This window comes from Cyprinodon tularosa, unplaced genomic scaffold (genome assembly GCF_016077235.1).
Source record: "Cyprinodon tularosa strain WSP-4 unplaced genomic scaffold, ASM1607723v1 ctg936, whole genome shotgun sequence".
Classification (NCBI taxonomy): domain Eukaryota; kingdom Metazoa; phylum Chordata; class Actinopteri; order Cyprinodontiformes; family Cyprinodontidae; genus Cyprinodon; species Cyprinodon tularosa.
In genome coordinates, this window is record NW_024039714.1 from 217,211 (window position 1) to 361,389 (window position 144,179).

The 144,179-nt window shown below is 38.4% G+C and overlaps 2 protein-coding genes and 1 pseudogene across 3 annotated transcripts; 1 reads left to right on the top strand and 2 right to left on the bottom strand.

The window, feature by feature from the left end:
• The first annotated feature begins 7,776 nt into the window (after positions 1 to 7,776).
• On the top strand, positions 7,777 to 36,962 carry LOC119776466 (annotated as a pseudogene).
• Positions 36,963 to 39,829: 2,867 nt separating this feature from the next.
• tgm2b (transglutaminase 2b) lies at positions 39,830 to 69,171 on the bottom strand. Its single transcript, XM_038274882.1, has 13 exons — positions 69,016 to 69,171; positions 58,881 to 59,060; positions 52,133 to 52,351; positions 51,762 to 51,880; positions 51,331 to 51,459; positions 51,010 to 51,187; positions 50,752 to 50,884; positions 50,521 to 50,624; positions 50,204 to 50,443; positions 45,203 to 45,478; positions 44,953 to 45,113; positions 40,753 to 40,889; positions 39,830 to 40,384 (listed from the first exon to the last, which is right to left on the bottom strand). The coding sequence occupies exons 1-13, from the start codon at positions 69,023 to 69,025 to the stop codon at positions 40,234 to 40,236; spliced, it is 2,037 nt and encodes a 678-aa protein (XP_038130810.1). The 5' UTR covers positions 69,026 to 69,171; the 3' UTR covers positions 39,830 to 40,233.
• Positions 69,172 to 79,154: 9,983 nt separating this feature from the next.
• LOC119776467 (puratrophin-1-like) lies at positions 79,155 to 114,034 on the bottom strand. 2 transcript variants are annotated; one of them, XM_038274874.1, is made up of 23 exons: positions 113,841 to 114,034; positions 111,926 to 113,411; positions 109,028 to 109,210; positions 108,372 to 108,495; positions 104,987 to 105,080; positions 104,665 to 104,751; positions 104,444 to 104,560; positions 96,101 to 96,199; positions 95,866 to 96,014; positions 94,434 to 94,572; positions 94,209 to 94,331; positions 92,766 to 92,963; positions 91,772 to 92,670; positions 88,237 to 88,486; positions 87,779 to 87,868; positions 86,312 to 86,536; positions 85,541 to 85,711; positions 83,857 to 84,034; positions 82,387 to 82,503; positions 82,017 to 82,271; positions 81,582 to 81,763; positions 81,351 to 81,414; positions 79,155 to 80,109 (listed from the first exon to the last, which is right to left on the bottom strand). In XM_038274874.1, exons 2-22 carry the CDS (start codon positions 112,920 to 112,922, stop codon positions 81,376 to 81,378), a joined length of 4,716 nt encoding a protein of 1,571 aa, XP_038130802.1. In that variant the 5' UTR covers positions 112,923 to 113,411; positions 113,841 to 114,034; the 3' UTR covers positions 79,155 to 80,109; positions 81,351 to 81,375. The 2 variants fall into 2 exon arrangements, with proteins under 2 accessions (XP_038130802.1, XP_038130801.1); XM_038274873.1 differs by having other exon boundaries at positions 81,549 to 81,763.
• Positions 114,035 to 144,179: the final 30,145 nt, after the last annotated feature.

Below are 144,179 nucleotides of genomic sequence, written 5' to 3' on the forward strand. Positions count from 1 at the left end.
TCTGTCAAGCCACATTACCTTCATGAAGAAGAGGGAGACAGAAAGGTGGTGAGTGTACCCCACCCCCCCACATCAGCTCTTCTTAACAGCTCCAAGTTGAAAACGTGCAAAAACGTACTGGAGCGCAAAGCCATACCCAGTGAACCATAAAATGGTGGAGAGGTTGCTGCCATTATATAGTATTTCCTGAACAGCCAGTGGGATGACAGGTGGAGGCAGATGAGGGAGGCCAGTAAACAATCCACCTGGCAAGGGATGAACTCTGTGTGTGAAAGCACTGCTGTAAGGTCTACCTTTTGTGGAGGGCCTTTTGGTGCAACAACCAAGGAGCTTGGCAGTTTGTTGTCTGGTGGGTTGACAGTTATGACAGCTGATTTTTTAGCACATAATTTAAGGAATCCATTTTCACGTCTCCCCTATCTGACACCCAAAAGGAAAAGGTTTCTCTGACTCCAAATCTGCAGTTTTATAGTTTACTCATAAAACAGCATTTTTGGAGCAGTCTTAACAAATCCTTATGGAGTACCAGCTCTACCATGTTTAAAAATAAATACAGAAATAAATAAATGCTCAAAATATAAGCAAAAAATCAATTGCCCCAGAAATTACACTTAACAAATAAATGTAGGTAGAAATTAAATTATATAGTGAGACATAAATGTATATATCTCTTCTAATTAGCTTCTTTATTTATTCGCCTTTGTAATAACTAACTAACTTACTTATGGTCCATTATAACCTTCAACTTTACTAATTATTTTATTTTATAAGTATTTATTTATGTGCATGTTATAACATTTTTGTCTGTTTTATTCTTCCATGTACTTTTTTATCCTATTTATTTCTTCAGTGCTATTTATTTCTGCCCGTCGTTTTTACATTTCTGTATGCATTTCTGCTTCCTTATGCAAATGAGGAGGGGTGTTTCTTAAGGCCAATTTATGCTTCTGACGCATAGCCTCTGCAACCATCAGATCTGCCTCTGTGTACACCCCCTGCGCTGAGGTTCTGCAACCGTCGTCGTGCTCCTAAAAAAAAACCTGAATACGCGTCGGACGGTTGCAAACCCGTGCAGACCTCAAGCCGAAGTGCACAGACAAAAAGCAGCTGTGATTGGTCCTTGGTATGCCTTTCCAGCTATCTGTGTGGTCGTCCTACTCGATTCGGTATTGGGGCGCACCATTTTAAAAAACCGAGGAACAACTACAATGGACAACCTCGACGAAAGGTTAATCAGTCTTTTTGCCAACTCCATCAACAGAACCTATTCCTCTTCTATGTCTAGCGACTCTAGATCCATCTCCATGACCGTGATATCTTGCAGACATGCCATTGTTGTTTCGGAAGATAAGCACTCCTGGCGGCACTAACTTCTCCATAGGTGTGAGTGTGTGTGTGAATGGTTGTTTGTCCTGTTTGTCTCTGTTACTCTGCGACCTGTCCGGTGTGTACCTCTCCTGTAGACAACTAGAGATTGGCACCAGCACCCCTCATGACCCCGCTTGGGATAAGCGTGAACGAAAATGGATGGAAAATGGCAAAAAAATAAAATAAAAAACTGACATTCACTACATAACTAAAAGGAGCTGTCTGGTATACTCAATAACTCTGAGGAGCAAAACAGGCACAATTTGAGACGTTTTACTTTGTTTTATTCTTTTGTATACTAATATATATTTTACACTCGTTTTTTCTCTATTTTATAATTTTATTGTATTTTATGATTGTGTACAGCACTTTGGTCCTGTTCGGTGTATAAAGTGCTTCATAAATAAAGTTGGTATGGTATGGTATGGTATGGTACCCCTTATAACAGATTATCCTACCATCTACATACAAAAAACAACACAGTATTCCATACAATGATTTTGTTAATTTGAGGTGAAAGCAAAAAAAAAAAATTTTAATAAAATAAACATCACAAAAATACTTTATTAAACTGGACTGAACTGGTTTTGAAAATGTTCAAAGTCCACTTTTTGATCTGCAAGCAGAAGGAAAAGACTCGCTCAATATTTTGAAGGGAAATCGATAAATAATGGATGACGTGAAGCTTTGGTGGAAGTTGGCAGCTTTGAAATCTGCTCCCAGTTCCTTCTCTATTTCACATTTAACTGGCTCTATGGGGTATGGCAGACATGTCCAACACAAGCACACATATACACACGCATTTTTAGCTCATCTCTGACAGAGGCTGTCTGAGGCAGTTAGTGCTTTGGAGGGCTGAACTAAAAGCTATCACGCAGGTGTCGTCTTCATCGTAGGGGCTCAAGCCTGCATACATCAGCTTCAATTTTGCTCTCAGTCCTTCAGGCTTGAGAGGACTGACAGAAAAACTAGACAGCGTGACAAAAAAAGGAAACAAATTGCGTGGGTAAGTGTATGGTTTCTCAGGATGCTTAGAAGAAAGTTTGATTAGATTTCTAAACTTTAAATAAAAATAATCTAAATGGTCTTAAATAAAGCCTTTTATATGTAAGAATTTCTCATTCATAAAGCCAGACCAAGTAATTTTATATTTGGAAGTAACCTGCAACAAATAATTGAAAATGTCATGGTTTAGGTTTTATGGAGGAATACTTGGAAGCAATGGGTGGGAACTAGGTGACATCTTTGATTGAACTTAGGTCAGCAGCAGGATGGTTTGAGAGTGAATGGTTGGAGGGTGAGCAAGGTTCGATCAGAGGTGGAACTCAGAGCACGAGATTATCCAGAGGCTGACAGCTGGAATGACTGCAAGGTTGCTGTTTCCCAAAACGCTAGAATTTGGTCTTGAGAAACAGAGGTGTCTCTGGAGACGGAATCCAGGAACACTGAGGCAACCTGCGAGAGAGTAAACAAAAACACGCTATAAAGTTTACTAGAAGGAAAAAACATTGGAGACAATGGCTGGCTAGAAGTATTCCACATTAATAAACACACTGGCATCGAAGATCTGGCAGCCCAAAAACAGAAGGAGAATTCCAAGACCACAACAATTTAAATATATATATATATATATATATATATATATATATATATATATATATATATATATATATATATATATATATATATATATATATATATATATATATATACCGGTAGTATAGTATATAGTAGTATGTAGTTAGTTTTAGGCATTTGTGAGTTAGTTTTTTAACTAACCTGAGCCCCACTGATGATACACTATTTTAAAAGCATAAATAAATGTGGGCCATACAGACTAACTTACTGTAAGAGATTTACATTACTATGTCTATGGCTGAATTATAGAAACACAAATGAAACCCATGCCCAATTTGAGCTAAGGGGATAGTAATAAGATTTTAATAAATAGGTTCAAAATCATATTATTTGAAAATTGAGAAGTTGTGTATGTTTGAATCTTTTTTTAAGTTACAATAAATACAATTTTATGGGAGAACGTCAAATGGTGCATGTAGAAAAACGATTAGTGATTTTTTTTTTTGTCAGATATAATAGTTAAAACTTTGTTCTATTAATCCATCCATGTTAAGCCATATTTCAGAATTTAAAATGACAGCTCTTTAGGAGCTGCAGAAATCCAAAACTCGGGTGGGATAATCTTTTGAAAGGGTAACTCTTATAAAAGAAGGGGAAGCAATTGTAAATAAAAAGTTATAAACAACTCATTTGCAAGAAAGAGTGTAAAGATAGATTAAGCTAATATGCAGTAGCTAGTACAATCTTGAAGGAAAACCAGTCAGAGGCTGCAGAGCTATTGAGACTGGAACTGGACTTCATGTCAGAGCAGAACACAAAAGGTGATAAAATACAGTACTAGTGAATGCATTGGGAACTGTTTAGGAGTTGATGGGTAGTTACCAATACTTACTGGGAAACACACAGCCCAGCCTTATTAAGGGACTACTGCTTAGATGGGTAACAAAGAGGAACTGAGGAGCTAATGAGTAACTAACTAGTACACAGAAATGTAAGCTACTAATGTGGTACTACTAATTAATAAATAAACGACTCTACAGTAAATATTTTTATGATGTATTACTTCTCTTTAAGGTACACAAAAACAGTAGGTAATGCTAGATAATGATTAACTAATGGCAGGTTCATCAGTGAGCTAAAGAACCAGCTTCCTGGGGAGGTCACCTATTAAACGCATGCGAGAGCATGCATGAGCCCATATTTCCTTGTGCACACTCTGTTTAAAACTACAGTGTGTAACTTTTAGCGACATCTAGCGGTCAGACTGCAGACTGCAGCAACATGAACATCTCCCCCCCTCCGCTTCTCCCCCCCAACAGTACGGCCAGCGTTACGGGACAAAATGTCTTCCACAACGTCCGCATCACCTACCTTCTCAAGAGATGAGGTTTGTTTACATAGATAATTTTACAGATAGTATTTCATTAGTCTGTGTAGGGTATAGATTTCATGTAGACTTAAGATAATAAATATACCCGTTATTTTTTCTACATCGTTGTGACGTTTTGGCGATCTTGCAATCGCTAGTTTGTTGGCTCTGCGCTGCCGTAGCGCAAAGATGTCTGCCTCCATGGCTGCGAGACCCGCTCCTATGTTAGGGTGACCAAACGTCCGTATTTCCCGGGACATATCCGTATTTCACGTCCTGTCCCGGGCGTCCCGGGTTTTTTTAGAAAGTGAGGAAATGTCCGTGTGACGTAATCCCTGAGCCGCGTCAGTGCGGGCAGCCCTGTTCTTAATCAGAGGCTCTGTTCGAAAACCTGGGCTGCATCCTCCAAGGACGCGGTATACCTAGACTGGATCCTTCGAAGTCCTTGAAAATAAGGAGGCCGGAAGAATGTCTGTAAATTCGAACAGGTCCTCCCTTCAGCGGGTTTTACCGACGTATGCTCTGTTGCTTAGCAACCGTGAAAGTTGACACACAAAGCAGGAAAAGAATGAATACTGAGGTTTTCAAAACTGTTTGTTTATTTATTTAAAAAAAAGTTAAAGCCAACAAAGACTACACTCACAAGAATCCAGAGTGGAATAAAGATTCCAACCACCGGGAGCAGGAACAAATAAAATCAAATGTAATGATAGAAACCTTAGTCAGTTAAATAACCTGCTGCTGTCATTCTGCACATCTCTGATGTTGCTGCTATTTTCAAATATCCATTACTGTAAAAATGTCCATAGCTGCATATTGGTTATTAATTCTCCAGTTTTATATTGTTAAAACACTTTACAGTATTTTATTGTTTATATTTTAACTCTTCCCTATTATGTTATTCTTATACATTTTTCTAAGGTCCACATTTGTGTGACCATTTTCAATAATCTTTCTGCCGCTGTAAATTTGCCCATTGTGGGACAATAAAGGGATTTTCTATACTATAAAAGGGTTAGAAATACATAAGTAAATCTAAACAATGTATGTATAAAAATATATCTGCAAAATCTCTAATATTCAACAACAAAAAATACTTAGTTAAGCATATTGTGCAAAACAACAATAAAAAAATGAAACTCCTATCAGATTTATAGTTCCCACTCTGCAGATCTATTAGAATCTGTCCTTAAATTACAGCCAAACTCATTTACATCTGACTCAATAACCATTAAAACAACAATTTTCATTCATTTCAGATGTAACTATTCACAGAGTTGTATTATATTAAACTGAACTTCCAATTTTCACCACTGTTCTGCGCCAAGTAACATTTCCTCTGATCACGGAGCAAATCCCGATGATGAGACATTTGCTCTTACAATCACCCCCCCCCCCGCTCCAAGGTGTCCTGGTTTTTCCAAATGAAAATATGGTCACCCGCTCCTATGTAATTATAAACAACGAATTCTAAGGCAACGCAAATATTAAGGTTAAGAGGCTGAACTCGTAGATGATGATAAATAACATAGTTATGTATAATATATTACATTTCTGACTGTATATCCCTGTAATTATTACACACTGTAGCTTTAAATGAATGACTGTCTGAAACCATAGCTCACTACACATATATGCCTAAAAGTGTGCATGCGCAGAAACAGATAGCTAATGGGACGAGCACATAGGATGGCCTTATGTAAACATATCACCAGAATGATTGACAATTAGGAGGAACACTTATTTAGATGATCCACCCGGATATAAAAGATCATCCTCTATACCGTTAAGAAGACATTTCTAAAGTCTTAAAAAGAAGTTTACAAAAGAGAACATCCCATAAAATCCGTTATCACTAGAAAACAGCTGTTTGACAATTACCAGCTGACCATGGCTTAATAAGAAACCACACAGTGAATATTTCCTGTTTCTGTGGTAAAAAACTAGTAGTCCCCTTATAAGGCATAGATTTGTTCCTCAGTAAATCCTGGTTAAGAAGGCTGGCCTCTGTGTTCCTCAGTAGGTTCTAGTTAACTAGCAGTATGATAAGTTTTCAATGCCTTCCTTGGTAGATAATTAAATTCTGTTGTAAAATATCACCAAGCATCACCACTAACAGATGATCAAAATTCATTCTACTGAGCTTGAGTTATGTAAAATTTCTTTAGCCTTTTGGATAAAGCTGATTGATGAGGAAATCCATTTCCGCAACGCTGACGTAAAATATATAAACAACTACCTATCTATCTCATAATAATGCCTTAGCTATCTCATGAGGTACTATATTTCTCAACAAGACATCTGCAGCTGTGGCTGTTGCAGTAATCAATGCGACTAAAGGTCAAAGCATGGAATAGTTTCTCCAGATCAGAGGCCACGGATTAGCGGACCACGTTCCCGATCCGGGAAAATGGCTTTGCTGCTAATCAAACCCAGGTTTAAAGCCTTGTAGGGCAGAAAGAAGAAAGAAAAAAATAAACAGTCAGTTCAGGTGTTTTATAAGATACGAGAATCAGGAAATTGTCTATATACCAAACTGAACAATTGTTGTTCTCTACTTACTTCTACTTAAAAAAAAAACATTAGATTTTAAAATGGAAAAAAATTTCTTTTTTAATATAATATGTTTTTATTTAAAAAGTCAATTATAACATGGATGTATAAACACCTAATTTTATGTCAGTGTTAAGTTCTGTTTAAAGTAACAGATTATAATTTTAAAAAGTCTCTGGACGGTTACTGGTTGTTGATTTTCTTTATTCGGACCCAGCTGATTTTTAATTGGTTACTCCTGATCTAGATGTTTTTGATGTCATTGATCCTGGAAATGTTCCTCAGGAAATGGAAGGAGAACTTTCAAATAAAGTTATCTTGTTTCTTTTGTTTTCTATTTAAAAAGTCAATGTCTAAAGTCATAAGGTTGTGAATTTACAAGAATGATTAAATCAGGGTGTAGGTAAGGAGGCAAGATCAAACGTTTTAACTTGAAGGGGGAGATATTAGTACAAGACAGAGAAAGCATGTTACAAATTAAAGTAGTGGCTCTTAATACCCCCTAAAAGATGGATCTACATAGCATTAAATATAAATGCAATGAAGAGTTTTCAGATATTTATTTTGTGAAAAAATGAAACTTGACTTCTTGCTGGCTCATCAAATGAAATCCCTGTAAAATATATCAAATTCACTGCTGTAAGGAGACTAATGTATAAAGGTTGACTGGGAATGAACATTAGATGCTTATAATAGGACAGTCTGACTGTGATTTATTTATGATATGATGATTGATATTGACATGCAAGGTGGACACATGCAAAATTGAATTTTATTGGCTGTAAGCTACATTTTTTCCCATGTAACCAAAGCGTTGCTTGATTGCTGAAATTAAACAGTCGCACTTGTATCCCTCCGCTTAATTAAGTCGAGCCGCAGCACCACCGGTTTCTCCCTCCGCCACCTAACCGCAGCACCTAGTCCTGTTCAGGCGGGAGCAGCAACCCTGTGTTTTCCTCCAGGTCCAGCTGTGTGCGTTTCAGCAACAAAGTGTCACGGTGATGAGATCAGCTGCTGAACGCGCTCTCTCTTCCTAATGTAACAGTTTAATTCATCTGCTTGAAGCAGCGGCTGCAGCAATGGTAGCCTTCAGTCTAATTATGAGGATTTTACAGTACGCGGGGCTTTACCTTCAACTTAATGCTGGTCTGCGTGATGGAGACAATCACATCTCTGGAAATGGTAAATTCTCCCTTGACTCGTGTCCTGCATAATTATTTTTATGTGTTATTAATGTTTTTATTTTACTTAACAGATAAAGTGTTGGGCAAATGCTTAAACAAAGCAGTTGGATGTCACATTATAGTTGTCCAAAAGTTAATTAAGGAGTAACTTACTGTACTAATTACTCTTTTCATACTTTTCCTAGTTACTTAACTCAGCTATTGCATATCCAATCAATGAGAAAAGAAGAAGTTGCAGTCTGCAACTTCTTTTACAAATCTGCAACTTGCAGATTTGTAAAAGCTTAAAACTGTTTAGCTTCAGACATCAATTGAATAAGCTGCGTGTATTATGGACATATTAGCAAGAATTAGATTTGCAAGCAGTCCATATGCAGGTAAAAAAAATAAAAAAAAATAAAAAATAATACATATGTATATATATATATATATATATATATATATATATATATATATATATATATATATATATATATATCCTGATATTGTTCACAATTGCTTCCCATATAACAAATACAATTGTGACATTTCATTTTTTGTGTAAAATGTTTTACAGTCAGATTTATGGCTGGGCGATAGGACTATCTATATATATATATATATATATATATATATATATATATATATATATATATATATATATATATATATATATATATATATATATATATATATATATATATATATAGTAAAGACCAAAGAAAAGTGTATGTTGTGCTTATTCTATTTTATTGTTTCTTTCAAGCAAATATATGCTGAGGTAGACTATGAGGAATGTATTAGTGTAGTCACGTAGCCTACACAAGGCTTATATAAGTGATAAACAAGATTTATTTTTTGATAGTCCATAATGAAGCGCTGTCTTGTGGTTTTATGACTTGATGCTGCTTTACAGTTTTTGACTCACACGTGGGTTTGAAACATGCTTTACGTTACTTAAAGGCTAATTTATGCTTCTGAAGCATAGCCTCTGCAACCGACTGTGCATGGCCATGCCCCCCACGCAGAGGTTCTGCAACTGTCGTCATTCCCCTTTAAAAAAAATCCTGTCTATGCAGGGGCGTGCATACATAGACACTAGGTGGTGCTAAAGCACTAGGAAGTTTGCCCTTTATCAAAGAAAATGCCCTTTTGAAACTCGTTTTTTTTAATAATTATTAATATTAATAAGATTTTACTGAGGTCGGTTTTGAAATGATCTTTTGAAAACCTGAGCCATTAAAAACGACTGAAACAATGCCCCGAAATGAGCTAGGCCTACCTACTTGCGCACAAACGACCCTCTCTCACTTCCTTTGTCACGTGACCTCGCGCGGTCGCCCGCAGCGCATGCCAGATCGCAGGAACGGTCGCTGACAGGCTGCTTCTCCCGTGCCCCATTAGCCAGGTAATATACAGATCAAGCAAAATCATTTTGTTGTGCATTAAAATGTCTCATTCTGCAGCACCAAACAAGCATTTTGCCGACTGGTCACCTGATAAACTAGTCGTCTCCTTGTAAGATGCTATTTTACTTTTTATATTTTATATCCATATTTTTATCTTAAGTGTTTATATTAGTCTATTTTATTGCATGACGTATACTAGGGTGACCAAACGTCCGTATTTCCCGGGACATATCCGTATTTCACGTCCTGTCCCGGGCGTCCCGGGTTTTTTTTAGAAAGTGAGGAAATGTCCTGATTTCACTCCGCACGACGCTCCGTGTGACGTAATCCCTGAGCCGCGTCAGTGCAGGCAGCCCTGTTCTTAATCAGAGGCTCTGTTCGAAAACCTGGGCTGCATCCTCCAAGGACGCGGTCTACATAGACTGGATCCTTCGAAGTCCTTGAAAATGAGGAGACCGGAAGAGTTCGGCGGGTTTTACCGGCGTATGCTCTGTTGCTTAGCAACCGGGAAAGTTGACACACAAAGCAGGAAAAGAATGAATACCGAGGTTTTCAAAACTGTTTGTTTATTTATTTATTTTTTTAAAAGTTAAAGTGAACAAAGACTACACTCACAAGAATCCAGAGTGGAATAAAGGTTCCAACCACTGGGAGCAGGAACAAATAAAATCAAATGTAATGATAGAAACCTTAGTCAGTTAAATAACCTGCTGCTGTCATTCTGCACATCTCTGATGTTGCTGCTATTTTCAAATATCCATTATTGTAAAAATGTCCATAGCTGCATATTGGTTATTTATTCTCCAGTTTTATATTGTTAAAACACTTTACAGAATTTTATTTTTTATATTTTAACTCTTCCCTATTATGTTATTCTTATACATTTCTCTAAGGTCCTCATTTGTGTGACCATTTTCAGTAATCTTTCTGCTGCTGTAAATTTGCCCATTGTGAGACAATAAAGGGATTTTCTATTCTATTCTATAAAAGGGTTAGAAATATATAAGTAAATCTAAACAATGTATCTACAAAATATATCTGCAAAATCTCTAATATTCAACAAAAAAATACTTAGTTAAGCATATTGTGCAAAACAACAATAAAAAAATTAAACTCCTATCAGATTTATAGTTCCCACTCTGCAGATCTATTAGAATCTGTCCTTAAATTACAGCCAAACTCATTTACACAGTAACAGATTAAAACATTTAGATAAACCAAACATTACCGCCACATATCTGACTCAATAACCATTAAAACAACTATTTTCATTAATTTCAGACGGAACTATTCACAGTTTCATTATATTAAACTGAACTTCAAATTTTTTTCACAACTGTTCTGCGCCAAGTAACATTTCCTCTGATCACGGAGCAAATCCCGATGATGAGACATTTGTTCTTTCAATATCCCCCCCCCCCCCCCCCCCCCCCCCCCCCCCCCACTCCAAGGTGTCCTGGTTTCCTGAAAGTCTTACACTGTCGCCCAAGTCAATGACAGATAACATGAGGACAACCACATAGGCTACAAATAATTTCGGTAGAGTTTGCAATTGCAAATACGGAAGAGGATTAGGGCCACTGAAAAAATAAAATAAGTTAACTGATTTTTAAATTTTATTTCAGTTTAGTATGGGAAAAAGTCAGAATTCTGACTTTAATCTCAGAATTCTGTTGTATAGGTTTTGTTAGGCAACATAAATCAACACATTTTGGTCTCTTTACTGTCTTAATTGTATATTGATTTAGTAATTGCAGTACAATGCCAAGAAAGGAGGGTTAATCGTATTGAAAAATCTTAAAAGCTGTTCACATTTTATTTTTAAGTGTTTTTTACAAAATCAGCAGGTATTAAAATAGCTATTATTTTGTTGGCTACCATAAGTCATATCCACGTGACAAGACTTCCAGTCATGTTGCCCTAATAGCCCATTATTTAAACTAATGTGGCATATTTGTTAAAGCTATTATTATTATTATTATTATCATCATTATTATTGTCATGATGGTTATTATTATTATATTGTAGCCAGTCACAGCAGGGAAGCTCTATACCATCAACATATAACAGGACAGGAGATGAGGAAGAGTTCAGGGAAGACACAGAGACAGAAAAAGACCAGGATGAGGGAGAACAGATGGATGAGGGAAAACGGGGAGATGAGCCAGATGAAAGAAAAAGAAAGATGAGCTTTAGTCTGTTCTGTTGGTGGTGTGACTTTTTTTCATTGAAAACTCACGTTTAGAGAATGTTACATATAAAAGTCATATTTCATTCAACATGCGTGTATTTTTTTAATAATTAAGTGTTCCACGTGCGCTAAAAAGTGCCCCCCCCCCCCCCCCCTCCTGAGCACCTGCCCCCCAAAATGTCTGTGCACGCCTCTGTGTCTATGCATTGGACAGTTGCAATTGAAGTGCGCAGGCAAAAAGCTGCTGTGATTTGTCCTTGGTAAGTCTTTCCGGCTGTCGTCCTTGATTCGGTGTGATCCGCCAAAATTCTTGCGAGTTCTCAAATAGGCTTCCTCTTGCGCTTTGGCTGGAAACTGCTGTGCCTCTCTAGAAATTCCAGACCGACGGTGCAGAAGCATACCAGAAAAACTGGTTTGCGACCAGACCCCAGCATCATATGATGTGCGTGGTTGCAGTAGTCTAATCTGCCCTTAACTCATTAGAGCTGAGAGATTGAGACGCAGGAGGCTGACATTCTAAAGCCGTGGTTGCACCAGAGATGGCTACACTGGCAGGCCAAGATAAAGCACTTTTACCAAAAAGATGAGGCTACATCTGGGATTTGGTTATGATTTGGATTTAAGAAGTCCGACACGGAGCACACAACGGTCATTTGAAAACTATTCTACAAGACTGTTCCCTCACCAGACAGCAACACAACGAACCTCTATCACCAAAAAAAGAACAGTGAAAAAGAATACATAAGGATCTAAAAAGTACGAGGTAAAGCAAGTTCTGAAACAGCGGGAGGAAGTTGCACAAATAAAAACTATAGTTAGCCGACGGAGTCGCTAGCACGATGCACCCGTATGAGAAAACTGCTCAGTGCCATAAACAAATCACAGCTGCCATCACACATTAGATGTGTGAGGGAACATCTATATGTACGAAGCTGAGAAGGAGAGCTTCCAAAACCGTGTCAAAGTCCATGACCCGAGGTGTAATGTATTTATCAATTGATATTGGCTGTAATGTAGGTGCTGTGGGAAAACTGTGGCAAAAGGCATGGTAATGAAAAATATCTTTGATTAGATAACCATAAAAACAGGTACCAATTAAAATTTTTAAATGTCTATCAGCAATGCCAAAAAAAACTCTGAGCAGCATAAAATGTAAAGGAAAGAAGAATACCTCATTTTCAGTAGCTGGCAAAACATCCTGAAGTCTTAATCTGATACACTTTGATCCAAATGCAAGGTTAACTCAACCAAACTTTGGTATACACAGTGGTGGTTCCAGAAAGTTTTCATTGGGTGGCGAGGCAGTGTCCAATGTGCACTGAGAGGTGGCCAAAAACTGATAGGCACCAAGAACATCTTACAGTCAATCTAAAAAACAAAAAGACAAACCAATAGAAAAATGAACGTGCACAACATATCAATTTCCAAATAAATCACTGAAGACAGACCAGATTTTTAGTCATTGCTGATAGAGATATACACAAATTTTTCCAACAATGCTGTTTAATTAATTTATAGTTCTACACAATAAGGTTGGGTGGTACAGTATGTAACCATTTTCCAACCAATATTCATCAGTCCAGCACATGAGAATGGGAGATACAATCCTGCAGGTGACTGTGTGAACTACTGTACATTCGAATTAATTTTTTTCTTCCTCGCTTAATTTGATATTTGTTGTGTTAAAATTAAATCAGTAACAGAGGGGCCTGTAAAAACACTTTGAAAAAAAAACAGCTAGTCTCTGGTTTGGATCAGTTCTTTTTTTTTTTGTCTCACGTTTAAGTTGATAAATCGCTGCTGCAGTGGAACTGGACTTGTGTGTAGCATTAAATAAGCATTTTTTTGTTTGTTTTTTCATGGGCTGCGGCTTAATCTGTAGGTCCAAAAATGAAACAAAATATCGCTCTTAAAAAAAAGATTGTTGAAGATCTGAGTATGTTATCGATGGTGAATAGATTCTTTCTATCAGCCAACCTTGCTATGCACTGTAATATATGTGTACATTAAATGGGTGGGGTAAAGCTCTTTATCTTTAGTTAGAAGACTCCTAGGAGGTTGAAGAGACAAACTCTCTCCTCCAAAACCTAAAAACTAATTCATAAAAGAGCAAACATTCTGTATTAGACCTCTTTATTTGTAGTATATTCTTGTGAATTATTTCTTTGCTACATTTTTGTATTCAGTTTTAAAATGTCAAAGTAGGAAACTCAACATGATGTTATTTTAACCTGGAGAGACTCACATAGAGAAAAGCTGCAGTCAGAAAAGTTTAATTCAGTTCAGTTAATTTATACAGTGCCAATCCACAACAACCCCCCACCCCACCCAAGGCACTTCACCGACCACCCACCAGATGAAAAGTTTTATCATTGACTCATTGACTCTCTTCAATCCCTCACACCAAGCATGCTTGTAGCGACAGTGGAGAGGAAAAACTCCCTTTTAACAGGAAGGAACCTCCAGCAGAACCAGTTTGCCATCTGCCAAGGCAAACTGGGGTACAGGGAGACGGAAGGAGACATAGAAACATTGATATGAAAGTAATAAGTTCTCTGGCCCTGGCAGGAGACTAAGAAAAACTTGATTAATAAAAAATGAGTACAGTAGTCTTATTCTGGGGCTGAGACACTGTTGGTGGAATAAGCCAGAGAGTGTGTGGGACTGAGTGAGAGAGGAGATGGAGGAGATGGGGCGGACGTGGGTGAAAGTTTGCTGGCATGTGGGAGAGAAGCTAGGTAACTAAATGAAGGGGATCTTAAAAAATATCCCTACAATGATTGGCTGGAGCTGAACCAAGGACATTGTAGGTAGTTCAGGGGAAGCTGATAAGAGTATTCCTGATTGAATTTTTGCTTATGCCTCGTCACTGCCTCATTACTTACATTTAAATATGAAACAGCTTTGTCCCTGATGTTGTAAACTGGCAATCAGTATAGTATGCCAACAAAAATACAAAACCTTAATAAAAGTCTAATCCAAAAATCTGTATGTTGATTATTTCTTACAAGATGCCTTCAGCATTACTGCTATGACAGCAAAAACAATTAAACTTTCTCCATACTGGTGCAAATGTTTTCCTTTTTTAAAGTTCTCAATGTCTTTTAATATGTTAAATGATTTAAAACTTTTTTGTATAGATATGCAAAAGAAGCATTCCACTATCATCCTGCTTATAGGTCGCTAACATTGAGGAATGGAGAACTTGTGGCTAACACTACTGCCCTTGAGCAAAAATTGTGTTGAGAGCCCAAAATTATTTCGGCAAATTTAGGTTTAAAGTTACCTTATTATTTTAACAACTAGTTCTTCTAACGATACATTGTAAACACATGAAATGATCTGAGGTATTGAAATACCCATTTTTACAGGATTTTACATTTACATGAAGGATATCATCGATGTTAGGCAAAGGTTAGGATCTTAAACAGGTTTGGAGTAATTTTACTATTAGTTTGGAATAATCCAATACAGTTTTTTTGTATAGTATAAGTATTGTAGTTTTGAGGCTAAACCAGTTTTAATGAGGGCATTTGCAATATACTACCAATACAAAAAACAAAACAAAACAAAAAAACAATACAGTACCTTCACTGATTCAGCCTCCACACATAGGGAAGAGAAATTCTTTTGCAGATTAATGCATAAAAGATAAAGGTAAACACTTTTCCACACAGCATGAAAGTCCTGCTACAATGTACCCTAGAGAGGAGCACATTCAAGACCATAAAACCTGAAGTAAGACATAATGGCTGTGGTTTGTGCTGAGATTTTGATGCAAATTGCAAATTGTAATTCAAATTACATATTTGGTTAAAATGTTCTGCCATTAGTTTAAAATAATTAAATCCAGATTTACAAATTTAAGTTTTTTGGTTTTTAAACCTGAGATTGAAAGTGGTGAGGGTAGATAAAGGGGAAATGGAAACAGTCCTTTAGCTTTTTCACAAACCAGAAGCTGTAATTTGAGAAAACTTCCACTTTTTGGGTCAAATAAAATAGTTTTGAATTAAATTCTCTCAGGTTGTGGATGATTTCTGGTCTGATGGCAGGCCTAGAAAATTCCTTGATATTTCACCTCAAGCAGCACATGAGCAGCTTCAGTAGCAGAGAACAAACTTGTGCTACTTTTTGTATTTTGGTAATCCTTTGGAGAGTTCTCTTTTTCTTTTTTCTTTTTTGTTCTCAAGGCTCTTTGATAGATTGCCTGAGCAGAGGGGAGCTGAGGCTTCATGCAGAGCAGGGAGCCTGTATGCATCGCTCTGAAGAGTGCTTGTTAGAGTCAACCCTGTTCAGATAAGCACATCTGGCGCCTGCACCTGAATAACTGCTTGAACTAAGGTGTACTTTGACTCACATGCAGCAGCAAAAATATCTGTAAAGAAAAATAAATGTGAAAGATGCAAGATACATTAACCAGTGGCATTAATGTAAAAAAATATAAAAAATATATCACATAATCTGTTCTCTGAATATAGGTGATGAGGCTTTGCAAGTTAATTTTGGTAGTTGGAAGGAAAAAGGGAGGTCGTATAAAAAAATAAATAAATAAAAAAAAGATGTTAATGTAAATCATGATTAAATCTGCTGTTCTTTAACTTTTAATAGCAGTTTTTACACTATTTACCTTCATAGTGTTCCTCTGCAGAGCTTCTCCTTTCACCCTTTGTAAAAAAATACCACCTTCACAGTGTGGGGGTGTGTACTAATTCATTAAGCCTGCAGAGTGTCTGGGATCCTCTGCTAGGTGTCCTTTTAATGAGGATGGCCAACCCTGGCATTTTTTATTGGCTTTCAATTTAATGGTGCTCTGACAGTGCCTGACGGAATGTGGGAGGACAGATTATAGAGCCATGTTGTCAGAGCAGAAGCTTGCATAGACCTGCTTTAAAAGACAAATACGGTAAAGGATGCCTGAAAAAAGGACACAAGGGCTCAAACTATGAATTTAATTAATGAGGATTAATCAGTTATTGAAAAAAAATCAATAACTGTTTTGGTGATTAAATCAAATCTTTAGCTAGAGTAATGGTACATAGACTCTAAAACCTGCGATTGGATGAAAGTAGGGCTGCAACAACGACTCGCTAAAATCGATAAAAATAGATTTTTAAAGGCGTTGGCAACGAATTTCATCATCGATTAGTTGTGTCGCGCGATTAATGCGTCATCCGCCGCCGCCGTCATCACATCCATTTGACTGAAACGGGGGAAGAAAAAAAAATACGGCAGAGCAAGTCAGCGCTGCAGGTGCAGTGTTGCCAACTCAGCGACTTTTCAGACCCCTCCAGCGACTATTTTTCAAAAAAGCGACTAGCGACAAATCTGGCGACTTTTTACGGTGTCACTTTTGGAGACTCTTACGTGAAAACATGTATCGTTCCTACTCTGCCGTGGGGCGCCTGCCCCATCCCAACAGCGTTCTCCCTCTCCCGCAGGAGTCCCTCTCAGCGCTGCAGCCAGACCCGCAGGATGTTTACCCTCAGCGTCCAGACAGCAAATGAAGCGCGCATGCGCCGGGATTGACGGCGCAAATTGATCACAATAATTAAAATAGCCTGCGCTTTGTAAAGTGAAAAAAGTCGTAACATGCAACTTTTGTCAAAAGAAATTAACATGACACGGAACCACCATGTTTGTTTCGTTTTAAAGTGGGGAAACGTAACGTTAGTTTCTCAGGTAACTCATCTGATGCTTTCCTTACCGTGTTAGTAGGTTACAGACAGTGATAAGGTTGGCTACTTATTTTACTTTTAATTTCATTTGAATTAGCTTAAGCAGCGTTTACATTTTCTTTATAAATAAATTAACTTGCAAATTATGAGGGCAAGGCTTTTAAAGTTTAAATCTTCTGCCAAAGATAAAGTAAAGAAGATCCTGCAATTTATGGAAGTAAAGCAGAATAAAATCCAGCAAGATCAGTAATATGTCAATTAATTATATGCCACATTTCCATGTTAATATCTGTCTTTGGAGGATGTGTTTTTTAGCACCCCTAGTTCTCTCATTTTTATTCCAAATACAATTTATAATTTGAATCACAGGGCTATTTTTATCTCTATGTTTAAGTATTTTCTCAAGTAGCAACTTTAACTGCTATACTTTCCCGTCTTAAAAGGCAGAACTCTATTAGTCTAAAAAAAACTAATTTGTTGAAATGGGGGGACCTATTGTTTGAACCCCTTAGGGGCTTTTAAAAACAAAAATGTCTTTTTATGCACTTTATCAAACAAAGTACCCTGTATTTTGTGGATGTACAGCTACATTTCTCATGTAAGTTTGCGTAGTTTTAACACAAACATTTATTTTTCATATTGCACCAGTACAGTTAATGAGCAACCTGTACTTGTGTGCTTGTTTGTTCTGTCTAAAATGTTTATTTTGGAATAAAGAGGTTAATATAAAAAATATTTTTTGTCCGATTCATCGATTAATCGAAAAAATAATCGGGCGATTCATCGATTTTTAAAATAATCGTTAGTTGCAGCCCTAGATGAAAGAATAACATACTTACAGCAATAATCAAGACAGACTTTTAGCATAGTAGTTAACATGTTTTTGCCATTTTCAATTCACTTAAAATACATGATAAAGGTTTTTTTTTTTTTTTTTAAGTTCCAAACAATTTTTTTTTTTTTTTAAGATGTTACTTTAAAGGTTTAGTAGCCACATGCTCTCTGTTGTGGGAACGCCTATCAAACCCATGCGAGAGCATGCAGGAGCCCATTTCTCCTCATGCACGCCCTGTTTAAAAGTTGCTGTTTGCATCGCTCATACAAGCGTACTTTCCAAAAGAAAAATTGCTAATTTTCCACTATGTCACTCATCACGATAAGTGAAAAATGGCGACGAGCACATAGGATGGCCTTACGTTAACATATCACCAGAATGATTGACAATTAGAAGGACCACTTATTTAGATGATCCACCCGGAAAAAGAACATCCTCCGCTATACCTTAAAAGAGGCATTATGGAGATTTCTAATAATACTGCCACCTGTGGCCAAAACACAGAACTGCAGCACTCTTCTGCTCGTTACCATAGCTCACCCTTGTACTTGACAAGGATTCTTAGTTTCTTTTTTCACCTTATGTGGAGTTCATGTTTGTGTCGGATTTAAGCTGGATGCTGGTTGCCTCTGAATATCCAGAAAAATCCATCTTGAATCTAACGCTGTGATTGTTTGCTTGGTCACACCCATCTAACACAGATGCACTTTACATCACATTTGCCATACGGCGAATTTCTGAGTTGAAGTAATAAAGGTTACAGACTTAAAGATACGTGGGTATTGAACTATTGAGGTCTCTGTCTGTTCTTTAAACAATGTTTTAGCTGTCAAAATTAGCTGTCAAATAAAAAGGCTATCATAAAGATATTTTTCAGTACAAGACTAAAAAATGTCTCTATTAAAATAATCTCTTTTTAGATTAACCAATAGATTAATTGTTTATTAAAATAAATGACAGACATTTTTAATCATGTAAATGAAGGAAGAAAAATAAATATTGGCTCCAAGAACATAATTGTTTAGGCTGATGTCAAAAATCATCTTTATTTGTTTCTATTTCTGTTTAAAATTCTGCAGAGGAACCTGTCTTACTCAGGAAAAGACGCTTAATTTGATCCTTCTGTCTCAAAGAAACCTTCACACAAAAGATATAAATGGTAGCACAGTTAAATGTAACCTGTAGCTGAATCTAAATAATATAAGACATTGTGAAAAGATAATATTCTCTCACCCATATCAGAAACTTCAGAATTACTCACATTAATTAAGCATGGATTAAACATTTTTTATGAATTTGATCATTTTTGGTTTGCAGATAGCTAAAAGCCGAAAGTTAGTGCCTCAGAATGTTAGTACTGCAAAAAAAAAAAAAAATAAAGAAAATTCTAGAAATTTATGGTACACTATAATTAGCTAATTAACTCAAAACATCTGCAAAGGCTTCATGAGCTATTCTGGGTCAGGCTACACAATCATTGGGAAGACTACTGACTAAGTACTGGGCATACAATGAATACAAATGGAGTACAGGTCATGAAAGCTCATTGCCAAAGACACTGATTGTTCGGAGTGCTATATCCAAGCATATCTATAAAGGATAAGTGGAACGTCAACAAGGGAAACCACAAGATCAAGAACCACTATGTACATATGGTTCATAGCCTGCAAGTGTCTTATCTAGATAGTAAAAAAAAAACCGAGACAGCAGACCCTGCTGAATTGATAAGAAGACTGTTGCTCAGGAGTTCAAAGTTCTCTTTTCAGATAAAAATAGTTTACATTTCATTTGAAAATCAAGGTTTTAGAGACTGGAGTGATAGGGCAGAGGCACAGAATCTTGTTTGCTGGAAGTCCAATGTAAAGTTTCCACAGTCAGTACTGATTCAGGGTGACATGTCACCCCTGTCACCCTTCAGCCCATCTGTATTGTTTACAAATCTATCAAAGGAAGCTGTGCTTCCATTGCACCTCTGCAGGGCTGCAGGCTGATGTCCTCCATGCCATACCCTGCAGTAAGACAGTTGCACTTGGAAAGACTTCTTGTTTTGAGACTACATACTGTATCATGATTTCAAGAAGTCTTGTAATTGTCTTATTGCACCGACAGATTGTTGCACTTGTTTTGAGGAGAATCCTCTCAAAAGATATAGATAATCTTGCAGAATCTCCTCTCGCTTAGTATATAACAATCTCGGCACAAGGTCAAAAAGACGGTTTGGTTAGATATAAGACTGTAAGACTTGTTAAGATGGACAGTTTTTGCATTGTTGGGTTTTTATCATCCATAAGCCATTATTATGGTTTATTTTCTAGAAATAAAGGCTTTAAATCTTGTACTTCTTGTACTTCATGTCTGAATCGACTACATTAATTCTCTAAAGACAATGACAATATTAGAATTTCAATAATTTTTCTTAAGCATTTGTGATATTGTTTTCTTTCTTTTTTTATTTTTTTTTTTGGGGGGGGGCTGCACACACCAGTGCTTATTGTCAACAACTAGTGCTACATCATGTTTCCACTTCTTGGAAAGAAAGGCAGAAATAGCTTCTGAGACCTGTGTCCCAGGGGCTATGAAAAATTCACCCCACAAGCCAGAAGTATGGGTCGCAACAAGTCGACAGCTGCTCGCTTGGTTACCGATGCCATTTGTATTTCATTATTTTTACCTTCCACCTTGAATTCTGAAGGTCTCTCAGCAAATCGTTATTTCCCCAAAGACAATCAGTCAGTTTGTCCAATTACTGAGTTGGTACAAAATACACACTTACTTACTTTCGGGGAAAAGTCCCATGTTGTCATACCTTTTTTGTGATAACCAAATTCTACCCTTATTGTTCAAATGTAAGGAGTAGAACCCATTGTTTCACTCTGTCACTGTGATTTAATCTCTTAGCTAAGGTAATAGCTTATTTGCTGCACTCAAAAGAGGCAACCTTCCAGATCCCAATAATTCTTATCATGACTAAGCTCACATACTTCATAGATTCAGCTTGATGGAAATTAGGAAGACACCTAAACCTATATGGATTTTCTCTCATTGCTGTTAATGAATAGGATTTTAAAAGTTTTAAAACAGAATTTGCTGGACCCATTTTCAGGAAAATAAGCGCAAATAAAACAGTTTAAATGTTCCTCTAACTACTTTAAGACTTTAATATTTGTTTTTAGAGGAGTCAGGTTAGCTGAGACCTTCAGGGAAATCATTTGGTTTGAACTGCAGGAGATTGTCTTGACCATGTCTACATGCCTAAATGCACTGAGTTGCCGCCATGTGATTGGCTGCTTAGAAATTAAGTGTTAACGAGCAGTTGGACAGGTGTACCTAATAAAGTGGCCGATGAGTGTATAGTAATGCAGTAAGACGTACTTGTGAAATGACAGGTAGCCCAAACTGTTGCACTTCTTGACAGGCACCGCAACATCATTAGCCCTGCCCCTTAGGCCTCCTCACCTGAAAAGAAGATGTTATGTACAGGACAAAAATGTAGACATACATGGATCAGGCAAAAATAAACATAGCAGCACACTAAAGTTAAGATTTACAATAAAATCAAATAAAAAGGAAATTAGAGCTTATTCAAAGGGTTTGCTACTCTTTTACCATACAGCATAGATATAATGTAAAGACACAATCAGTATTTTATAATGAATGATTCTTTTATTACATTGCATATGTTTCCAGTTTTTAATTGTTTGTCATTTTTTACCTCTGTAAAGCATGTTGTCCTCCACAAAGAATGATGGATTTTGATTGAATGGACCTGGGGGAAGGCTTGGACTTCAAGGTGTACCTTCAAAACAAAGTGTGCCCACAATAATAAAAGTGCTGAAGCACTCATCTTGTCATAATTATGTATGGAATTTTCTTTGACTGTATTTAAAAAATTGTCCTTTGTGCAAAATTTGCACATCCTAAACATAAAACTAATTGGAATTGAAAAGGATTGCCTAACTGGATTCATCAAAAAAAAAACAAAAAAAAAACCTCATAAGCTTGATCTATTTTCCTGCAAAGAAAAAAAAAGATACAAACCAGATTTCCTCTCCACTGTCACTACAAGCATGCTTGGTGTGACGGATTGCCATCGAGTCAATAAGTTGATTCAATCAACTGGTTTTCCTTAAGTATCATATAATTTTTTTCTCAGCTGTACACATGTTCCTGCTGTTAATTCTAAATACCAGATGTGTGTAGGGCCGTTTTCCACTTTCATGTTTTCATGTTTAGTCACAGATATCTGTTTAATCCCAGCAGATTGCTTCTACATACAGTGGTTAAAAATAGAATATTAAGTTAAAATCTACTGGTTATTTTCAATACGTAGTTTGGTTCCCAACTGGTGTAACCGGTAAAATTCAGTATTTCTGGATTTTTTTTATGTGTAGATTTTATGGGGTCACTTTATATGCAAAATGTACTACATTTTTCTCTCCCAGTTTCACTTTTGCATGATGTGTTTTTCATAGTTTTGCACGTTTAGTTTTAATTTAGTTTTCATCAAATATTCCACAGTGAAATAAGTTAATAAAAAAAAAAAAACGACACAAAATTGAGCTTCAAAAAATTTAGAAACTATATTTAGTTAAAATGTATAACCTTTTATCTACAGCATCATGAACTTAGCCTTAAATATTTCTTTATTAAAGGACATGATTAAGCACATTTGCTTGGACATAACTTGGATATATTTGGTGTATTTTCTGCTTCTAAAGTTTTACTAATCCACTATTTTATAAATTGTTTCTAAATTTTCATTATTTCTTTTTACCTTTTAATGTGTGCAGTGAAAATAGATAAAAAACACCAATCATGTCCTGTGATCATTTTACAAAGGTAACCAGAAGCAATACACTCTTGAGCAACAGATGCAGTTGTCATGCTTGCTTTTCATCCATGTTAACAGTTGCTGCTTGTATTTTTTGAGTCCTCTAGTACATTATTTCATTATTGTTTCCCCTCTTAATTCTTAATAGGTTTAAAATGGATTGTGAACAGCTATCACTTTTATCACTGTTCACTGAACAACAATTTTTAAGGCTGAGGGCCTTTCTAAATATGCTTGGGCCCTTCATACCGCTTCAAACTGACTCCCTTGCTTCTGCTTGTGGTTGGTTTTAACAGGACTCCCTTAATGAAAATCTATATTTAGATGAGGCAGAGCCAAGCAAAAACATCATTCGCCAACTCTGATGCTTTATAGATCAGGTAGCCTGGTGTACTAAAAAAAATTCTGAAAATCAGTATTCTGATTAGAACCTTGTGTTTGTCTTTTTGCAGAAAATGCCACGAATTATTGTTTGTGGAGTCAGCTTTTGAGTTTTTTTAGCATTCTGTCAAGGTTACATGATTGATTTCTGGGAGACGCTGCTGTGATTCAAGCAGGGAAACAGTTGGGGTGTCTGATGAACACAGTATGTTTGTGAAAAGACACATGTTCTACAAATGCTTTGAAAGGGAGCAGGTCTCTGTGGGGAACTGAAAAAATATAATTTGACAACTGTCATGGGGATTATCCACCTCTGTTAGGGGATCAGAGCTCAAGGAAAGATTCACATTGGCATCCTTTTGGTTGTGGAGGGAGAGGTAAACTTCATAAACATTCTCTTGTTCACGGGTCCATTAAAAGTCTTATGATTCAAATGGTGGTAAGGTTTGACCTCGGCTGAGAGAGATGCTGAGAGTTTGAGGCAATAATTCACCATAATGCTACATTCACACCGCAAGCTACAGGAGCAGCAAAAACACATGTGCTGCTTAATTTTTGATGCTTGTACAAGTTTAATAAAAAACCAGAGTAAATAAGGGCTGGGCATTTAATCGCAAATCAACAAAACGCAATTTCCAAATCGCAGAGGCACAGATTCTTAATCAAACTGTATTCAACCACAGCAAGGTGCGGGATTTCTCACTCCAGCCCTGTCAGTGATGCTGAAACAGCAGAAGTTGGTTGGTTGCCATAAAGAATGGTAGAGAGTTTCAGCATGCATGCACGTCCATGCATGCAGATCACAGGTGTAACTTTGTGAAGGACTGGCGTGCACATGTCCCCACCAATATTTTTCTGCAACCCCCCTCCCATGTCCGTTAATTGACTTTAGCCAAGAGTAGTTTAGATTGGGCGCAGCGGTCAGTGTTCAGAGCTGTGCCCCCCCAGGAACCTTGATTGACAGCACATTATCTTCACCTCCCCAAAGATCCTCCTTGGAGGGAAATGCATAACTCGCACTAACTAACACACAGGAACGTTGAAAGTACTTGGGCGGATACAAGACGCCTTTAGAGTTAAAAAAAACAAACCCAAAAAAAGAAAAGAAACACAAAACAACCCACCCAGGGTGGGCGGATGGGGCCCAGGAAAGAGAGCAAAAAACAAAACACAGAGTCCAAAACAAAAATATCAACCACCAGAGGAGGGCAATGATGAGGCAGTCTCTGAAGGCCAGCCATGAGCCTGGGGACGATGGAGAGTCCCTAGAGGCCGGCCATGAGGCCGGAGGCGACGAAGGAGGGCCTCTGGAGGTCGAGGACGAAGGAGGGCCTCTGGAGGACGGCGTCGAGGGAGGGCCTCTGGAGGACGGCGTCGAGGGAGGGCCTCTGGAGGACGGCGTCGAGGGAGGGCCTCTGGAGGACGGTGTTGAAGGAGGGCCTCTGGAGGACAGTGTCTCTGCAGCAGGAACCTTCGGTGCCGCCCACTGCAGCACTTTAACCCCTGAGAAGGCAGCAACGCTTGGAACCCATAAAGAGGCGGCACAGCTAGAGACCCACTTGGAGGTGTGGAGCACACGCTCAGGAGCCTTAGAGGCGTGGATTGCCCGCTGAAAGGCCTTTTAGAGCTCTCACAGTTCTCTGCTTTAACCCTTGATCCTTCCTGGGGTTCTGGGGTCTCTGGACGGCACAGAGCGGGCTCAGGGGTCTCTTGAGAGGGAACACTAGAGGACTCTGAGACTGGAGAGGCGACACTACATAGGACTGTGGTTCGGGACTGGCTGGCAGGCAGGCAAAATTGCTATGTTTGTTGTGCATGTATATCCCAGACACAGAAAGGTTAGCTCGGCAAAAAAACAACCTTTGGTTACACATTTTTTATAGGTTTTGACTCTAAGTACATGTTATTGAGAAGATGGAACAGGTTTACCCCATTTAATAAAATGTACATTCTAACACAAAGCTCAATATGAGTAAACAAACAAAGATGTGTGTACCTCTGATTGATAGCCATGAAATTTCATATCAACAACTGGAAGGGTCTACTGTAGGTTTGTTGGGGACGTGACTTGTATTTTTTTAAAGAGATTTTATCATTTTGTGGAGTGCAATTTTTCAGATAACTAGATCAGCGGCTGTTGATTTTTTTTTTTTGGTTCTCCTTCCTTAGTGAGATATGTAGACCAGGGGACAAAAGGAGAAAACTATTCAAATGAAGACAAGGTAATCTAAACTAATAAAGAATTTAGGTTTGCATCAAATAGAAAAGACAAAACGGTCCAAACATTTCTGCAGAGAGCCTCAGTTTGTCTGGATTGTGTTTTTGATATTTTGAGAAAAATATACTCATCTCTTATCTATAGGCCTTCTATTTCTAACTCTCTTTACACCCTCTCGTAGCTTTGTTTACAGAGGTTCCTCACGACATAAAAACGCAGATTGGAGAAGATGTAGAGATGGCCTGCTCCTTCCGTGGGGCAGGCTCTCCCACATTCTCCCTGGAGATCCAGTGGTGGTACATCAGACACCAAAAAGACTCACAAGGGTTGCCTTCACTAATCTCTAACTCGGTGAGTTAAACCATATAACAAGCTTACCTTTCTTCTTTGATCAGGTGTTAAGGATCTTGGTTTAAGAGCTGTGACTCTTACTTGAAATGAGATATACACTTTATGGTGATGCAGCTTAATGCACAGTTGTCTTGCAGAAAAAAAGGTTCTCAGTTTTAATTCCCACCTTCTTATTTTCTGCATGGAATTTGATGGTTTGTTGAACAACCAAGTCTGGGCCCACCTATTTGGTTGTTGACTCTCCCTGGTGCTATGCTACTGTCACAGTCTTGGTTCTGTTTTCTCTGAGTTTTCAGTTTCACTTTGATCCAAGTTTTTCTTTGTTTTCTAGTTTTATTGGTTTAATATCTATTTTGTTGTGTTTTCTGGATATGTTTGAGTTCTTAGGTTTTTCTTTCTTGACCTCTGTTGCCCTCTTGTGTTGGTCTCCTTTTCCCTAGCTCCTTCTAGAATCCTTTGTTCACACCTGCTCCCAATCAGCTCATTAGTCCTGTCTTTGTTCAGTCTCCCATATATACTCTATCTGTGCAGTTCCCCAGTGCTGGTTCCTCATCTTTTTCTGGCTCCTCATGTTTTGTTTCCCATATGTCTCCTTGGTTCTGTTTTTTCTGTATTTTGTTATGTTAGATTTTTGGATTCCTCCCTCAGTTGCCTGTGAGCACTTAATTAAATCTTCAAGAACTCACCTCTACCTCCTCACCTCTGCATTTGGGTTCTAAAAACCTCAACCAAACCCTGACAGCTACACTTATTCAGAGCAAGTTTACTTGTTTTTTTAAACTTACTGTTGATTTGGCTACTAATTATTTTCTATATTCCTTAAGTTAAGATTAGTGGTGGTGAGATGAAGCTTCATGTGAACATGTCACCACCTACTGGTTAAGTGCAGAATTACTTTGGTTGGTAATATAATCTGTGATTTTTTTTCCCAATTGTTTTTCTGTTTTTTTCCCCCTTTAAGTTCTTTTGAAGTTGTCAACGATTGGTCTGTATAAAAACATTTTTTAGTAAGTTTTGTTGTGTGAAAATGTCTTAGAAGAGAACAATCAGTTAAGATAAAAAAAAATACAAACCAGATTTCCTCTCCACTGTTTTTCTGCCATTTTGGTGAAATAAGCTCAAGTAGACAGTGCTTGTGCAAATTGGGAAATTATGAGCAAAATTAATGGTGTTAGTCATTTTATTTAAACATAACAGTTTTTCCACAGTTTTTTATTTTAGTCGGGTTGGAAGTTATGTGTTCAACCAATCTTTTGGCAGTATTTTTACCTGTTCTATATTTGTACTAGGGCAAACCAATACAAATGAGTCACATTAGCCAAAATACATGTTGTGTTTTATCGCAACTTTCAAAAGGCTGAAGTGGGTCTTGAACCATCAGCGTTTGTAGTGGAAGTCCATCTACAGCTGACATCACAGGCAAGATGATAGTTCATCAAAAAGCAGTACTAGTTAAAACCCATTACATCTGTAACCATTGCCTTGCTCAGATTTTTATCATTTAATTGTTTAATCCAACCAAAATATTTTTAACCAACTAGATTGGTTGGAAAAGCAACCAATCTATTCTTAGAATATATCCAAACTCTATCCAACTCTCCTACAAACTACCACATCTTGACTAAACACAGAGTCTGTTTAAATGCTTGCCAGCGAGCTTAGGCACTACCCAAAGCAGTTACGTGGTAGGACGAGGTAGCGAGGCTTCAGACGTCATCTATTTTGGCTCCTCCCCCAAATGAAGCAAGCCACGATACGCGCCTCGGTGAAAGGTCCCCTCCAGTACTCGACACAAGCTTCGAAGCCTCAGCTCATCTCATAACATCTCTAATTAAGATTATTCTGTTTTCTGTGATTTCAGCATTTTTCCTGTACAGAATTTTCCTTGTTTTATGTATTTTTTTTTTGTGTTCTGCAATTTGAGCTGCGATTTTGCACCTGTTAATAAGTACTTTTTTTAGACCGTATTTTTCATACTACTTATATGTTTTGCAATGTAAATGTATCTTCATGTATGGATTTAGAGTAGATTTAATTAAATCAAAGGTCTACGTCATATAAATAAATCCTTCAAAAGAAGTCATTTTCCATGTCACCCAACTCTAACTGTAACAGTCAGACTTTAGACTTAGAATCAAGTTTATTGGCAAGTAGGTTTGCACTTACAAGGAATTTGACTTGGTGTTGATGCAGACATATTTTATTTATATATATATATATATATATATATATATATATATATATATATATATATATATATATATATATATATATATATATATATATATATATATATATATATATATATGTATATATATTAGGGGTGGAACGGTTCACAAAATCCACGGTTCGGTTCGATTCACGGTTTCGTGGTCACGGTTTTCGGTTCGGTTCGATTTGGTATATGTTGATTGTTACACCGAAATCCCACAAAAATGTATGAGGGTCTCTGGGCCTTGTTGATAAGGCTGGTAGTTTTTGTGGTGTGAGGTTTCGGCCCTGATGGACCGCAACTTTCTACAAGTGGAAAGTGTCTGAAATAGTTTATAGCTTGGATGTGAGCCAGAAGCTATTTATAATCTAATAAGTCTCAAGTAACTAGATTATACATTAAAAATTAATCAAAGAAAGGCAATCAAATCAAATTCTTTTTTCATCTCTTTTATAACTGTGGCAAGACTAGATTGAAATCGGGAAATTATAAATTTCTGAACCCAAATAAAATTGCTCTGCCACTTGAGGGCCAGAAACTCAAGCTTCATGGAGCTGTAATTTGCCATATTTCGCTCTGTGGGTCTCAAGCCTCGACTAGCATAAGCAATCGGTCTCACTTTGCCTGCCTGCATTTGTGAGAGGACTGCTCCCAGGCCACCATGGCTGGCATCAACCTCCAAGATAAATGGTTGAGTGAAATCTGCATAGGCTAGCACTTGCATTGTTGTTAGCTTAGCGTTCAAGGTTTCAAAGCTCTTTTGACATTCATCAGTCCAGCATGCAACAAGTCCACGATCAGGTTTCTTACCGGTACCACCACACTGAGCCACCGCTTTATGCAATGGAGCTGCCAATTTTGCGAAACCTTCCACAAAACGACGGTAATAACTGGCAAAACCAAGGAATGACCGAAGTTCTGAGGCCTTAGTGGGAGTTGGCCAATTGGCTACAACTTCAGTTTTACTAGGATCTGTAGCAACCCCCTCACCAGAGATCACATGTCCCAAATAACGTACCTCTTTTTGAAAGAAGGAACATTTACTGAGCTTTGCTTTAAGCCCCTGTTGTTGAAGTCGGCCCAGCACCACTTTCAAGCGCTCCAGATGTTGATCCACACTTGAAGAGAAAACAACAATGTCATCAAGATATAACAGGACGGACTGGTACTGTTGGTCCCCAAAAATCCGCTGCATTAGCCGTTGGAAAGTGCTAGGCGCATTACAGAGCCCGAAAGGCATTCGGTTCCATTCAAACAGCCCAAAGGGAGTACAGAAGGCAGTTTTTGGACGGTCTGCCTCCGCAACTGGAACCTGATTATATCCGCTAGCGAGATCGAGGGTAGAAAACCAGCATGCACCAGACAAGGCATCCAACGATTCTTCTATTCGTGGAAGGGGGAAAGAGTCTTTCCGGGTCTTACTATTTAGTCTTCTATAGTCAACACACATACGAATACTCCCATCTTTCTTCCTCACTAAGACTATGGGAGATGCATATGGGCTGCTACTTTCTCTAATGATCTGTGAAGCAAGCAACTGATTTATATGGTCCTTCACCACCTCATAATCTGAAGGCGGAATACGCCGATAGCGTTGTTTAACTGGAACATCGTCGACCAGAGGAATGTCATGGGCTATCACATTGGTACAGCCCAGGTCACCATCATGAGAGGAGAAAACTGTCATATACTGATTGAGCAATGACCTTACCTGACCCCGTCCTTCCACAGACAAAGAGGACAAATCCAGGTCCTCCACCTGCTGTTGCACGTTAACTGAGGCTGTCTGGCACACCATCGTAGCTACCTTTGCTGGGACTTCAGTAATTCCTGCAGGGAGACTAACAACATTGACAACATTTAAGGTGCCAACAACAGTGCGGGGGTATACCACCACCTCTGTCGTACCAACATTGATAATGGGCACATAAGCTGTACCCCTGATTACCTGAACCAAGGCAGGGGAAGCAAGCAAACCAGAAGGCAATCCAGACTCTAAAGGCTCAAACAAAACAGTAGAACCTGAGTACACATCAGAACATGTGGTAGCCACAATTTTCATGACTCCACCAGGAATCCGACAGCCCTTTTTACCCCTGACCTTAACCCTTCCAGGACTACCTCGAGGCTCTCGTGAGTTGGCAGACTGGCACTGCTGCAGTGCCTGCATGACTGACTGAGGGGCCTCGGAAACACCAGACACAGAAGACCAAGCTACACCATGTTGCCCAAACAGTTCTTGGTAACACTTCCTGATCACCTTAGCTGGGACCTCACCACCAGGGTCCTGCACAACCAAAACACCACAGTGGGGAATCAATTTACCACAGAGGTGTACATCAAGTTCCAAATAGCCAATATAAGGAATCTTAAGACCATTGGCAGCTCTAAGCTCCAACCAATGACACGACTGGAGGTGCTCTGAACCCCAAGACTCCATATGCTGACGAAAAAAGCTTTCAGAAACCGTGGACACCATCGAACCAGTATCCACCAAACATGGGACCGTCACCCCACCCATGACTACATCTGCATGAGGGCAATCTGAAATCAACTTAGAAGCACCCGAACTTCCAATAGTGGCTAGTGAGCCAATAGCATCCCCACCCAAACTGTGGCTCAGCAGTTCGGTGGGAACTAGTTTACCGCCCCAGAAGCAGAACGGGACTGAGCAGCTGAATTTGGCGGACATTGGGTTCGACGGGGGACACGCACCCCATCACACTCTCGTGCGAAATGACCTGGCTGGTTGCACCGCCTGCAGATTACTGGACCAGTGGTGCGTGGATGATTAGGGCGGTGGGAATTCTGCAACTGAGAAATGCTCTCACTAAGCTGCTGGAGCTGCTTTTGCTGACACTTTAGCATTTCTCTTATTTGACTCATCTCCGTTGCTGATGTTAAAGAAGCTACCGGAGGACCACCATGTACCCCATACTGGACGCCATAAACTGAAGGAAGCGACTGGCTACGGTTCCTCCCACCATGAGTAACCCCTTCGCGTTCCCACTGGATTGCTGCGGCCCTAACCTCGAGTAAAGTGCTGTCAGGCCTTGTGCGTACCAGCTGCTTCAACTCGCGTCTCAGGGAACTGTCCAACACCTGTTCAACAAACTGATCTCTTAACAGTGTCTCAGAATTCAACATACCAGCAGGTGCACGCTGTTTTACCCTCTCCATAAGGCCCATTAATGCGAGGGAGAACTCCTGAAGACTCTCTCCCTCTTGTTGTCTTCTAGAAAAGAAGGCCTCTTGAAGAGCAACATAGGACTCAGAACAACCATACAACTCTTGTAGGATCTCAAATATTCTAGCAGGGTCCTCTCTCTCTGCACTAGAGCGATACTTTATTTCATTTCTAGCTTCTCCCTCCAGGTGATCAAACAGGAAAAACGCTTGGTCAGCTACAGACAGATGCCGGGCTCTCATACACAATCTTGCTTCCTCAGTCCACTCACTCAAACCTATACCTGTCCTTCCTCTAAAGATGGGACATTTCCTATCTCTAGGCACAAAAATCAGTCTCTCTGCTACAGGGAGACTAGGTGTAGGAGGGGCATTAGGCAATGCTGAAGAAGTGGATGGCTGAGCACTTAAGCTAGCCTGTCCTTGTCGCAACCGCTCATTGTCAGCTCTTAAGCTTGCTACCAGCTCTTTAAGTTCCTGAATTTCTTCTTCCATAATTATCACAAGCTTATTCTGCTTCTTGTGATTACTACAGTGCAGAATTACAACCTAAGGTTAACTCTTAACACCTCACCCACAGCTTTGATGCTCTGCACGAAACCACTGCTGCTCTGTTGACGGATTAGCCAATCTGCACAAACAAAACAAAAAAAAAAAAGAAGAAAAAAACACAAATATTTAAAAACTACTTGTCTCAGATGTTCATAAAAAGCATGAGTCCTACCAGCAACGCCAAAAATGTGGCAAGACTAGATTGAAATCGGGAAATTATAAATTTCTGAACCCAAATAAAATTGCTCCACAACGCCACCTTGGGAATTTCACCCAAGGAATATTACTCCCCTTTTTGATAGGACACACAAGTTCGCTCATGCATGGATTAAGACATCTGAGACAATGTTAAAATGTACAAACAGCTTTTTATTAGAGGCTTCTTAAAATATTCTTTTTTTAAAACCAATTCTTTATAACACTAAAGAGAAAAAAAGAAAAGTAACTACAGTAGCTGAGGTTACCGGCGGAAGGGGGCCCACCATAGGACGGGATCCACCCAAACACAGCAAACAAAACCCCTGTAAAGCACCAGACGCAGTGAGAAGACCCAAACTCAGGAATCACGGCACACAAAAAAAAAGAAGACACCGTCACCACACCAACACCGCCGCCGGGCCCCAGCACTGTCAGCAGAGAGAGAGAAAAAAAAAAAAAACACAATTAATACAGACAACAAGCCAAAATGTACAACAAAAAGAAAACAATATCAGCCTAAATATATAAATAGTTATACCACACCAAAAGGCTGGGACAAAAATAAAGAAAAACAAATTAAAATATCCGACTCCGGTGCGACCCTCTGGCCACGCAACAATAGGAGGTGAACGGAGCCGGTGCCGCACGCCACCGCCGCACGCCAAACACCACTTCAATTAGGGCGTGTAGCCGCCACCACAATCCGAGGTTGATGATGCGCAGAATCCGGAATATCAACAGAGCAGCAATGGTAATATGGGGAGACCTGTAAAAGTTAGTCACTATTTAACAAAACTGCAACAAATTGGCGCTAACAATGAGCGTTACTTCTTACCTCCCAATCCAGACAAACTCATGTATGCGCACACACACACACAAACCGACGACGAGGAGGAGAGCCGCACAGTAGCGTTTTGCCTATGATCACACCTGTTTTAGATCTTCTGTGAATGAACAGCAATAGTGCAAAGAGAGGGGAGACCTACCAGCAAGATCAGAGCAGCATGCACCTAATGTCATGCCTTTCGACTGTCAGTCCCTGAGACGCGAGTCACAGCCAAAGCTTGAGGAAGACGTGTGTCCGATTGGGCGCAGCGGCTTCTTATATACCACTCCCACTTTGCCCAACCTGAACCTCGCACCTGAAAGCTATTTGTATAGCAATACATATATTTCTATACCACTACATAACAAATTGTTAAAATACTGTGACCTAATAAATGACAAGACTTACTTGCCTTTTATATGTAAAAAAATACATTTGTCTATTGATTTTTGTATAAACTTAAGAACATCAGAAATAGTAATTCCTCTTTTTAATTCCTGGGTAACTGTGAGGATTACCTCATCCCTATTGTTGTGTCTTTTAAAGTCTCTCCACAGTTCTCATTGAATAACTTTATCTAACTCGGTATTGTAAGCTGACTTATCAGTAACTGGTAACCTATTGCAGCACATTTCATTACATCTGCCAAATAGACACCTTAGCAAAGTTCAGAGATTATGATCTTAAAGTTCAGAAAGATGTCCTGATTATGAGATTCTGATTATGATAACAAGATAAGATCTGCTTGGTACCAGACAATAATCTTGTAAATATGGGATAACTGAGAGATGACATTTATAGACATTGCCAGAGAATGCATTTTTGATGCATGAAGCTTCCCACCTGAGTACAAAGGGGGTTTTTCGCCTGTGCAACCACAGGGTTTTAAGATGCCTGCACAGTGTACGTAGACATATTAATGCCTTCCGCATTAAGAAAAATCAATGCCTAACAGTGTCTCATCCATAAGAGGAAAATAAGCTTGTCAAATTCAATCGTAATCCACATTTTCTGTTGCCTAACCCCATGTCAGTGTAGACTATCCTTCACTTTTCTCATTATTTCGAGTTTTTTATTTAAATATAAGATCCTAATCTAAATAAAATAAGAATTTCATCATTACAAATTAAGACTTCATATCGACAACATCTTTTCTTGCAACTGTGGCATCTTTTCTCGTACTTTTGACATTGTAGGTTGTGATTATGTCATTTTCTCATGAGGGAGATAAGGTGTCTATTTTGTGAAAGTAGGGCGCTTTCTTGCTAACAGGCCTGAAGTTGGTAAAATTTTAATTTAGATTCTAAATCAATGAGTCCTTGGCTGTTGCAAGTCCAGCTGAATATCAATTATTTCCAAGACTGCAAATATTTCTGAGGACTGCTCGAGCTAAGCTTATAGCTGTGTATGAGTCAAAGGGAAATCTAACATTAGGCATGGAAGACAGCCTTTGGCATAGAAACTAAGGTATAATTGCTGTTTCATATTTGCAAGCACTGGGGAAACGGGTTGATTCCCTCCCATTGATGGCGGTGGGGGACTCAGGCACCCCTGTGGTGCCTCTGGACACCATAATTGGCTGTGAGAAAGAAATAGATTTTCAAAATCTCTCTTGTTCCCATGCATAATTCATATCGATGCCCAAAAGAATACCTCTGTGTTGCTGCATACATAATCACACACAGTCTGAAGCTTACGTGCTTTGAGTGCATGTTGATGTAAGCATGCACATTTGTGAGAATGATCTACAAGAAGTGATGTTTGTAACTGGAGAAAAAAAATTAGGACCCTGCTAGAAAGGCAAAGGACATTTTTATTCCATGTTGCAGAGACAGTTTTTGATGTCTAATCTACTTTTCTCTGTGCAGATTGGGACCCTAGAGGAGATGCCAAAAGATGCCACTAAAATTAGTGTAAGCAACATCTTTTAGCTGAAACTTTGTGATTAGGAGAGGATTTTTTCCTTTAATCTTTTTACAACAGCAACCTTCAGGATTTTTTATTGGAATAGACAGAAAATAATGCCAAATTGTGAAGAGGGAAGATTTTTGGTGTCTGATTCTTTAAAATCTTTCTATTTATAGAAAAGGATGTGAAATATGCCTGAGTTAATACTAATGTTCTCTACAGTTACTGGTATTTCTCCATACCGGCTTTTCATATGTAGATTTTTAACTTTTTTGGCACAGGTCTTTTAGCTGCTTCTCCGATTATTGCTCTCCTTGTTAGCTTTTAGTTTAGGTGGATGGCCATGTCTACGCGGTGTTAGGGACTGTGGCATGGATGAGGCTTTGGATATTTATTAATTAATCCAGTTTTAAGCTTCTCCATAACTTCATCCTAAGCCTGTCTACTGTGGTTCTTCATAACACAATCCAATTAACCCGAAAGCCTTGTAAACCTTCCTTTATAGAAAGATAAAACTCTAATAAAACAGAAAATTTGTTGTGTTATTGTAAAATTATTTGGATGCTATACATACTTTTTCAAGAAATTTAAAGCAGCAAAACTTTTGTATTTTCCATATTTTATAAGTTATATGTTTAAAGTCAACTAACCAAATCCTGGGATCCTTTAAAGCGATGCAGTATGTAATCTCAAGCAGTCTTATGTTTAGGACTCACTGTCTCTGTCCTTCACAGGTAGTAAAAGTTGGTGGCAGCAACATCTCCCACAAACTTCGACTCTCCAGTGTGAAACCAGCAGATGAAGGCACCTACGAGTGTCATGTCATTGACTACAGTGGACCCGTGGAACAGCGCTACCATGTCCAGGCCTATCTCCAAGTTGAGCCTGAGAGGCTTCAGGACTGATGATGCTCAGCCACAGAAACTAGAGCAACACTCATCAGGGAGTCAATTACAGCAGACCAATGGTCGCGATCTGAGCAAGAGATCTGTTCACAGCAACACTGACTGCAGAGGGCGCTGTGTGCTTTAGAGCGAACGTTTTGTCTGTCTGCATTTACTTTGGTCTCCTCCCCTAAGAGGGGCTTTCAATAGAGTAGCTATTACCATCCTGATGACAAATCAGCTGCGTCCAAAATCATCAACTTAGTAAGGACTCTTTATCCAAAGGGGAAGTGAATTAGCGTTCACCATGATAAATCCTGAATAGGGTTTGAAGAAGTTAGGGAAAGGAATCGGTATGCTTCCTATCCTAGTTCCTTTAGCATAGGGAGCCTGTGAGGTCCCTCACTGGGGCTAAGGAGGTACACTAAAGGGATTCCCAAAAATCATTTGCCTGACATACATGAGCACAGCCTGCCTCATGGAAATGAATGAGAGAAGAGATCCTGCACCAGTACTGTTTACAGTGATTATTGCTTTAAGCACACTCGGTGTGACACACAGTCATATAAGGATGTATTGTGGAGAACTTAATTCGTTTGCTACATTTGGGTAACTTGCTTTTCTTTTTAGTTTTTTTTTTTTCCAGAAGGCTGTGATCCCTGATTCGACTAGGATCCTCCTCCATCATGCTTTTTCTTTGCATGATGATGTGCCTAAGGTTAAAGGCTGTCAGCGGTCTGAGCATACCTTCCTACCCATGGTAGACATCTTGATGTCTGCCGCATGAAAGGTGAAGGAATAGGAGATAGAAGCCACAGTTTGATGATTTTGGACACAGCTGCAGTTTCTGGACAGGGACTCTGTATATAATATTTTGATTTTTTGCTTGGAATCCTCTCTTGTTGAATGTTATTTAGAGGGCTCTGTGTACCAGTGCATTTTTATTAATATTGTTCTAATTTTGTTACTTTTGTGTGTTTTATGCTGTTTCTTTAAACTTATGTGAACTGTAATGGCAAAGAGTAAGTAAAGTGAGCTTATTTTGTTGGTTTTGCCAAAGATTATTTGTATGATTACAGGCTATACAGTTATTAGATACCAGGTATTTACAAAACTTTGATAGAAAGACACATGACCACTTTCCTTAAATACTCTGTCATCTAATCAAACCAAACCTTTCCTGTTTATACGTAGATTGGAATTATTTTGCCTGTTACAAGAGATATGAGCAACATATTTATTAAACCTTTCAAATAAAAGTTTCCAATTTTAAATGGTTTTGTATGAATTAGAATTGCCATATAAACTACATGTCTTGGGTCGATCGTTTTAACCTTTCTACCACCTGCTACTCAAAACTTCTAGCAAGAATTTTGACCTATCCCTCCTAAAACTGCAACTCTCCTCGGTTAAAAACATTCCCCCAGAAAAATGAAACAAAGACAAATCCAAACAAGAAGGTGGGATGTCCGAAGAGACCCTGAGAGGTGGGGCTGAATGAGGGGATGAGCAGTTTGGGTTTATCAAGGGTGTGGTCAGGATGAGAGCTTAGCATGGCCTACCTTAGCCTAACCTGGCCTTATTCAATAACGGACAGTGAGCAGAGGGTTGCTCCTTCTTATGCCTGGGTTAGGGTTGGAGCCTTAGTTGAAGCTGCTTGCTTCAAGGCACTGACTTGGCGATGCAAAAGCTGGTGCTGACGAGGCATTTAAGGACGTGATGACTTTATTCGGAGGCCTGTGCTTATGCAGAGCGTTGACAGTTAAAGCCTCTACAAGTAGCAAAATCCATTAACAGCATTTATCGTTTGCACCAATAGTATAACTGAACTGGAACAGTCACTGCTCAGCTACTTAGGGCCGCAACAAGATGGGTTTGAGGCAAATATTGTAGAAGTAAAAAAACACTTAACAGGCTTACATTGAAGGCAAACTGACTTTCGCTCACTTTTTCCAAAAAAATTCCAGCATCTATCCAGAGATCCCTATCAGTTCTTTCAGCTCACACAAAAGCAACCTGCAGTTTGAGTGCTGATGTATTTAAGCACCATGGAGGTCCATCTTTCTATGCAGATTCCAAGTTAGATGCAGATAAAAGACCCACCTGCTGTTCTCCTGGGTTGTTGGAGACTTTTTTTTTTGTATGGGTTGTGTGTGTGGCCATTTCAGTCAGGATAAGTGAGCTTATGTAATCTCTTTGGAATGAGTTTCAGGACCAAATTGTAAAATATTGTAAGCTGAAACCTCAATCCTCCCCCGTTACTCAGTGACAGCTTTTCCTTTTTAACAAAGATGGCTTCTTTTACACCTTCTTTTATGGCTTCTTTTTACACCATCTTTCCTCTCTACAGTATAGAAAATCTTTTTGGTCATCAAAGGTGTGTCTTTTTTTTTTTAAGGTCCAAGAGTATAGTTAAATCTTGCCCAGAAGTGCTGGCTCTCCTATGCTGCATGATGTAGTTGTGTCTTTATTTGGTTTCTCCAATACCTTCATGATACTGGAACCTATCATCAGGTACGAACCAGATTTATGGAGGTCAGCAATTATATTCAAAAGTTTTTTTTTAAATGTTGCTTTAAAAATAATTCTAACGTGTGTTTCTAGTTAATAAAAATGCTATATATTAACAATTTCAAAGCTTTTATAAGTTAGAACATTATCATTTGGGTTTCCTAAAATGTTCAGAGGTAAAGATAAATTTATGTAAAGTTCCGATTAAATGTTACATTTCATTATTCTTGCATTTAGCAGAGAAAAAATTTGGAAATCCAAACTGACCAAATTACCTAAAGGTTAGTCGGATCTATGTAAGTGAAAGAAAATGGTTGTGCCTTACAGTGCATGCAAAAATCTGCCTTTTATTATTTCATGCTGTCTTTGAGTAATGCATAATAAATTATTGGTTATGTAAGATTTATGGATGTTATACTTCTGGCTATATGAGTTGAATTAAAATGAATTTAGAGAACATTCAGTTCCTGCTATTTGATTCCTTAAAGCCAACTAAAGTGTTTGCTTCCTTTAATCAAAAGACTTGTACAAGATTTGCTCTGATATTAGCATTCAAAACTGAAGATCGGACTCTATCAACTTTATTCTGGTACTCATGTTATATCTATAATTAACTGTTTATTTGTGTTCCCAGCATAGGAAGGCATGCTAATGTATGTTTTTACTGTGCTGCTGCTTTTTAATCAATTAAAAATATTATTCAAAATTTTTTTTGCTCTTCTTTGCATGATTTGAGATCAGTTTTCACAAAATAAACCATGATCTGTTAACTGATCATTCAGAAAACATAGGCCTGAGAGAAGTTCTGTGCTATTTTAATGGCTTTGGCTTAAAGACAGAAATTGCACGGACAACCATCTTTATTGAGCAGAAAGGCTACAGTAGATTGGTGGAGAGTGCATACATGCAATCCTATCTGCTTTGCATGGTTTATGTTTGGTTTTACTAACATTTACTATACATAAATAAAGTAAAAAAAAAAAAAAAACATGCGTTTCAAAGGTTGTTGCTGCCAGCTCACGAGCATCACACAACCTCTCCAGACTACTTTTAAACATTGATGAATTCATCTTTCCAACCACCAGATGGCATCAAAACTGCACAAGTACATGCAGGCAATGCAGAAATTGTGCTTAAGATTACTAGAAAAACTGACAAAAATATAATGGAGTGCTGAAATAAGATCTTTTAGCTCATTTGATTTTCATAGGGTATATCCAGAAGGAAACCAGCACTTAACTAGGAACTATACTACAACAGCACATACACCACTAGTGAACACAATCATTAAGAAGATTCTTTATTTATGATGCTTGAAAAAACACCTCACAATGAGCCTATTTCTAATGAAGGTCTTTCCTTCTATAAAAGGCCTTTGTGTCCGGATCACAGTGTGCATCAACGCTCTATTAAGCTGTATTTTATAGGGGTTAATCTGTTCATATTTTTTCAAATGAACTGGATTTTTTTGGAGCTGACTGTAAATAATGTGAAGTGTGCACAATGTACAGAGAGAGGAGCAGATTATAAGAAATGGTACCTCCACTACTTTCATGCGACATGCTAAAGGTGAAGAAACTTTTAGTTGATAGATTAACAGAAATACCACTTTCAGAGACGCATCGCCACATTAGTTTAACATGTGTTTATTTCAAGTTAGCTAAAGTTATACAGCTTCAATTGTTCCCCAAATATGACTCAAACTCAGATGCATATTCAGTTCTCATGTAATAAGTTTTATGCAAAAAAGCTACTATCAAGAGTAACATGCTATCTTTGCTTCAGACTATGAAAAAGTACATTGCAGGTTAAAAAGTTTGCACTAATAAATGTGATTAGATAAGATTCATTTTTCAAAACAGCAAGATTAAAATAATTTTATATAAAGTATTTGAGGAGAAAGCAAGAGGAAACAATCTTTTCAGTCTGCAGCAAGAAAAAATGCTACATGTGCTTCGATTAATATATTTAGATGCATAGACAGTTATGAAAAATTGACTAAAAATGTTTCCATCTTCAAATCTATAAAACATATTATTTTCCAATAATGACATTCCTGTAGCCCTTGACATGACACAACTTGTTGCTGTCAAAGTCGACGACCAGTTTTCTTAACCCAGAATGGGTCGGGGTAAAGTAGATTTTAACTTTGGCGTCTTCCCCTGGTCCCACTGTGCAGCCCAGCCTGTAAGGGAAACATTTAAATGTCACTTCACTGAAGGTTTTATCATGGAACTCAGATTGCATAAACATTTCAAAGACAAAAGGCTATAAACAGATAAATCGTTTCTGTGATGGAGAGGATGCAGAGCTGCAAATTTCCTGTCAGCAAAAAATGATCTAAAATCATCTTTGTTTCTTCCACAACCTGTTGCTGTCATGTATTCCAGTTGCACATCTGGGTGTTGCAAAGCAAAGGGGAATTCTTTATAAACATTAAAAAAGCAATTACTTCCATCAAACACAGCGATGTTTTAGTTTAGTGGAATTTTGATATTACTTAATCTATGATATATGCAAAAAGATAGCAGTTAAAGGATAGCAGTAAACAACCTCTCAGAGATGATGTTGCCTCCAGTCAGGTTGGCTCCCTCAATGCTGAAGCAGCAGTTATCCAGTGGCTCTGGTAGAGGGTTCTGAAGGGTAATTTCTGCAGCCAGCTTCCGGTTCTCCTTTGGTTCACCGAGGATCTAGGGGACAATCAGTACAAGATGGATTAACACACAAAGAAGAACTAATGTGATGCATTTGGTGGCAGATCAGAAAACTTGTCTTTGGTTCAGGGCTACCTTCGCCAGTTTTTAAAGCTGACAACTACAAATCTTGGTTTTACAGTCAAATGGATGATTAGCTTGTATTCAACACAGATCAAGGTGGATAAGTCCAGCTTTATTTTACTTGAAAATAGGGATGCACGATATTGGGATTTTGGCCGATATACGATATGCCGATATTTTAAAACTCATGCGGCCGATAACCGATACCGATGTTAAAGCTGGACAAAAATAAGTAGTCATTGAAAATAGCAGTTTTGTTATCCATTTCTGACACTTTGAAAAATAATATACTCAAATATATTTTCATATGCTGATATCAAATTGATTTTTAAAAACGCGGTATCGATCTATTTTACTTTCAAAATCTCGTGAAATTTCATCGTTCTGTTACAAACTCTCGTGATGTTTTGCAAATTCTTGTGTGATTTTGTTAGTAAAATAGATCTATACCGCGTCAATATATCAACATATAAAAATATGGCAAAATTTTAATGACATATAGCAATATGTCATTAGTAAAAGATATTGATTTGGTGTTTTTAAATGGCAATATATCAGCATATGAAGATATTGTGATATTTTAATGTATCAATATTTTTTCCCTCGTCTTTAGAAGTTTTTAAGTCTGTAAAAAATAAGTTTTTGAGGACGAAGTAGTAGTATTTTTAAATTTTTTTAGACTTCAGAAACTCAGAAGCTGATCAAATATCGGGTTAAATATCGGTGGGGTGGCCGATGTCCGATATTCAGTTTTAAGGCCGATACCGATAGGGGGCCGATTATATCGTGCATCCCTACTTGAAAACATAAAGCCCATTCTAAGGAGAAAAATAATTTAAGACAATAATCAATGTCTCTGTGACCATAAAGCTGGGCTACTATTACGCACATAATTTAGGTTAGAGTAATACATCTGCAGATGGTGCAAAAACTCTGCTTTAAATGTTCTAACACAGATATGACTCAATGCATTTCATCAGTTTTGAACTGACCTCACAGACTGCACATGTGGATCCATTTTAAGTTTCTTTAATATTTTTCAGTCTTAAATGGCCTTCCCCCGTTCTACGTTTCTTGAGTTTTTATAGCCCTGCGTGACACCTCTTCCCTTTAGGTCAGCTGACTTATTGCTCTTGTCAGTACCAAGAACCGGGCGCAAGCTCAGATTACTCCTACTAAGTAAACAGAGTCTGCCTTTAAGTTAGATCAAAGCGTTTGGACATTTCAATCTGGAAGTCTATAACTTGACACCTTCATGAAAATGGTGAAATAGTGACAGGACTTAAAGGTTAATGTTAACACATGGTTTCCATCCTATCTTGATGAGCAAAAGTGGTCAAAAATAATGTGAAAAACTCAGGGTTTGATCTTCAAAGATTGCAAATAGACTGCACATGCAAACAGTTTTTGCAGCTTGGAAATAGTGGTCTTGTGTGTAATCTACTAAAATGGTTGTGCAAATGTTAAGATGTGCAAACTGGTGTGGTTCTGCCCATGTAAATGAGAAGATTGTACCTTCTACAAGCAGTTTAAGAGTAGCAGTAAAAGAAAGATGAGGTCATAAGCCATGGAGTTGGAAGAGATGTTTACAATAAATATTTAAAAAATAAAGATGATAATACTAAATATCATATAATGTATTTCACATAGGTAGTCTTTATCAAAGTGGTATGAAAAAAGTAAACATTAAATGAAGAAAATGATTAAAGTTTAAGTTAAATACAAAGGATAAAATGTAAAACATGGGAAAGTTGTCTCTGTTGATTAAGTTATTGAGAAGGTAAGTCCAAAACAATAAACATAACTTTGCTACATGCGGAGCCTGTTTAAAAACACAGAGAGAAAATAAAATCTCTCCTGCCACGATTAGAAATGTCCCTACAGGCTAGGCATTTTTAAAAAATAAATGTGCAATGTTTGAATTAGGTAATTTTTTTTTTTCATTTTGGCTTAATTATAAACAAGTTCCTTCTTTATCTCTACAATGGCTGCACAATTTTTTTGCATATGACTTTGCTCCTGACTTTTAAAATTTGCTTAAAAAAAAAGTTATAAAAACAGCTGCAACAGTTTGGGTTTTCACATTTGAAAAATTACCTTGCTTTATGTATCCTCCACCAATAATTTTGGCCATTAGACCAAAATCTTGACAAGCATTGAGTCCTCTTCATTCCAATCACAATTTAGCAATGTGTTTTGTTGATTTATCATATAAATGTACAATTAAAAATGTATTATGAGGTAGCAATAATACTGTAAAGCATTGTATAATTGATGGAAAACTTTACATCCACTGTAAGACTAGTAAAGAATTAAACCTGCAAGCTGTACTATTTTAACAATTTAAACAGGGGAACTGTAAAATGTTTATCTGCAGAAGGTGATGAAGAAGATATTGGAGACAAAGAGCAGCAGAAATGTAGCGTTTTAAATCAAGGTGGATGTTTGGATAACAATTGTTTAAGAAGTCAGAAAGGCAAAGCATAAATTAGCAGAACTTAATGCACTACCTCAGATCATGTTTATGAACTTTATAATATCTTCCACAGCTCCACAGTCTGTGTATATTTATGTAAGCACAGTACTTCTGGGCAATCAAACTGCATGCCTGATATTTAGCAGGATATTTTACTGTAGTTTCTGGCTCTGTCATTGCCAGGTCGAACTTTAACCAGTGTAGAGATGAATATTTATTATTTAGCTATTATTATTTTACTTAATCTCTTTAGCTCCTGACTCCGAACACATTCAATGATATCTTAAAATGACCCTTAAACAGTTCTGCTTGACTGACTTCACATTGGAGTTAAAAAACGACCTTTCATTTGAAGTGCTTAGAAAATAAATTTACTTTTGCCGATTTCCACAATACCACCACATATAACAGGTTTTGTTCTATTTAGCTAACTAATAGAACAAAACATAAAAACAACAAACAGCCCATAACTAAAAGAATTGTGAAAAATAATGCATATATTTACAAGTGATAATCTGCAAAGTGTGCCATACATTTGCATTAAGTCCGCTTTACTCAACTCCTCCTAAATTAATTGGCACTGTAGCCAATTACTTTAACAAATGAAATAATACAAAATAAAGTACAGCTGTTTGTTATTAATCCATTTTCCATCACACTTTATCCCTTCTGGGGTTGTGAGGGGTGCTGGTGCCTATCTCCAGCTGTCTACAGGCGAGAGGCAGGCTACACCCTGGACAGGTGTCCAGTCCATCACAGATACAAACAGGACAAACAACCATTCACGCACACTAAGGAGAATTTAGAGAAGCCAATTAACCTAACAATCATGTTTTTTTGAACTGTGGGAGTAATCCGGAGTACCCGGAGACAACCCACGCATGCACAGGGAGAATGTGCAAACTCCATGCAAAAATACCCAAGACTCCGAATCGAACTCAGGACCTTCTTGCTGAAAGGCAGCAGTGCTACCCAGTACTTCACTGAGCAGCCCCTGCTTGTTTTTAATCTCATCAAAATGGTCATATCTTATCTATCGTCTTTGGCAATGTAGCCTACAATGTTTAACCAGAAAGCTAATGTTGAGAAAGAGCAATGAAAGGAAGTTTTATTTTTTTGTTTGTCACAGGAAAAACCATATGTGGTGCCAAATTATTGGGAAACGTAGCCTTGAACATACAGGGAAACATGGCTATGAAAGCATCATGCTTCAGCACTGATGTTCTTTGGCAGGGATTGGTAGGGCTGATGGTCAGAGTTAACAATCCTGGGGAAAAAAACATCAATATCCACCGCCCAGACATTATCCAAACATAATTACAAATTCAACTTGATTGTTTACATTTACAAGCCACTATATGTCTTATTTTCTCATTTTATTTTTTTTTTAAGGCAGTCTGAACCAAATCTTAATAATAATTGCCAAAAAATCTTGGAAGGGATCTTACCATTGGAGGTATGCAACACCCAAAGCTAAACAAACCTTGCATTTGTACTCACTCTGACTTTAATTTCAGGATTGTCCAGTACAATGTTTCTTGTTGCCAGTTTTGTCTTTCCCGTGGAGTAATCCACCAGTAGAGCTGCGAGTCGAATTAAGTTGTCTTCTGTTACTAGATCCCCATACTTTGTGTAATTCAGCCTGAGTGGGACTCGCCTCTCTGGAATGTCACGGACAAAATCTCATAGTACGAATGTAAGCATAATAACAGATATCTGTGTTTCCTCACCACATGGTGACCTGGCTCACCTGCTCCCGGTGTGAGCTGAACGTTGAGCAAGTCTTTGAAACCGCAATTCCCTCCCAGAAATCCATTGTAGGAAACAGCGCAGGACCCAAACACCAGGCGGCACTTTGTCTCTACTTCTGTGTTGTTGGTAACAACAGCGTATACGTCAAAGTCACAGCCCTTCCTCATGTCAGGTGTAACTTTGATAGTGACGTGGAGGCCTTGGTCCGGCTTCTCTCGGAGAAGCTTGTTTTGATGGTTGGCTTTTGTGAAAGCTTCCCGCTCTTCATCCGATCCTAGGAATATAAAAAGCCACAGAGTCACAGGAGTTTTTCAGTGTAAGTGATCCAAACTAAAAAAAATTGAAAATTAATTTTCCTAGCTTGTTGTATATTAAATTTAAAAAAGTGAATGGAATGCTAAAGAAACTGAACATTTAATCTGCAGGAATACCAAAAAACAGTGGAGTTGGCTTTGTTTCCAGCACTTGATTATTAGTGGACTGAAGATGCGCATTTAAAAAATAATGCAACCACTTTTTGGCATTTACTTATCATATTTAATTACTTTAGCACAATTGTTTTATGTCCTACCCTGCTCAAATTAAACAATTGCGATAAAGTATTTAATTATGATTAAGTAAATGCCAAAAACGATTGCATTATTCAGAACTTATACTTCACAAAGCATATGTTATATAGTTCCTGTTAAAAATCTATTTACAAAAGCATTGCATTTTAGTACAGCAGATTTTTTAACAGCTTGAAGAACTACAGCTGTCTTCCTGGAGACCCCATCAGTCTCACAACATTGTGTGAACAATTGGTCCAAATTTTCTTTTATATCCTCTTCACTGAGCTTTGCATGCAGTTGTTTATGGAAACTTCTCACCAGGGTCGTGTGAGGTCTGAACTTAGGCCTTCAGAAACTGGTTTTATTTCCATTTTATATCACTTTCTGCTGTATATTTGGGGATATGCTTGGCATTATTGTTCGGTTGGAGAATCTAGTTCTTGCCAACATTCAGCAGTGATACAGATGATCTCATATTTTACTGAGAAACGTTCCTGTACAAAGATTAACACTCACTTCAGCCTGCAACATCTGCAGCTACATTCTGAGGCTAAAAAACATCTCAAATAACCAGAACTCACCAAAGTTACTGATTGTCGATATGAGCTTTTATGAACATGTGCCATATTTTCTTTTCATAACAAATGTATTGCTTGTAATTGTGCCCAGCATATCCACAGCATTGTTCTTGTCTGTTTAAAGGACATTCTTTCAGTCTCTGGCTTGTCCCACTGCTATAATTTCCAGCTAAGAAAAGAAGCTTTCTCCTGACAAACAAGCAATATTTTGTCAGCCATCTACCAGCTCTACAGTCAGAAGACTGAATGAACATGTATTTTAGTGCCCTCAGTCTTCTCCCATCCACTGTCATAAGGCCGCAGCCTATACAGAGAAAGACAGATCTTTGGCCATTTGCTCAATCTCTCTCGTCTACATTTTATGGTGGATTTAGACCTGAAAAATAACATTCGAATGGAAGAAGGTTGTTTTCCTGTCTGCTGAACCCTTTCTGGGTGATATGCTTTAAATCATCCTGCTAAAACGCTAAATAACATCCCATTTTCAGCCATCAGTCTTTTGCTATAAAGATTTCAGGATGCTATGTGGTAAAAGTGGTGTAGGATCCAGGAGCCCAACCCACCTCATTCTTTGTGCCCTAGAGCAAGTAGTGTTAGGGGAGAGTTGGGCTAGTGGTTAGAGCAGTGCACTTGTGCAAACTGAGAAGGTTGCAAGTCCCCGGTTAGATCCCCACAGTCAGCAATCTGGGTCTTTGAGCAAGACCCTTAACCCCATACTGATCCCCGGGCACCGCACAATGGCAGCCCACTGCTCCCCAAGGGGATGGGTTAAATGCAGAGGTAAATTTCCCCAGTGTGAGATCAGTAAAGTTCAATTGTTATTATTAAGCACCCTTCTGGCCTTAATATGGTAGTCAAAAGACCCGGTGGAACCTGTGTATATTTAAGCACCAGGGCAGCGGCCACCATCAGTGTGTGTGAATGGATAAATGACTTAATGTAGTGTACTGGAGTACTGTATAAGCAGTGGACCTTTTCGTTTACCTAAATTTACATTTGTTTTGGAAGAAAATAACCCCATATCCAAATGGATCCACCAACAAATTTAAAGGTGGACATCAGCTGCCTTTCCATTTGTGCTACTCTTTATTGTAGCTCCCTTGCAATATACACTATATTGCCAAAAGTATTTGCTCACCTGCCTTGACTCACATATGAGCTTAAGTGACATCCCGTTCCTAATCCATAGGGTTCAATATGACGTCGGTCCACCCTTTGCAGCTAGAACAGCTTCAACTCTTCTGGGAAGGCTGTCCACAAGGTTTAGGAGTGTGTTTATGGGAATTTTTGACCATTCTTCCAGAAGCGCATTTGTGAGGTCGCACACTGATGTTGGACGAGAAGGCCTGGCTCTCAGTCTCCGCTCTAATTCATCCCAAAGGTGTTCTATCGGGTTGAGGTCAGGACTCTGTGCAGGCCAGTCAAGTTCATCCACACCAGACTCTGTCATCCATGTCTTTATGGACCTTGCTTTGTGCACTGGTGCACAGTCATGTTGGAAGAGGAAGGGGCCAGCTCCAAACTGTTCCCACAAAGTTGGGAGCATGGAATTGTCCAAAATGTCTTGGTATGCTGAAGCATTCAGAGTTCCTTTCACTGGAACTAAGGGGCCAAGCCCAGCTCCTGAAAAACAACCCCACACCATAATCCCCCCTCCACCAAACTTTACACTTGGCACAATGCAGTCAGACAAGTACCGTTCTCCTGGCAACCGCCAAACCCAGACCCGTCCATCAGATTGCCAGATGGAGAAGCGCGATTCGTCACTCCAGAGAACGCGTCTCCACTGCTCTAGAGTCCAGTGGCGGCGTGCTTTACACCACCGCATCCGACGCTTTGCATTGCACTTGGTGATGTATGGCTTGGATGCAGCTGCTCGACCATGGAAACCCATTCCATGAAGCTCTCTGCGCACTGTTCTTGAGCTAATCTGAAGGCCACATGAAGTTTGGAGGTCTGTAGTGATTGACTCTGCAGAAAGTTGGCGACCTCTTCGCACTATGCGCGTCAGCATCCGCTGACCCCGCTCCGTCAGTTTACGTGGCCTACCACTTCGTGGCTGAGTTGCTGTCGTTCCCAAACACTTCCATTTTCTTATAATACAGCTGACAGTTGACTGTGGAATATTTAGGAGCGAGGAAATTTCACGACTGGATTTGTTGCACAGGTGGCATCCTATCACAGTTCCACGCTGGAATTCACTGAGCTCCTGAGAGCGACCCACTCTTTCACAAATGTTTGTAAAAACAGTCTGCATGCCTAGGTGCTTGAATTTATACACCTGTGGCCATGGAAGTGATTGGAACACCTGATTCCAATAATTTGGATGGGTGAGCAAATACTTTTGGCAATATAGTGTATATATATATATATATATATATATATTTTTTTTTTTTTTTTTTTTTAACCACACTAATGATCCTGCTTTCAAGACTGATAATATTTCTTTGTCCGAATTTGTTGCCAGTTTTCAGTTTGGATGTAAACAGATTAACTGATTTAGTCAGAATAAAATATGCTATACCTTTCTTGAGTGACATGTTCTCACAGCTTTCTGTGTCATCATAAGAAAAACAGCTTTGCATTTATAACCTAATGAAACAAGCATGTCAACAACTGGACTTAGTTTCCTAGAAACTCTGATTGAACATAATTTAAAGTAGCCACACATATTCCTTTATTTTAATGTTAGGAATGCGGACAATTTGTGGCGCATATTATGATATATTAGCAAAAAGTTTATGTAAAAACTGTTTCCTAGAGTGAGACGTTCCCTTCTGAATAAGGGTACTAAATTTAGACATTAGTTTTTTGTAGAGTTCTGAGACTGAGATTAAATACAGCAGCAATAGATGGAGTTATTTGAAAGTTCTTTATCAACTTACCTTTTTCAGAGCTTTTATCAAACATGTTTTCTGTGATAAGCTAAAGATGCCTGCACAGCTTGAGCTTTTACTTTGGGAGTTTTTCCAGTTCTTTTTCACCATTTCTCAAAGTATTACATGGATTTCACCTCTGTGTGAACTTGCTTATGTCAACTTCTGAGAAGGTTGTCAGTGGTGTTACATTTTTCTTACTTGCTTGTCAAAAAGCTTTTTAACTCTAGAGGGGTGGGTTTCACATTCTGTGTAAATAACCTTGCAAGCCCTTCCAGATTAATGGGCTGCTCCACTCCCTTCTCAGTGACACTTCTCATTTAGTTTTATCGTGTTATTGTGTTAGTACAAACTCCTGACACATCTGCCTCTATAGTCAGATATGCTGGCAATCATAAGGTACTCAACAGCATTTAGAGGGCACATATCGATCAAAAACTCAAGAAAAAATTTTGTTAAAAAGTCAAATTGTTTTAAATTTAGCTTTTTTTTAAAGAAATCTACTGTATATCTATGCCATATTTTATTTCAACAATACATTGTAAAGATGCTTTCACACTGAACACAGCGAGTAGAATGAGTGATTTGCATATTATCCCCAGAAAGGAAGTGTTCAGTAACAAATTAATGGTCGATAGAAAAGTACTGATTTCAAGCATTGAAAGTGACATAAATTGAGCAATTAGTGCAAAGAGTGTTACTGCAGATAGAACAAAGCGAAATTATGCAGGAGTTAAGAAATGTAGGAAGACGGAGTGCAGCAAAAACAAAGCTTTTTTATACAACAATTTACTGGAGATGGGTGCTTTACTCTGCCACAGTAGAGGCTGGATGTTGGACAGACAATGTGTTAATGTAGTCAATACAGGGAGCCAAAACGTCAAGCAACCAATGCCAGACAAACCACAACAAAAATTTCCTGCACTTGCATTCGGTGTCGACAAACCTTTAACAGAATTATTTATTTAGTCATTCAGAATGCCACTTTCGGTACCTTCAGGGTACTTGTAGAGGTGAGTGATGTCCTCTCTGGTGTCACTGCCAACACTCTTGGTGCTGATCTTCTGGCCCACCAATCCAGTGGTGGTGACCTCTGAAGTGCTACCATCCTTTTTCTTCATGAGTGTGACAATATCAGCATTGACCTCAGCAAAAACAAAAGGGGCGTCGTACTTGAAGGTAAGCTCCCCCTCCTTGATGGCCTTGACAGGGATGGGGCCGCAGCAATACACTCCTGAGAATTCAAATAAATTCTCAGAATTGAAACTATGACACTAGATTTACTATGCATACATATTTCAAAAGCAGTACCTTCACTCTTTTCCTGAGGAGTGGGGTCACTAGCCTGCCAGCCATCAAAGCCAGGTTTGAGGTCTGGCCTAGTCATCCAACTTTCCACCCAGCAATGGTAATTCCTGCAGATATATAACACACATTGAACAGGTGTTTTTGCTCTGTTTGAGCAACCCAGTGCTGTCCTTAGCTGTGAGTGCTCATAATTTTCTCAACCATGTGTTAAATATAATGCAAGTAAGTTCTAACCAGATCATTTCTCTAGATTGAATGGAATCCCCTTTCTCATTGACGTAACGTTCAATCACCAGGTTGCTGTTGTTGTCATGGGCAGACAGAAAGTTGGTTATGACTCGACAGGGAATGCCCAGTGCTCTGGAAACTACAAAGACATAAGATAAAGTGTCATGTTTGAAGGGGGATTATGCATATGTGGTGATATACTGTTTTGATTCAGCTAGACAAAAATAATGATTCTCTCTAGCCATACAGCCTCTCCTGTCTTACCCGAACAGGCCACAGCAGCAAACACCCAGCACTGTCCGTAGCGAACGGGCTGACAGGCTTGAGTGTCCCAGTTTCGCAGAATCTCCACACTGCCACGCCAAAACAAAGGACTGACCCCTCCTTCATATCCGTCAGACCATTTCCCCAGCAACACCCCTTTGTCGTCATTACAATTTACCTGCCACACAACAAAAATAGTCTAAAATTTTTCACGTCTGAAATCTAACATCTAAGTGTGTCATGGAAACATACAACAAAGAGTTGAATATATATGAACATTGGCTATAGAAATATATAATCAATAAAATGGAGAGGTCATACCATTGCACTCAGTACTCGGGTTACATAGATGGGATTTCTTCTCCCTGAATGGTCTTTTCCAGGATTACGCAGGCATTTAGGATTCATATCCAGAATCCTAAGACAAATATCCAGGATTCCACTTTCAAACTGTAGAAAATAACACACCCATTAGATTTGTGCTCCCTTAGAAAAGGATCCAGTAGACGTGGTGGAACAAAACTTCCCTAAATACGTCGGTTCTGAGGAAGCAGACAAAAAACAGAGCAAGATATGCGCACAGGCTTGGAGGTGTTTTTTAAAAATTAGGTTACCTTATCAGAAAATATTTTCCTCTCACTGTAATAAGTCTAACTCAAGTTTAATCAACACTCTGACAAAATCCTGCCTCATTTGATTGATTGTTTATAGTGATGAAGAGAGGTTGATGCTGTCAGTGTTGGTGTTGATACCTGGCCAAAATTCCAGGGAGTGGGTATGGGGTGTTTGCTGCTGCCTCGAAAGATGATCCCATCCTGAGAAAGAACATACTCGGCCAGGTTCTGCTCATTGTCCATATACACCTCATCCGCTGTTGCCAAGACAAATTACAAATAATGTCCCAATGCAAGTCCAAACTGCTATGCTTAGGTTTGAATTCTTAAAAGAGTGACTCAATCTTAGTATCAAGCAACAAAATACTGAAAATCGTTTGGCATGATTTATTCTCTTAGCTCTAATCCTTAACACATGTCTACATGAAACATGATCAGCTAAGCTCTTGTTATCTCCACAAGATACTTTACTTGATAGACATATTCACTGAGGGGTAGTGTTTACTCACCTGGACACCAGGGATTAAACAGAAGAATGAACTCAATCTTCCCTGACTGGCCCAGGGTAAGAGTGTAGCGGCCAATAGGAGCTTTGGGAGAAGAGCAGATAGAGAGGGCCACCGTGTTCCCAGGAGGGCTGGTTACTGCGGCACTCCAGGTAGAAGTGTCAATATTAGGAGAGACACCGAAACGGGCCCTGGTACCATACTGCTCAGAGGGCTGAGGACCTGCATGTTATCAAGAAAATTGTTAAGAGGAACAAATAGTAACTAAATCTTTGAGAAAAAAAATCATTGAAAAAGGAAATTTTGCATTTCCAGTCAAAGTTCACAAATACTGTCAGTGGGAGATAATGTCATATCGATTCAGGGCTTTTGATGATGCATTTAAGACAAAGGTGGGATGATGATACAATACACAGCTGAAATGAATTTCTAAAACAATACATAGGTTCTCACCTTGACAAGTGCAGCAAGTTATCTCTATTCACAGTTTCTGCTTTATACATACGGGCTCAAAGTCAACCCTACACTTCCAGGAGAGTTGAACTACATTAGGAAAACATTATGTGGAGCAATATTGATAAATAATGCAAAAATAATGGGATTTTGATGTTGCAATGGCTTTATCCTTTATTTATTTATTTATTTTATTTTATTTATTTCGAACAGACAGTAAAAACAATCAAGAAAGAAAAAAATTTTGAATGAAACAAACTTAAGAATGAAAATATAAAACAAATTATTTTGCCCTTGTGACATGTAAATTTTATATTTTCTGTTCGAAAAGGAGCAGGTAGAAGCTACATCTTATAATGTCCTGCCCCTTTCCTACTTGTCAATTTATCCTCAATTAAATGTCAAAACATCAAAAAACCAAAAAAAAACACTTGTTTCCATTCCACATGATGTTTAGCCATGTACAATTATTTTAAGTTCTATTTATGTCATCAATTACATTATAGACTATTAAACAGTCATATAGCGTATTTTGAAATGAGCTCGGTTTTAATCAGTTTATTAAATTGGTTTGCATTTTTAATTTTTTTAAACTCGTCATTCAATCGATTCCAGACATTTACTCCACACACAGATAAACAAAAACTCTTTCTGGTTGTTTTAAAGTGTTGTTTTTTAAAGTATCCTTCACCTCTTAGATCATAACCCCCTTCTCTGTCACCAAACATTTCCTGTATATTGTGTGGAAGTTTTTGATTTCGAACCTCTAAATATTACCAGGTCCCAGAATTTCAGTATATTTGATTTGATAAATAACTGGTTTGTGTGTTCCCAGTATCCCACTTTATGTAGTATTCGGATTGATTTCTTTTTTAAAACGTATAATGGCTGTAAATTTGTTTTGTATGTATTCCCCCAAACTTCCACACAATATGTTAAATGTGGTACAATGAGTGTGTTGTACAGAATAAACAAAGATTTGTAATCCAGGACGAAACTAATTCTTCTTATAACAGCAACACTTTTGGCTATTTTAGATTTTACTAGGCTGATCTGAGGTTTCCAGCTAAACTTATCGTCTAATATGACACCCAAGAATTTTATTTCATGTACTTGTTCTAAATCAACACTTTCAATTTATATAGGATTCAGGATTTAGGATCATAGCAAGCAAAAACTTATTAAAATGTTTTCTGCATTAGCTTCTTAATTCATCAACAACCAAACAGCAGGAGTTACCAAACAGATTTCAGGTATATAGAGTCTGAATGTGTGGTACATAAGCAAACAGCTTTTATATAAATGAGCAAGGTCCTGGCCTAATTCTTACAAGATATTTCAGCAGTTTTCCAATCTGATGTTGGTTGGTTTTAAAAGCTATAGTTCGCTTTTTTATTGTAATGACACAGAGTTAATAAGATCCTGGTATTTCTGGTGCTTATTCAGGAAGCGTCTGAATCCAGTTTTGATATATGTTTGACACATTGTTCTACTTAGATGTGTCACAGTTTTGACAGTTAATCAATCTCTAAGAACCCTGCACCGGCTGTCAAATGCAGTGATGGTACCATCATGCCGAGGGCTGCTTTCACTAGCAGTGATCCTATTTCATTGCCTGGAATGAAGGAGGGATACCTCAAGTTAACAGGTATGGGACTCCACTGGAAAATCTTCACAAATATATGCTAAGACTGAAACAAGATGTGATAAATGCGCCTTGCCCCCTCAAAACCTGGTCTAGGCCAGAAAACCACATGGTTTTCCCTTTCTTATAAGCTAAAATACAATTTAGTTCAGATGCTAGTTTATATTTATATTTGAGCCTCTTTGATTACACACATGAAAAATCCACAATAGATTTTTATATGAACATCCAAACGTGACATCTTTGAATCACATGACATCCATGCCCATTATGAGTGTACAGTATGTAAACATTTGATAGGCAAGATACACTTACCCCAGTGTCTAAGGTTTAACCATATCTGACTCTGTTCAGACATGCATTTTCAGCATAACAGTGCAATAGATAAAAGCTTATCCACTTAACGGCAAAGAACTTTGGAAGGACGTCTGTAAAGTAACTTTACTGTGCTTTATCTTCCCCGGCTTTAATGGGGGCCCCTCTCAAATCCATCAAAATAAGGAGACGTTTTAAAACTTGATACTATTATCTGTGATAACAGTATGCACAAATTTCCCTTCGGGGCAGCAACATTTCCTGATATCAGAGTTGAATTTGATGGTGAGCAATTGTTGCCTTTACAAGCTTTTTGCAAGAGACAAAAGTTTTCCTGCAGTTATATTCCACAAACAAGATCTACAAAAACAGAAAACCCTGAATACAACTGCACAGAAATACATACAGTAGGTGGGTTTCAAATGAACTGGGGGAAGTACACCGCAACGTGCTTTAGCTGCAAAAAGGAAACACCTCTGTATCTGAACTAGATCACTACCTTCCCTTTAACACTGCTCCCTCTGGATCCTCAAATAACTAACACACCCAGTAAGGTGAGGCTGAACACACTGACTTCCTGAGTGTGAGGAATTACCCTGACATTTCAACACAATTTTATATACCAAAAATACATTAACCAGTCCTTAAGTACTGCTAACTAGACAAAAAAAAATGTAGGTGTTAGGATCCTCAGGCTTGCCCTCCAGAGGGCACAGAGGATCCTCTTCTGCTCTGTGTTTTTCCCTTAGGGTTGAGTTACTGTGGGGATCTGGAGACTACCCTCTGTCTCCAGCAGAGTGCGCAGTGGGTCTTCTGGAGCTGGAACCTTCCTGCACACCTGTTGCTAATCCTCTCATCAGAAGACCTCTCCTATATAAGCTGACTTCAGACCTTGCCTCAACGCCGCAGTGTTAATCGTAGTTGGTTAGCAACCTGAGCCTCTGTTACTGGAAGAATCTTGGTTATCTCTAGTGTGAGATCAGATTCTAACTCTTCCCTGTTTCTGCCTCACAGGAATCCTGTCTCTTCGTGAAGCTCTGGATGAGCTTAACCTCCTGTCTCCTCGTGAAGCCCTGGAAGAGCTGCCTCACTGGTAACCTGTCTCTGGCCTGCAGCTCTGGGAGAGCTGCATCACAGGAAACCTGTCTCTAGCCAGAAGCTCTAGGTGAGCTTAACCTACTATCTGCCCTGGTGAGCCAACCCGAAGATTCCTACGTGGATTTAACCTAAGACTCCTATGTGGAGTTTCCCTGGAGGTACCTACAAGGGCGTAGGAATATGTTTACAATTGGGGGGGACACATGTCGGAAATCTGAGATTCGTAAATATTCAACAGAAACATATCTTAAGTACGCTACTTAAAAAAAAGGCTATTTAATCTTTTACTTTATTCCTTTATAAATGTGTTTGCAAAAATAATGCATTTAAAATTAACATAATGCATTTGTTCATAAGATTTGAGCATATCACCAAACAAAATGACTGGAGTCTTTTATTAAGCAAAGGGAGATGTCTTTCAAGGGCTTCAGCCCTTGGCATATTTAGTGTCCGCATACGCACTAGAAAATCAAAACAATTCAGTAGGCCACACAAGTGCAAAGTTTGATATGTTTTATTTTGTCAAACTTGCAATAATGGTCAAAAATGAATTTATATAGGTTGACTGACAGAGGGAGCTGACAGTGTGTTGAAGAATTATGGACAGGGCGCTTTGAAGCATCTGGTTCAAAAACGCATTAACAACCTTTGGTAGAAATCCATCCATCCTTCCATTTTCTGTACACCCTGTCCCTTAGTGGGGTCGGGAGGTGCTGGTGCGGGGTCCACCCTAGACAGGTGGCCAGTCTGTCCAGACCTTTGGTAGAAATGGCGCCTTTAATTCCAATTTGCAGTACAGAACAGAGAAAACTACAGAGTTGTCAATGTTGTGTTAATCTGTTTATAGTCTAAAAAGAGGAGCCAGCAGTTTATTTGAGGAAATAAAGATGCAGAAGTTAATTAGTTGGTTAATTAGTGGTTGTGCGGCCGCCACTGCTAAGAATTAGAATTAATTCTCCCTGTGGTTAACTAACGATCAGGAGCGCGGCAGGTATAACATCTGTCCATTTCGGCGAATCAAAACCATGCAAAAAATAAAAAATCCTCGTAAAACGCACGCCCAGACCGGGCTAATTTCAACACAAGTTTTGTTAGGTGACTGTTGCTCACACTGACATTTCTCTTTTAAAAAAATCTGAGTAAGTCCTGCTGCTGTGTCAGCCTTTTAGTTGGTGGTGGCATTGTACTGAAATGAGATATAAAAAAAAATATATAAAAAAAACATTTTGGCTAGCGTGGCAAACGTCTAGAGAAAGTTAGCAGTTAAATATTGGATGAGTGATCAGCCCAAGACTACGGAAGAGGATTAGGGCCACTGGAAAAAAAAAAGTTAAGTGATTTTTACATTTTATTTCAGTTTAATACGGGAAAAAGTCAGAATTCTGACTTTTATTTTCAGAATTAAGACTTTTTTTTTCTCAGAATTCTGACTTTTTTTCTCAGAATTTTGGATCTTAATGTAGATGGGCACCATGAAGGCAGAGATGTGGAGCACTCAGCTTCACTGACAAAGATGTGAGTTGTTTGAGAGAGCCAGTGACACATTGGTGGAAAATTACAGAATTAGGCAACTTTTTACGTGCCCGAGGGGTCCCCCCATTAATGGAGGAGCAGAAGGTCATTAAAACAAGAGATCTAGTCTCTAAAAGAGACATGGCTATGGCTTGATGCTAACATGTTTGTTGTTAAACATACTTTTGTTATATTACATTTGTGTTGTGTTTTCCAAATAGTGTAGAAAATTAATGGTGGGTTTATAATGTTTACCTTTTATGAGCAGGACAGGAAGCAGAGAAGTGTAGCATTACCTCCAACTAGTTAAACTCATAATTATGAAGTTATTCAACAAATTCCTCAAGTAAAAAAGTGCAACTTTTATTTTTTATTTATTTATTTTTTTACCAGATTTGTTGATTAATTTCAGAATTATGTATTCCTTCCAAATTTCCAAATCTGAAGAATTTTTTAAACCAATATCTACATTATTTAACATTTAGTTTGTTTTAGCAGTACTTCCTGTTATATTTCTTTATACGTATATTTTACATTTTCTTGCACAGCAAGCTCAGCAGATTTGAAATTGTGTGCTTGTGTAAACACAAGTAGTCAATCTTTACTCTAAACATATATTCTGGTTATTTTTTAGTTAGACCTACTTGTTTTTATATATCTGTATAGTACCCCCCCCCCCCCCCCCCCCCCCCCCACCACCACCACCAAAAAAAACTGTAAATTGATTAGAAACATTAATCATCTGTCAGATTTCTGAGAAAAAAGTCAGAATTCTGAGATTAAAGTCAGAAATCTGAGAAAAAAGTCAGAATTCTGAGATTAAAGTCAGAAATCTGAGAAAAGTCAGAATTCTGACTTTTTCCCCCATGTTAAACTAAAAAAAATTAAAAATCAGTTAACTTTTTTCAGTGGCCCTAATCCTCTTCCTACAAGACTAAGATGCCTAAACCAAAAAGATTCAGTTTCTATATATGAAAGTGAACTGACAACAAGACGTTATAAATAAGCAATATTCATAGCAGCATTCCCGACAGACCATTTTACCTCATTCACAAGTTTCTGACTTTCTGTATCGCTGTTTCCCTCTGAGTGCTCAAACACTCAACAGTTCACAGAGGGGAGGGGGAGTACAGTGACGTAACGCTATGCTGCGCCTTCAAAATAAAAGCACGATAGTTAAAAAATTGTCAAAATCTAATATTTTGCGGTACAATTTTTGGGGGGGACATATCCACCTGGCTTTTATATTGGGGGGGACATGTCCCCCCCGTCCCCCCCGCTTCCTACGCCGCTGGTACCTACGTGGAATCAGCTTGAAGAATCATATGTGGATTTTCCCCGTTGTTCCCTGCTAAGAGCTGGAAGCTCAGCCAGAAGATCCCTTTGTGCTAATCCCCTGTTGATCTCTGCTGTGAGCTAGAAGCTCAAATCTAGTACTGCCCTGCTAAGCCTGAAGCTAGATGCTTAGCCTCTCATGAACTCTGCTAACCCACAGTCTCCAGTCCCAGTCAAGACTCCAGTGAACCAGCCCCTGACCCATTTCAGTCCCAGTGCTTAACCGTGTGTTTCAGAACTTTATTAAACATTTTGAACTTTTTCCCTGCCTCCTCCGTGTGTGTTCTGCATCTTGGGCTTGCCTCCGTTTACCCATCATGACAGTAGGGAATCTTTACTTGTTAAAAGAAAGTCAATAATTAAAATAACTACTTGATTTAAAAGACTTTGTACCTGTTTCTGCAATGAAGTCAAGAGAGCTGATCCCTGGCTGGTAGCTTCCAGACCGAAGATAAAGACTGATGGAGAATGGCTGGCCTCTCCTCACTATGAGTCGATCAGCTCCATTGAGGTCAGTGCGATGGTCGGTGTTGTTGAACAAACACTCCAGATTCCATTTCTCGATGTCCAGAGCTTAAAATAAAACAAACAGCCATATCAATAACTTTAAAATATTTACAATACACACATTTTCTGATCATATTTAATTTTTATTTATTAATTGTGTATTTACATTGCTCTCATCTATACTCCTTAGTTAAACCTTGTATTGAAATTCATTAATATTTATTATGCGGTCTTCGGATTAAACACATGAACCTTGGCACTGTGGGCATGTTTCTACTCAACAAGATAATTTTCTCTGGCAAGTCTTGCAGCATAAATCAAGAGAGGCTTAACACAGAGTTTCTCCGCACTGCAGAGGGCTTGCTATGACAAACATTCTCTTATCCTCTGGATTGCTATATAAAGAAGAAGCGAACTCTTCTTGTGTAACATAGAGTATACTCTATGACCTATCAGACGGCTTGCTTCTCTGTATATACAAAACCCTGTTGTAATGATCTTCCCTCCAACCTTCTATGAGGTAATGATTTCAAGCCTGGGCGAGACATAGTTGCACAAAGGCAAAACCACAAAAGCTTCCTGCTTCTTCCAGGAATTAGTCAAGGGTCAGGAACTTCCACTCTTGGTCTCTATCAGAGAATAAAAACAGATGTTGGTGCAGCATTCTCCATATTCTGCAAAGGCTGTAGAAAGGCAAGCACAATCTACATATTTTATATCTATAATGTGTGTGATATATTTTTTTAAAACAAGACCCCAAACATTGTTTTGTCCAGCTGTTTATAAAGAAAACATCTGGATGAAAAGGCTTTGATGTAAACAGCAGGGAACCTCTTAAAACAGGAAGTAGAATGTGAAAGCTGTGGTCAAAGGAAGTGTTGAGTGATTTATCACAAAGTTTGGGTTTATGCTGTTAGCAGAGGCGAGTTTTAAAGGGAAATGTAGGACAAAAACTATGACCCAGTGTGAGGTCAAAGGAGGGACAAAAACCTCTTCCACAGGATTAAATTTGAAATGTTTAAATAATGAAATCAGGCTGTATGAAGCTGTAATTGTCACTGAGTTGTGTAGGTGACTTTAGTTCACACAAGAGAATGTTTTTCCCAATAAGCCTTTTAGCTGCTAAGATGTTGGTGTATTTGTTAGTGCAAGCTTTGCTTATTTACACCAAGATATTGTTAGCATAGAGTAGAAAGATATTCATTTTTTCATCCTTATTTAATTGTTTGGGATTGGTGTTTTATACTAGATTAATTCTTTAATGAAATGTTCATCACTAGATTATCTAACAGCTTTGTTTGCCTTGTGTTTTAAGTCAATAATAAAAAAAAAGTGTTTGCCTAATAATTGAATTAATCAATCAAATAAAATAAATACAAAAACAGTTAGTTGACCATACATTTGATTGAAAAATCAAATGTATACACAAGTGTATATAAAAAGAAATTTTGTTAAGTACAGCTCTCTCTCTCTCTCTCTCTCTCTCTCTCTCTCTCTCTATCTATATATATATATATATATATATATATATATATATCTCAATCTCATTAATGCTGGATGGAAGATGGCTGACGGAACAACAGCGTGTGTATCTGTTGTCCCAGCTTCATGTCGATCTAGACAAAAACCTGAGATCTACAGGACTGTGGATGGAAAAATAATTGTGGAGGATGAGCTCTTGAACTTTTTGGCTGTAAAAATCAGAACTTTGAGCCAGGATGAAATAGTGCTGATGGCTATTAACACTTTCGACACCGAGTCTATAGAGGCCTCCAAGAAAGTACTGTTTGACCTGTGCACTACTACGCAGCGAAATGTAGCGCACAAAGGAGCGCAAAAAGACATAAACAACATCAAAAGCTGTCTAAAAGTCCTAAATGAATGTGGGGAAAATGTGCCACGTTTTGTCTCTCATTATTTGGATGATTTGCCTCCTGTTACTTTCTCAAACATGGATGTCTGCGGTCTGCTCAAGAGAATGGAGCAATTGCACGCTGAGGTTGGAGCGATGAAGTGCGCACTCAAACTTCAGGTGGACGTATGTGAGGACCTTCGTCTGATCACAACAGATGTGAACCGCCGGGTTTCCAGCCTAGAATGTGCAGCGGATGCGGTACCTGAGGACCAGGGTGGGTGTGGATCTGCACCTGTCACCTGTGCTGGCGGCGTACACGGAAGCGATGGACGCAGTGACAGCGACCGCACGGAGGGTGAGCGCAGAAGTGCCGAAGCAAACGCTGCGAACCCGCCAGTTACTCAGGCTGCTGGGCTTGCAGCAAATGCTGGGAGAAGGGATACGGATCGGGCGAGCGTACTGCGCGGGGAAGCTGCCCCTGGAGATAGCAAGATCTCTGGTCAAACTACGTATCCACCGGAATCCCCAAAGTGGAGCGCGGTTGTGAGGAGAGGAAAGCGACAAGCGGGATTACGCGGTACTACACCTGGAGTGAAAACAAATGCTAAAAGTATGGCCATTGTGGGCACAGGGGCAGTGAAAAACATAAAAACTGTGACAACAAAACTGGTGAGTGTTTTTGCTTCTAAATTCTCGCCTGACTTGGATGTACAGACTTTAACTGAATATCTTCAGGGCCAGCTGGGTCGTGAAGTTACATGTCTGAAAATAAGCTCTGATAATAGCAGGTTTGCCTCTTTCAAAGTCTCATCTGAGTGTAATGAAGTGGCGGAGATGTACAATCCTGATCTCTGGCCAGTGGGAGCTTATGTAAGGCGTTTTTATGAGCCGCGGAGGGCTGGAGCTGTGGGTATGAGTGGTGCAGTTCCCCCGGGGATGCAGATGAGTGGGGCGTCCTTTGCTTGTGGCACCAAGGCCAAATAAAACTGAACAGATGGCTCTTAAAGTTCTCTCATATAACTGCCGTGGCCTGCGCTTGGGCCATAGTGCAGAGGACAAAGCTCGCCGGGTTGTTGTAGACCAACTTCTGAGTCAATGTGATGTGCTGTGTCTACAAGAGACTTTTCTGACAAAGCAGGATTTAGAAGGACTGAACTCTATAAATGAGCGTTTCCACGGGGCTGGGGAGTCCAGTGTTGATATTGGGGATAGAATAATACGAGGACGGATTGCTGGTGGTGTGGCAATATTATGGGATAAGAGACTAGATCCTTGTGTTAAAATAATCCGACTGGAAGTGGACTGGTGCATAGCAATACACCTGACACAACATGACAGGGAATGCGTTATCCTGAATGTGTACACCCCATATGAGTGCATTGCTAATGAAACTGAGTATCTTAACAAGCTTGCTTTTATTAACTCTTTTATACAAGATAACAAATTTTTTAATGTGTTTGTTATTGGTGACATGAACTCTGATATCACTGACAGTAAATCTATCTTTGGTACTCATTTAAAGCAGTTTTGTGAGGATAGTGGGTTAATTCTCTCAACGAAAGTTCTGCTGCCTACAGATAGTTTTACATATATTAGTGAGGCATGGCATACAACCTCATGGTTGGATCACTGTGTAACCACAGCAGATGCACATGCCTCATTGACCGACATGAAAATCCTGTATGAATTCTCTACTGCCGATCATATTCCATTTGGGATGCAGATAAATTTACAGTGGTTACCAATGACAGAAAAGTACTCTGAAAGCAACAAATTACACTTAGACTGGAGCTCACTGTCAAAGGAGGATCTGCTATCTTATTCGATGTGCACAGATAACTCACTCAGGAATATCTACTTGCCCAGAGAAGCAGTTAGCTGTAGAGATGCTAATTGTAAAAATCCTGAGCACATAAGATCCATTTGTTCTGTGTATAATGAAATAGTTAATGTTTTGATTGCATCAACTAAACACTTTCATAAACAAATAAAAAAGAAAAATAAGATCAGGCCAGGTTGGAATACCCATGTGGTTGAATTTTTTAATAGAGCTAGAGAGGCTTCTAAGGAATGGATTGAGGCAGGTAGACCAAGATCAGGGCCTGTCTTTGAACATAAAAAGTATACCAATGCCCAATATAAGTATGCTGTGCGTTATATTGGTAAAAATGAAAGAGCAATGAGGTCTGACTCAATGGCCAGAAAACTCTTCTGTAACAATACCCAAGGCTTCTGGAAAGAAGTTAGAGGTATGACATCCTACAAAACATCCCTCCCATGTTCGGTTGATGGCATATCAGGCACTGCTAACATTGTGGAGCTGTGGCGCCAACATTACAGCAGATTATTTAATTGCATCCATAGTGAACCATGCACTGCAAACAATGTTGACCATATAGATGAAATCCTGCCTTATGAGGTTCATAAAGCTATTTCCAAATTATCTAACAATAAAGCCACTGGGCTGGATGGAGTCTCAGCTGAACATTTAAAGTATGCAAATGCAAGGCTAGCTCCTCTACTTTCCATTTGTTTCACATCGTTTTTTATTCATGGGCTTTTACCTGACTCTATTTTAAGTGTCCTGTTAGTACCCGTCATTAAAGACAAAACTGGAAACATTGGCAATTCTGATAATTACCGTCCGATAGCGCTGGCCAGCATAGTTTCAAAAATTATTGAATCAATCCTGCTGGACAGGATTTTAGAGGTTGTCAAGTCTACAGATAACCAGTTTGGTTTTAAGGCTAGGCTGGGCACAGATATGTGTATATATGCTCTAAAAGAGATTACTTATAAATATAATAAGCAGAACTCTTCAGTGTTTATGTGTTTCCTGGATGCATCAAAAGCATTTGATAGGGTAAACCACAGAAAACTATTCACAAAACTGACACAAAAAGGAGTACCAGAGTATATTGTTCGTATTTTGAAGTACTGGTATACTCAGCAAACACTGCAGATTAAATGGGGGGAATGTGTCTCTGCTCCATTCAAAGTTAGTAATGGGGTGAGGCAGGGCGGGATTTTGTCCCCAGTTCTCTTTAACTTGTATCTGGATGAACTGTCACACAAGTTGAGAGCTTGTCACACTGGTTGTGTGGCTGGTGACTCGGTACTTAATCACCTGATGTATGCAGATGATTTAGTAATATTTAGCCCTAGTACTGCTGGGTTACAGCAACTACTAAACATCTGCTCTGAGTATGGTCTGGAACACGACATAAAGTACAATCCATCTAAAAGTGTGATCATGATCTGTAGGAGTAAGGAAGATAAATCTACTGAGTTTCCAGATTTTTTGCTGTCAAATACTGTGCTGGGCGTAACAAATAAAACCAAGTATCTTGGGCACATCATCACAGAAAATCTGTCAGACGATGAAGATATTTGCAGACAGCGTAGATTGTTGTATGCTCAAGCTAATACCCTTGCACGTAAATTCGGTTCATGTACTGATAAAGTCAAAGTGGAACTGTTTAATGCATATTGTACCTCTCTGTACACTGCTCACCTGTGGACTACCTATAGAAAAGTCAACCTGCAAAGGCTGCAGGTGGCCTATAATGATGCTATGCGGTTACTTTTGAAACGCCCAAGATGGTCCAGTGCAAGTGAGATGTTTGTCACAGCAAGAGTTAATACCCTACAAGCTGTTCTACGAAAGTTAATGTATAAGTTTATTTGTAGGTTAAATGCATCTGAAAACGATATTATTTTGTCACTCACTGATACCACACGTAGTGCAATCCGATATCAGTCTAAGCTGTGGAGACACTGGTATTCCTGTCTTCTTAAAGATCCTATTTAATCGATAATGGTACTTGTATTGTGTTTTTATCATTAACTATTTTTATTTTATTTTTATGTATGTATGTATTGGACCATGAGTCCGGAATAAAGTTTATCTATCTATCTATATCTATATATATATATATATATATATATATATATATATATATATATATATATATATATATATATATATATATATATATATATATATATATATATATATATATATATAACTGTTTTCTCACCCCTCGTGGGGTGGTATGTGTCATCCTCAAGCTCGGGTCCTCTACCAGAGGCCTGGGAGGCCATACCACCCCACGAGGGGAGTTTGAGGGTATATATATATATATATATATATATATATATATATATATATATATATATATATATATATATATATATATATATATATATATATACGACTCCGGCACAGGTGACCGGGGTTCGATTCCCGACATGGACATCCAGGTGGACCCTTAGGCAAGGTCCTTTGTGCTTAGTGGCCTACCTCAGGCATGAGTGATGAGTAGGAACCAGGGCAACTTGATGACAAATTGGCTACTGGAACAAGACATAGATGGACTAGAGCAGAAAACCACTACCACTAACTTTTTAACTATGAACTGGCACAACATTGAGGTAAACAAGGAAGAAATAAGTTAAGCCAGTTAGCACCTCCCAGCTCAACTGTGTACATAATGAAGACTAAGATCTAGTGTTAAAAAATGAAAATAAAAAAACATTTGATTTCAAGAGCGATAAGACTTGAACCAAGTATGAATGGTTCAAGTCAAAGCTAAAGCTGTGCTTATAATATTGTTACTACTGACTGAAATGTTGTTTTTAGTGTCTACAGTCTAACTAGAAACAAAATTCTAACTTGACTGATTGACATAAACAGAGGGGGGGTTTAAAATTACATTTTTGCTTCTGAATTTGTTACATTTATTGAAGTGAAATATGTCTTTCTTGGTGTTCCTGTTTGTGTTTGTTAGGAATGGAAGTTTTCTAACCCTAACTAAATAATCTAATGCTTTAGAGAAAACCCACAACTAACGAGGTCCATGTTTGACCCACGACTAGAGCAAACCAAACCAAATTTGGCAGTTTAAGAAGTCGATTACTTAATGGTGAACATATGTAAGCAGCATATAATGGCAGAATGAGGAATGAGAAACAGATGCACAACTTTGTATAGAGGTTTATGCCTGCTGTTAGTGATTATAAACAAAACAAGAAAAAATGAAACACTATATCCCAGATCCTGCACACATGTAATCAAAGGTGGAACTTTCATCCTTGACTTGTGGCTAAATATGTAGGACTTATTAACTAAGAATTGGATTCTAGAGAAAGATATTCCTTAGATTTCCTGCCTTTTCTATGGTATGTGCCTAAGCTACTCCTCCTCCTTGAACCTAAGCCCATTACACAAAGCGACTCTATCATCAGTAACACTGAGTTCAGTGTGAGTCTTAAAAGGAAAATTTAATCAACATGACCTAACGTGGCAGAAAGGACAACAAACATTATTCTATTTAAAGAAATTCAAACAAACAAATGCTCTGATGTGAGAGAGGTTTTCATCCCTGAGGTAACACTCACTCTGTCTACACTGCCGACCTTTCAACATCTAAAAATGAATTCTTTGTGCATTTAGAAAAGGTTTGACATTTATGATGGTGTGAGGGTGTTTAGCAACAATTTGTTGACTGAAAATTAGCTGTTTTGATGAAAATGTTCAAAGAGAAGGGAAAACAATTTCTGTTTGCTTTTCAGAAGTTCTGGTGACTTCACGTAAAACAACATGCAGTTTAAACAGAAAAAAGTGCCCAAAGCCCAATGAAAGAGTCTTTATTTACATCTTTTTTCAGCTTGACACCTAGGTTAAAAGACAAACATTGAGGCTTGTTCACAGAAGACGTCTGAATGTCTCCACTAGGGTCTAAAGCAACTAATTTTAGGAGCCTGCGTGCCTTCAAATAGCCAATAGGCTAAATTAGTGAAAGCTCTGTGGAGCCGCACCTGTTCTCAGCTGCTGCTATAATCCCAGAGCAACTGTTCTCTTCTTAAACCGAGGGGATGAAATAGTTTTGATTCTTTTAGATGTCAGTTTATTCAGTATTCTTTCTGGTACTTTGCTGCAGGGCTCCTTCCTTATAAAATGTGCTTGCATAGGGGACGGCATGATTACAGCAAGACAACTATGTGAGGGTTTAAACTGAAAGAATCAAAAATAACATTACAATCAACAAGGGTCCAGAACCACACATTGTTTATTTCAAGACCATGATTTTCAACACAAACAGATGATTTAATGAGTCTATTATTAAGTTATACATAAATAAATATAGTATTATAAATTAGAGATAATTTTTCTTTTATTTTCAAAGACAGAGTTATGTCTTTAAACCATACCTGGATCTATTCATGAGTGTTTTAAGAGCCTGCATTGTTTCTAATCGCTAAAAAAGGTATGATTGACTTCATTCAAATGTTGTGTTTGCAAAAACCAACAGCTGACATTCGGGAACACTGTATTTCTAACACTTGGAGGGTTAGAATTTAACTTTGTACTTTACACCTCGAACTGCAGATTTACTGAAGAAGGTGCAAAAATATGAACACACTGGTCTTTTTTTAGGAGGTTTGACAATATGCTTGCTTTCACAGAAAAAGGCAAATATAAAAGATTAACGTTAAACTTTAAACTTAAAGGGGTAATTTAATTATTTTAAATCCTTCTTTTTTCTATTGAAATCAATCAGTTATGGTCTATATAAAGAGGAAATGCAGTGGTTTGGTCTGAATTCCTCAATATCACTCCTCGGGTATCCGTTTCAATCCTTCCCTATGGTACATCCAAGAGTAACTGGTGTTGATGCAGTCTCTTCAAATGCAAACATAGCACTTTAAACCCCACCCCACTCCAGGTTGCATAGCATTGCACTGCCCTAAGTTTGGCCCTTTCTTTATAGTTTGATAGGACAAGTGATTATGTAGCAAAGCAGAAACTGGGGGTAATGACATGTGGGTTAATACACCAACAACAGAATTATACCCACTCGGAGCTTTAGCATCCCATAGCTGGACATTAAAACTAAACATGGAAGATTCATGACTTTGGTAAACCTGAAATCCAGAACCTTTTTAAGCAGTTCCACAATTAAAGCTTTGAAAAAATAACAAAAATATCTACTATTGTATAGTATAACCCAAACACAAAATACCATCCACAGAGCACCTTAAGATCCTAAATGTAACTTTTTTGTCCTTCTTTAGACTTCAAGTACTCAATAAAATAACTAAACAAAATTAAACTTTGATGAAGGGTGAGAAGTGGTTAGATTAAAAACGTTTAACTTCTTCATAACATGATGATCAAACATACATATAATTATATATAACATTCGAAATATGTGCTTTTAATAATTTAATGGATGCTGATTGTCTGAAATAAAGTATTAATTCATGCATATGTCCTGTTTAAACTCCAAGGTCGATAGATAGATAGATAGATAGATAGATAGATAGATAGATAGATAGATAGATAGATAGATAGATAGATAGATAGATAGATAGATAGATAGATAGATAGATAGATAGATAGATAGATAGATAGATAGATAGATAGATAGATAGATAGATAGATATATTGTGAATTTGGCCGACTTAATTCGCAAATGTTTACATCTATATGCGCTTATAATATTGAAAGGATTTGGCTGCTTTTTAAAACCATGTTAAACTAGAGAAGATTATACACACTTTTACCAACTAAATGATTGATTGATTGATTGATTGATTGATTGATTGATTGATTACTGATTATTATTTGTGTTTTTATGTCTGTATCTCTCAGCTGTCCCTTGAAAGGTCTTACAGACCAAATTGTTATTGACACCTTCAGACGCGCACATCCCCATCACCCTTTTCTTTTTTTTTTTTTTCTTTTTTTTAGAAGATTATAGGCTCTTGTTCCTTTTAAAAAGTTCTAAATGGTCTGACACCAACACAGATCTTCTAATCTAAACAGTGAGGGGCGGTTGGCCCTGGAACCAGCTTTCTCTGGATCAGATAAGCCACTGACTGAGCTTTAAAATCTAAAATGTAAGACCTTATTGATCACTGGCACTGTAGCATTTTATACAAACCCAATTTAAATTTATGATTGATTTCACTTTGGAAAAAGATAATCTTATCTGAATATATCTATTGTTAAAAGATATAAATACATCAAAAAAGACACAATTAAATAAAAACCCGCAACCAAACAAGACTGAAAATCGTAGCGTAAGTAACAGTCTAGCGCATCTCCTTCTAACAACCAGAAGTTAGAACCAACCAAAGCGCGCTGCTGCGTCTTCTTACCTTGCGTCATGACTGCTGCGGTGCTTTCAAACTTTAAAAGGCTTCGTTTGAATTGATATGTTCGGAGCAGAAGCGGTTCCTCTCTGCTGGTATCTCGGGTTTAGTTGGAGCCCTTCTTAAAGGCAGGGGGTGTGACGCGGCCCACCTCCAAACGGATGGAGAGAGGAAACCCTGGGGGCGCGCGCCATGTACAGTGAGACCTGCACCAAACAGTGATCCAATCACTTCTACCGACATCCACCCAACACATTTTCTGTAGAAAAACACTCAGATTAAATAAACAAATCCCCACATTTTCCCCCAGGGTATATGCGTAAATCTAGGAGTAAACAGGAAAAAATGTTTATTTCTAAAAAGAAAAAAATGTCTTTGACAATCTTACTCACTTATTAAATTTTAACATTTTAACTTGCGCTTTAGGATTATAGGCCAACAGAAAGTAACACATACTCTAAATATGAAATAGAAAAATAGATGTTTTACTACATTTCTTTATGATATAATCATAAATCTGAAAAGTGTGGCATGCACTTGTAATCTAACCTAGCATAAACCAGGTCGATGTGTGTAGTTCAATTTGAATTCTACACATTATCCATCTGGAAAGCCTCCAGTGGAGCAGCAGGCTCACAAATCTATTCTTGATTTGTTTCATAACTTGCTGAGTTAACTGATAAATCAAACTCCTCTCAAGTCTGGTCAGAAGGAACATGCAAATATCTCTCCCATCCATGAAGGAACAAATCGTGCCTTTTTGCTCATCTTTCAAACAAAGAAAGAGTTTTCCACCTAAAACAGACTGAATAGCTTAGTCTACAAGTATACTACGGTGCCGGTGCAGCCATGTTTGCTTTGCTTTAGCCTGGCGATTCTGGTTGACATTATACACGACACACAGGATTTACTGATTCATAAACTTTTCTAATGTATCCATTTACTTCTGGCAAGATGCATTTTTGGGAGTTTGTGAATTCACACATCCCGCAACAGTTCATCTTTCTTGCAAATTAAGGATTCAGCTTATGTAAATATGTTTTTTTTTTTTTTTTTTTTTGCTCAATGGAGCATCCATCAACTCCACATATATGTTTCCATGCTGTATTGCTTAAATATATTTTGGTAAATCAGCGTGTAAGTTTTAAGTTTAACCTTGTGCAAATTCCTCCAGAGGTTTGCTGCAGTCCCACTGCATGTCAGTAAAAACAGACTGAAGCATTCAATAATGTCTGATAATCCATAAGGGGAGAGTTTTGCTGCTCCTGAAAAGTGCAGATCGATAAGATTTCTTAATCTAAAGTAGAAGATCATCAGCCATATTGGCAAAGCGTGAATATCTTCATTGTTTTCGGCTCTTATGATGGGTAAAGTTTCAGCGTTTGATAAAATATTGTAACTTGAGTTTTTTGTAGTTATTTTCCTGAAGACTGTAGTTTTAATTTGACTAGCATCATCCCTATGGGTGTCCATAAGGCTGGAGTCTGTCAGGATTCAGCAGAGTAGAATTGAGTTTCTTCCTATCTAGGATAGTGTTCTTACTTTTGATCCTGTAAAATGTGAAATGAAAGGAACCAGAAATAGGAGGAAGGTACAAACATTTAGGAGCTAATGTACAGTAGGAGCCTCTTCTTGTATTCTGTGTTCTTGATTCTCCTGTTAGTTTCAGGGATGCCATGGCCTGTTAACCAAGTGCTTCACTTTCAGATGATGCACTTGAGCCATTTCATATCTTTACAAGGTGCACCATAATTCACTTTCTGTTGACCCAATATACAAATTATATTAGGTTGTGTTCATAATATTTCCAACAGGGTATTCCAAATGGTAAAATCAAAGTTAAATTACTCAAGTTTGAAATCATTTTCAATATAGTGTTTGTCAAAACAAATTATGCATCATCGCAAGAACTTAAAACAGTACTGTCCAACATTTAGCCACTAGGGGCGCTAGACCCATATCTTATAGGTTTGTGAGGCCAATAGCAACACTGTGTTGTTGCAAAATTAAATAATCTCCCTTAATGTTTTGGAATCAAATAACAGACCACTCACTGCATGAAAAGTGGGATTTTCGTCAATATACGGCACTGTAGATTGTCGTGGAACTTCAGGTTAGCGGCAGTATACGGCAATTTGCAGGCTTCGACGAAAACTCCCGTAAATTGTCAGAAATTGACGTGGAATTTCTTAGGCAGTGTTCCCCCCATGCCTCCCCCCCATGGAATTCTAGGGGAGGCTTTAACATGTAAATGAACATGCTGTGAGCTATACAAATTCAAACCAGGGTTGCAGGGGGGGGGGTAAAACCCCCCCCTGCAACCCTGGGTAAGAAAATCTCTGATACAAAGAGATCAGGTATAGCCTCTTACATTTGAGCTTGAATTGATTTATTTAATTAAAGTATAGAGACCAAAACAGATCTTTAGCCGACAGAGCAATACATTTAGAGCAGTAATTTTTTTTTTTTTAAATTTGCATTTAAGATAAAAAATAAAATGTTGTCTGTCAATATGCTCAATTCACAATTACTTAAGTGGAAAAGTTTCAAGAAATGATTCTGAGATGATTCACTTTATAACATGGCGCATTATCCTGTTGGAAGTAGCCATCAGAAGATTGGTACACTGTGGTCATAAGGTCATAGGTCAGCATGCTAAATTGGTATTAAGTGGCCCAAAGTGTGGCAATAAATATCCCCCAAATAGATGGTAGAAATAGATCAGGCTCAGTATAGCCTAATTATAGACTCTTACATTTTAGCTTGAATTGATTTATTTAATTAAAGTACGCTAGATTACAGTGTATGCAAATGTTATGTAAAAAAAATACACAAAATAATTTACTTCAAAAATTAGTTTTAATCAGAATCAGTTGGCTGTAATGGTTAATTTTTTTTTTTAGATTTCCACTTTTTTTTTTTTTGTTATTGAATATATAAGAAAACAATAACAATCTCAAGTAACAAGTCAATAACAAATATTTCAATACAAGAAGAAATATCACAACTCCTGCTTTTGAAAAATAAAATTAAATGCACAGGCTGGAACAAAGTATAAAATAAAATAAAATAAATAAAAATAAATAAAATAATAATAGTAGTTAAAGTAAATTAATCAGTGGGGACTACCAACTGAAATTCTTCAATTAACTCAAACAATTTAATTGCATTTAAATTCTGCATCTTTCTCAGACATCTTTTGAAAAGGGAAAGTTCATTTTTGAGAGCAGAGATTGGGAGGGAGCATTTTGCATAGCGACATTTATGGATATAATACTTTGTTACAATTATTAGAATATTGATTAAAAATTCCAAATTTTTTTTTCTTTAATGGATAAACCGAATTGAATGTTTTGCCAGGAAATAAAATCTAAATTTATTGTTTTAGTTTTTGGGAATATATACAAACTATGCTCTAATTTCTAGATACCGATCTGTTTTTACTATAATTTAATTTGACAAACCGGGTCTTCTCTACATTCTTTTTTCTGTTTGGTGCGATTGCAATAGCGGGTCTTGATCTGGACGGACCGGAGGGGAGCAAAAAATAGCTCAGCTCCGTATTTTGACGGTGAAGGACGGAGAAGACGTACGTGGGCGGTGACGAGCGGAGGATGTGGAACAGCTCTCATTGATTTACATGACAGACAAGTAATACAGATAGTAGGATGGACATTTTATTAGAAATAAATCATACACTGTTCAGAATACGAAACATGGGGCTGATAGTTACATTTGTGTGGGTTCCAGCACATATTGGGGTGGAAGGAAACGAGAGGGCAGATAAAATGGCAAAAAGGGCAATTAAACATTCTATTAGTTTTATAGTTAAAATAAGTAAATCAGAAGGAAAGAGTATTATTAAAGAGAAACTTATGGAAATTTGGCAAAAAAGGTGGGATGAAGATAAAACAGGAAGATGGTTTTATAAAATTCAGAAGATGGTAGGAGAAAGAAGAAATGGAAGAAGAAATAGAAAGGATGAAAGAGTGATAACAAGGTTAAGATTTGGTCATACAGGACTTAATCATACACTTTTTAAAATACAAAAACATAAAACGGGCAAATGTGATTTCTGTGATAAATATGAAACCATAGAACATGTTATATTAGAATGTCATAAATATGAAAAAGAGAGAAGATATATGAGAAGAGAGTTTGAAGACATTAAGGAGAAGGTTAATTTATTAGATATACTGAGGAAAAATTTAGGGAGTAAACACATACAAATAATTATTCGATTTCTAAAGAAAACGAAATTATTCCATAGAATTTAATTATAGTAAGTGTGTTTGTGAGTGAAGGAATGATATACAAAGCTGTGCACAAATATGTTTATATTTTTAAGTGTGAATGTGTGAATGTATGTTTAGAAGAAGTTAGGGTAGAATGTATCAGGATCAATATTTAAACCATCACGAACCACACTCCATACCAGTAAGTGGCGGTAATGCTACTAACAGTTTGTTGCCAACTGCCATAAAACTCGACAAGAAGAAGAAGAAGACAGACAAGTACTCCGTACGTGAGCGGGGCGGAGCGCTGACGGAGTATGTGGAATCTGGGGGTAAAGGAGGACAAATACACGTCCGGCTGGGTGCAGCGCCGGACGCCGGACAGTGCAATGAAAATCCGGACTGTCCGCCCTAAAGCCGGACATCTGGCCACCCTATCTGCAGTCGAGCAACTTTGCGGGATATACGAACTCGAGGAAGAGAAGATGGGTGCACAACGCCAAGCTAGCGGTAAATATATGTTCGATTACTGGTAGCTATGCTAAAAGCAGCCTAGCTTAGCTAGGCAAGCTAAAGACAGCCTAGCCTAGCTAGGTAAGCTAAAAGCAGCCTAGCCTAAAGCTTTACTAAAGTGTATTTTTTGTGATTCACAGGAAGCATTATGCCGTCTTAACAACTCGGAGACTAATTGCAGGCGCTATGAACCGGCAGGGGTAAGGTTTAAAGAATATGCTTTCATTCTGCGGTAAAAGGACATGGATACGGATGGATACCGACCATAGCTGTACTTTTTTTTTTTTTCCACAGACTACAGTCGCCTCACAATGAGGCGGTGACCTCCTATTTGCTCGGATTTGCACGATGTTGATAAAGACGACATTGTGTGTAAGTGACTTGTTTTAATGTTTTCTCCTTCCTTGTTACTGTGACTTGCGTTTGATTTTTTTTATTTTTTTATTCATACCACTCTCATTTAATTGTTTTCCAGCTGCCTGTAAGACGTATTATGAGACGGTATGCAGGAGCTTCAGATACACGCTGCTAGCCAGCACGCTGCGTGCGGAGGCCGCCAGGCTATCTGCTCGGAGTCGGGCCAGACGAAAGAGGGTAAGACTTTATTTGGTGACTATTTTTCGGGTGCATTGATAGATGTGTTGTGTCCATATGCAGTGCGCTGATTCATGTTTTTTTTTTTTCAGCTGCTGAAGGCGAGGCAGAGTGTGCTGGCAGATGAGGAAGTGGAACTCTGTAAGTCCGCCACCGTCGACCTCATGTCCGACGAAGAAGATGGCGTCGTCGGCGGTGTCTCTGGATGGATTGTACGGTCGCCGCCATTTCGTAGGCCGGATCTCACTGAACTCTGTGTTAAGCTGCAGTCCCGGTTAGAAGCGATGTCGAAGTACAAGGCCACGCACAGTAGGCGTCTGCACATCGGACCTGCCTCGGAGGGAATGCTGCCTGTTACCTCCAACCCCGCGGAAGCAAACGGACCGTTCACGGAGTTGTAATTTTTAGATACGCATGTGTTTGGATACGCGTTGAATATAGTTGTGTGTGTTTTAATAAAGCTCTTTCTTTGCATAAACAGCTTCCTGGCAAATGTTCATTTCCTGTATAAATTCATTCATGTCCTTGATGGTAGCATAATAATTGTGTAGTAGTGTAGGATAACATAAATACACAGCATATGAATGAATAAATATATGAATGAATAAATATATGAATATATATATATATGAATGAATAAATATATATATATATATATATGAATAAATATATATATGTAAATATATATATATGCCAACCAATCACGAGCGACTTCACTTGTTTAAAAAGAAGTGGTTCCGTCCAATACTCAGTAAGAAAATTAAAGCCTGGCGTGGCCACGTGTGGTTTTGCTGCCAATCACGAGCGATTTCATTTGTTTGAGAATAGTGGTTTCAGCCAATACTGAGTAGTTTATTCAAGCCAGACCTGGCCAGCCGCGCGGGTTTGCTGCATTCATATGCTAATTAGGGCCATTAGTACAGCTGATCGCTCTCCACCTACGTCACTGTCCGTTTCCGACAATTTGTGGCACGACAAACGCGGACAAGCACGGGTTGCAAATTGTTGGAAACTGACGAAAATCAGGCAGATCTGCGGGAGTTTTCGGGGGTTTACGGGGACGAAAATCTCACTTTTCATGCAGTGACTTTGGACCAGCCAATTGAGAAGTAATTGAGCTACTTCTAAAGACATGGCCAAATGTACCCCACTGGATTAAATCCTACAACATAACCCAAGATATAATGTGTCACCAAGGAGATTATATTTTTAGTCGAGTTTGGTGTGTCTGGCTGTCTCTGTAGAGGATAACTTAAAATATTATGTATGGCTTTTAATGACATTTTTACCAAAGGTGCACCTCAGTCCTAGGACTAATTCATTAAATTTAGTTGATGATCCGGATCACCATCTGGATCCAGGAATTTCTGAAATATTCTGTGAATACAGATATTAATTTAAGGTGGAAGTCACAGTATGTTGGAAAAAATTAGCCACTTGGTGTAGGTCTGCACTTTCCAAGTGTTTTTCTAGTATTTGTTCTGTGTCCTTACAATTAAAGTGGTACTCAGAAAGATCCTCCCAAAGTACATGGTTTGGGTTTTTGAGAAAGGCATCCCACAAAGATCTACAAGTGCTGTATATTGCCCTGAAAAATCATTTAATAAATCTGACATTTAGACACCTGGGTCAAAGGTTATAGAGATATTTTGGACTAAAGTTTTACTTAATCCAAAAAATCTATTTTACTTTAAATCCCAAAACAGATTATATTTCAAAATCATCAACCCAAAAAAGCAGCTTTATTTGGTTATTAAGTTTCCAGGAAAAGCATATTAATCTAGGATGCAATCTAGATGAATCACTCAAATTAATAAAAAACATGCAATAATAATATTATTCATATTTAAACTAATTTATCAGATTACACTTTTTGTATTACCTGGATTATTAGGCCCTATATGCAGATGTCAAAGATTCAAACTGATACAAAATAATAGCTTTTAGTGATAAAGGAATAGTGGAACAAACTATACGCACATTTTAATTTGTCAATTATCTTTACTCACATTTAATATGTTAAAATTTACCTTTGAGAAAACAGCTCTTCAAAAGCCCTTCTGGAAAACCTCCACTGTGGAAATGCAATTATTTTACATCTCAGTAAAAAAAAAAAAGAATTTGCGCTATTTAAGCATCTTAAGTTACTTTAACACCAACAGATCCAACAGATACCTGAATTCTATGTTCTGAAATTAAGAAACCATTTTCTACTTAGATATATGGCAACTAAATATATGAATTTAACTGTATAATTACATTATTGATACTTTTATTCAAATACATGTTTGTCTTTATAGAGTTAGACAACATACAGATGCAAAATAGTTTGGAGCCAGACCCATGTGCATATGCCTGCCCCTGCTCTTACCTGAAGAACTGTATTTACTGAATAAAAAAAATAAAAATTGACATTTACTGATGTGTACTGCAACAGCTATTCTCACTGTTCCCCTTCCTTTCAACCTAAATAAAACATCACGTGGCAGCTAAACTAAGTGACCTTGATAAATGCTAACTATATTCACTTAAAGAAAACCCATCACTCACTTAAACCATATTGACCTAAATGACAAAACTGACAGTCAAATAAAAACAAAGTTCATACTGGCACTGAATGATTTCACCAATAAATTTAGCCCAAAATGTTTCTGCTAATTTTGCGATTTATATCTTATTGCAATTTTCTTTTCCACTAAAAACAAGTGTGTAGCTGTTTTACTTTAGGGTTTTAGCTTTTTGATGAATTTGCTTGGTTGCTTGTGAACAATGAAGAGATTTAAGGAATAAGAGCACTTCTATTTAATTGTTTCAGCATTCTCCTGTATTTTTGAGTCATAGGCAGGCTTGAATGCGCTTCTAAGAGTGTGGGGCAGTGATTGGGCTGCAACTACCGGCACACCTCATTTCCATTTACCGAATGGAAATTAGAAAATTGCTGCCATGTATTTTAAATACTTTTGCAGCAATCTACTTTTCTCAGAAATCACATCTGACTTCTGTGCGTCAACATTTAAATTCATGACAAGTTACCTCAGCAGTGGTCCCAAGACTCATCTACTGTACTAACAGACTGACCAACTCTTACCTTTGCCTCACCTTTACTTCCTGGATGTGAGGGGTTTCACATGCTTTAAAAATATTATTCAACCAGTCATACTTACCACTTAATCCACTGGAAAAAAAAAATCTGGAAATAAGTAAAAATGTCTTAAATTAAGTGTATTTATCCTTATTTTGAGTAGGTAAATGAGATAGTTTGCCACTGGAATTAGCATTTTTTACTCTTAAAATAAAATAGTTAGATTATATGCACTTGAAATAAGACAATGCAATTGTGTTTTCTTTTTTTAAGTGAAAATTGTCTTGTTTCATTGGCAAAATGTCTCTTTTACCTCCTGAATCCAAGAAAAAATGCACTTATTTTAAGAAAAATGACTTACCTGGAGAAGAACTATAGATGTACACTAGTAATTAATGAACATTTGTTACATACTTACTTTGAAATTAACTGGAAGATTCATCAGAGCTGTTTTTATCTTGTCTGCCTTTGGAATCAACTCGCTTTGTTTTACATCTCCTTCTGTGCCGTGACAATGCTTTGCAAAAAATAGTGCAGTTGCACATGAAGACAAAACTCTTTCTTCTGAGGATTATACATTTTTCTTTGCTTTCTGAGGTCAAAACTAAAGTATGTGCTTTGCTTGCTGTGTTTCGGTTTTGGCTCCAAAGTTGGACATTATGGTGAGGAATATTGGAGTGAGAAGACAGAGAAGATAATAAAAAAATACAGTAAAGGCCTTTGGTCTGTTTTCTGAGACTTTCTGTGACAAAAAAATCACAGAATGTAGAAAAAATAACAAAGGAAACTCGAGATTTGCATAATTAGTTTCGACCAGAAGTATTAAAACCCATGTCCAAGGGGTTTTATTGAAACTTTCTGAGCCTGACACAACAAATGCAGATCACTTCGATCTATTGAAATATCTTTTCTTGTAAAGGAAATTTAACATTTTAATTTAATTAAAAATTCATTTTGGCGAGGATTTATCATCTCCTAGCATAACATTCATTAAAATGCATCTTTCTAACTTGAAGAAATAAGAACGAATGTCAGAGTCAATGGTTTTAATATTTTGAATGCATTTATCTCAGAAGTAAAGATTTAGAAATAGAGAAAAACAACATCCAAAAATGATTTTCTGTTTAACTAGTGCAGGCAGACAATCTGGGCAATGCTGCTACTTCATATGTGCTCTTACACGCACAGTACAAAAAAGTGCCATACTTTAAGGTCCTAACTTTATATGGTGGCTTAATCTTTAAACAGAGACGTTAAAAACCCCTGCCTACTTTTAGATTTCTTCATATTTAATTTTGTCACACTTGGGATTTAGTCAATTTAATTAAATTCAGTTTATTTATATAGCACCATTTCACAACACATGTCATCTCAAGGCACTTTACAGTTCACCAGATCATACAGTCAAACTGATTAAAAGTTTTCTCTCTGAGGAAAACCAGTTGATTGCATCGACTCATCGACTCGAATGCAATCCCTCATACATTTATATAAATATATATTCTGTAAAGGACTACAAATAGATTATAAAAGCTTTTAAATTGGAATAAATCACAGTGAGAGCAACAGTAGGTTAGAATTACTTCATCAGATTAAGCCAGTGTGGAAGAGAAACTTAAGAGAAGTCTAAACAAAGGAGAAAGCTTTGCTGTATAATGTTGTAAGATCTCATTACACTTCAACTCATCAATCCATATTTAAGGGTAGAAACAAAGGCTCAGTTAAGGAAAACTTGTTAACTTTATTACAAAAACATAAAATGAAAAAAACAAACATTGTGTGAGTATTTGTTTGTGATACAAAAAGCCAGCAGGTTTCTCATTATTTACTACCTACAAGTAATGCAGTTTATAAAAGCATGAAACAAAAAAAACTAATTTTGCAATTATGAAGTGTTAAACAGCTAATATTTTAATTTTAATGACATAAATATCAAATATTTCTATTACTTGTTTTAAACAACTGTGCAATTACTTTCAGCACTGCATTATGATGACCAGACTGTAATATTTTTATGATCTATACCTGGGAAAAAAAAAAAAAACTTTTAGAGCAACCAGAAAACAGTATGGTTTACTGCATGTAAAGCAATGCTTTGAATATGTATTATCACCCTCATTGGTTTAGGCACATTTCTAAGTGATTGCTTTAGTGATGAACTAAAAAACATAGAACAAAAAACCTATTTACAAACACAATATAAAAGCAGCCGGAAACAACAGTGAGCTCCAGCTGGACCAGGAAGCCAGAATTTCCAGGCTTCCAGCACAATAAAAAACAACTGGAATCTTACCTAAAGTTAAACTTTTAAGTCAAATACTTATGGCTGCTCGACCAACACAGACACCAAATACAAAATGGCTGCTACATTCATTACAGATAATAAAAGCTGCAGTAATAAATGAATAATTTGCACCTAATCGCCTGTATCTCTTGAACCAATGGGATATACATGAATTTTAAAATGTGTTCCGTCAGTGCTTGAGTAACAAAAATACAGAGAAATACATTTTTTATCAATAGCATTTAGTTTGATCACTGAGGACAACTTGCAGTTCTCTCTGCTTTTCTGACTTCGAACTTGATGTGATCACCTGGATCTGACTTTGATACACACGTAACGCAGCAGAAACGCTGCTTCTTCAGGATGGATGAGCTTCAATCGGTTTTTGATCCCTGAAGAAAAATCAAGCAAAAAAAGTATAAAAAGAAAATAAAAAGAATATTAAAATAACATTGAAAACTCGATAGCTGTTCATACCCCTCTCACATTGGTCCATATCGTTATATCGCATATGAACAATATGCTGCTTTAAGTAAATAATCACCCTAATACGATAAGATGCACAAAAGATCTGTCCCAAAAGATCTGTGTGTGTGAAGTGTCAAAAAAGTGGACCATCACACAAAGAGAGCGCATTGATCCTGTGCTCTTTATCTGACTAATAGAGCTTCACTCACCTCTGCATGCTCAATGCGTAAATCTATCCCAGCTGACTGCCATTTAAACTTTTATTTAAATACTTAAAAAGCAACAACTGAACACAGTTAAGATGATAATAAATCGTGATACTCTTCATCCCAAAATGTCTGGTTAGCAGACCAGGGTCGGGATCCGGACCCACCTGCTGGTTAATCTGGACCCAACCTGATTTAAAATATTTATAAATTACGGCATGTTGTCTGACAACAGTGTCTAAACGTCACTTGGGACGCTTGGTGACAGAAAAGTGAAATGACGTGCTCAAAAATGACCCTGCACATTTTGAGTATGTTTGGCTCAACCTGCCGCTGTGAAGCAGGATTCTCTACCATGAACATAATAAAAATAAATATGGATCCAGGCTCAGAATGAGCACCTTGATATGGGCTTTAAAATGGCTTTGTCTCCTTTCAAACCCAGGTTTATAGCCTTGCAGGTCAACATACAGCCCAATTCTCTCATTAGGCCATAAAAAAGAAAGAAAAAAGTGTTTATCAAAAGACTGAGTCAGGAATTTGTCTGTTTACCAAACTGAAAGATTATTGCTCTCTACTTCAACAACAATTTACATTTTAAAATGGAAATAATTGCTATTTTTTAAAAATCTTTCATTTAAAAATTCAATGTATAACATGGATGCATTAGCACTTGCATTTTATTTCAGTGTTAAATTCTGTTTAAAGCAATGCATTATAATTAAAAAAGTCTCTGGACCTTTACTAGGTGTTGATTTTCTTTATTCGGATTCTGATTTTTAAACGGTTAGTCCTGGTTTATAAGAAAGGAGGGGCATTGAAAACAAATGACAAAATTGACTGAATTCCACATATTTGAAGCTTTGTAACACATCTGATACTCCAACAAAGATAGTAAGATGGAACAGAGTGTAACAGCAGCTTTAGGTATTATATATCTTTAATGTATAGATACTCACTTTGTACTGTACCATATCTCACAGGTCAGACCTCTGTGGACTTCACAGCATTTGTGCTTTGAACCTGAAAGATTCATAATTGATGAAGATCATTAAAAACTTTAAATAGAAGAGTTTTATTGTCATTTGAAGAGGTGATTTTTCAGACAAAACTGAAAACATAATTCTCCATTCCTGTTACTTGTAAACTAGCTTCACCTCCTTGTTCTGATGCTGCTGTCTGAGTTTCACCTTGGTTGCTTCTGCCGGTGAGTTTTTGATGGCGGTTCCTTGAGAAGCCCCGACCTCTTTCATAGTAATGATGGAGGCACAGACAGAAGAGTTTTCCTCTGCTTCTCCTGCAGCAGAGCGACAGCTGTGACTGCAACTGCTGAAACCACTCACGCTCTCCCCAGACGACTCAGAGCTGTCCACTGGAGAAGGGAGGAAAAGATTTAAAGCTGGACAAACATGTGGGAGTTATCAACTGTTTTAATAAACTTTGGTGTTAGACGAATCCTTTAACATGACAGAAAGAACTTTACAACTGGAACACTTGGAACCACCCAGATCTCTAGTGTTACAGAGGAAGTGTCCAGGCTTAAACTCTGACACTCAGAGACAGGTGAAGCTTTTTAGATTTCTTCTTTTTAAACTTTACCTCGCTTTCCCTAATTATTTACTCACATAATAAGTTCTGATTTCCACAATCAGGATCTGTATCGTCCTCTTCCAGAGCTCCAGATGCAGATATGTATCCCACAGGTCCTCCTGAGACCGCCCTTCGCTTTGGGCCCCCAGCAAAACCAACAGAGGACATGGAACCCCGTCCAGAAGAAGAGGAGGAAGAAGAAGTGCTGCCTGAACCAACAGATTTTGGACGTCCCTCCAGAAGCCCGCCCTGTGAACCGCACGACCCTATAGTGGACGGTACTTTGGTATCTACATGGAGAAAATTAATACACTTCTGTTAGATGAATCATAATGAATCATGACCAAACATTAAATAAAAATTAAAAAAATTATTAAAGAATCATCATCTAAGCCACATATTTACCTCTCCCTACTAAGACGTAGTTGATGGCCCTGTCACTGATAGCTGCTTCACTGGGCTGGATGTCCATAAAAGGCTTGCTTCCAATACCCAGGAACACTCTCTCCTGCATACGGACCTCTGAAAAGATAGGCCAAAAGTCAGGTGACAAAGACTAAAAAGTAACAACATATAAACTGTAATAATCTCATAAAAACTGCTAGTGTAAAGACCACTGTATAATCAGTGCTATTGAAGTAGGATAATCTAGCAGTAAAGCAAAAAACCTAATACTACACCCTTTGTTGTGAATGCCAAAATGGTTTGTATCCCCCAACATTTCTTCAAAATTAATAGAAATTGCATATTTTTTAATTTACCGGTAATTTTAATTAATCAGTTTCTGGGAACTTTAATGTCTGAAGGAAAGTATTTATTCATGCATATGTCCTCTTTTAAACTACCACAGCTTGTAGTATAAACACATGCTGCACAGATATCTGTTATCTTTGGATGGATGGACGGACGGACTGATGGGCGGACGGACGGACACACAGAATTAGTTTCAAACTCCTCCTGTCACTAAGCCAGGGAGGACCTATTGTCAACTCTAGTGTGAATTTAACTGGAACTGTCAGAGGAGTGCATTGTATCTCTAACTCCTTCAAGATGATTGTCAATAAATAACCTGGTGAACTAAACCATTTAGTAATATAGTATAGTAATAATGGGTTATGTCTGAAGTCAAACCAACACACCATGTCAGCCTATCAGAACAACTCCAGGATAAGCTATATGGAGTTGAGCTTAGGAATAATCTAGGGAGAGGTCAAATATTCCCCTTTCTGACACCTGTGTCGAACATCCACCCTAATCATTATATACGTCACTATATAGTTGTTATGCCATTTTAAATGAGTGTCCAAACATCTAGTGGATGGAAAAGCAGTGGACTCCAAATTTTCCACCATGTAGCTTGAAAAGTAGCGATCATCCTCGGTCACTAGATGAGCAGATATATCCCAGATTGCTTTGCTAGAGCTCTCCTAGCAAGCATCATGGGATTCACTGTGACAGTGGCGACAAATAACAAAGATGGTGCAGGAACTGTGCGGGGAGGCAGAGTTGCATGACCAACTATGAGCGAAAAGTAGTGATAATCTGTCTAAACAGTCAGTTAACTGAGTTCGCTATAAACTCCACTATATAGTCCCCGCTGTATATAGTATTTGATTGATTAAGGGACTAGAGTCGACTAATATAAAAACTGGATCTTTCAGCACTTATGTAAGGTTTTGAATAAAACTGTGACTTTTTCCTACGTTTTTAGGAACCTGCAGAAATTTAATTTATTTTATCCATTACTGTAGATATTTACCAAGGGTGCAAGGAAATGAAGGAAATACAGAAGCCCTTATTAAAACAATTGCCACATGTTTCTGGCTGGGATCTCTTTCTGACCAAGTGTGTGTTATATTTGTGTTTCCTTTGTACCCCTGTTGTGTATGGCCTGCTCCCACAGGATCCGCTCCAGGTCTTTGGTCCAGGCCTCTTTCACTTCCCGACTAGCAGCTTGCAGTGTGTATGTGTCCTGGCTTTTCCTCTTTCTGAACCAGATCTCAAAACACAAGCCGCTGTCCCCACTGTTCTGCGTCATTCCGATATCAGATGTCTAGATGGAACAGAAGGACAACAAAAACTGAAAATTGATGAAGGATAAGTTTTGTTTATCAGACAACAATCTCATCATTATGATAAAATTAGGAAGGGTAGTTGTTCAAGTGACACTTCAGGGTTAATTATTTTATCCTCTTAAATTAAATGTTTCATTGATTTGAGTGAAGTCCTTCTCAAGATGTGTTATACAGAAGTGTTTCCAAATCTTAAGCCCCATTTACACTACTTGTCTGAAACCGATCCGTGCCGAGTTCGGATCAAGCTTGGATCAGTTGACCGTGCCAAGCTCGGTTCCTTACGACTGTTTACACATCACGCTAGCACGGTTCCTCGCCTCCTGACGATCTACGGTACTATTACTCTCTAGAGGGAGTCAAGCAAATCAACATGGCGGCGTCCGTAACATTCAGGAAGTTTGGTTATAATTGTGATATTTTGTTATTTGCAGAGAGTCAGGCGAGGAAGGCAGCCTTTGGTGAAATGACTTGACGGAGTCGGCTTTTGGGAAGTGGATACAACAGTCTAATCAGGGCTTACAGATGCAGGAAACAATTACAGACAAGCATCGTGCCTGGAATCCAGAGGTTCTGCGTTCAAGCCCCACTCCCACAGACTTCCACTCTGGGTCCCTGAGCAAAGACCCTTAACCCCACAATGCTCCCCGGCGCCGCACAATGGCAGCCCACTGCTCCCCAAGGGGATTGGTTAAATGCAGAGTTTTCTCCCACACTGTTTACATTTGGTCACTGCTGCACTTTATGAAATGGATTTGCTGTCTGAAAGCTGTACTAAATGAAATTTTATTGTCATTTTGTATACACTATATATATACAAAATGACAATAAAAGTTTTCCAAGTCTAAGTTGAGGTTCATCACACAGCTAGGAAATCATGTGGCACAGTAGGGACTCTATCATCTTTATGAACATCTGAAATTTCATGGGCTGCTCAGTGGAGCAGTGGGTAGCAATGATGCTTTGCAGCAAAAAGGTTCTGGGTTTGATTCCCAGCCTGTTAGGCTAATTCGCTTCCCTACATTCTCCTTAGGAATAGCTGTGAACAGTTGTTTGTCTCTGTGTTGCGATGGTCTGGTGACCTGTCCAGGGTGTGCCACTCGCCTCTAGACAGCTGGCGGTAGGCACCAGCATCCCTTGCGACCCCACTGGGATAAAGCATGATGGAAATTGGATGGATGAAGTTTCATGCTTATGGAGCACCTTATGTGCCTTACTACCAACTACTGGAAGCTATCTGAGAACCGAGCCAGAAATGAACCGCGCCGAGCCCTACTAATAAACTATTACCAGTTTAACGTGGTTCAGTGGTGTCTGGTACGGTTCAGTTTAGCATGCCATTTACCCTCAACAGTTATCTCTGTTTTTACCATGCTCGGACCAATTGTGGCACAGTTTCAAAAGGGTTGTGGAAATGGGGCTTTAGACACATATGAGAAATTCTGCAAGAATGATGGGTGAATACATATGCCAAGCCAAATGGCTACCTTAAAGGACTGTTTGTAGACATATGTGTCATTTCCCACGTCCGTCTTTTTTGTCTTGCTGAAGAGAATGAGGTCTTGAAAGAGGAAAATGTGTCGCAGACATTTCTTCTTCCTGAATGTTACGATGAATTCATCCTGGCGTATCAGCTGACCCTGTTCTTTAAGATTCACCTGTAGACGCACAAGAGAAGAGGTGATTATTTACAATAGAAACCATTTTTTCATAAAGAAATTTCTTTTTTTTGACTGTTCAGATTTTGATAAATATGATATATTGCTTCTAACACTGACAGAAGTCAATATAAGACTCCAGATGTTTCTTATCAGCTTTAGCTGAAACCATCTGTTTGTGTAAGAACTCTGCATATCTGTAAACCCAGCTCCATTCCTCCTCTTAATGCTCACCAGATAATGGAGCCTCAAAAAGCAAAGGTCAAAGAAAAGAAAAAAAAAGATCGATGATCTCCTACTTTTTCTAAATCCAATCCCCTCCATATCTGTCAGGATTACCAACCACAAAAAAGATACATTTTTTGTATTTTCAGTAATGCCTCCTTCTACATCTGAATCAGTGTGTTATGTTACTGTCAATAGCTCACAGAGACCAGGAAAACTTTCAAACACCACATAAAACATCAGCGCCTGAAATCTGCATCTGCTTGATCCTGCATTACTGTAGCTGTATACATTTTTAAATGTAAATAAATAACACAAATTGTATCTTTCATGAAATTAAACACAAAATTTAAGAACTATTGAGTCCTTGCTTACATCACACTGGCAAATAGCGTCCATGGCCAGCAGGTTGTTGCCATGGCGAAGCTGGAAGTGGATGACTTCCAGAGCTGCCTTGATCTCGGCGACCTCTCTGGTCTGATCCGGTCCACACTCCTGCATCACGTCCTGCAGCAGCAAACTGTACTTACTGATGCGCTGCACAGGCTTCAGCAAGTAGGACCATAAGTCCATTTTATCCCCCAGCTGCAGCTGCTTTTGCTGAATGAAAAAGCACAAATGCTGATGTTGGAGGGAATGGGGTTTAGAGTACAGATGTGGTTTTAAATGTTGAATTGTTGGGTTGAAATTTAAAGACAATGAAGTTACACTTTGGAAAAGAAACTGAGAATCTATCATTCGATGTAAAATTATATGAGGATGAAAAAGTTCAAACTGACGAAAAAAAATATATATATGCTTTTATACATAACTCCTTACAAAAAGTTCTTGTATCCCATGATATCTTTTTTCTTTTGTCACAATACAACCTTGGAGTTTAAAGATTTCACAATTTCCAGTGCTAAATTATCAAAACGTAGCACATAAAAGAACTACTCTACACCAGTCTATAAAAAGAAACAATTTAGGAAAAGGTTTGTCTCCATTTGCATTCAGCACCCTTAACTCTGATACACCCAAGCACAGTTTTTGCAAATTACTACTGGAGTCCGTTCAATGCGTTAGACAAATAGCAAAGTTCTGTTCAATCGATCAACCAGAAACTAAGCCAGAATGGCAGAATTGCTAAGCTGGAAAGACATGGTCGTCAAGAAAAAATATTTTGGGCAATGCTGGTGAAGATTCTCAGTCCATCAGGTCAGAGTCTTACCAAAAAAGTAAAAAAAAAAACAATCCACTGGATTTTGTTTCCAAAGTTGTTGTTTTTTACTTTTTGGGAATTGTGGGCAATATGCAAACATGTTTGTGTTGAGGAGGACTAACACTCCCCAAACCAGCAACACCACAGCTGACAAATACTGGTGGGATGCTTTTCATGAGCAGGTAACATTTGACGGGAAAACGAAGCCCAATATGGGCAATCTGAGAAGAAAACCTAAAAATAGGACAGACTTCACCTTCTAGAGGTCAACAAATTCACATGTACCTTCCATCCATTCTGACTGAGCTGAAGAGCTATAGTGCTAAAAGATATGGGGCTGTATTGACCATTTTTGACTGAATACAAATCGAAACTACAACTGGTATTTATGCATTTCTAAAAAAAACTTAGACATTATTTTCCTTAGATTCTAAAATAATGCAGTACTTTGTTTCAGAAAATGACAGAAAACATAACAAATTTAGCAGCAATTTCTGGTTAAAACATGAAACTGCTAATGGAGGCAAAATTCACAAGTATACAGAGAAATGTTAGGTGCTTTTTTACTGACCCTGGAAAATTTAAACCAAATTATTTTAAGGAGCCTTATTTGACATGTATGACAACAAAGAGGCCCTCACCTTAAAGAAGGTTTTTCCATGACTGCTAAGAAGATGGTCCGACTGGGGTTTATTTTTGCTGTAAAGGGCATACAAAGCAAAACTCTCTCTCTGAAATGAAAGCAGAAATAAACACCATTAATCCTCATCATCTATATAACCATTTATGTCTAGATGTAAAAGTCAAACAGGTCACACTTCTATGAGTCAAACACATCCTCCCACCCTTTTTAAAAAGCTGAACACTTAAGCTATTAAAGAAAGACGTTGTTGGAAGCTACTGACATATCTTCGGTGATCAGCTACAAAACATCTGGAGGGGTTTTCATTGGAACTGCTTATGGCTAATTATCCAATTAAAGGTCAAAAGTGGAAATCTTGACTTTACACAGAGACAAATTTGGCAAACTAGAGGTGTCTTAGATGAAGGGTACGCAGTCCTGTTTGGGCACATGAAAAACTGGATTTAAGAAGCTTACATGACGTAAAAAGCAGCGTCCCACTCTGAAGGGTTCCTTCATGCAGCTCTCCAGCTCATCCAAGAAATAGTGACGGTGAAAGTCGTGGAGTTTTTCCAAGTTCCCAAAAATGCTGCCCCTCTGGCCCCGGAGGTCCTGGGGGACGTCTGCTCTCTCCAGCTCTGGGAAGTAGTGCTCTCGGACATATCCCAGAGCTCTGACATACTCCCGCTCAGTGGACAGCAGTTCCTCCAGAATCTTCCGGACCTTCCTGTTCGTAGAGAAGGAAATGAAAAATGTAAAGTGGTTGATCTTTTTGAATTGTGATTGGTTAACAACACTCCTTGCTTTTCTTTTTAATCCAAGTGAATATCTGGTTATTTTACTTCTAAAACTAATAATACATGCTTGTCATTGTTATTTCTCATTGTTTAAAGTCGTAGTGAAGCGGCTGTTCCAACCGTTGGAATTTTCCTGAGTGGTGCACAACTTTACACGACTGAATAAAGTGAATGTGATTGGCAGGCACGTGCAGAGGGGGGGGCTAAGGGGGCTTGAGCACCTGCCCCTTTTGCTCCATGATCCCAATGTGCCCTTTTGGTCCCTTTTTTTTTTTTTTTTTTTTTTTTTTTTTTTTTTTTTTTTTTTTTGACACATGTACTGAAATTATTATTATTATCTTTTTTTTTGGCAAGAAAAACAATACAATAAGCCCTCCGGTCACATTGTTACCTTTGACCTTTTGCCGGTGACGACGCACTTGCCTCTCGCACAGTCAGATAAGGCGGCTAACTGCGGAGCTAAAGGTAGCGAATATTCCACATTACACTGTGGCCGCTGCTCATTTGGCCCTAAGCAAGATCAACCATGATCGGACGGATGGCTATGTCTTCAGTCTGCACCGCCTCTCCAATGTCAACCTGAATAGAGATGTAAGTGAAACCAAATGAGCCCCATGGATGATGCAGTATTGTTTGATCTAAAACACTGTTTACTCTGGGCTTTTAGTCTTTTACATTGAAAATTATGTTTTTTAATTCACAAAAAACTGTTCTGTCATGATTACAGAACAGTTTTTTTGTGAATTAAAAAACATAATTTTTGGTGAAAATACTGGAGTAGGCTTCCTACTTGTCAGACAACGGAAAACTTTGAACGTTGTATAATTTCTCTACTTTAGCAAAGAGTAGCGGTTTAAACGGAGGAAAGTATTTCTTTCTCTGAAGAACTACTGAGCGGGAGGAGACAGCCAGGTGAGGAAAAGCTGTTCTTATCTATCGATTCAGTATTTTTATCATACAGACATTAGGCTGTTGTTCTTGTGCTATGAGCTAGCTGCTAGCTAATGACTTTCATCTCCATAATGGATATATGTCTGATTTTCTAATTTCCTTTGCTGCATGATGTACATTTCATTTATTCTAGCGTTAGGTAAATGTATCTTGAAGGAGAACTCATCCAGAACTACCATGATAAATATATGATAGATATAATGTATGAAGCTGGTGAAAACAAGACTACGCAGCTTATGCAAGGAGGATCGGTTGTCAGACCTTCTTTTGTTGGCAATCGAGAAGGATGTGCCAATCATTCACAGTGAGGTTATTAACATTTTTAAAGACATGGCTAACAGAAAACTGCTGCTGTGAACAAAAGAGAACAAAAATAGCAAAAATGCTTAAAAGTTGGAAATTTGTTTTTAAACAGTTAAATCACCATGACGGAAAATAAGTTTTTGGATCATAATCTTGGATTTAGTTTGGGGGAAAAAGAAAGGCAAGAGACTGAAATAAATAAGACATTGACCTTCACTCAACACAGAAAAGATGAGACAATGAGGAAAAAAAGAAAAGAGAAACTGACAAGAAAAAACTAAGAGGAAAGATTGAAGAAAATGTATATAGGTACTTACATAATACACTAAGACACAAACAGAGTAGGCTTTTCTCATGGTGACATGCATTAATAAAATGTTTGTTTTGTTCTTTTTTTTCTGCAGTTCCACGTTAAAGTTTGATGCAGCAGCCCTGCTTTTCTGAATGGACCGTCTCCATCTCCACTGTCAGTACAGCAAACCAGGCAGACATTCTTTTTTATAGATTACAGTACACTAAAAGGTTGCATTGTGCCCTTGTATGCATTTTTAACAGTTTAATTCTGTAAAGACAAAATATGTCTGGTGGTCCAGCTCTGATTTACATCTTTGGCTAAATTGCAGGTTTGAATATTGTAATACTTTCCTATAACAAAATAGACCTGCAGAAAGAAATTACTAATAAAATATTTTACATATGCATAGTTCTATGTTCTATGTAGAGATTTCCCTTAGCTTTGATTGTATGTCTCACAATTTTGTAATTTATCATTGTTCATTAAACTCTGAAAGCTATGTGACTTTGTTAATATTCTGTCCTAAAATGCGATAAGATGTGCCCTTTTTTTTTTGAGCACCTGCCCCTTTAGTGGTCTCTGCACGGCCCTGGTGATTGGTCGTTTATCAAAGAGGGTGGGATTGTTGTGGCAGAAGGTTCGCCAGCAAGTTTGATTGTGGCCGGTCTATCAGAAGCATCTTGCCAACCAGTTAGCAACTTAGTGCTAGTAGGTTTCCAATAGGAAATTACATTGGGACCAAGTAGCACTAAATTGATGACTTAGAAACGACACTGTCAAGGAACGCTATGGACAGAGGAAACATGCAAGAAGAGGAGAGTTTAGTGTCGGAGGTCGTGGATGAGTCTCCTCCGTCATTCATTTTTTATTTAGAGGAGGAAAGCGGGGACGAAGATGTCGTGGAAGAGGACGCCAGGATGGTTTGGTGTAGAAGGCTTACAGCCGTACATGTTTCAGCCCTTGCCTCTCAACGCTGCCAGTTCTGTTAGCTCTACGCCTGCTGAAGACATAGACGTCGATCCCCGTGAACACTGGGACGGAACTTAATGGTAATTTAATTTCTTTATTTCTTATTTGAACCGTTGCGTATATTAGCTGCGACATACAAATCAAGATGCTATGACTGAAAAAATTTGATTGACAGATGACCATTGATATATGATTGGCCGAATTTAGGTGTACAAGCTGACTTATAACTAACTGGCCTGCAACCCAGAATTTTTTTAAAATAGAAATTTCAAAATTTTTAGACAAAAAAGAATAAATTTGACATTTAGATATGAGTTCCCTACGACTTTAAGATTTTATCCTACTCAACTGATTCGGTTTCAGTTCAGTTAGGATGAACCCAATCTTTTTTTTTTTTTTGCTGAATGTCAGATTATTGATTGATCTCTGTATTAAAATATTTAGTTTTTTAAGGTTCAGGTGTAATTTCCTAATTTAAATGCCATATTTCTGTTGACTGTCAGCAGAACAATCTATATTAACAGAAAAAAAGGCTTGAAAACATCCGTCTGTGTGTAATTACCTTACATGATGTGTTTGGTTTGGTGAACTGTTACTGAAATAAAGGAGCTCCTCCATAATAATTTACTAAATATGAGAGCATGAAATTAAATTTGCTGTTTGCCATTTAGAAACAGATTATGGGAGGATTACTTACAAAGTTTTGCTGTCACTGTTTTCTGCTGGAGTGAGTAATGTCTCTGCAGTTTTTAAGTCCTTAGGGCTCAGGGTGGAGATGGTGCTGTCTTTTCCCTCCCCATGATTACAGTTTTCTTTCTCTTCGCAGCTCAGGTTCTCGGTCTGTGAGTCCTTGTGATGGAAAATGTGCAGCTTTTGGGTGGGCTGCAGATTTTGATCCAGGGAGTGTTTCCTGCTATGACAGTGTTTGTGACTTAGAGGCAAAAAGCCAGAGATGCTCATCTCATGTGAGCCCTCGCTCAGAGACCGACCCAAAGTTTGCCTTAATAGAAAATCCTCCTTTTTTTCAGAGACTTTTCCGCTCAAATCTGCCACACTGTGGTGCTCTTTTGGCTCGCTTTTGTTTTCTGTTGGTGCCAAAACAGGAGTATTGTTTGAGTTTTTAGATTGTGTTTCAGGAGAGTCTTTCTTCATTTTAAAATCAGAGTCAGAGCTGATGTTTGTTTGACAATTTGCAGCACAGACTCCCTCTGCATGAGAGCTCTGTGAGCTCTTAGCTTCGCCCAGCTCATTTCTTTTCCCCTCCCTCTCCATTTCTTCATGCTCCCCTGGAGGGTTTGCAGCTGTGGTCGACTGGGCCTGGTTCTTATCTACTCCTTTATACTTTTTCTGGAACTCCTCAAAGCGCTGCTTGACTTCTTGGCTCTGAACCCAGGCTGCATTCCATACTCTCAGCATCCCAGAGGCCTCTGCTCCCATGGCGGACACCTTCACTCTCAGAGCCTGGAACTGCTGGGCAGAAAACTCACCAGCTAATCTCTCCTTGTGCATTCGGAGTGTATTTAGAGCCTGAGCAGAACAACATCCCTCTTCTACCTGCATCAGAAATTTACTGCATTCTTTGGCCCAGGCTGTTGCCTGCAAATAGAAAACATGGTAACAGTTTTCTCAGGGGGCCAAAGAAAGAAAAAAGAAGCAGAAAGTTAAATCACTAGAGAGATAAATCTACAAACCTGCTCACAAAATCTGTACACATGGACCATCGAAACCAGGTCTTTCTGCCTTTGTTCTGCCCGCAAACTGAAGTCTTCTACATTAGATTTGAAAGTGCCAACGAGGGTCCGGAAAATCTCAGCAGCAGGACTTGAGTTTCCGATGCCAACAATCTCTGCTGCTTCTGTGACCAGTCTCATGGCATGCTGCTCTTTATCCTGCAACAAATTAAAAGGTGTAAGGAACAAAAGTATTTGTTGCTTTTCAAGATTTCCATCATGTTTCCCCTTTTAACCACACACTTTAATGAATTTTAATAAGATTTTATTTCCACGCATAGAAGTACAAAGTTTCGTATTTTAATCAAAATGTTTCATGGTGTTCAATCCATTACTACTGGAAAAAATAGCATGATAAAACTAACAAGATACAACCACTTAAAACAGTTAAATACGTAGGTATAATGGGAAAGCTCTACCTTTCAATGGATAGTCAAAGAAACTCAGGATTCAATCTGGATTTATTTAGGTCACAAAATAAAATATCATCTAGATATATCCTTTTTCTACCACTAAAGCCGGGCATAAACTGTACGATGGGGCGAACGAGGGGCCATTAGCCTCTCACAACCACCTCCCAATCAAGAATTGTAAAGACAGCAGAAAATCAAACATATTTGAAATTCAGTCGGCCATCATAAGATTACATCCGAGCGTCGGGCCGCACAGTGTGAGAACATGCATCTTGAACTGTGAACTTTAAGAGTCTGCGATTTCGTCGTACAGTTTGAGCTGTAGCTGAGTGCAACGATTAAAAATATCACACAGTGTATGCCCAGCTTTAATGGCTCTAGCAGATATTTGCAACAAGTTGTTCTTTATGGTATGCATGAAATGCCACAACAAGATAAGCGGGGAAAAAAAACAAAAGAAGATGACATTCCTAACTTGAAAGATGTTGGTGGTGGTATCATGCAGAATCTTTAGGGGTTAAAAACAATCCCAAAGATGACGTGTGCATTTATTCAATCACCTTGTATGTCTGAAACCCTAGTTTTAGTCTGGATCGGCAAAAAATGCTAGACGTGGCTCAGATATTTGCAGGTTCAGCAGCAGTAAAAGATGGTTTCACCAAATAAAAAGGGAGCTGAACCCAAATCCACACAACAGTCATCACATTTCTATTTGTTGAATGTTTAATTTCCCTTTACCTTATAAATATGCTATCATGTGTGTTTATCTATCACATAAAGTTCAAATGAAGTGTATTGATTTTTTAAATATTTAATAAGATTTAAAAGATTAAATGTTTGTATGTAATTTTACAGTACCTTGCAGTTATGTTCTATACATTCCTCTCATCAGAACAAAAAAGATTACCTTTTAAGAAGTGTAAATATGAGAGAAATACAGCAGGGAAAACTAATCTTGCTGAACTGAAGCAAATAAAATATTTTAATTTACCTTAAATTCATGTAGAAACAGATTAAAGTCTTGCAAGGCCTTTTCCCTGCCCACCAGTGTATCATCTGTTGCATAAGAGTTCTTGAGAATCTGCTCTCCCTCTGTGCTGAACCACAATCCCTCCTGCAAGGAAAAAGATGGCAGTTGTAAAGAGTAATCTCATAACTGGTCCAGCTGTGGGACTGATATAAACAGTAAAGTATAGATTTTAAGAGCAGGAGTTACCAAGATAATTTTGGCCTCCAGCTCTCTGTGCTTAAGAAGGACTTCCAGGTGCTGCAGTGACTCATTTGATCTCATCACCAACATGTGGAGCTTCTCCTCCACTTGGTTGTAAACACTTGTCGCTAACTCCAAAGCATCTCTGCAACGATATAAAAACAAACCAAAAATGAAAACCGAAATTTAAAATATATAATTGATTTGTTTTTTAATGAGCAGAACTGAACAGAATTTAATATAGTTGAACGTAATTTAGCTCGTTATATTTTAAAGCTGACGCGATCAGATACTGTGAAGGCTAATAAAACTGTTGTGACATGTTAAACCATAAAGGATGAAGATTTTTCAGATATCAGAAAACTCAAAGATCCTTAAATAAGTTATATTGGACCTTTAAAACACAAGATTTTGTCGTAGATGAGGTTAAGCAAAAGAACCTTTGTAGTTCAACAATTGAATCATTAGCTTAGCTAAAGAAAAATCTAAAAAAAACTGTTTTTCATTGCCTTGAGCATGTTTAATATTGTTTACAGTTTTTGTTTTAATTAGTATATTTATCAGAAGCTCCAAGCCTAAATACAACTACTGCCCTTCACTTCGGTAACACAGATAAATCAAAAATAGAACATTGAAATGTTCTGTATCTTATATCCCTGATTTCAGAAAGAGAAGGTCATAAATTATATATGTATATATATGTTTATGACAAATATTACGTATTTAAAAACTTTGATAATTATGACTTACAGAAAATAGAACTCTAAATTTAGTGTCTTAGAGAATTATAATTTTTATAACTTAAAAGTTGTAAGCTTACAGTTCTTCCAGCGCTAATTAACCAGTGTATAAACGCTCTCTCTGTCTGACTGTGTAGGCTACAAAATCATAGTAAGACTGCTGACATGCTGTCACTGACACCCTCCACATGGCTGGTAGGCTACAAAAGACCATTAAGGATCCTGGTTGTTCACTGAGTGCTGAATCCAAGAATAGAATGGAAGAAGTGTGAGTGGAGGTAAAAAAAAAAAGTTTGGTAGGAAAACTTGCACAAGCAACAAAATTACTGCCATGGAAAAAGGACTGTCAATCAAAATATGTCCCCAAATTTAGAGAACTAAGACGTTAGTGAGATTCACATCACATAATTTATTACAACACTTGGGTTAAAAATGCCCCATTCCTTGTGTAAAGTCAGTCCTGAATCAAAGACTAGACTTGTTCAGTAGTGTGAAGCCCTTTTTTCAGATGAAAGTAAAATTAGCATTGCATTTAGCATATAGATGATTTCACTTCGTCAGTATTTCTACACCCATTATTTCCACAGGACTGCGTGGGTTTGTATTAAAAGAAAAAAAACTAACATCCTTATTTATAGTGCCGTCCCTGTTTGCTTATGATGAGCAAGATAGGAAAAGTCAGGAGTTCACCACCACACCTATAGTCCTCAGACTGTGGAAATCTGAATTCTTCTTTCTTCATCCTTGCCAGTAACGTTCCTCCCTCCTTCTGCAGAGTTACCAGTCTTGTATCTTCCAGAACCTCCTTCATTAGAACTCTTTGTTCCTGAATGCTGTCTTGAACTTCCTGCAGTGGTCACATCAAATCAAAATGTAAGACCTGAGGATGAAAACAAAACAAACAAGATCCATCACGCTATAAACATGTCCTACCTGGGCAGAGTCCATCTGTTTCCTGCTGTCCACTTTCTTGATGGCCTTTTGTAACAAGCTGTTGGCTCCTCGCAGGTTGGCCATGAAAGGCACAAGCTTCTGAAATATAGGAAAATATGAAAACATGAAACCCTATTTGGAGGTATAAAGATGACAAACAAAGACAATAGAGAGTAGAGCACAGTCTGATCCTCTAACACTCCATATTCAGCAGGTTCTGGTTATCATCTACTGTTTGCTGCATTTCTTGACGTGGAGGAATCTCAAAGACTGTTTAGGTTCAGACAAGGGACTGGAATTCCTTCACTGTTATTACTACGAGTACTGTATCTGTAAAATGTTTACATACAGCGAAATGTTATTTTATTTTTCAAATGAACAAAATATCAAAATTCTTGATATACTGTTTTATATTTTGCTTTTAAGGTGGCAAATCTTCTTGTCATCCTCCAATCTGTTCTATATTAACACTTTTCCCAGCAGCTGGACAGTATTTTTCCAGTTTTCAGAGCAGATTCTTTCCCAGAGGAATGTTTTTTTTCTCCTTTTGACCACCGAGCCCTGACCTATGAATCCTTCAAGTGAGTCAAATGAATATTAGTCACAGAGCAAACCTGTGCTCTCTGTCCATAACAGGCAACTTATAAAAGATATAAGACAAGACCATCAGCTGTTTCAGATTAGCTGACTCTTTGAATAAAGCAAGGAGAATATATCATAAACAAGCATGGCATCCTTCCTTATGTTTCGTGAAAAACATTCAATCGAACGCCTGACTGCATGCTCTTTGAGTTATTTGACAAAAAATAATCCACCGATTGGACAAAAGACTGAAGCATTTTAATTACAAGGTAACAAAAAGTATCTTTGGTAAAAAAAAAAAAAAAATCAAATAGAGATACAGCCTTAATACTTAGTTATCTGCCTATTTGTCAACATAACCTGGGCATTTAAAGTGTGAGATAAGGAAACAGTCATGCTCTTTAGAAAAACGGAAAAAAAAACTTTGGAAAACCCTCAGAAAATCTAGAAAACAGCAGCTCAAAAAATAGGAGCTTGATAGTCTTGATACTCTGCCGGCCATGTTGACTCTTTTAAGTATTTATGTTGTTTGGATTTACAGTGCTAGATGTGTTTTAATGTGAGTTATGACCTTTAATCTATACTGTATTGCAAAAAAGATGAATATGGGTGGAGTTTTTTTTTCAAATATCTTTAAAAAGTTCTAGCTCTTTTTGAAAAAAACAACAACAAAAGGGCTTTTATGGACATTTAAATAGAGATGCACCAATCATATCCAATACCGTTCCAATACTACTGTTGCCATGTGAGAAAAGTAATCATGCTTGACATTAACATTGTTTGAAAAAAGGTGAAAAATAAACAAACATATAAATACATCTCTAGCCACTGTGTGCTCTCTGCAAGATCACATGATCAACCTTGCAATCATAAAACTGACGTCAATAGATTGCTGTAACTGTATCTCTGTGTATAATATAAAAAAAATAAAAATAGAAATGACTGGATCGGAATGCTGGATCGGCATCAATAACCCGATCCAGCTAAATAGTCATGGAATTTCCCCATTGTGGGATAATAAAGGGATTTACATTTATAAGTTTAAACTAAGCGCTGAAATGCATGGAGGAGGGGTTGGACATGACATTGTTGTTGCTGCAGGGAGGGGCTGTCCAGTTGATTTGGAAGTTGATTTTCCAGAAATTGGTAGATGTGCGCACAAAAATACGCTGTTGTCCAGTCTAAGGTGAAGAATGGTTTGATTTGAGAAGATAATAAAGCAACTGAAGCAAACATGTGATGCTATAATGTCCAAATGGAAAGAAAATCTCTAAAAAGAGGAAATGTTTGTGTAAAATTTGAGTCACCTGGGCCATGGCAACAACAAAACAGATTTTAATCAGAGGCAACTGGACTTTTGTACACTCATTATGATTCAAATAGCAAAACACAAAAAACAGACAGAAAAAGACTCCATAACCCAGGCAGGAAATGGATTGATCATGAGGGGAAGAAATCAGCACAGACATTGCAGGGATAGAAATGCTTCTCAAAGCAAGGTTCTGGTGTAAAACAATGCAGCTGCATCCAACATTCTATAATAAAAAGATTTAAACACTATCAACACCCTATAGTTAGGTAGGAGCATCTGATAACATGACAACCATTGTGTCCTACTACACAAATATGGCTTGTACTGCAAAAAACCAAGAAGCGCAAAAAAAGGAAAAAATAAAGTTAATGTGCTGGATCCAGCAAACATGGAAAATGATTCCTCTGATCAAATTAGATGTTTAGCACATCTCAAAGCTTATCAAAACCTCATAAAAAGAAGGGATATGGACATTGCTATTTTCAGTTACAAAGAGTGGCGACACCTCATTAGATTTGGGAAATTCACAGTGAAACTCCCACGTCTTTTCTTTGCATACCAGAAAATTAACAGACTAGAAAATACATTTAATTGCAACAGATTCTAAACAACTTGAGCAAATATCTCCAGTTCTCACTTCTCCCCATTGGTTTTCTGTTTATTTTAGGACTATTACAGTACATTTTTGGTTTTTCTTGTGATACTGTTATTGAAATACAGAGAAAAATGCCAAGAAATATAATATTTTTTAATTATTTGAGAAATAATTAATCATTCAAAATATTATTTATAGAGCAGTAAAAGGTATATTGGAGGATTTTTGTGATTTTTTAAAAAGAACTGCCCTCTCCACTTAAAAAAAAAAAAAGATTTGATAGGCATTCAAAGCCCATTTCTCCTCGTGCACGCTCTGTTTACAAGCTACTGTTTGCATCGCTCATACAAGCTTACTTACCAAAAGAAGATTTGCAACTTTTCCACAATGCCAGACTCTCCACCGGTAAGTAAAAATGGGGGCGAGCACGTAGGACGGTCTTACATAAACATGTTAACAGAATGATTAGGAGGACCACTATAGCTTTAAAAGTACAGTATAGAGGATGATTTTTTATTTCCAGGTGGATCATCTAAATAAGTGGTCCTACTAATTGTCAATTGTCCTACGTGCTCATCCCGACAGCTATCTTTTCCTGCGCAGGTACACTTTAAGGCATATATCTATGGTGAGCTACGGCTTCAGACAGTCACTGAAGTTCACCTTTCTCACCACGGTTCTTTGAAAATGGCAGAGGGTCATAAGAGAAAAAGTGTCTACGAAGTGTATGAGAAGAAAAGAAAGGCCTCGGAAGAGACAGATAATTACCAGAATGCGTTGCGCGGAGAGCTCTCCTCTCACAGAGCTCTCTGCGAAAAGCATTATGGTATTTGCTGTCACAATGGCATGTTGTTGCCAGAGGCTGTCGTTACCAGAAAGCGGCAACTAATAACAAAGATGGCGCAGCATGCACGGTGGCCCACCGGGGAAGTAATCATCTGTCCGAACGGTAAGTTGACTGAGTTCACGAAATAGTCCCCGCTCTATATAGTGAGTGAGGGATTTAGAGGTTAGGATGGACGTTTGGACACAGTAAGATTGTATGAGCTATGAGAACAGCAACTTTGAAACATGGCGTGCATGAGGAGAAATGGGCTTGTGCATGCTCTCGCACGCGCATTTTTTTTTTTTTTTTAATGGAGAGGCGGGTCTTCGAGAAAATCCTCAACAATTCCCTTAAAGGAATAGTACACCCAAAACATGATTAGCCTTCATTTTTTACTCACCCCCATGCTGAACAACACTCTGGAGTACTTTTTTGATATCTCAAATGCATCTGGAGATCTGGGAGGCTTCTTGCTGTCTGCTGACATTCAAATTATGGAGGTCTATGGTGACCGAGACAGAAAGGTCCATAAAAGTCCACAAAAAACGTGTCAATATTCCTCCATACTGCTCGTCCAATGTATTCCAAGTGTCCTGAGTGGGTAGCATCCAGAATTTACTCGAAACGAAGTCATTTAGAATGTTTTTAGAGAATAAACAGTAGTGTATAGGATTTCCTGAAAGCGCGCACATGCGCGCTCACGACGCTACGGAAGCCGGCAGACCAAACCAGCGCATTCAGCTCGGCAAAGAACTCATGCTCTTCCTCAACACTGAAGTCCTCAGACATTTTATTGGCAGAGCAGACGCTGAATGCGCACTTTCATCTGGTTTGGTCTGCCGGCTTCCGTAGCGTCGTGAGCGCGCGTGTGCGCGCTTTCAGGAAATCCTATACACTACTGTTTATGCTCTAAAAACATTCTAAATGACTTCGTTTCGAGTAAATTCTGGATGCTACCCACTCAGGACACTTGGAATACATTGGACGAGCAGTATGGAGGAATATTGACACGTTTTTTGTGGACTTTTATGGACCTTTCTGTCTCGGTCACCATAGACCTCCATTATTTGAATGTCAGCAGACAGCAAGAAGCCTCCCAGATCTACAGATGTATTTAAGATATCAAAAAAGTACTCCAGAGTGTTGTTCAGCATGGGGGTGAGTAGACAATGAAGGCTAATCATGTTTTGGGTGTACTATTCCTTTAAGTGGGCATAAGTGTCTCAATGAGCTTACAAACATTTTTGTAGCTACAAACAAAAATTCTGAAAATAACAAAATTTTAAAGGGACACTATGCAACATTTTTCAGGTAATGTGCAGTGGCGGCTGGTGAAAAATATTTTTGGTGGGGCTGATATAGCCTAGTGTATGTCTCCAACTAATCCGGAATAAGAATTCAAATAAACAATTGGACAATACATACAATTTAACAGTAATGATTTAATTTACTATATAATAACAGTAACAGTGATGATTTGGGTCACTGTGACGGGGTTCTTTGGCCTCCAAGAATCCAGTCTCAGTCGGGTTACCGGTGTTGGTGATTTATTGAGCTCAAAAACTCAAAACAGGGTGCAAAAGAAACTAAACATGTACAAGATACTCTGGGCCTCAGCCTCCCTCCAGTTACCAGCAATGTAACAAAGAAACAGAAAACAAAAATTGCCGCTTTTCTTCCCACAGCCCTCATTAAATAGTTTAAGCCCCTCACATCAGGCTCTCTTATTTCTGATTTCTTCTCATTAATCAGTTTTGTCCATATATTACCTCCACAAACAATTGATGTACAAAAACAAATCATTTTTACAACTTAATTCTTTTACACAGATTCATTGACTTATTCAATTACACCAAAGTGGGTTTGAACCCAGCAAAGACGCAGCCAGACTGAAGATGACAAGTCCCCGTAGCATAAACACGTACACCCCCTCCCCCCCACCCCCCCCCACACACACACACACACACACACACACACGGCTAATCCCACTGAAATATTAAGTGTGCACCCTCAATATGCCAGCAGGTAACCAGGAACAGCTTGTGTGTTTTAAGTTCATGGAGCTACTGGTCTCAGCGCGAGTGTATTGGTCCTCACAAACACAGTATAACAGGAATGTGTGTGTGGCGCGCAAAGTTAGAGAGGTTGTTTTAAGCGACGAGGTGGATTCGTCACAGTCACAATAACCATGACATGAAATGTTCATATCCTACAACAGGGATATTCTTCTGGCAAACGGGTAGATAAATAAGGATCTCACCGAATTTGGTGGAAGCTGCATCTCGGTCGTTACATTCGCCATCCTTCCTCTAACTGTCTGCACCTGCGCTTGGGTGCAGAAGCCTGTTAAAGCGCAGTATTTTCAGCGCCCCAATACCATAAAGTTCCGAGACGCTGATTGGCCATTAAATTCACCTAGCAATAGTACATGATTGACAGATTCTCTGCAAATGTGGGTCAGTCTGATCAGCGCCCCCAGAACAGAGACGGTAGGAGTCTGTCTGTGGAAATCCACAAATTAATGACAGTAGATAGGGAAATGTAGTTTATATAATTTGTTTTGCTTATAGGTACAAAGTCTAGAGAGTAAAACTGACATTTATGAGTTAATTTCTAAAAATATATTTTACGTTTCTTTCTTCTTATCAGGGAGGGCGGTGCCCCAGCGCCCCCTATGGGCCGGCCGCCACTGGTAATGTGTTCCATAACGTTTTGGATGATTAAATGAGTCCTTTCAGGTTGAACAAAGGTATTCTCGGCCGCCCTGGTGGTCTGTGGGGGAAATACTGCACTTGCAACTGCAGGAGCACCGACCCGCACCCACAGGCTCAGAAGTCTCGTGAGAGTCAGTCTTGCTTTACGGCGAGAACTGCTACACCCCCTGGTTAAAAGCATTCTCGTTGCTAGCACAGTGGCGATCTTTGTGCAGTTATGCTACGTTCACGCAGCAAAAGCAGCAAAATCGCGTCTGCTGCTTCCTTTTTGCTGCTTGTACCAGTTAGTTCTGACTCGTGGCTGAAGCAGCTTTGCTGCTCCGGCTGTGTCTGAGGCGCGTTGGGCGGAGCTTCACTATCCTTTCTCTGCCTTGCAGCTATATTTGCTGTGATCAGTGGGAATAAAGTAGTTTTAATATGTGTTTAAGTGAGAAAATACACCTGAAAACGTAATCAGTGCAGTCAGTTCATTCAGATTATTATCCTGCCTTCAATATTTTTTCTGTCGGAGCCGCTCAGACCCCCACATACCAGGGGGGCGCCAACAGTATGGATCCCTTCATCAGCAGCGGTTCACCGCGGCAGCTGGTAGGTGTTTTTCATCTAAATAATCCAAACTGCATATTCTGCCGGCAGATTTCGGCATTTTAAGTTAATTTAGGCGTCAATAAACTGTTTAAGAGGAGTGATCATCAGCGCTGTGTCTCTCTCCCTGCGTTAAACGCACCCGACGCGCTGCTTCAGCTGCTCAGACGTGCTGCGCCTGGTGCTCAAAACGCGCCGCGGGACCTTTTGTTGCGCCTTGACGCGCGTCAACCATTGACTTTGCATGTAAACTCGCTGCTTCTGTCGCGCCAGCTACGTCCAGTGTGAACGCAGCGTTAGTCATTCGCTGCTAAGCTCAAAACAACCGCGCCTGGCTTGACGGAGAAACCAGGAGAACAGCTGTGCATATTTACGACAGTGCACTTTTACTTTCGCCCTCTGGAGGGAGCCTCACTGGAAAATCAACACCGGTTGCATAGTGTACCTTTAAGTAATAATAAAAAAAGTATTATAAAGCATCTTTGTCTGCTAATTGATCACCCATTCTCTTTATATCCCTCTCAGAGTAGGAGCCGTCATCATATTTACAGCAGATTATGCTCTAAACAGCTTGATTACCTTTTGCAGTTTCTTTCAACAGCCAATTATTTTTTTTTATTTGATATAAGCATACCACAATATTTAAGCTAAAATATAACTTTTGTTGCATTGCATAAAGATAGTCTGCTGTTCCATTGAATTAATTTGTGATGGCCTTTTTTCTCTATTAATGTTAATCTGCTATTGCTATTACAGATGGTACAAATGTTTAAATGTGCAAAGACTCTTTCTCCATTGTCTGATATTGAATCAATGCTTTCTTTGTGGCCACAATGACTGCAGAAATTTCAATCTGAAAAACTCACAGAGAGAGAGATGCAATTTTATTGATACAATAGTTTGAACTTTGGCGCTCAGGCATCGGCAGGAAACATAAATGCTGATTTATACTTTAATGCAGATAAACTGATGTATGAGAATATGGATATTTCCCCCGGGCCTGAAACTGGTGGTGGAGTTTAGATAGATGAAGTTTGGTTATTTCCATAGAGGCCGGTATACAGGGTGATGCTTGAGTTAGATGTCACTTGAATAAACAAAGTTTGCATAAACTGTCCATGAACTGTCCATGAAGAGCAAGCATGAAGCGACTGTGGAGAGAAAAAAACTCCCCTTTGGGAAGAAACCTCTGGCAGAACCAGGCTCAACATGGCAGTCTTCTGCCGGACCGTTTTAAAGTGACAGGGAACTCCATGAAAGTCTGGAGGGACTACACACTGGAGGTGAGGTTGAAGGAGCATCGAGGAGAAGTCGGATGAGCTTACTACAATTGTGGAGAAGGGGATGGAGGTGGGTTGTCTGAATCAAAGTCCGACATAGGAGCGACGGTTCTTGCGCTTGCTGATGAGCAGGCCGAGAGATGATTTGGAGTTGCTTTTAAGGTGAATGGTGAGCGGTTTAAGGTGAGCGGATTGGCTGCATCGGAGGCGGATCAGCCTCAGATTGAATGGAAGTAATCAGAGTTTCTTCAGTTTAATTTCCGCCTTAGCTTCATGTTTGAGTGTGAGTTATTATCTAATCTTCAAACATGTCAAAATATATAATACCTTTTAAGACAATTTCCAGATCTAGTGAACATGTTTTCAAATAACCTAACGCTTTTGCCTACCGACGATTTTGCTTACATTTTCTTATCATTTGCTGCAGAAAAGATCAGTGTGTATAATACCTGATGGAACTGCATCCAGTCCTTGTGATTGTAAGTAAACGTCCCTCCCAGCTCAGCTGTTAGCTGTGGAGCTTCCACTGTCTTGTTGAGGGCTCTTATCGATGAAACAATATCCATCTATTAAAGAGATCACAAACACTGTTAGGAAGCAGTTCCTTTCTTCCTTTGACTAAAACTCAAAAGAAGCACTGATGTATCTAAAAGCTGATTTGGGTTCTGACCTGCAGACCCGGCTGCTTCTCTGGCCGCGGACAACTATCCTTGTCGATCAATATGATAATGCAGTGGACTGCGTGGAGAGCTTGCTCCTGTTAAAAGTCACACACAACATATAAGGAGAATTTCAATTTGTATTTAGAGAGCCTAAGTGTAGAAGAAATTTCCTTATCCTCGTCTTTACACTAAAGCAGAGTGGAAAATTTTTAAAGCACATCCAAACTGGAATCGTATGACTTCAGGGAAGTCAAGAAGGAGCAAAGGTCTTGCCAGAATTTTTACTAATGCGACTGTGAAACAATGTTCATGCAGGTTTCAAGTTTTAACCTGTGCCATTAGTAGTGCCTTGTAGAGGTGAAGCGGTGGAAGCTTCTTCCTGCCATTAATCACCAGAGTCATTCCAAGCTCTCGGACATCTTTCCTGCAAAGACAGTGGATTATCAAAGGTTGCTCTCCTTCCTTTTTTTGTGATAACCACCATAATCAAATTTCAGACTGGATCTAATTTGCATTTCTTTTTTTATTATTATTTATCCCAGACATCAGGATATTGTTTCTCGTTTCAGATTATTGCATTTTACAATAATAACTGGGTTGAAATTCCTTGCTACAAGCCAGTTGCTCTGCTGTCTGATTATATCATGCCTATTTGTGTGTATATGGCTTTCCAAACTGTAAAGGAGGAAGTCTAAAAACTTTATTTATGAGTATTATGTGCTTACAATTAACTGATATAGCATCATAACATGTTACAGGACAAATTATCAATGCTTCATAGTGGAATCTCATAGGCATGCTAATGTTAGCAGTAACTCTAAATCCTGTTCCCCAGGACCCAGTATCCTGCATTTCCCTGCTCCAACATGCCTTAAAGAGAATAGCGAATAAACATGCTCATGTAGCACTCAATTGCATGCTGAGAAATCAAAATATTTCATTGAATAAGGTGGGGCAAAGACACATCTAAAGTATGCATGACTGACTGAGGAACTAAGACTGTACAGTTAATCAAACAGCTGATGCTCAGTCAGATACAGAGGGATACAGAGATAAATTGTAGCATTCTGAAATCAGTCAACTTTTTTAAACTGTATTTTAAATACCATGTATTATTATCATCATTATCTATAATATCTATAGGCATTTTTTTTTTATTGGACTGAGATCAGGATACTGTTAGCCTTTGCAAAACATTAACTGTTTTAATGACCTCCTGATCTGCAGAGACTCTGGTTGAAACATCTTATCTGTTACTTATCCTGAAATTTATTACCATTCATTAATTTAAGCCCATATGCTCTCTACTGATTACATTCATTTTAATGTGGTATCAAAAGAAGTCGCTAGTCTTTATCCAAGCTTTATATGCATTCACACAGCATTCCTAAACTTCCTCTCAATCAGGCAAACTATTGTGAGAGAGCCTACACCAGACGAGGTTGCTAATTCTGGCAGGACACTGCATACCAGTCTGCTGGCAGCATGCCTGGCTGAAGCAGACTGCTATGATTTGTCTTTTTACTGGAGACACTGGAAGGAGTGGAAAAAAGGGAGAACGAGCTTTTCAAACCTTTAAACTTTACAATAAAGTCAATGTTAACAAGTAATGTTAAAAAGTTTACAAGCAGACATTTGAACCCAAGTATTCCCTGTTCTATGAACATTCTGGACAATTTAGTCATTATTTGATGCTCTCACGGGGTACATAGGAAATAATAAACGTTGGAGGACCCAGTGTAGCTATAAAACTTTGCCTTTCCTTTGTTTAGCCAAGCTGAATATATTTCTAATTATAATCTGCTGCCCTCTTGTGGTCAAATGTGTCATTGCATGCTGGCGTAAGGTAATAAATACAGGGGCTGGTCATAAAATTAGAATATCATGAAAAAGTAGATTGATTTCAGTAATTCCATTTAAAAAGTGAAACTTGTATATTATATTCATACATTACATACAAACTCATATATTTCAGATGTTTATTTTGTTTAATTTTGATGATTACAAATGACAACAAATGAAAATCTCAAATTCATCATATCAGAAAATTAGAATATTGTGAAAAGGTTCAAAATCGATGGCCCCTGGTGCCACACTCTAATCAGCTAATTAACTCAAACCACCTGCAAAAGCCTTTAAATGGTCTTTCAGTCTAGTTCTATAGGCTACACAATCATGGGGAAGACTGCTGACTTGACAGTTGTCCAAAAGACGACCATCGACACCTTGCACAAGGAGGGCAAGACACAAAAGGTCATCGCTAAAGAGGCTGGCTGTTCACAGAGCTCAGTGTCCAAGCACATTAATAGAGAGGCGAAGGGAAGGAAAAGATGTGGTAGAAAAAAGTGTACAAGCAAGAGAGATAACCGCACCCTGGAGAGGATTGTGAAACAAAACCCATTCAAAAATGTGGGGGAGATTCACAAAGAGTGGACTGCAGCTGGAGTGAGTGCTTCAAGAACCACCACACACAGACGTATGAAAGACATGGGTTTCTGCTGTCGCATTCCTTGTGTCAAGCCACTCTTGAACCACAGACAGCGTCAGAAGCGTCTTGCCTGGGCTAAAGAGAAACAGGACTGGACTGCTGGTGAGTGGTCCAAAGTCATGTTCTCTGATGAAAGTAAATTTTGCATTTCCTTTGGAAATCAAGGTCCCAGAGTCTGGAGGAAAAGAAGAGAGGCACTTCATCCACGTTGCTTGAAGTCCAGTGTAAAGTTTCCACAGTCAGTGATGGTTTGGGGTGCCATGTCATCTGCTGGTGTTGGTCCATTGTGTTTTCTGAGGTCCAGGGTCAACGCAGCCACATACCAGGAAGTTTTAGAGCACTTCATGCTTCCTGCAGCTGACCAACTTTTTGGAGATGCAGATTTCATTTTCCAACAGGACTTGGCACCTGCACACAGTGCCAAAGCTACCAGTACCTGGTTGAAGGACCATGGTATCCCTGTTCTTAATTGGCCAGCAAACTCTCCTGACCTTAACCCCATAGAAAATCTATGGGGTATTGTGAAGAAGAAGATGCAATACACCAGACCCAACAATTCAGAAGAGCTAAAAGCCACTATTAGAGCAACCTGGGCTATCATAACACCTGAGCAGTGCCACAGACTGATCGACTCCATGCCACGCCGCATTGCTGCAGTAATACAGGCCAAAGGAGGCCCAACTAAATACTGAGTGCTGTACATGCTCATACTTTTCATGTTCATACTTTTCAGTTGGCCAACATTTCGATAAATCCTTTGTTTTTATTGGTCTTCAGTAATATTCTAATTTTCTGATATGATGAATTTGAGATTTTCATTTGTTGTCATTTGTAATCATCAAAATTAAACAAAATAAACATCTGAAATATATGAGTTTGTATGTAATGTATGAATATAATATACAAGTTTCACTTTTTAAATGGAATTACTGAAATCAATCTACTTTTTCATGATATTCTAATTTTATGACCAGCACCTGTATTCTCTGTTGAAAAATAGAGGTCACTAAACTGTCATTTGTATTTTTATGTCATTGACAGAATAATTACTTCATAATGAATTCCAAGACAACTTTAAATCCTTTATAAAAGCAGAAAGGAGTAAAAACCAGTGCAAAATCTACCCTCTCTTCTTTTCCAGCTTCCAATCAGCTACAGAGCGTTTAAGTATATATTAATATGTAACGTTTTTATCAGCGAAAACCAACAAAGCTTTGTCTGATGTACCTCGGTACGGAGTGTAAGTAGAGCAGCAATTTACAAATGCTCTCTGCAGACACAAGAGGGGTCATCCACTCCTTCCTGTCGCCATGGACCTCGACCACCGCCCTGCCGTTCCTGTCCCTGCTGCCTACAAATGTAGAATAAAACATAAAAAAACAGATTTTTTTTTTTGTTTTGTCAATGTGCTGACATTTTTGTTAAATTCACAATTAAACAGTTCTTATTTAAATTGCTGGATTCCTCAATTTGCTTTGAATATTTAGTGGCCCTAATGAATGTTTGTTAGGTTTAGTGATTAGTGAATAAGGATACCCTTAATGACAGTATTCAAAATCTGTTGAATTTTAAAACAACCAATCTTTTTCTTTTTTTCATCAAAAATATGTTTTAGATTTTTGTAATAATTTCAAAAAGGCACACACTGTCCAACTTAAGAGAGAAGACATTTAATTGCAGTCTTTTGGTACTAGATCTTGATCAGGCAACTTGTTCCGAAAATGTTGCAATTAAATGTCTTCTGGTGACAGCGTGTGGGAGTCCCCTTTTAAAATGTGATACATTTTTCTCCTATGTTAATGATGTGTGAAGTGCTTTATTAAGTTTTTTTTAGCATAGAAATTATGTTTTAATTTCTAACATGTCTTAGAAGATCAACATACCTGGTAAACAAATAATGCCCATTTCCAGGAGACTGCTGATCTTCCTGAATGTTTCTTCTGTTTGTAAGCCCTGCTGACAGTCAAGACTTGTTGCAGAAGATTGTTTTTCCACCTTTCCACTGAGAAGTTTGGAGCCCAGGCCATTTAAGCTAAATGGAAGCTCCACTCGGCTTGAATCTGAATCTGATGAAAACAGAAATGAGAAACACAATGATTGCTGTATTTGGTTGGTTTGTAGAATGAACATAACTTTTTTTTTTTTTTTTTACCACAGCCTGTTGTCTTTTTGATAAGGCTAAGTTTAGGGTCATAGATACTTAATGTTGACACATTTTAATCCAATGTAAACCTAGCGTTTATTTCTGTTTGGCATCATTGTGGTGTAGGGCAGTGGTTCCACACCTTTTTTGACTTGTGTTCCACTTTGGGCATTTTGTCTTACCATGAGTCCCCCTCTCAGTCAAAAGTATTGATGATTGTCCAACAGTGGAACGTACAATAACGGATATAAAGACTGAAATAAACACTATTTCGAGAAGCAGAATGGAGAGATACAGAAGATCTTTTATGCTGGCCCCCAGTGAACAGTTTAATGCTCTTGAAGGAGTCTTTTTTTTTATATCATTATTTTTTAATCAAATTTAGTGTTTTTTTTTATCCTATTTTATGTTTTTATCTTTGCTATCAGGCAGGGGAACTTCTATCTATGTATCTATCTATCTATCTATCTATCTATCTATCTATCTATCTATCTATCTATCTATCTGTTTGTCTGTCTGTCTGTCTGTCTGTTTTAATTTGAGCATTTAATTTTTATAATTTTATGCTTTCCATCTCAAATACAAAAACAACATAAATATTTTGCCTGGAAGTTAGTAAGGAATTTTATACAATATAAACCTGTATTATAAAACTCGAGCTCCTCTACTTAACTACCTCATAATCACATTTAAACATTGATGAATTGGGAACAAAATACAGAACAAAAATGGTACACTGACTGACTTAATTAGTTTTATTTTGTTTTCATCAAGAGCCTTGAGCTGCTTTGATCAGGTGTGGGAAAACAGCTGATCTCATGCTGTTCTCTACATCCAATCTGTTCCTCTGCATGGTTTGGATGTGTTTCAAAGCTGAAGATGAACTCAAGAAAAACTTACTTTTTAGTTGACAAAAGTTTGCTTTATTTTTTTTTTTTGTTTGGTCCTCACAGAGCAGAACAGATCTCAGCCTTATTTTATTTTACTACCTAAGAAATCCAATATTTTCATGTACCTCTTGCAATTCACTCGTGGACCGCTAGGGGTTCCCTTCAGGGAACTCTCGGTTATTGTAATGTGTCTTTCAGCCATCTAGGTCTGGGTTAAACTGAGATATGTGGATGTTCTCCTCCTTTTATGGATTCACTCACTACCATGGCAACAGAACTATTCTGTGGGATGCTACCACTACTGTGCTTCACAGCTTGTGGAGTTATTTGTTTTCTTTGTCCGAAATCGTAACCTTGGCTTTTCTTATCCCTAACAAAAGCCTAGGTCTTTTTTTCTCTTAAAGGTATTAGGATTTTGCATGTGAGTAGTTCAAAATTTCAAAGCTTGAAGGATCGGGTTGTTTGTTTCCTGGGGGGGACCCTGTTAGTCGATTCTGATGTTAAGCTTGTTTTACTGTGGACAAGGAAACTGGTGTTCAAACAGCTCTCAGTTATTGGCAGGGATGTCCTCAAACATCCTGTCTAATTTCCTTCCATTAGCCAGTTTGGGTCACAGATGAGTGAAGATTAGACTTAGTTGTTTGTTTATCCCAATGATCCGACCATATATAGATACAAACCTGAAAAAACAGATTTAGGAATTGTTTTTTTTTCCAGAAAAGGAAATAAAGTTTTAAATGCATAATTACAATTCAATTTTTTTTATTTCTATGTTGATCTTCAAGTATATTTTAATATTCAATTTCCTGTGACCCTTCGATAAACGGTATCACATTCGACATTATTAGATATTAAGCAAACTTAGAATAGATATATAGCTTTGTAAAGACAGGTTACATAGATTACATCTTTTTAGATCCTGTCAGTTGCTTCCACCAGTTTAAACGATCTAGATCTCAGCTTGCCCCTGCTGAAGTGTTGGGGGGCCTAGTGCTTAGGGCATTGAACTTTGAATCCAGAGGTTCTGAGTTCGAGCTCCACTCCCACAGGCTGCCCCTCTGGGTCCCTGAGCAAGACGCTAACCTCACACTGCTCCCCGGGTGCCACACAATGGCAGCCCACTGCTCCCCAAGGGGATGGGTTAAATGCAGAGAGTGAATTTCATTGCTCTGTATTTGTGACAGTGTAATGACAATAAAAAAATAAAAATAAAAAAGCTAAAGCTATTCATGCACACACAAACTGGAGAAAGACACAGATAAACTTCCTACTTTGCCTGTCATTCAGTCTCCCTACATTAGACAAATGTTCTGCTTTTTCTTCTCCAATCACTGGGTTCATTCCCTGTCTTTGACTGGGGTGCTGGATGCTATTTCCGTTCCATCGCCTGATAAGAGGAATGACGTGAATGAGACTGCCTTGCCTGACAGCACAGGGATATTCCCCGGAGGAAGATCGTGCTGAAGTCTGATCTCTGACTTTTGAACCCTTGTTCTGAAGAGTCTTTATGAGCCGTGACCCTCAGAGGAGCCACATCCCCTCAAACACAGCAAGGTCAAAATAGAGTTTCTTGAACTCAGTTTGTTTGCTTGACTGTTGTGAAAATCTTTGAGTGTCGAGCATCACTGTTGTAAATGACTGCCTAAGCATGATATTAACAACGTGTGTGCTGTGTGTGTGGGCCACTATTTGGGAAAATAAATCTGCAGGGAGTTAGCCAACACAGAGGATGAAATGTTTCTGCTTACCTTTCTTCCAGCACTTTAATCTTTCCATCTTTGCAGCCTCTTGATCTCCTAATGCACTTTTTTCCTGCTGTATTATGCTGGTTACTGTTTCAGGGCAAACATCACTGTTGCTTCTGTTGTTGATTTTGTACAGAGCAGGGCTCCCTGTAGGGGTGTCTGACAAGGCAGACAAAGATCTTACTTTAACTTTATGTTTTCCTGATGGTTTTACAACTTCCTCTTTCTGCCGTAGCTTCAAACCACCCGCAGGTGTTGCCATGGACACATCTGATCCAGGATGCTTGCAAAGACCGTGTCCTAACTGGTGAGAAATTAGTTTTGTGTCGCTGTGGCTCAATCCAGTGAAGGGTTTCAAGATCACATCAGATTCCTTTGTTAGGTTTACTGATTCATAGCTAGATGGACGGTGAAATCCGACGTTCTCCAAGGAATCATTGCTTTTCACAGTTTCTTTGCAGTGGTTAAAGAAGTTACCTTGATGATCTTTTTGAGCCTCAAATGGCCCTCCAGATCTTACAACACCCTCTTCACTCAGTCCAACCTCCTCCAAAGCATCTAGCAGTTTGATCCCCCCCCTCTCAAAGGGAACTGGGTTTTTAATTGCTGCTACATACGAGTCTCTAAATCTACATTTTAAGTCCAGATCAATTAACTCTTGATCAAGCTGTTTTTGGCTGCACGGCTTGCATGCATCTTCACAGGTTTGTCCACAGGGACTGTTTTTTCCAAGTGGGATGGGTGGGGGTGGTCTCACGGGCTTGGGCAAAACTAAATTAGGTTGGATTTCTTTATCCACAAACTCCCTCTCTTTAGCAATGTCCACCAGGTCCACATAATCCCCCTCCATCTCCTGATGGGTAAGACTCTCCCAGGTGTTGGGAGAAACCCAACCCACTGGCTTGTTTAGTGGTTTAGACCCTGATCTGGAGGACTGTCTTTCACGGTCCATTTTGATGAGTTTGGAAGATGTGTGTGCAGGTCTCAGGGATGCTGACATCCTGTATTCTTGCGGAGGAATAACCGCTTCCACTGGGAGGGTGGACGAGTTGAAGTGGGAAGAAGCTGAGGCCTTCTTTGACTGAGGTGCTGTTTCCCTACAGGTGGACTTAGTCTTAGGCCTGTCCAAAAACTCAGGGACAGAAATTTCAGCCCACGGCAACTTGATTACACCCTGGTCTGTGCAAAGAAGACAACGAGATAGAGGAGTCCCCTGGCGTCCTTCGTTGATATCCTTCAGCCACTCCTCAGTGAAGAGGCAGGGGTAGGACGTCTCAGGGATCGGGGTCTCCTCAACTTCTCGACACTCCTCCTCCAGAAGGCTTTTCAGGACGATCCGTGCAGCTTGGTCCCCAAAGGGTTCCACCTGGAGATAAAAGTCTCCAGGACGCAACAGCAAAGGGTTCACAGAGGCTAACTGGATGACGGTTTTGTCATGGAGACAAAGAGGCCAGCCCTCACAGCGGAAAACCACATCAGAATAACCAGACTGAAATAGAAAAAGATTATTGTTAATAAAGACTAACAAAGAGATGTTTCATTTACTGTTTTTATTGCTTACAGGGATTAGGGACTTAATATTTAGCATACATGCACAATCTTGGTCAATAAAGCTGATTCATATTTCAAAGTTTGTTTTGCTGTCATGCTTCACTATCAACAGTCTATAGTTTAACCTTGAAGCATTTAACAAAAAAGGATAATTTGATATTTACTACAGTCATCAAGCTTGTAAATATAAATACAGCTGAAGGGAAAAATGCTGCTGCAGGGCCAGCAGGACCAAAACGAATGTTAATTTAGATATAAGGATCATCAGGTTGCTATGATTTATAGTTATTCTCTTGCCTCTATAACATTGTTGCAAATCTACAGCCTAAGTGAAAACGAAGAGTGTGTTTTATACATTCATACTCACACATGCAGCCTGCTGCACCGACTCCAGCAAGTGTTTGGAGGGGATAAGGAAGTCCAACAGGCATTGCAAAGCATCGCCTTGGTAAAGTTCATCGATGGTGCGAAATAACTGGCTGAGGACGATCGGTGCCGTAGCCTCAAAAGGTGGGAAGAGGGCCGACAGGGCACTCTGGATGGAAAGGTCCAGAGATTGTGGATTCTGGGAAGAGAGAAAAAAAGATAAAAATTATATATATTTTCTTTGACTTGCCGTTATGGGGTTAGAATGGTTCTGAGGTATCTGTAACAGACATTCTGATTAACTTTAAACAACTACACACCAGAAATAAAGAATAATTACTTACACATTTCATATATTTTATTTAACTTTAACAATGTGCAGTAAAAACAGTAAAAGTATTTGAATTGGAATGTTTTGGGGTTTTTACTCTAACATCAAGTTTTTTTTTTTAGCTAAATCTTTTAACCTTTTTTATCAACCTTAAAATAACACATCTGAATACTTACAGTACTGTGTTGTGAGGCAGTATTATGGTTGGGTTTATATAAATTTATGGAGCCTAGGTGAAGGTTCAATTGAATAAACTGATTAATCGCCTTCATCTGCCTCCGACATCAGCTAATAACCTTTGATCACACCTCAACAAAAGCCCAATCAGCATCCAGACTTTATCTTAAAAGGTCTCCAATCCACAACTCCTTTTGCTACCCAAAGAGCAGGCAGTGGTGTCACTATGTCAGACTTAGATTCAGATGAGCCTGTTTCATCCCACCTCCAGCCCCTCCTCCACCATTGCAGCTAAAGCTTCATCAGAGTGTCATTCCTCCAAGACTCTTACTGCTTTCCCTGTCTCAATTCAACCGGTCCAGCAGAAGACCACCACATTGAACCTGGTTCTGCCAGAGGGTTCTTCCCAATGGGGAGTTTTTCCTCTCCACTGTCACTTCATGCTTACTCATCATGGACAGGTTCACACAACCCGTGTTATCCAAGCTTCCAGGTCCCTGAGTGAAGCACTAGTATCAGCTCACACAGTGGATCTCTCCATTCATCTCAAACACAATGTTATAGACTGACCAACTTCCTCTACCCCCACTAAACCACCAGTTTCAGGCCCGGGGGGAAACATCCCCATTCTTTACTCCTATTCATGCATATCAAAAAAATTTGGCACTATGTAATATGAGAGAGCGCTATGAAATGAAGCTAATAAAGACCAGATCAATTTTAGATATTTAAATCCATGAGGTTACATTGTATTTAATGTTATTTCACCATGCAGTACAGTATGTAGCACATTATGCGAGCTTCTTACCCCAACTTCATAACAAAGGCAAGGGAGGTTCCTCTGCTTAACGCATCAACTGCAATGAAAGCATGTGAAATGCTCCATGCGCTAAAGAACAGCTGGTCATAAGTCTGGGATTTTTCTCCCACTGAGCTAAAGGATTCTGTAATATTTCTTGTGTTGATTTTACTATTGATTACCTGACCTAACACTAACCTCACTCTCTCCGATTCTTCCAAAGATTACACCCTGAATTCTTTCCTAGATCTTCCTTTCTTTAAACCTCCTAACGCTCCATCACTCCACCATCTAATCCATCCTGAAAAACCTTTTGGTTTTTTTCGTCACATGGACCAACATACTCTGCTGACTTCTTCCTGGCTCCAATCCCAGACATCAAGACATATCAGTTCCTTGGTGTTCCTTGTATGTCAATAAACCTCTTAAACTCTTGCCATTCAGATGTTTGCCTCCAAACATGATACAGCTACATATAGTCACAATTTTCTATACCAGCATAAGCATTTTAACTAAAAGCATACAATACTCAGTTGGATTTACCCTTACAAACACATTTGATAAAACTTTGCAGGATAGCTGTTAAAGCATCATTAATTGGAGCTTCATTCGAGCAGCAGAGGTTTTACAACCAAAGCTCCACATCAGCAGTGTGAGAAGCACACAGTCAGCTGTTCAGATTTTTTCATTTCAATCCCTGGCCCAGACATTTACTCCTTCCTCTCTTCCTTTGTTCGGCGCTCAAGTTGGAGGAGCATTTTACAGTCTTGGCAGCTGACCACTGGATCAGCTCCCTTTAAGATTTACACATCAAACAGGGACTAAGAAAATGACGAAAAAGAAAACAGATGAAAGTCTCTCAGCACCAAGGAAGTCTGCAGGAAGAAAGAGAGCCGGACACAGTGTCAGCCCAGAGTAAAAAGCTTTAAAATGTAACTCAAAAAGTAAGCATTAATAAACAAAATATCTGAATTTGCCTTTAATTTAAAGATAACGGAAGCCCCTAAACTTTAAAGTTAGATGAAAACATTTTATTTTTCTTCGCTTATGTGAGATTTCATTAATCACATCCACTGAAAAAAAAAATGTGTGAAAACAAACTAATTTCAATCAACCTCAGTTTTACATTTATGCATACGCAGTAAATTAACAGACAGATTAATAAGGTAATTTGGATGTCTGCATAGTTGGATGCACTTTGCAGCGAGGGTCCTGCACATGTTCTGATCCCAGCCTGCAAACTTTCTGCATGGAGTTTTCATGCCTCCATGTGCATGCATGGGTTCTCTTCTTCCAAGAGTCCACAAAACATAACTGTTAGATTAACTGGTCTTTCTAAATTACCCTCAGGCATGTGCATGGTTGTATGTCTCTGTGTTCTCCTTTGGTGGTAAAAGACGGAAATAATTTTTGATACTGTGGGATGTGTTTTAACTTTTTGCTACATTTAGAGAAAACCTTAATTTATAAAAAAAGGCTAATGTTAAACTCTCTCTTTATAAACCAATGTCACAAACAGGATAAATAGAACTATAAATTACAATGAAGAATGTTTTTGTATTACTTGGATGTGACATTTTATAGAACGATTTTAACTGTGAGTCATTAGAAAAAGTCCCGATGGTCCAAAAAACTCAAGAACAAATACCCTTTAGTGCAACACAACAGATGCTTTGCCAACCTTTGATCCTTTGCTGTGCTTACTGGGAATCTGGCAAAATAAAGTTTTGGAATCTAGAGATGGGCAAATAAAGAAGGAATATCTTTGAACCTTTTAGATAGATTTTTAGAACACATGGGAAAACATAACGTTTTCAAAGGTCTTTTTTTTTTTTTTATCTTTTTCACAGAGATGAATAATTTTATCCTGCGTTACTACAGAATGCTCACTTCATTCCTGACCTGGACACGGCTAATTTGAGTTAATATATTTGCAGCTGACCAGGGTTTTCAAATGATCAAAGTGAAAGAGGGATGCCTCTTTTAATCGCAAATGCCCTCAAAGACGCAACTGTCTGCAAAACTGTTTTAGGTCAAGTGCTACATGAGTAGCCAGTTTTTACTGTGCTTTTTGTGAAGTAATCCTCTCAATGCCTGGAAGGTTGAGGTATCAGCTGCAGCTGTGCTATTAGTAAAGACCAGCTAAGCACGTGGAAACAATTCAGATGAAAGGGGAGCATCTTTGAAACATTTCAGTGAACCCATCAGAGCATAAGCTTGGCTTTGAGATGGGGATGTTTAGAGATCTGAGATTAGATTAGTGAAATAGCCAAGCACTTTTGATCTGGCTGTGCAGCATGGCAGCAACAAAGGTTAAAATACATCTGCAGCTTTGGCATATTAGCTGGTTGTGAATTGATCCTCCGAATTAAGCTTTCAATGAATAAAATTGCAGTGTATTTTTATAAAGACAGGGATCTTGAAGGTTTATTCTGCAGATATGTTGAACTTTATCTTCAAAGCTGGGGTTTCCCCTTTTTGTTCAGAAATAATTAATAGTCCAAACCATCAGCTATTGATAATACTGGGAAATAGAAATCCTGATAAAGCACACGCAGCTCGCCTCATTGGCCTAAATTTCAGCACTAACTGTGGAACTTCTTTATTTTCTTCTCTAAATAAAGGAAACAACTGCACACAATGTAACAACCACATAAATATGCATTTAATGATTCCATGAATACGAAATATTTAGTTTAAAGACAACTGAGTATGACACAAGGAGAGAGCAAAATAAAAATAAAAACAAGAAGAAGTATGTTTCACATTCATACAGTAATATAATAAATAATAATACCATTTGCGATAAAATAGATGTAAAACTAATTCATATTTATATATTCGATTGTTATTGGAATCCTTAGCATAGTGAAGTCAGTCCATAGCTATTCTTAACATGATTACTGACTAGAACAGAAATTTGCAAATTGATCTGTTATTCAATTTTTGCCGACATGGAGTAAAGGCGTCATATAGTTATAGAACTGGTGCAAACAGAAACTGAAATTAATTAGTAAAAGGTTAAAACTCTGAAATGCCAAGATTGCACAATTTACATTATTATGTTCATTTAATATGTTTTCCTGTCTTGTGTTTCTACTGTATCTGTTAGCTTTTGGCCCAATGTGTATTCTAATTAGTCTGATTGTTTCTCATGAGACATGCTATGCTGTTTTATTATAATATATACAATAAACTCACCATAAATATATTTGATTTGATATTTCAGGTTTTGATGTCAATTTGATGTACAGGAAAACCAATATTCTACTAGCTTAAAATGTAATGAAGCGATTCTTACTCAAACCACAGCTGGGAAAATTAATTATATGTACAAAAAAAAATCAACCTAATGTAGATATAAAGGAAATATTTTATCACTGCTAAAGTCAGCTGCATAATTTTTCATGTTGCAATGGTTTTTGAAAAGATATAAACTGTAACATAAAAATGCAAAAGTTAGTCAAATTGACTATTTATGTTAAAGATGTAATACTGCTTTAAGACAGCAGGAAATCTATTCATGCAGTTAGTTCTCAGTAACCTGCTGTGTTACAGTTAACCCCCCCATCCAACAAAGGAGCCTTCTTTAAGCCTGTTTCTGTTATGGCCTGATGGCCTAAGCAGGTCCTGAGGAGCTCAAAGTAAACAGAAGCACAGCAGCTTCAAAGACCTCACACTGGTAAGACGGAACAACTGGCAGACACCAAAGCATCTGTCTGCACTTTAGACATGAAATGTTGGAAACAAATGTAAGAGATATTCAACTGTTGTTTATATGAACAACGTAATAACACCTTAAATCTTTCAGCTATGTTTAACATTTGCAATGACAGAGAGCTAAAATGAGTTAACATTCTCCAGACAGTGCAAGATACTGGATTCAATTCAATGTCAATATCTAAGCACCTCCAGTTTTCTCATTCTGCACCTCTGTTAGTCACTGCATTTCTTCCTTTTCCTTCATTTCCCTGATTGTGTACATCTGTCACAACAGCTTGCGAAATGGGGAGTAAAATATTTTGGAGGTAGGCTCTTGAATGATAATGTATAACAGCTGTTTAAGACTCACGCAACCTCTAAAATTTAGGTTCTACTTTATTCTTTACAACTAATATTATACGTGACAACAAAAAGCTGGGCATGTTGTTATTCTATTTGGTTTAATTTTTAGAGTTCATGAATGTTTTCTGCTCTCCGACAGGTTCAGAAGTTCTTCATGTCGAATTAATTAATAGGAGACTAAATCTTTATATAAAACCATTGCTGTCAAGCTTAAACAGTCAGATTTTTCTGAAGTTTGTCATTAATTACAAAATTCTCTGCATTGTGGTGAGTGAATAAGACCAAAGGCAAATATATGATTGGATGTACCAAGAAATGCTTTGGTTTTTAAAAAGTCCAGCCTGATCTAGAGAGCTCCATATTGTCAGTAATTTGATGCTGCATCTAATATGAATGCATTTTTAAGAGTAATTAACAGCCCATTTTATATTTCTGGTTAATTAATCAAATGCACCATTTCAACTAGGTGTGGGCAAAGATTTGCTTTTTGCAATATAATTGCAATTAAGAAAAATGCAATTTTCAAATTGCAGGGGCACTAAATTTTTAATCAAAATACACTTAATGACAAAAGTAAGACACTAAATTTCTCCTTCCAGCCCTTTACATGTAGGTGGCAGTAATATAATTAAAGTGGGTATGCTGTCACACAGAAGGGAAGACAGAGTTGCAGCTAGAACCTAGATTAATGCATTAGAGTAAAAAATAAGAACTTGTTTGTGCAAGTTTAACATTAAAGTCCTGCAACGCTGGACTCTGGAAAGGTCATGAAAAAAACTGAAACCCTGGAGTAAAACATGGATTATCGCATTAAATAGCAATATTGGTTGAAAATAATCTTAATTTAGATTTTTAGCAAAATAGTTCAGGCCTACTTTCAATGGAGAATCAGTCAGAGCTGGGGTCTGTGGTATGGAGTAAAATAAATGTCAATAAAAATATATGTGGAGGTTTTGTAAATGTTCGTAAATGTTAGTCAATGAACATGAATCAATTTGTATTTCTTCCTTGTCAGCTCTTACATATATGAAGCATTAGATCTTTCTTCTGTGAGAATATAACTTTAGAAGTCATGAAAAAAGTAACAAACTTACAACTTTACAAAAACTACAAAAACAAATCACAAAATAACCAGAACAAATGTAGAACCCAAGAAGAAGTTGTTAGACTCTTTACCAGTTGGTAATGGTAATGCTACTGAAAGATTGCCCAACAAAAATCAAGAAAAAGCACAAAACACAACCATCAAACTAATGTTACATCTTTGTTGGAATGTTGTTTTCATTGAATGCTCATTAAAACATGCAGTTGATGATTTCGTTATCATCATCTTTCTGTTGTTTTTTTTTTAATTTACAGTAATGTCAGGTGAACGACCACAGCTGTATTATCGCCACCATTTGCTAAGGAATGAACAGCTTTATCAGGGTGTCTAGAATATATATGGAAGTTGTGATTCTTCTTATTTGTAAATTTGTGATTTGTATTTGTAGTTTTGTAAACTTGTAACTTCTCAAAATTGCATTTTCACAGAATAAACATGAATATAGGATTACAAATCAGTAAATAAAAAAACAAATCTTAAATGTAACCTTAACATTTATTGACTTACATTCGCAAATTCAGACACCTTCACATATTTGTTTACTGACAGTTATCTTAACCCATAACTGGGGTTTTCTTCTGCAGCTTGTTCTCAAAAGTAACTTATAATGTGAGTCTAAGTCTTAGGGTCTGTTTGACTTAAACATATAGCCAGCTAACATTATTTGTCATTTTAAGCATAAAAAAAGGCAATTATTAGAACTTTTTTTACAACATGAAGTAAAATTACCTGATTTGAAAGCTATTTTTGTTTCTAAAACTCTATTCCAAGTGTTGTGTTTAAAAGAGGGCTTATATTTTAACCCTCCAGCATCTCATTTGCTGAACAGTCATTTTGATGTTGAATTAATTTTAGTGTATGGGTTACACTGCAGAAAGAGAACTTTTAAAATGTTACTACAAAAAATGAAATGGAAAAAAAGTATGTAATAGTTTCTTTTTTTTGTAAATTCACTCTCTGCATTTAGCCCATCCCTTTGGGGAGCAGTGGGCTGCCACTGTTACTGCCGGGAGAGCAGTGTGGGGTTAAGGGTCTTGCTCAGGGACGAGAGTGGCAGTCCATGGGAGTGTGTGAACCAAGAACCTCCGGGATTCAAGCACAATGCTCTAACCACTGGGCCACCACTCCACCATATAAAATGGACAATGGCTATCTTCTGTATAATATCAAGGTCTTTTTTTTTCTTTCTCCATGTATTGCATGTTGTGACAGCTTCACAGACTATTGGCAAACTGCTACTTAGCGCTGCCAGATAAACAGAAAGCACCTTCCATTAAGTTTTAGTTGACACTTCAGTAGACATGTGTAACGCTTATTTAAGGCTAGGCGCCTGACTGCAGCCAGTTATAATAGGCACTCAGATAGGTTCGCCTATGGAGCCCGTGGGTGTGAACAAAATACCATTAGACCGAAGTATGTTTCAATTATTATATTCAAGTTTGAGTCTTTTTCAAATATATATATATAAAGGTATGCAATATTAATAATATTTATAACAACAGTGACTTCTTTTATGATATAACCAAAAATACGACAAGAAACAAAAACAAACAAACTCATCAACAAAACAATAAATCCTTATGTCACCCAAGAGTTTCCTTTTTAGTCCATTCATGAATCTAGAGTGATTCAACGGTTCATCAATCAATGTCTGATTGTTGTAGGGTTTTTCTTGTCCATAACCCAAAGCAAATAAGTTCAGAATGAGAAAGTAACTTGGTTCATGTAAATCCTACCGCGAAGCTGCGGTGATCCGGTAGCTCGCCATCTTGACGTGACACAGGGGGTGAAAAAAAACCTGACCGTCGAGCGGTCGACAGAAAACACTCAGTTAAATCCTTCGGCCGTCTTAGTAAGCCTTGATCCAGCCGTATTCTTCTATTAGTTTAGAAGACGCCGAGACGAGCAGCTAGCCACAGCGACAGCAGCAACAGCTATTCAGATCTGAGTCACCTGTGACCCGGAACTTAAAGGGTGCTATCAATTTGACCCGCCAAAATAAAATACGGGTTCTTATTTTATGCAGGTTACACCCTCCCCTCCTGATCCCATGTACGTCCTCGTACATGCACCAGGCTGGCAGCAAATGGGAGGCTGACTGGAGTACGGAGCAATGAACTGTTCTTCTTCATCTTCTTGAAGGGCGAAGGAGAAAGCAGAGCTCAAACCGTGAAGCAAAGCCTGAATGCTTTTCAGTAATGGTTTGCCAGGTTTAGTGTACTGTAATCGATCAGGTGGATTTCTTGTGCGGCTAGAACGTCTCAGAGGTTGGTCTTCACTGTCCAGAGATACTGAATCCACTGGTGAGTGAGGTTCTTCAGTATGGCTGGGAATGTCAAATATATCAGTTTCTTGTGTGTCATGTTCTGCATTGTCAGACTCTGGAGTATCAGGATCTGGAGAGAGTCTTCCTTCAGCTCTGGAGACTTCAGCAGGATTGAGTTGTTCAGAGTCAATTTCAGGTTCCTCACTCTCTACTGCTAGTTGTTCCTCTTTAACAGTCATAAGTTCCCCTTCCACAGGTTTGGGTTCATCATCCTCAGCATCACTGTCCTCTTCAGTTACAGGCACTGGAGATTGTGTGATGGGAACAAGCTGTTCAGTTCCTGGGACAGACTGCTCGACAGGAGGCAGGTCAATATCAAGTGTAAATCTGACAGGTTCAAAAGATGATGGAATGTGCAAAGGTGGATCGACTAGTTCTTCCTCTGATGGACCCTCTTCATCATCAGGAGATACTGGAGAAAACACAGGAGATTTCCTTTTAGCTCTGGTAGGCATTTCTTCCTCAGGAAAAGGTAAGTATCCACATGGCAATAAAAGGTCTCGATGCAGGGTTCTTAGTGGTTTGTTCTGGCCTTCCGGTCTGACTGTGTACACAGGAAGATTGCCGGCTTTCTTCACAACAATATACACAGACGACTCCCACTTATCTGCGAGTTTGTGCTTCCCCCTTAGTCGCACGTTCCTTACTAGGACTCTGTCTCCAACATTTAGTTCTGATGCAGTAACTTTCTGGTCAAATCGGGTTTTGTTACGCTGCATCACTTTAGCTGAGTTCTTACTGGCCAGTTTGTAACTTTCCTCCAGGTGGGACTTTAACTTTTGCACATACTGTGTGTGGGAACAAAATCCATCCTCATTTAATGGCAGTCCAAAAGCTAAATCCACCGGTAGGCGGGGTTGGCGTCCGAACATCAGCTCGTATGGTGAGTATCCTGTGACATCGTTTTTTGTGCAGTTGTAAGCATGCACTAGTGGTTTTACAAAATCCGTCCAATGAGTTTTTTCTTTTTCAGATAATGTTCCCAGCATGTCCAGAAGCGTTCTGTTAAAACGTTCCACAGGATTTCCTCTTGGATGATATGGTGTGGTCCTTATTTTGTGAATGTTGGCCATTTTACAGAGTTCTCGGATGGTTCTTGATTCAAAATCTGGGCCCTGATCACTGTGCAGCTTTTCCGGAATGCCATAATGCATAAGGAAATTATCCCACAAACACTTAGCAACGGTCTTAGCTTTTTGGTTTGGAGTAGGCACAGCAATGGCATACTTTGTAAAGTGGTCTGTTATAACAAGGATGTCTTTGATTCTGCGATCCGGTTCTACAGAGAGGAAATCCATACACATCAACTCCAAGGGGTGAGTGGTTTTGATGTTGACCAAAGGTGCAGCTCGTTCTGGTAATGATTTGCGTCTCACACATCTTTCACAGGTTCTGATTTTATTGACAACATCAATAAACATCCTAGGCCAGTAGAAACGGGAACGGACTAAGTCTATAGTTCTGTCAATTCCCATATGACCCATTTGGTTATGCAGTTGGTGCAGCACAACAGCTCGATACCCCTCAGGTAATACTAGTTGGTACTTTGTTTCACTTCCCACTTGTCTCCTCCTAACGAGAAGGTTGTTTTGGAGCTCCATTTTATTTACTTCTCGGAGTAGAAGGGGCAGTTCAGGAAGTTCTTCCTTCACCGATGGTGATGGTGATTCTCCTCGTTCCAGCTGAGCTATGACATGGCGGATAACAGGGTCGTCACGCTGCTTAGCTGGAATGTCATCTGCTGAGAATCGAGGAAGTGAAGGGGAGCTGAACTGTTCATCGTCAGTAAAGCTGTCAGGTAGGCTGTTGACATGAGTGGTCATAGACAACAGCAGAGCGTGGTCAAGATGTGCACCTGGGCTATACACCAGGTGACGGGCACAAACTGCTTCGATGGTGTGCTGATCAATGGAAACATAATCTGGTTCGTTGAGGTGATGCTGAACGAACTTCAGGACTCGTTCATGTTCCTTCCGAGAGGTAGGATCATCAGACAGCTCACCATGAGGTCGTCGAGACAATCCATCAGCATCCATGTTCTGCTTTCCGGCTCTGTAGATGATCTTGAATGTGAATGTTGACAAAGCTGAAAGCCATCTGTAACCGGTAGCATCAAGTTTTGCTGAGGATAACAGGTAAGTCAGTGGATTGCTGTCTGTGACAACTGTGAACTGAGCACCATAAAGATAATCATTGAATTTCTCTGTCACTGCCCATTTCAGAGCGAGAAATTCCAATTTGTGAGCTGGATACTTGGATTCACTCCGCGAGAGACCTCTGCTGGCATATGCCACAACTCTGTTCTTTTCGCCCTGCTCCTGATACAACACCGCACCAAGACCGGTAGAACTGGCATCGGTGTGGAGTATGTAGGGTTTTTGTGGATCAGCAAATGCCAATACAGGGGCAGAGACTAATCTTTCGATTATGGTTTCAAAAGCCTTTTCACACACTGGAGTCCATCGTCCTCCAAATGGTGCCTTGGGGTTCAGGTAATTCTCTGGCCTTACCGTTGGCTTCAGTTTCTTCTGAGATGGCGGATAACCAGCAGTCAGGTCATGCAATGGCTTAACTATGGCTGAATATCCTTGGACGAAACGGCGGTAATATCCAGAGAAACCGAGAAAAGACCTCAGCTCTTTTAGGTTTTTGGGCACTGGCCAGGAGGTAAGTGTTTTGATCTTATCTGGATCTGTCTCAACACCATTCTGGGACACAACATGCCCCAGATACTTCACAGATGTTTGGAAAAACACACACTTCTCAACTGACAGCTTCAACCCAAAATCCTTAAGTTTGTTGAGAACTTTCATCAGGCGCTCTTCATGTTCTTCCAAGGTAGGTGTAAAAACGATTAAATCATCGATGAAAACCAAAACTTCTTTTAAATTTAAGTCTCCCATGCATTTTTCCATCAACCTTTGGAATGTACTTGGGGCATTGGTGACCCCTTGCGGCATGCGGTTGAATTCCCAAAACCGCAATGGACATACAAAGGCAGTTTTGGATTTATCCTTTTCCTCCATTTCAATCTGGTAATAGCCCGACTTAAGGTCTAACACAGTGAACCACTTTGATCCAGAAAGGGCAGAAAATGTATCTTCAAGCTTGGGTAGAGCATAGGCATCCTTTATTGTTTGAAGATTTAGCTTCCTATAGTCTATACAGAGGCGTACACTGCCGTTCTTCTTGCGTACAACCACAATTGGAGAAGCAAATGGTGAATCAGACTCGCGTATTACTCCGGAATCAGAAAGCTCTTGCAAATGCTTTCTTACAGTGTCAATATCCTGAGGGTGGATTGGTCTTGGCCTTTGTTTGAAAGGAGTGGGATCAGACAACTTGATTTGATGTTTAACTTTGTCTGTCCGGCCGAAGTCCAGCTCGTGCTTTGCAAACACCTCAGGAATACTGTTGAGTTTCTGGATGATTCGCTGCTTCCATTCTGGAGATAAAGGTGAGTCTCCAAAGTTGTATTGTGGTTGAGATGGTTGTAGGGACTCTGTAGACTGGGTTGAATTGTGGACTGTTTGCTCTTGTGAGATCACACTCTGGAAAGTGCTGATTTCTGCTATGACTGCTCGTGCTGGAATATGAATCTCATGGTTCGACTCATTGCTCACAACGACTGGCACATGACACGGCCGGTGTTGAGGCAAGTCAATGAGGCAGGTTTTTACCATGAGCCCACCAGGGAGGGCATAGGAACTCGGATGTTCCAGGAGGACTTGTTTTTCTCCTTGCCACAATCTTGAAGCTAAGCACCCTTCTACAACTGTGGTCTGCCCAGCAGTAATGATTTGGGGCTGACTAGACTGCAGGGTGACAGTTGCAGTAAGTTCATTCGAACTCTGGGCATAGCGGTGTTGGAGGATCTTATACACCGCTATATAACCAGAGACTGTAGGTTGAAATGACTCGTCAGGGTGAGTGTCAAAATGTTTGCTGTAAGCAACATCTAAGGTATTTGTGCCAATGAGAACCAGATGTTGAGATGGCTTATTATCAGGCACAACAAGAGCAAGTGTGTCAACTTCAACAGGTAAACCAAACAATTCAGGTGGGAAGGTCATGTTGATCTCTACATATCCCAGGTAAGGCACTGTTTGTCCATTTGCTCCTTCTATTTCCAACAGGTTGTTTATTGGTTTGATTTCATGGTCCCTGAGGTAAGTATTGTAGAAGGAGTAGGGGATAGTAGTAACCTGTGAGCCAGAATCAAGGAGGCAGTTAAACTGTTCTCCTTGTATCTGAACTTGACATGTGCTCTTTGTGCCAATAAGACCTTGTGGCAGTGTTCTTATCCTGCGTTCTTTGGGACTGTTCATATACACAGCTTCTGTGTGTCCCACTACAGGAGCTGTTTCTAGTTTAAAGATTTTGAATTTTTGGCATCCCATGCTTGTTGCTTCTGGCGTAACAGTTTCTTTTTCTGCTCAACCAGACTTGGGTTTGCTTTATTTGTGCAGGAGGAGGAAAGATGGCTGTCTTCTCCACAATTAAAACAGTACCAAGGCTTGGGCTTGGTTCGTACCTGAGGTGAAAAGTAGGACTTGTTCTGTTTCGACATGGATTTAAATTCAGCTGGACTCTTCCTGGACAGAAGTTGAGACATTTGCTGCTGTAGTTTCTGAAGTTGTTTTTTCATTTCGTTTAGCTCTTCATTGGACGTAGAATGTCCACAAGAACAGGCACTTTGGGACTGAACGTGAACTTTCTGTTTAGACGTTCCAATGTGCTTTTTCATAAGTGACTCTTTAGCATGTTGCCTATCTTCTTCTGTCCTGAGTAACAACAACAAGTCAGAAAAAGATGGTGGGTTGTCTCTCTTTTGTTCCAGCTGTAACTTTGTGATGACAGTGTTATCCCAACACCCACGACAAAACTGTTTGAGTAAATGTTTATTGATGTCAGCAGGTGAAATTCCTCCTTGCTTCACAACAGTGTTGAGGGTGAGCAGAAGCCTTTGAAGGTAAGTGGATGGTCGTTCCCCTGGATTCTGCAGAATGTTTAAGTACTGTGCAAACAATTCTTCACCGTCCTGCACTGTTCCAAAAGCAGAATCTAGTACTCTTAGCAAAACTGTTGGTACTGTATTGGGGCTCAAACCTTTGACTAAATCAGCTGCAGGTGATGACAAACTCTCTGTGATTCGTCTAGTGACATGTAGTGCAGAGAGACTGGAATCAGCAAGCAGAGACTCAATCTGGGAACGCCAGGACTCAAAGTCAGCTTCATGACTCGGCTTAGGAAACCTTCCTGAAAAAGTACGGAGACGAAGTGAGGTTGGACCAGTCAAATCAGTATTTCGAACCACATGTTCAACAACAACCCGTTGTATCTGAGGTGGGTTAAGATCATTGGTAGAAAGCGACAGTCCTGGAGCTGGTCCAGTTTGCTTTCGACGAGGTCGTGCTCCCTGGCCCGAGGATGAATGAGCAGGAGGAAGTGAGGATAATGATCCTAAGTCCGTTTGCACTGGCTGTGCAGTAGTAAATTTATCCACTTCCCTTTCCTCTTTCACCTTTACTCCGTCCTCTTCCTCATCATCGTCATAGTCATCATCATCATCATCATCAAAATTTTCATCTGCTCCTGCTGCATGCAGATGTTGGCCTATCTGGCTCATTACTGTCTTCAGAACATCTTCAAAACGATGGCCGCTTTGATCAGCAATTTTCCTGAGCTCAGCGATGTAGTTGGGCTGATGTTTGCTGCTGCTGCCCTCTGTGGCTGCATACTCGAATGCCAAAGCGGTGACACAAAACACTCGGTCAGTATTTGTTTGAGAGGTGTAAGTATAAGGTAGAAGCGGTTGTAGTGCGGAAAAAGCAGCTAAATCTGCAAACTCAACGATCAGGTTTTTAAAAAACGTGCTTGAGGAATCAGTTACATATAAAGTGCGGTTAAGTTTACCGTATCTACTTAAGCAATTAAGTATTTCCTCATCAACCTTGGTATCGGTAGCACCAGTAATCATTACAGACTGTGATACATTTATACCAGATTGCTCAACAATATCCATCATGTTTTTTTTTTTAATTAAGTATTCTTTATTTTACCTTTTGAAAAAGTTGAATATTTTACTTAGAATTTCCTATTCCTACAACTGAAATAAATGTTCAAAATGAGAAATAGCCCAAAAAAAAAAAATGTTCACACACACAAGCTCCTGGCTAGCTCGCCACGTGTAACGCTTATTTAAGGCTAGGCGCCTGACTGCAGCCAGTTATAATAGGCACTCAGATAGGTTCGCCTATGGAGCCCGTGGGTGTGAACAAAATACCATTAGACCGAAGTATGTTTCAATTATTATATTCAAGTTTGAGTCTTTTTCAAATATATATATATATAAAGGTATGCAATATTAATAATATTTATAACAACAGTGACTTCTTTTATGATATAACCAAAAATACGACAAGAAACAAAAACAAACAAACTCATCAACAAAACAATAAATCCTTATGTCACCCAAGAGTTTCCTTTTTAGTCCATTCATGAATCTAGAGTGATTCAACGGTTCATCAATCAATGTCTGATTGTTGTAGGGTTTTTCTTGTCCATAACCCAAAGCAAATAAGTTCAGAATGAGAAAGTAACTTGGTTCATGTAAATCCTACCGCGAAGCTGCGGTGATCCGGTAGCTCGCCATCTTGACGTGACACAGGGGGTGAAAAAAAACCTGACCGTCGAGCGGTCGACAGAAAACACTCAGTTAAATCCTTCGGCCGTCTTAGTAAGCCTTGATCCAGCCGTATTCTTCTATTAGTTTAGAAGACGCCGAGACGAGCAGCTAGCCACAGCGACAGCAGCAACAGCTATTCAGATCTGAGTCACCTGTGACCCGGAACTTAAAGGGTGCTATCAATTTGACCCGCCAAAATAAAATACGGGTTCTTATTTTATGCAGGTTACACATGTTATATGAAATAATTTGGTCCATTATAGTTTTTAGTCAAATTCTAGTCAGTCTTAGACAGGATTTTTTTTGGTTGCTGTGTTGGCCTGACGTCATCTGATGAAACAGCTGCAATCAAGAGCCCTTGAAAAAAACAGGCAAATCATTCAAGCTTCAACTTTTGCTTTTCCTTTTAGGACTTTTCATGTAAGACAGAAAATGGATCTTGATCTATGTACTGTAGTTGTGTTGAACAAGTCTGGTGATAAGACTTCTGTCACACAAGCAATCTAAAAATGGCCCCACACTTTTGAATCATTTGTGGGGCAGTTTGGGTATCTAGAGGGGGGGGAAAAATAGATAAACGGTGTGTATGATTTAAGATAAAGTTTACTCTTCCTGAAGATAACATTCATTCTGAGGCTCTGAATCGCTTCTAAACTAAATTTCTTTTGTCTGTTTTTAAGGAATGCCAACTGTATGTGATCGGCTTTGCTTTAAAACCTTCAGTATTTCAGCCAAAGTTGACATCCACACAGATTTTTAAAATGGAGCCTACAGTAGGCAGAAGTTCAGCTGAAGAAACGCATTGCTCTCCTATATCCACCTGCGACAGAGCCAATCAGCTTTGAACCACACCTCCACGAAAGCCAATACACACCCAAAGCTCATCTTAAAAGGCCTCCAATCTGCTCTTGTCTGCTCCTGTGGGTAGGCGGAGGATGCACTGTGTGACTTCATTCAGATGATCTCGTTAACCCCACCTCCAGCCCCTCCTCCACCATCATAGCTAAAACTTCATCAGAGTGTCATTCCTCCTGGACTCTTACTGCTTTCCCTGTCTCATCTCAACCGGTCCGGCAGAAGACCGCCATGTTGTTCTGCCAGAGGTTTTTCCTCTCCACTGTCGCTTCATGCTTGCGCATCATGGACAGGTTCTCTCAACCTGTGTTATCCAAGCTAGACTTCCATCTTCCAGGTCCCTAAGTGAAGCTCTAGTATCAGCTCACACAATCCACTGGATCTCCCCATGAAGCTCAGCAGACCGTCTCGCTAACCAGCAGTCTACAGACTGACCAACTTCATCTGTCTCGACTCCACCACCAGTTTCAGGCCTGGGGGGGAACATCCCTATTCTTCGCTTCTGTTCATGTATATCTATCAAAATTAAGCACTATGTTTCCTGCCGAGGTCTGAGCGCCAAAGACAATTTCATTGTATTAATAACTTTCTTCTAATTGTCTTTTCTCTTCATGTGAGCTTTTCAGATTGAAATACACGTAATTGTTTAGATATGCATTTATATGTGCTTTCAAACATCTTAAGACAAATTTCATTTTTTTTTAGCTTTCTACATGATATCTTTCTATCAGTTTGGCTTGCTTGCACTTTTCTCGACATGAAATATAACCCTTTGTTTTGTTAAATTGGCTAAAATAGCAAAAAAATTTCTGTGCCTGGAAGTCCTGAATGTGGGTGGTTTGGCTGGAGGTAGAACCTCCTGAGATTAAGGGAGCGAAAAAGCTAAGCTGGATCCACTTCAGGATGTCCAATAAGCCAAATGAATGGAGGGAGGTTTACGCTTCTCACGTATTTTGTAAAAAAAAAAATTTTTTGATCATATAATGGATATTAATGCAAACATGACAGTAAAAAATGTTATTTGCAAAAAGAAAAAAAATATATATATTTTTAATAAAGATGACATTGTACAACTATCTAGGTAGCATGGTTTTAAAGTCATGCAAGCTGGGTTAACTACTGTCAGAATTCAGTGAGCAAGATGTTTATGATCTCGAAATGCTACCAGATTATCAAGTGAGATTAAACATACCCTTTCTAAGCTAATTTTTCTTTTAAAACGTTAAACAGAACATAAGCATTTACTCTAGGTGGTGCTAGATTGATCCCTTTTCATCAGCCCACACTTTTCTGCTGCCTGCAGCCAAATAAATGTACACACATTAAAATGTGTCACTTTTAAATAAATAACTGTTATGAGAAAACTACATTTTTAACAGTGTATTAAAGCTAATATATTCCAACGTCAGTCCATATCAAGATTTAATTATGTCCCTTGACACATCAGTATGGGCAATAACAATGTCATACAAAGAATTTTTTATCTTAAATGTTTTACTCCTACAGTCAGCCACTGAAGAACCTTCATTCAAGCATAAATCCCAGAGCTTATTATAAATTTGCTGAAGTTGCTGTTTTTGATCAATGTCCAGCTGACCACATTCCACCGCTGCCTCCACTTCACATTAGCAACATGGGGATTTCCTCTCCTCCAGCTATTGTCCAAAACAACCAGGGATTAAACTCTAGAAGGAGCGTCAGTCTCCAGCAAAGGTCATGGTTTGACCTAAATGTGCATGCTAGTATGGACAAGAGGCATTTGTTTTTAGAGTTAGCTCTCTCTTTGTCTTGTCTACCTTTTAACCTCCTAAGCATTGTTTAGCCAACTTTGCCTGAAAGCACGTAATCGCAGGTTAGAGCACATTGCCCCAGGCTCAGTCTACAGTTTCACTTCATGTTTGAACCACTGTATGGACAACCTTTTAAAGATGCATCACAGTGAGGTTTTTGTGTTATTTGCCACAAAGATTAAAGATAAGCAAAAAATTAGATGGTCTGAACATAAAAATGACAAATTGTAACAGATTGATGTGAAACTCTGAAAGCCTTTTTGTTTGCCTCTTAAAATTCCTGAGGAAAAATGTGCACTCTCACTCCACCTCCAGGCAGAAAAGACATTTAGGATAAGATGTAGCATTAAGTCCTTGACACTGCCTGGTTTCTGCCTGTCTGTTTGTGTTGATCTATCCAAGAGCTGGTCAGTCAAGCATTAGTGAAAAAAACAACTAGGATACAGAAAAAGGAAGACATTCAGGCTTCAGAGTTATTGGAGTAATCTCTGTTTGTAGATGAGCATGCTTTAACATACAGTAAGTGTTGGCAAACAACTTGAGAGTCTAAAATTAAACTTCCAGCTTAATTTTTCTTGTAACTCCGAAGTTCTTCTGAGATTTCCCTTTGACACTGTATGTTAGTGGTTTCCTTTTTGATGCCATACTTCCCAAAATACAGATGGTGTAAGCGTTTAACCGTGTCTGAAGTAAGCCAAAGATGTAATTATGGGCCCTGAATATGAGGGTATGTGTTTCAACTTGACACTCTTATATATGGATGTTTGAGATTCTCATAACGTGGGAGATCTTGAATTAACCCAGTGACAGAATTAGCTAATAAAGACTTCTGAACAAATAGCATAAAACTCATAATCACTTTTAAAGCTGTGTGGCAACAAGCTTTAATAGACAATACATAAATTATTCTTTAAGTCTACTACTTTAGAGTCAATCTACTAAAGTCAATCTACTTTTAGATTAATTTAGACGTTATGTATCAGGCAATGCTTAAAACAAGCGCCAAAATAAGAAGAGAACATAATGGAATTATGAATGTACCCCATCTTGATAAAAATGAAAACTATAAACACCCTTGATATTACTTAACATGTTTTTCAGTGGTGGGCATTGCACAGTTAAGGTACCTGCTACCTGGATGGATACTTTTATGTAGATATTTTCCAACTGACAGTAGAATTCATGACAATTACTCAGAGATAGAGAAACCAAGCAAAATATAACCTTGTGCACAATGTATTTAGAAAGGAAAAGCATTATAACCTGGTGAAAAGCTCATAAAGGTTTATTTTGCACGACACAATCCTTTTAAATCTGATGCATTGTAATAGACTTTCTTTATTAGGTTTGAACAAAAGAATTTTTTGGCAACGATGAGGTGTATGTATGGATGTAGCAAGATAACTTGAACACTTCATGTGACCTTGAGCTAATAAAATATAAAATGGCTCAGAGGAAGCGGAAATGCTGCTATAGATTTAGGCTGCTGGAGGACATAGGGATCACTCTACATTATTTTACTTCTATACTTCAATTTTGATTTATTTATTACTCCAAACACCTAACTTTATGTTCCATCTGCCTTTTCCTGATCATAATTCATAATGCACCAGGGAGCGTTATCACAGATCCTTCCTCCCAGCAGCTGTAAGACTTTATAACCACCACTGTTCCCAACAACCTCAGTAAGTTGTTACATTTATGCTGATTTTGCACAGTTTCTACCTTAGTCAGTTAAATAACATCCTGCTGTCATTTTGCACATCTCTGATCTTGCTGCTATTTTCAAATATCTATTACTGTAAAACTGTCCATAGCTGTATTTTGGTTATTTATTCTCCAGGTGCTCAGAATTTATATTGTTAAAACACTTTACAATACAGTATTTTATTGTTTATCTTTTAACTCTTCACTATTATGTCATTTGTATAAATTTTTCTAAGGCCACATTTGTGTGACCCTTTATTCTATAATCGTTTTGTTGCTGTAAACCTGAGAATTTCCACACTGTGGGATAATAAAGGGATTTTCTATTCTATTCTATTCTAATAGCTTTATCTGGCTCTGTTTAGCTGTGATGCCATCCTGGAGGGAGGCATCAGCTGGGCTGCTGTTATCATAAATGTCTATTATAGACAATAGAGTTGGGCCAAGCTTTTAAATGCTTAGTCCTCTTTCACTCTTAAAAATAGCTTTACGCTCATTTTTCACTATGACTAACTGTATGTGCTCCTTCTTGACATGAAATCTGGCTCAGATCCCATTTGTTTAACCGTTTCTTTTTCCTAAACAAAGCCACCTATAGAGCTGGTTTACTGTCACCATCTCTAACAGAAAATATTTATGAATCAGTGAAACTATGTTCATTTTGTGTGTCTGTTTCTGCTTCTCCTCAGCAGAAGGCTGGTTCTGCTGGAGGTTCCTTCCTGTCAAGAGTTATTCCTCTCCACTTAGACCATGCAAAGTCAGTGTGAGGGATTGCTTTATAGTCAACAACATAATGAAAGTGAATGTCTATTGTTGCTGCGTGCTCAACAAGGAGGAGCAGATTCAGCAAATAGATGCTATCAGCTGGGTTTCTTTAGATAAAAAAGACAGAATATATGTTAAGCAATCTGTGTGGGGGATTTGATTACAGTATCCCTTTAATGTATGAATGAAATGTGTTGTTAATTGGAGTTATATACATAAACTGAAGTGAAATTGAATTGAAAATGAATACAGACCTGAAATGAATCATTTGAGCCTCTATGTGTCATTCAGCTCAGTTTTCAGTTGTGGCTGAACAAACGAGTTCTCTAACTGATTTCTCATGGAAACCAAGTTTAAAATGAGATTATATTTCAGAGCAGTTTTGTTCTCAGTCATAACGACAGGATTAGTCATAGCTTTAGTCATATCATAATCAAAAACATCAGGCCAGTGTCTCTTCTCCCGCTTAAGAATTCCCTGTCTGGTAAAGGAACAACTGCTGTGTCCCATGGTTAACTCAGCAGAATCGACTGCCATCTGATATATTTTCAACAGATAAAATCGTCAATATAAAAGTATGGCATTAAACATCTTTCATTTGCCTCATGTGAATCTTTTTCTTTTATGTAGAAATTTAGCATTATTGGCAAGCTGCCAAATCCCTCGGTGATTTTTTTTGGCACAAGGAAAAAAAACAAAAACAATAACAACAGCAAAAAACAAAAACAAAAAACGTGCAGTTGCAGTTTTAAAACTTAACACTTATTTAAAAGTTTTCATTTTATCCACAATGCAGCCAGAGAATGACCCGTGTCTGAAAAGTACTTCAACTCTCAGTTAAACTAAAAGTGACTCAGACTGATGAACTCAATGTTTCAGAATCCAGCTTGAATCTTTGCTGTCATCTCTACTGAGAAAACTTTCTCTGACTCACAGCTGCAATTCAGAACATGTATGAAGTTAGGAAAGTCCTACAAAGATGCTTTATTGATTGCCAAGTGTTATGAAATCCTCTGTAAACTTGTTTCATATTGTCTGTAACTGAACGTCAGTGTTTGGTGAAAAGCAGAATACAAAATTAAAATATTCTAGCAAATGATAGGATTAAACTTTCCTCACACATTAGATGCTTCTCTATAACTAAGACTGTTAGATTGGTGGAACTTTTATGGGAAGAAAAACGTGAATTGCTCAAATATCTTTGTGTGTGTGTGTGTTTGATTACTGGATAGTGACAGTTAGAGCATAAACAGTTTCCCATGAATACAACAATCTACATCTGCCTTGAAGATATGCAGCAAAGTGTCTATTGGGCTCCACTCACTTTTTTCACACTAATAAAATAAACACTTACGGTTCACAGCTCCAGAGTTTTGACAAAAAGAAAACTAAATCTAGTTTCGGTCACAAAGCCAGCAACAGAAGACTACGGCGTCATCCGCAGTGTTGCTTCTTTTTTTTTTTTTTTGGTTACACTGTCCTCTGCTGCCATTTGAGTTTCAGTTCTTCTAAAACTGTTCAATAACTTTAAAAAGTCTGAAGAGAATAATGTAAAAAAAAATAAATAAATAAAAATAGCAAATTGAAGTGTTGTAAATGCTGTGCTTGGATTTTTTTTAAGTACCACACGCTGAAAAACCTCACCTTGCAGAAACAGGCATTAGTTGGCGCCGAGATTTGAGCTAATGGCTGGTCAGATTCATTCAACATCCATTGCTTTGTGTGCTCCTGAATCAGCTTTATCTCCAAAACCCCGGGAGTGTATAATGCAAACGTTGCACAGAGTTAAAGCCAAAGGTTTTAAAGCTAGCTCGTCTCATTATTCTGTCCCTTGAGGTGTTTCTAGTCTGCCAATTCACATGAAACAAATATTTCAAGAGGTTGGAGACCAACATACTGAGGTGATCAGTGTAAACAAATGTAAATTACTCTCCATTATAAAACTTTTATTATGCACAACCAATGCAACAGGTGGGATATTAGAATTGTTAAAACTACCTTCCAAAACCCTTAAATATCCCTGCTGTGGATGTTACCCAGTGGTTCAAATAGGAGTAAAAAACCTACAATTTCTCTGTTTGGAATAATGCTTCTGATCAAACAACATTCAAAGGTTAAATTTGTTCTACTTATCCATAAAAGGACATTAGACTCAGATGTTTTAAAAATGACTATTCCAAAATGTATATTTAACCCTGTCAATTACAATCAAAGGAAACCATTAGCAAATGTGTCAAGCAGCTCAATAAAGGAGCTTTAATGATTCAACTGTCACAAAAGTTTCACTGACATGTTCTGTGTAAAGATTTTCATATTTTATATCTATAATCTTCCATTTTTAAATACATAATAAGGTACTGTATAAAGATGTAATAAGAAAATTGATTAAGTAAGAGACTACTATTACTTTAAAATAAAACAAAGAAAATAGAAAAATTCTATGTCCTACCAGAGATTCACAGGCTACTTTGCAGAGGAGCTCAATTTTCCAGTAACTAGCCAGTAGGAGAGTTTAAAAAAATCATATCTTTCACCTGATCAGAGAATAAACTATAATTAAGCATTGCCAGGTTTGTTCTAACAACACTGTCTGCTGTAGAGGCTGTTATTGATGATAGCTGTTTTTGCAATCAGGGAGGTGTTTAAAACTGAAGTCATGGGTATTATAGAAATTTTAGAAGCTATCTAATGTCTATGTGTGTGAGGGACATGTTGGAGGCAAGCCAGAGAGTAAAAGAGGAATAGAGGTATTTTCTGTAAATGCAAGAAATGATGATAAATGTGTACACCAAAGGTTTTTTCTTGTTTTTTTATCCTTATGCTACCCTTTTTTATCTCATAACTGCTATGTTAGTAACAATACCAACACCAACTACAACTGAAACCAGTTTAAAATGTATGTTCTGCAATCATTTTGCTTTAATTTGAATGGTAAAATCCCATTAAATAGAGCCTGCTTGCAGGTATGTGAGGCTCCCGCTACCTCCTTTAACACCTAATTATACTAACAAGTAACAGTTTAATGAAAAAAAGGCTTATAATACTTTATTTTTTCGTATGTTTTTTTAAACAACATTAAAATCAATTAAAGTCTGTATTGGGAGAAGATTTTCTGACATCTTTATATGTTTTTCCAGTGTTTATTTTATTCCTTACTGCTAACAGAATCAGATCAATATTTTTGGTCGCTTTTTCGGTTAGCCTTTGTATCTTTATTTTCTTAGTGTCTCTGTGCAAATATTTGGTAAACCCTGAGTAAGCAAAGTAGGTGTTATATTAAAAAGACAGAAGTGACTTGCTTTGGCCAAAGCAGAAATTAATTAATACCCGTCTTATGAGAAAGGATTCAAGCTGTGGCTCTATAAAGTAAGTTATACCCTCTAAATCAAATTACATTTTGGATTTTTCTCACAGCAACTCATGGCCTAACATGAAGGATTAAAGAACAATCTATCTGACTGAATTGAAAACACTTTTGGCCTCACAGTGCGTGTTTCCATATTATTCACAGATTTTTCTTACTGAAAGATTTTTTTGAATTTTGTTTTGATGGCAAAACCATTCAGTGATTTTCATTTTTCATGTGCAACAGTAAATTCTAGAAACAAAATGATCAACACACATAGCTTAACTCAGGCTGGCATGTGAACATTAGCCTGGTGTGTTATTTAGCTATATATACTATATATATATATATATTTATTTTTGTTGCAAAGATCAGTTAAGGAACATTTATAGTATTTAAGATTGTCCAGTACAGTACAGTCTGGTAAAGTTTTATCTGCAGCTTTTACTGCATTTTATGGATATCAGCCATTTTAAACTCCTGAATTGATTGTGATTTAGTGGTATTTCTGACTGGGAACATAGAAAATCAAATTTCTTAGGTCATTTGGCACAAACCAATACTCTGTTAGGTACTACCAAATATCATGCAGTTACTAACTTGTAACTGCCAATGTAAGCATTTAGCCATAAACAAACAAAAAAAGCCGATACCACTCAGTTGTTTATACAGTTACAGTATAGAAAGTCTAAATTTGGAAAAGCAAATCTTATCCAAGCTGGATTTATCTCTATCCTAGGAAAAGTCATGCTACTCTGTTAGAGTTCTTGACCTTAGTAATGCTAGTGAATGAATGACTTTTGTTTATGGATGTCAAACTCTGACTAAATGCAAATACAGAGACCACAAGTGGGAGAGGGATCTGGGTTTTGTTCCTTCACTTAGTGTTTACCCAACATAGAAACTCCTCCTCATGCACAGAGCAGTGATCAGATGATTTAAACTCCAGGTTCAAATGAGTGTAAAACAGGGTGGCCATAAAGGAAAATATCGTTCATGTTTTAAGTAAAACAAAGAGCTATGGCAATAAAAGCTGGTTAAACAAGTGCGCAGCTATGGATACAAAGGAAGGTGAACTACAGTCAAAACTTTTAGTGAGTCTCTTGATTGGAACAGAGATAAATACACCAATGTTGCTTTCACTAAAGAAAGTCACAAAAATGATAGATAGAGGGATTTTCACCATGTTTTTATCTTGAATTTATAAAATTTTCTTTCACAAAACAACAAACAGCAGTATCTTTTGGCGCAAACTTATGTTCAAACCATCTCAAAGTAGTGCATAAATGGGAAATCGATGGAAAATGACACCAAGCTTTAAACATTTTTTTCATATAAAATTTTGAAGTTTGGTACCCCTTAGTTCTCAGCTCTCTTAACTAAACTCAGTACTAACTATATCTCTATTTATTTAGCCTATTTAGTGTTTTGTTAGACGTCTCTGTGCAGTTTGTACTGAATTCACAGATACTGAAATGTTGCTCATCTTTTTTTCCCCAAAACGGCATAAGATCTATTAGATTGGATGGAGAAGTCTATGAATAGCCTTTTTTTTCTTTCCACAGATTTCTACTGTCCTGCTGGAAGTTGGACATCTCATCCAGTTTTCTCTCTTAGTCTTTTGCAGCATTTTAAAAAAGTATATCCTTCAAGACTGCCCTGCATTTCACTCCATCAACATTGACCAGCTTCCCTGTCTCTAATGAAAAAAAGTACCCACAGTATGATGCTGCCACCACCGTATTTTATAGTAGCTGTTAAAGTCAACGTGTAAAGTTTGTTCCTCACACGTAAAAATCATGCTTATTATCTGATTATCTGCTGTCCATGCTACACAGCTAGTATAACAGAACAAAGAGAACTTATTGTTGCTTTCTTTCAACAATGGCCTTAGTTTTGCAACTATTTTAGTAAAGTTGTTCTGTCAAAAGGTTCTCGCACCTTCGGATCTCTGCAACTCTCCTAAAGTTCCTGTCAGATATTTAGCTTCTTTTTTTATTTTTTCCCGTAATATACACTTAATAAAATCAAGTGCACTAGATTTTATTTGTTATTCATTATAAATTACAATAAAATTTCTGTTTAAACTCGGTAAAATGTGTTAAAAAATCTTCAGGAAGGATCAATACTTCTGTGAGACACATTATAATCTTTTCCAAGCTGTTTCGTTTACTTTACAATAACTGCAGGGTAATGAATAATCTTGCCATTATCTGCATCACCTGTTATTATTAAACTGGCTGTGCTATGATGGGAATTAAACTAGTCCTAACCAGTCATAAAAACAAAAAGACATTTCAGCATTTTCACAAGCCACATGATGAACTGTAGAATCAGCCATACACACATGCAAAGCAGTCAAATTAGTTAATAAAAATATATTCCTCACTTCCTCTAGTTTTTACATCAGTTAATAACTAATTCAAAGTATGGAAATATCTAAAACACTCATAAAAAACAACATAAATGTGTTTAAATCCATCTTTCCCAGCAGGCAAACACTTAAAAAACAGAAGATGCTGCGAGCTGTCCCACCAGCTGTGCTCAGAAAACAAAAAGGCTTCACTAAGTTTGATTACAGTAACAGTGTGCAAACTTTAGGTTCAATACCCACAGAGTACTGGGTGTGAATGACTGAATATAGCGTAAAGCACTTTAGTCAAGTCTCCTGACTTGAAAAAGCTCTTTATAGGTTCAGGCCATTTACCAGCAACAATAAGATAAGGTTCTATGCTTTAGTAGAATGTGAAGTTTGTAAAGAAAATGCAAAGTTATTTATATATATTTTTTATTATTATATATTTTTAGGTGTCTAAACAACTTATGGTTACTAAAATTCTCCCACAGATGGTTTGCAGAACTCCAGACTTGCCTAACAAAAACAAAAGGCTCTGAGTTAATGGGTCAGTGGAGCATTTGCAGACTTTAGCAGAAAACAACAATGGACAGGAAGCACAAACAGCAGGCAAAGTTACATGCTACTTTACCATGATTGTTGGATTCTTTTTTTGCTTTTCCTCTATCAGGCAGAAAGTTTCTTCATTTTTGGATCTTGTTGATAATCCTCTTCACACAGCTCCGCTTGGCTCTGTGCTTGGAGACCTGCCATGTTTAGTATATCACCAGTAGAGGTTTCCTGAAGAACATCCAGATGACAGAAAGTCGCCTTGACTGAAAAACAAGAGTCAACCCCATTCTGCTCTGAGTTTGCCAAACAGAGAGACGCTCATTTTTTCAACTGCCTGTTGATCCACCAGCTCCTCTTTCACTTCTATTTCGCTTTCCCAGCTCCTCTGAGTGTCGGGGGTGAGAGGAGGAAAGGAGGGAAGCAGTCTAAGGAGGGGGAGGAGAGAAGCGCTCCCTTTCAGAGGAAAATCCCCCTCCAGGCTTTTCAGAGTTTCTTAGCTCTCTCTCTCTCTAACAAACAGTATTTATCAAACATCCACAGACACAATATGTCACAATCCCAAACACAAAGCGTTTAGAAGTCTCTCACTGAGTTTGCTCTGTCTGTTACTGTATTCCAAGCAAGAATCTAAAAATTTCCACATCCTATACTGCCTTTCCACCCAAACATCCACATGCATGAAATCACTCTAGAGGAAGCACACTATTTTGGCCTGGACTTGCAGAAATCCAGCCCCTCATTTTTGGCCCCCTTTCTTTCTATTTTACTGCCTGGGAGCTTTTAAAAAGCTAAATCAACCTTTCATCTATATCCTCTGCTTCATAGACTTCCACAGTCTGCTCGAGGGTCTCTCATTTCCTCTTTTCAGCAATTGTCCCCCCGGCAGGCTTCCCGTGCGTTAGCCCAACGTCCAAGGGAGATAGAACAGAGGGATTCCCTACAGAGACCCAAGCCAAGAAGGATTGCCATCATACCTCTACATAAGATCAGAGAAAAGTGTACACCCCTATGGGCTGCAGATTACATTAGATTTGAAAACGAAAGCATTGCTTGTGGAGAGAACAAAGCCCAAGCAGAACCTGCTGCAAATGCAGGAAGAAGAATTCATTATTGTGGCATTCCATGCGGAAAACGATTGACAAGCCGACATTTATTTCTTTGGGCTGAAGCCCAGAGAATACATGTGACTCCTGGGGTTAGGCAACAGCTGGCCTCCACCTCTGACTGTTTATCCATGCGATTTTCAAAAGTTACATGAAAAATCCATGATTATCTTCCACCAAAAAATCTGAGGAAACATGATATACTTATTTTAATTAAATCTGCAGGTAAAATTTAAGCTGAAAGTATTAAAAGAAAACATTCCCTCTAAAACTTCTCTATGTATCACACTGGCAAGTACCTCACTTTTTCTCCTTTTTTTTAATCAAAAAGACAAATTTGTGTTTTACCCCTAACTGTTTCAAACATGAGCTTCTTAGTTGTTTATTTCTTTTGACTTTCCTCTTTTTATCATGTAATCAGGAGCAGAAGAAAGTTGTCTTGGTCTTTGAAAGTGGTGTGAATTCAAAATCAAGCAAATAAAAAATATATAGTACCTTCCTACTCTCACATATGGTGTTGAAATCTGGATCATGGCCATAAGAATGAGATCCCAGATATAATCGAATAAAATAAGCTTCCTCCACAGGGTGGCGGGGCAATCCCTTAGCCATAGGGAGAGGAGCTTGGCCATCCAGGAGAGGCTCGGAGCAGAGCCCCTTCTCCTCCACATTGACAGGAGTCAGCCGAGGTGATGTCTGGGGAAGAGTTTAAAGTGGTCTATTTAGGGCGTGCAGGTGGCGCAGTGGTTAGCGCGCGGGACCCATGTACGAAAGCCTTAATCCTCCCGGGTTTGAATCTGGCCTATGGTCCTTTGCTGCAATTCTCTCCCCTCTGTCATACCCCCTTTCCTGAAAAGCTACCTTAGCTTCTGTGTGGACATTTGGTATAGATAGCAGTCATTGCTGTCACTGTAAAGACTACAGTCCAGCTGCTTTGGATTGTATATATTCATACAGATATGAGGGGAGTCGACTTATAAAGCCCTTACAAATGAATATATACCAATGATTTAGTATAAATTTCTCCAATGCTGGCCAGCATTGAGTTGGGTTGGGGGATTCATTTAAATGAGTTCAGCATAATCCATAAGGTTTGTAAATGTTGCAGCTAAATGTTTCCTTTTTGCATTGAAATTTAAAAAAAGCCTGTTTCTACAATAAAAGCCAATTTTCATTCTCAGTTTCCTAACTAAATTTTCAACATGCCCTTTATAACTAAGATTGTCATCAATTAACAATTGGAGGACAAATTTGTAGAATGCTCTTATTTCTCAAGAAGAATATCAACTTGCTCTTAATTACACTTAATCAAATTCAGTTGTTGGACGATGTTAAAAATATGTTCTAATGTAGAGACACTGGCGCTAAGAGGTTTTTTGCAAAGCTGAAGATAACAGTATCATGAGCACAGAAATGATAATTGTTGTCCACAAGATCCTGGCCAACATTGTTTACATAGATGGTAAATAGGAGTGGCTCCAAAATAGAGCCTTGGGACACTCCTTTAGGTAATGAGAGAATATTAGTGCCTTCCTCAGCAGTTTGATAGAATGCCAATTCAGAGCAAACACCATCTCAAGGCACATGAGACAAGCAGACCCAATTTTCATAAAGACATATATCAAATCATATATTATTTCAGTTATATGGATTATATTTCATTTATAATACATTGCAGTCAAACTAAATTTATACAGCCAACTGGTAAAATGTTTTCAGTCCCAGGTAACCACGTCGACAGAAGGAGGCATTTACTTTGCAGTTCTTCTAGCTACTGAGTGAGAATGACGACACTGTGCTGATCCTTCAGTCACATCCTGCCCCCTTATTTTTGCTGTGTAACCATTAATTCATAAATACTTTAACTGAGCATTATCTATTGTGCAACTGAATTTGCAAAAATGGTTTGGGCAAACCAAAGTACCTTTTTCTAGGACTACTCTTCTTAGATTGGCAAGACACTTGAAGATGGAACATTACACATCTGTGTTAAGCACCAAGTACTGGGTTGGTGCCGAAGTCCAGGACAATGCACACTATCTCTCCATCAGGATGAAAGCTAGTCACAGCAGATTTGACATTCACCCTTGACCCCTGCTACCTCTGTTGGTGTATATGAAACCCAGATGGGCTGTCTGTAAAAGCCAGCAGGGATTGGTCTCTGCTTCATGAGTCAATGAATGTGGGAATTAGAGAGTGCATAAATAACACACACACTGTGCAGCAGACAAAACTGAGACAGAGAAATGTACACAAAGATTAAGGATCAAGAGTACCGGAAATAAGGCCAGACAGGAAATCTGCCGCACACACCCTTACCGGTTTGTGCATGTTCTGCGATTTATTAAACACAGACATAAACACATAAACCCTTC

Excerpts from the sequence above, each read along its gene's own strand:
- tgm2b (XM_038274882.1), bottom strand. Across the intron at positions 51,460-51,761 it reads CTCCCTGGAATTTTGGCCAG|TTTGAAAGTGGAATCCTGGA; the intron begins GTATCAACACCA and ends TATTTTCTACAG. Across the intron at positions 45,479-50,203 it reads CCTCTACAAGTACCCTGAAG|GATCGGATGAAGAGCGGGAA; the intron begins GTACCGAAAGTG and ends TTATATTCCTAG.
- LOC119776467 (XM_038274873.1), bottom strand. The coding sequence starts at position 112,922 with ATGTCAGCATCCCTGAGACCTGCACACACATCTTCCAAACTCATCAAA. Across the intron at positions 92,964-94,208 it reads TGTTTCTACATGAATTTAAG|GATAAAGAGCAGCATGCCAT; the intron begins GTAAATTAAAAT and ends AATTTGTTGCAG. Across the intron at positions 81,415-81,548 it reads AGCAGCATCAGAACAAGGAG|GTTCAAAGCACAAATGCTGT; the intron begins GTGAAGCTAGTT and ends TGAATCTTTCAG.